This window comes from Oculina patagonica, chromosome 13, assembly GCF_052425735.1.
Source record: "Oculina patagonica isolate OP01 chromosome 13, crgOcupat, whole genome shotgun sequence".
NCBI classification, from domain to species: Eukaryota; Metazoa; Cnidaria; class Anthozoa; order Scleractinia; family Oculinidae; genus Oculina; species Oculina patagonica.
The window spans coordinates 11,555,468-11,699,646 of record NC_135770.1 but is presented as its reverse complement, the minus strand read 5'-3'; the positions used below and the strand labels follow the sequence as shown (position 1 = coordinate 11,699,646).

Here is a 144,179-nt window from a genome sequence, read left to right as displayed (position 1 = left end):
GTTCCCAACAACTGGATAATCTAACAATTCTGAACTTACAGCTACTTGGTAGTTGGTCCGATTTTTATTGTCCCCAAATTAGTATGGGATTTTCCCAGGCTATGTGGCCTTGACACATTAATAAGGTTTATCTATCTATCTAATATGACTACGCGCGAAGGCTTGAAATTTTTAACATATAGCAAAGACTTTTTTTTTCAATATGGGCGACAATGAAATGTTGCTACATGTCAGGAAATATAAGCTGGAACTCAAAACAAATATTCGCTCGCCAATAGAGGGCGACTTGGTGCAAGTCTAAGGATTATAATACGTAGCAGATTTCAAAATGAACTAACAGCACGCGCACATCTAGCTAAATTAAGAAAGAAAACGTGAGTTAATAACAACAACAACAACATTTGAGCTTTATTTGCATGACCATAAAACATTACAGTATTGCAAAAGCATGGGGTAATATATAATAGTAATAATTACAATAAAAAGTCATTAAACAAAACTAATCAAATAATCAGCGATCAAGAATATTGTCCCAGGTATTGTGAAATAGTAATCAAGGTTAAGTACATTGCAATAGCAACATTGCAATAGGGGTCTCGTGGTCGTGGGAAATTACTTGTTTCGGAAGATGAACTATGGAACTGCAATAGAGGTGAAAATTAAGAGCCCGGAGCCTCCACTTCGCCTTTCCCGTCGTCCCCCGCGCTCCCCCTATTTTTCATTTTTCGTGTTTTTCGCCTTTCCCCACTTAAGTAGCCTCTGCGGAGGAGAGAGACGTGTACGTGCAGACGAGACAGCGTCTATTTATATCTATATTTGTTAATTAAGAATTCACGCTGTGAGTGAGATTTGAACATGCACAATAAAAATAGACTGAACTGAAGTACTTTACTTGAATAGTGAACAAGTACACAGGAAATACACGTAATTACACCTCTATATCGTTTTAACCGTCGTGTGGCCCTCCATGCAGTGGCATGTTGCGGTGTCGTCTTCCCCACGCAAAATATCCAAAATGTGAACACATGAGTAGAGTGGGCGGTGATACTCTGCAAGAGCTTTCGCCCAGCATGATAGTCATGGCATACGAGTTTATATCTTTCCTTACTTAAGAATGATTAATATTTCTAATAGCTAACAGCTGAAATGAATGTTTCCTGAAAATAAAAATTACATACAGGAGGCAGGTAGGTGTGTACAGAATATCGAGGTCAGTTTCTGGTGACAGGGCTCTTGTGGAAACCTGTTTCCGAGATTTTCATCGTTTTACTTCCTCTCTTTGTACCAGTTCCTTTTAAGATTTAACCGCTAATTCTCCTTATTGTTTGCCATACATTTGTTTTGATGTTAGTTATGAGAATTCAATACTTCATCGAAACAACATCGGCCATCAGTTTTGCGATTACCCTTATTTAATTTCCTTCGTTCCCAGTCTGCCGATGCATCCATATATAGTAGACGACTTGCTAGATATATACTAGACATAACTTGCAGACCATTCGATTTTGCAAAACTTTTTGTGATGTTCATTCCTGAGGTTAATTCTATTCTAGTATCAGCTTACACTAAACAGCAGACTGACTAAACAGTAAGGTTTTATTCAAATTCAACATGGAACTTGTTGGAATTTTTTACATATGCCCGAATGACCCACTTAGCTCTCTAAGAAGATTAACAGTTTTTACTAAATAGGATTATTTTAAAGTCTCATTTAAATTTTAAAAACATAACACTTCCCTCCTGCATAAACATAATTTAAATTAGGCTTGAATTGTATTTTTTTAAAATTGTGCGAATCTTTGGGAGCGGATAGTATCGTCAAGATAATGAAATTTTTCAGCAATCCATTCATTGACCCTTATAACTTCCATTGGTTTAGCTAAGGCAATTGAACTTTGCTGTCTCCCTGATTTCTAACTCTTTTATAAAAGAATTAATTTTCTCTTTTATAAAAGAATGACTGCAATCAAAATCTCTGAACATTTGCGAGACGTATTCTCATACGATTTCGAATTTTTTTTTAGAAATCTGTGCAGTGTTGGTTATATTGTAACATTGGAATGCCCATAACGGTTGCTTACAATCATGAAAGTCCTTATAAAATAGACTCATTTCAACACATTTCAATTATATGCTTTTAGGCCCCGTCCACACTGACCCGGGTAAATTTGAAAACGCATCTTTTGTTCCCTGGTTAGGCCAACCGTCCACACTGAACCGGCGTTTTCGGTCACCGAAAACGGAGCTTTTCAAAAACGCAATACGCTGAAACGCGTATCGTTTTTAAATTTACTCTGGTGAATGTAGACGGAAAACATTTTAAGCGGCCTTTTAAAATTTCTGCGTTTTCAAATTTACCCGCGGGTCAGTGTGGACGGGGCGTCCACACTGTGTGTTTTCAATTGAGTGTCGCAAATGTGTGTGTTTTCAATAGGCCTTATGCATGATAACGTCATATGCTCAAAATTCACCACCAAGCCTCGTTTACGCGAATTATTCTCAACCCTCTGCCACCCTCATGCAGTTTTGACGTGGGTATTCTGTTCATCTTTGCTGCTTAGGAAATTCGTTCATGATGAAATTTGCAAAATTGCACTTTGGAAGCGAGGCTTTGTGGTGAAATTAGCCAGTCTGACGCAAAGATGCATAAGGGCTATTGAGTGTCGCAAAACCAAAACCAAAGTAATCCCTCTGGCCAATCGCAAAGGCAACAGACAATGCACAGAACCAATCAAAACTCAAACAAAAGCACTAAGCCAGCACGAAGCGCGGGAAACCGTGCGTGAGTGAGTCGCGATTGGTGTTTGTTTTCTTTCTGATTGGTTGAGAAAGTGGCGCGAGATTTTTTAGACCAATCTGAAAGTTAAGTTTTAATGCAAAACCAAATCAAATGCAAATTACTCTTGACACTCAATTGGAAACCGCTCTTAAAAACAAGGTTTTACAGCTAGGAAAAAAAACGAAGGTTTTCAATCTTGTTGTAAAGAGTCACTTTTTTATTTGTTTCTTGTTCTACATTTCTTTCTTTTTTTTTTTTTTTTTTTTTTTTCGCCCTTTTTATTTAAGACCCTATTAAATAAACTTATCTCTCTCTCGACACATTTACAGCTATTGGCTGAACAAGTGAGAAAATGTCCGGGTGCGAGGATCATTTAGATTGCAAAGGAAAAGAAATGTGTATGTCAAAGCTCATGCATTTTTACTTTATTTTAGGGTTTAGGGGTGTGTCCAGTTGAGATTTAATGATAACCGGAAAGACTTGTACGGGTTAGTCTAAATCTGAAGTAAAATATTCATTATTGTAACCCATCGAAAATTTTATAGGACAAAATGCATCACGTGGTACAAAATCAGGCAACGGGTATCAGACAATACACCCCGTCCGATTTGATATTCGTGGCCCGATTTTATAGAGAAGTACAAAGAAACGAACATAGTCATATTTTCAGGTCTAACTTTTTAATGAAATCACAGTGTTGAATAGGAACTTGAAAAAGAATCAACTTGCATTTATTAAAATCTCAGTTCCGCCGTGATCATCACTGTAGATTTTTTCCTATTTACGGGATAAAGTGCGTTGTAGAAGTTAATCGGAGGTTTATAAAGTAAATAAACCCCTTTCTGCTTGCTGGTCTACTGGAGGATAATGCCCTTAGCTGAAAAATTGTCCTAAAAATTTCACAGTTTCCCTCCAAGCTTCGCTTGTCGTCGCCAACTGTTTATTTTTCGGACAATCTTTCAGCCTCGGGTATTATCCTCCAATATACCAGCCGCCTTAAGGAGCTTATTTACTAAATACAACCAGAAAAGTTCTGTAACATAAAGTGCATTTGAAAACATTCTGTAACCGAGCGGCACCAAAGCCGTACTTCACTGAATAACTCGATACAAATACAGACGTAGCAGTCCGGTAAAAGCTTTGAAGAACTAAGAAAAATATATAACTAGATAGACTTCAGCAGCCATTTTGGGTATGAAATGCGAGGGAGGTGATTAGCAGTGATTATGCACGATTATTGAATCCTGTTACTATGACCCACTGCTGAGTCAGTGTCAACATCACATAAAAACGATTTGTACTGTTTTAAAAAAACGAATTAAAAAAATAACCAGATTAATTAAATTGTCATCCAGCACTTATGATAGCTTTCGTCGTTTTCTCTTTCCTAAAGAGGTTAAGGTTTTGTGACACATCCGGCTGCAACGCGGGCTACATTGATCTGACGTCATTGATTATGACGTGTAACTTAACAATGATCTGACGTCATTGATTCATTGACGTCATGTTTTTCCCAAGCCTATTAGAGCCACAGGTCAATTATGACTTTCAATTCAACTCACTGGGTGTTTTTTCAATAGTTACAAAAAATGCTAGAAACTTTGTTGAAAATAGAATTAATCGTTTCGTTCTTACTGGAAATTACTGATAAAGACAACCTTTGAAGGTGGTCTACTTTGATCGGTCGGACCGATGTCCTTAAATTTTCTGTGGTAATTAAAAAATCATTTCGATGCGCCATTTTCTTTAGCATAGTTTTTAGATGATGTAATCCTTTCTTGGTTTGAATTCAGATGCTTGGCCCGACTGGCCGACCTGATCAAATGGTAAGCACCATATAAGGAGCTATGTCAAGGGAATTTCGCAGATTTTTGGTCTAAACTGTTCTGAAATTAGCGTTAGGCAACTTAAGAAATAAAAAACATATTTGAACGTCTAAAGGAAAATATAACCTAAGGCGGATAGAAATCAATGATCTACGGCTATAAAATTTATAGCCGTAGTTTGATATTTAATATCGATTTTTTGATGACGCGCGGAAACAACTTGAAAACGTTAGCCTAACTTTTTCAAGTTGCAATCCGTTTCCATCCGAGCCATCTACAGCCAAAGATGCTCGTTAACAGTTTCAGTGCTCTTATATAGCAATTTATAATAAACATAGACTATTATCTTTAGGTTTCCTACGACACAAATATAAATTTTGGCTGTTCAAAAATCTGGGTAAATCCGTGACATAGTCCCTCTAACGCTGCCAATAACCAGGCTTTTACCAAGTGTCATAGTTACACAGGGCGTTAGCTATAACATTACTTATAGCATTCTCTACGACTCCTCCACAGTCCCCCCTCTCCATCCTCTTGGCGTAATGCGTTTGATCATGCGTGGCGCCTATGCGACTGTTTGAAATCTGAAACGCGTCAATGATCTGGACGCCACTGTCCCTCAAAGCTTGGTCTGTCAGACCATTAAGCTGTGTCACGCGAGCTGGTGACGGATTTTCGAGCCATTCGATCATGGCGCGGTCTTCCCTCCAGGGTAGGCTAACCGTGTTCACCCAGAGAAATCTCTTATTGTCTCCATCAGAGCGATTCATTGCTTGAATTGCCTGCGCAAAGGCGCGGAGTTTGTCAGCCATGAATGTTTCCTTAGTGCTTTCTCGTAAAACCCAGTGACCGAAGTTCATTAGAAAGAGTTTGCCACTAAAAACAGATGACGGTAGTCCCTTAGAGAACATAGACCGCCTCGTTCTAGGGTGAACGTACACTTCGTGAGGCATTGAGATGTTTGAAAAGGTGAGTGGCCAGCGCGTTCCACGCGCGTCGAACACCCACTCGATTCGTGGAATCTTGTCAAACACCATCTTGACATGTGTCTTAATACAGCCATGACATGAGCCGTGTAACCGCGTCACCCAGTGATACGTTCTATAGCGCATGTGCGAATCACCCGTGAACACGACCTCGGACCAACCTTGCTTAGCGAAGCATTTCTTGATCTCGTCACTACTGTAATGATGCAACTGGCAGAAATACGGCAACCAATGAAAACCGTGGATTTGATCAAAGTCATACACAGGATCAAGCTGCCACTGACCGCATCTCTCAATACCTGGAATACTACCGCACTCAACCCACCGCCCTGGGGAAGTCCCGCTCTCTTCTTGAGTGCAGTAGCGGGTATACCCCTGGGGTTCAGGACCCGGGGTAACAAGCAGGTCAAATGGGCTGTTCTGCACATGCTGCAGAACGGCCTTTGTGTGATATCGATACTCAAGGCTGTCGTTGTTTACGTAGGTCAAAATAACCAGAATTATATACTCATCGGCAAATGTCAACCGCAGTGTCGCATTATAAATATCATTACCAATATGAGTCACGCTGCCTGTAACCATTTCATGTGAGCCAAACGCCTGTAATCGAAAGTTTGAGCCCCCGGCTCTAGTGCCGTGAATAGCATTCCGCGCATCAAAAGTACACTTTTCTTTCGGTGTTGGGCTGATGGTGAATGAAATCAGCTGCCATGCTTGCCCTGCCTGTGGAGGGTGTACTGTGTAAAGGCAGCCCAAGTCAAGAGCCGGCTGTACTGGTTTCTTAACAGGTTCATTTCGCTTCCAAAGTTCTTTGAGTACGACAATGAGTGTAATGGCTAGAAAAAGCAGGAAGAGAACACGAGCTGGTCTCAGGCAGCCTTTGATGTACTCCCCTGCGGTACCCTTCCTCATTACAAGCCCCTCTCTCTGTGGTCCTCATTACAAGCCCCTCACTCTATGGGGCCTGATGCAATCTGTAAGATAAAAGTAAAATAGGCAGATTTAGGACTCATTGTTGTGTGCAGAATCAGTTAAATGTATGAAATGATCGGCATGCGCTGAAGAAATACATGAGTCTTCGAAGTGCAGTAAAATGCGAAGAAATTTGTTCAAGAGACTGAACAACGTTTTTCAGACTTTATCAATTTGACAACCCGACCCCTATATACCTATAAAATGACGCTTTGATGCACGTTACTCGTCGGTGTTAAGCGCGAGATTCACCTATCTAAGTACAATTTTTAACGTGGTTGCCGTGTCGTATGCACCGACAGAAGGCGATTGTGAACGAGCCGCTGAGGACTGTTGCTACCGCAGCCTTAACCAGGATAAGAAGGCCCCTCTATTGTGGAAAATATATAAATAAAAGCGCCGCACAGGCTAAAACTTTGGTTTAAAACTTAAACCCGACATTTCAGTTACACAATATTAGTCTTTTCAGAGGTGAAGTGATAAAAATATTTATATGGCCACGAGAGAGAAAGTGCAAGTTTAAGAACTCGTTATTTTTTATACTTCATTGGTTTTTGTCCTAGTGACCTCAGCTTTGTGCCTTCTGGCTCGATTTTTGCCTTTTTTGTCTGGCCTCCGTTCCTATCAGAGGTTTGAACAAGGACCTAGTTTGCCCGGTAGTGATCAATCCTATCAATCGTAGCATACAAAATCTCTGAAGTTTTCCCTCAACTCTATTTGATAAATGGATTTCTGCGATACAGTTGAAATACAATGTATTACATTAGCAAACACCTTTCATAGAGGGTCACTGAGTCGGTCGTTGTCTGTTAACACAAACAAAACGGTTGAAACCTCCCCTTATGGGACACATCCCATAAGGGAAAACATGGACATCGAGCCTGAGGTATCCTTACATAACCTTTATTTGAACATTAATACGGTGTACTTAGTAACAAGAGTTTTGACGCTGTAAGGGTTATATTGTGTTGGTTATTTAATAAGTATGTTCATTGATCCAGATCGTCACCCTCCAGAAGGCACAAATCAACAATTAAAACCAGTCTAGTTGTTTAGCCGACGAATAAGGTTGATCGCGAATCTTATCATCAACTGCTCAGATCAAATCATCATTAAATTAACTATATATTATAATTATGCGATTTCCTGGTGTATCTACTCGATATCCACCTGATTCGACCAGTAAAATGTTTGCGGAAATCTTTAGTTTAAACACATGCATTGTACGTCTTAACAGTTTCTGCGGTTCATACATTTTAGTCATTGCGGGGCCGACTGTGTCGATCTCCGTTGACAGTTTTGTGATATATTTCTGACAGTGAATTATTAAGGTTACTCTTTGCAATGGAGCCTACTTGGATACTTGTTATTAATAAAAGTACATTCACGCTTATTAAGCTTAGCACAATGCTGCCCTGCAAAATAAATAGATTTATCGCTAAGAACTGTTATAGTCTAAACCATCACAAACAAACCCTTTTTAGAAGGCTGCTCGATCGCTTGCTTTTGTTGAGATCACTGCTAACGAGTCTTGAAGATTATATTTAAGTAGTATAACTTAAACCATACAATTTAAATCAAAATTTACTTACCAGTAAGCAGATTGATACCTCTTTTCTTCGGGAAACACCTTTCGCTATTTACACAAAAGAGAAATCCACATTTACGCCGACTATATTAGCTTTTAGCTAATCAGCTTTTTTCTTTGGTAAACTACTCGAAGTTAAAGTTGTGTTTTGATGTGATATCGTTTCGTTACACGAGGTTTCCATTGTGCGCCCGCAGTGCTTTTTCATTATTTATAATAACATGGATCTATTCACTGCACATCAGCGTATGACGTTTAACCGGTACCTGCGATAAGGTTTAGTCCCAGTTCCCCCAGCCTTATGTTCACAGCTGGTGGCGGCGCCACAGGTAATCCAAGGAAACAGTACCTTATTCTTACTAATTTTCGCGCGTACTTAATTTCGCGAAAATTCGAGAGCCGAATTTCGCGAGTATTAATTTTCGCGATTGCAAGAAAAATTAGAGGAAAAGTGTATAAAATTTCGCGATTTTGTCAGTGTTTTATGGATCAGTTGCCAAAGACTAAGGAACCACTGGAAATACACAAAGGTCTGGCTAAATGTTACTACAAGGAGCCTGCAAACGGAAACTTAAGTGACTGTACTAAAGAGGTTTTGAACTAATTTACAAGCTCGAAACAGTAATCAGAGGAAGGGTGCTAGTCAAAAACAAGACAGAAAGATATTTTTATAGGTAGATAGTTGCAGTTCCAAACACTTAAAATTTTTACTGTTTTGATATAAAATATGGTATTAATTTTCGCGTGTTTAAATTTCGCGCAATGTTTTTTCGCGCGTACTAAATTTCGCGATTATTTTGAAATCGCGAAAAACGCGAAAATTAGTACTCGCAAAAATTAGTAAGAATAAGGTAACTTGATTAAGGCGGGGGCACATGTGAATTTGAGTTAAAATTTAGGAAGTTTAAAGAAAAGAAAGGAGAAAGAAATTGTTTTTGAAACACCACCAAACAGTTGACCCCCACGCAAGAGCACTCCAGATTGTCAGGGGACTGTTTTGGTGGCCATCTACTAATTTTAAACTTCAAATCATAATTTTAAAATCACATTAAATCTTCAATATTTCTTATTTCTTCAATTTTAATTAACTACTCAGGGGACTGCTTTAGTGTCCATCTACTAATTTTAAACTTCAAATCATAATTTTAAAATCACATTAAATCTTCAATATTTCTTATTTCTTCAAATTTTACTACAACCCCCCAAAAAAAAAAAAAACCAAAAACCCACAAAACTCAATCAGGGGACTGCTTTGGTGTCCATCTACTAATTTTAAACTTCAAATCATAATTTTAAAATCACATTAAATCTACAATATTTCTTATTTCTTCAAATTTTACTACTCCTTTGAGAAGAACTATCTCCTCCCAAAATCCTTAAAATTCACCAAAAAAATTCTCAAAACACCGCAAAACATAGATTTGTGAAATGAGCATAGAGATTTTGGATTGCTTGAAACGCTAACGAGAGATTCGCATTGAACCTACAGTAAAGGGTGTAAAAACGGCTTTCACGTGAACCCCCGCCTTAAAAATATAAAATCAACAGAGGTGATAAACATTATGAAAAATCGCATTTTACTAAACTTGACGCTTCGTGTGCTAAGCAACATACTGAGTATGACCGTTACAAATTTTATACAACTATTTATATATCAGGTTCGGAGATCAATTTTCCCAGTCTAGGTCCCAGACCCCTTTTACAACAATATATAAATAGTTGTCACAAATTGGTAACGGTCATACTTTTGAAAATGTATGTTTCTTAGCATACGAAACGTCAAGTTTAGTAAAATGCGATTTTCCATAATGTTTTTCACCGCTGTTTGATTTATAATTTTAACTCAAGGAAGCTTCTGAGCTGAAAATTCACTAAACGTTGTTAAGTATTATTTCTTGATGGTTTTTGCTGTTTATTCACTGTCTTTGTACTTTAGAAGGGTTTGGGGCGAGCTCGGCAGTTGTTTGCAATAATGATATAATCGAACATTCGCTCCAAATCGCTCCAAACCCTTCTAAAGTACGAAAGCAATGAACAAGCAGCAAATACAATCAAGAAATAAAACTTTAATTTCTATTTATTTCTCAAAACCCTTCTACGGCACTGCAATTACCCATCAAATCACAAGAGACCACACAAGCGATAAATTAAAAGGCAAGTGAACTTTATTGTCTTGGCTTACAGAAGATCGCAGTTTGGGATCAAAAGATGCAAAATTCAGTATTGATTTTATTTTACATTGTGTCTAGATACCCGGCAGCCGGGAAGTGTTTTCAAAATACTACATACCCGGCAGTCTGAAATTATTCTTTGGAAGCGACGAAGTTCTTCTTCTTCAAATTCCCAGTTTTTTAAGACAATGAATGATTAACTACAACGAAATGACAAAAACATTGATGTTCTTTCGCTCCGTGTAGCTTGAAATCGCTCTTTCTAACTCTGCGAATATGTTACTTGCGAAGGGTTTCTTACCTTATTGATAAAACGTTTAACTTACCTTACAAATAACTAAGAAAACCGAGAGCTTCGTCGCTTCCAACGCTAAGCCGTTTAGCCCACAGAAGAACTTCGTCGCTTCCAACGGCCAACGCTGAGGGTAGTATCAAAAACGAAGACCCCGAAAACGAAGACCTAAGTCCTAAGACCCATACGAAAACTAAGACCCGTACGAAAACTAAGACCCGTACGAAAACTAAGACCCGTACGAAAACTAAGACCCATACGAAAACTAAGACCCATACGAAAACTAAGACCCGTACGAAAACTAAGACCCGTACGAAAACTAAGACCCGTACGAAAACTAAGACCCGTACGAAAACTAAGACCCATACGAAAACTAAGACCGTACGAAAACTAAGACCCGTACGAAAACTAAGACCCATACGAAACGAAGACCCGGCCAAAACCAGCGTTACCAAGAGTTGCGTGACATTAATAATAATAACAGAATAATATTGAAGCAGACTGAGCGTACTGAGAACGTACTACTGAAATCGAAAATCAATGAGCGCTTTCCATTTACATGGAATTTTCGGTGAGAATTTTTCGACAAATGGAACGCTACAGTTATTTCAACACGTAAACGGAATGAAAAGATGCTGTTCCTTTTGAAAATTCCATTCTGATAGCACTGCGGGAGCCTAGGTCACACATGACTTGCCAAGGTTTTTAATCTTTTGGTCGGGGAAATGAGACAAGTACAAATATCAGAGACAAGTACAAATTTTCCCGCGTGAACTTAAAAAAAGTGATTGACATCTCCTGTTTGGTTTAAGCGGACCTCTCAGAAAATAGTACAGTTGTAGCTGCAAAGATGATTGGAGGCTTTCGATCCGTTTTTTTTTTTTTTGGTTTATTAGTTGGTTTTTGCAATCGCTAAGCCCATTTCGCATGGAATCGGTTTTACGGATACGGAATATTTGGGTAAAAAATTATAGGGATACAGGATTTTTTTTTTCATTATGAAAATCGATAGGGGATATTTGTGAAAAAGGGATATTTAAACAAGAGATTTGAGGATATCGCACATACACGTTGGAACAACCACCGGAATTAACTGGATAAGGGATATTTATTCCAAAAATTAATGGGATATAGGATACTCAGTCCCCCCTAATGTCATGGCCTCTAAAGGCATCATTGGAGAGCATCCCAGCACAATCCCCCCCCCCCCCCTCTCCGCACCCTTCTACGCGGATGTAAAGCGAGAAATAATAATCAGGTAGCGAAGTTTATTGAAGCAAGTATTGTGCGCGTTAAGATTTCGATACGGTGCATTACTGTTGGAGACTTTGGCTGTCTCTTCTGTGACGCAGCAACCGTTTTCGATCAGGTTTTAGTTTTCGATCAAGTCTAGATTTTTGATCAGTAGTACGTTCTCAGTACGCTCAGTCTGCTTCAATATTATTCTGTCATTATTACTAGTTGTACCTATCGGTAAGTGCCAACGAGCGAAATACTCATGTTTGTTCATAAGAACAGATATTGAATGGTTTTTGATAGAACTATATTTGAAATGACCAAAATATGGTAAATTGTATTTTAGGTAATATGCGAAAAAAGTGCTATTTCTCTGGTGTTCATAAATGACACAGGCTTGATAGCCTGCGTAGCAGGCGCCGTAGTTTCCAGCGCGCGTATTCTCGCGATCGCGCACTCTTTTAAACACACTAAAAAACATACACAGATGTCTGCTACGCAGGCTACGGGTTTGACAGATTGATAACTCTTGACAAATCTTTAAATTCTTTTCAACGTGTAGGCAATAATTAACTATTAAATGAGGTTTAATCACTACAACACGCGATGGTTAAAATGTTTCCGTCCACAATAGGGATAGTTGCATTTCAAGAACTTCTTATAAATCAAATCCCAAAATCAAAACTGCTAAGATGCTTTTTTAAAAATAATTTTCAGTAATCAGAGACAGTAATGCACGGGTTAGATTTCAGTCTCGCATGCGAAGTGTCATGTTCAGTTACGCAAAACTTGAAAAATTTAAACAGAAAACAAAACTTGAACGGTCAAGGATTATTTGGAGACAAAATTTTTATTCAAGTTAATATTACATTTGCCGTTAGAAGCAAAAAACTTTTGACTATTCTCACTGAATAATTAATTAACGCATCATGAAACAACTATTTAAATACTCCGCGGTCCCTAGGGATGCATTGCTGCATTGCGGGCTCCCCGTATAAGTAGAATAGACCGCGTGGCTTTGATTTCACTGTGTCACAGCGACCGCCGAGCTAGACGACGGATCAAGGTTCGCTTGTCTTTTTAGTTTGTCAACCAACACCAGCTCGTCTTTCGTTCCTTTCAATGGCGGAACCGGCGGGAGAACTACCTCCTTTGGCGGCAGAACCACCCGCAATTCCTGAACCGGCAGCAGAACCTGTGGCAGAGCCTGTACTTGAACCGGTTGCTCAACCGGCGGCGCCTAATCAGGTAACATTCAGTTTTTAGTGCGTTTCTTTCGTCTATGGCTTCGGCTACTCGTTTGTAGGACGCGTTTTCATATCGTTTCTACAGCATTTTTTGGGTTGTTTGTTTTCCTAGTTTCGCTAACACTTTGCTTAGCATGTTTTCATGTTGCACGTGTCCCTGGGGCTTTTGTCGGCGTTTTTTAGTATTTTGCTTACTCGGTTCGTTCCAGCTTGTTTCCCAGGCGTTTTGGTTCGTCTCTTTCTTGTTATCTACTCTATAGTTGCCGGTTCTGCTCCGGGACCTCTTGTTTCGTTTTATAGGGATTTTTTATAGCGTCCTTGGTCTTGTTTTTGTCTTTAACAAATATTTTTGTATAAACGGTCCGGGACCGTTCGGCTCCGGGAGCCGGTGTTGTTTTTTAACGATATATTTTTTGTGTTCGGCTCCGGGAGCCGGCGTTTGTTTTGAACGAAGTAGTCACTTGTAAACGGTCCGGGACCGTTGTTTGGCTCCGGGAGCCGGTGATGTTTTGTACGAAATATTTATTGTGTAATCGGTCCGGGACCGTTCGGCTCCGGGAGCCGGTGTTGTTTTGAACGGGATGTTTATTGTGTAAACGGTCCGGGACCGTTCGGCTCCGGGAGCCGGTGTTGCTTTAACGAGATAGTTATTTGTGTAAACGGTCCGGGACCGTTCGGCTCCGGGAGCCGGTGTTTTGTTTTGAACGAAATAGTCACTTGTAAACGGTCCGGGACCGTTGTTTGGCTCCGGGAGCCGGTGATGTTTTGAACGAAATATTTATTGTGTAAACGGTCCGGGACCGTTCGGCTCCGGGAGCCGCTGTTGTTTTAACGAGATATTTTATTTTGTGTAAACGGTCTGGGACCGTTCGGCTCCGGGAGCCGGTGTTTGTTTTGAACGAAATAGTCACTTGTAAACGGTCCGGGACCGTTGTTTGGCTCCGGGAGCCGGTGATGTTTTGAACGAAATATTTATTGTGTAAACGGTCCGGGACCGTTCGGCTCCGGGAGCCGGTGTTTGTTTTGAACGAAATATTTATTGTGTAAACGGTCTGGGACCGTTCGGCTCCGGGAGCCGGTGTTTGTTTTGAACGAAATAGTCACTTGTAAACGGTCCGGGACCGTTGTTTGGCTCCGGGAGCCGGTGATGTTTTTGAACGAAATATTTATTGTGTAAACGGTCCGGGACCGTTCGGCTCCGGGAGCCGCTGTTTGTTTTGAACGAGATATTTTATTTTGTGTAAACGGTCTGGGACCGTTCGGCTCCGGGAGCCGGGGTTTTGTTTTGAACGAAATAGTCACTCAACGAGTTATTTATTGTGTAAACGGTCCGGGACCGTTAGGCTCCGGAAGCCGGTGTCGATTTTGAACAAGATATTTATTGTGTAAACGGTCCGGGACCGTTTGTTTGGCTCTGGCAGCCGGGGTTGTTTATTGGGAGTCAGTTTTGTTTTTAAGCAAAATAATTATTGTGTATACGGTTCGGGTCCGTTTCGGCTCTGGGAGCCCGGCGGTTTTTGGTTTCAGGGTACGTACGGGATATTGGGCATACAATCCGGAAACTTTCTGGCTCCGGGAGCCGGATTTCCTGCTTTGGAGCGAAGTTTCTTTGGGATACGGTCTGGTACTTATTCGGTAGATAGTCTTGTCTGGTACGAACATATTTTATCGTGTTTTCTTTTGCGATCGATCAGTACTGGGGCTAAAGAGGAGATAAGAGTTTCAATGTAATGCTTCCTTTTTTCCGTCAACCCCTAGGCGGACGATCGTATTAAGTTGCTTGAGGACAAGTTGAAGGCTCTGGAGGACAGGCAAGGCGTTGACGTAGTTACCACCGCTCTTGCGTCAGTCCGTAGCGCTCTTTTGAAACCAGAATCAATTTACGATCCTTGGGAGGCTTCATCTCTCGTTGAGGCCCTAGTACGAGCGGCCAGGTCGTCCGCCCACGAGAAGGCAGACCACTACGCAGCCATATTGGATGAATTGAAGGGGAGATCCAGTGTCCTCTCACCCTCCGCTCATAGAAAGCTACTTTTGGGGCTTTTAGGCGACCCGGTTAGGGCCAAGGTAGCGAAAGAGTCTTCAGCGCTTTTAAAGTCAATCCAACGAGAAGAGCCTGGGTTCCAGAGTCGTAACAGCACCCGCCACTTCAGGCGCCAACGCCCTTACATCTATAGTCCAGGGAACTGCTATAGATGTGGCCAACCCGGGCATTTTGCCAGGGACTGTGGCCGCGGACGAGGACGCGGAAACTCAAGGCGTTAGCGACTATTGTCAGGGCGTGGAGTACGATTTTTGTACCTTTCCTGTGCTTCTGATTTCTATGTCATATTTATCTATGGTTTAGCTCGTTTTTTCCTTGCGTAAGGAGTCAAAAACGTTTGCCTTTATCGATCACTTGTATTTTCTTTTTGGTTAATAAAGAATGTTCTCTAGTTTATTTGCGTTTTAATCCTTTTGGTTTTTTACCTCATTTCTTCGTTGACCCTGGGGGGCCTTCTCAGTGCCTTTATTCTGGTCTATGATCAGAGCTGGGGTCAACGAAGGATAAGGGGTTTCCCCTGTTTTTTGTTTTCGAGTTTCTTATTTTTGGTTTTCGTTCGACGTGTTTTTTCCAGGACTTCGCGGTTGCCCTGCAGGAAGTCCTTTCCCGCCCGAAGCCTGGCATCGTATGGTGTATATAAACGGGGAACCCTTATCCTTCGTTGGCCCCACTGTATCAGCAGAGCTTGTCAGCAAAGACCCATCCCTTGCAAACTTGGCGCACTTACGTTTCAGACATCCAGATTACTTTCAGGCAGGAAGTTTGCATGATCATGTTGATTTCTGGGAACACCTCATCTCTTCAACTGGTTACGTTTGTCCTCAAGTTAATTTGTTGCAGATAATCCGAGAGGGAGTGAGGGTTCATGATTTCTTCCGTCATTTCAAGGGGAATTTTAAAGGTAGACATTATGACTCTGCTGTCCCGCCAATTTCCAGTTTTCCGAACTCTTCTTGTTGCCATCAGCATACCGATTTCATTGATACAACAGTTTTTGGCTTGGGTGTCTCAGGGTGTCATCAAAGTCTACGGCAAGGTTGGCGTATGCTCTCCCCCGCATTTAGTCCTTCCTTTGACAGTCGAACCATCAAAACCACGTCTTAGCCACGACGAACGTTTTCTAAATTTATGGGTTCGGGATCTTCCATTCAAATTAGATCACCTCCCGGATCTGCCTCGTTATGTCTTCCCAGGGCATTTCCAGACAACTTTTGATGATAAGAATGGATACCAGCACCTTAAGATTCACCCGGACTCCCAGGAATTTTTCAGTTTTTCCTGGAGAGGCTATTATTTTTCTTTCTGTACCTTGCCGTTCGGATGGAAAGCAAGTGCCTTTTTATACCATAACACAGGCCTTGTCGTCACTAGTGCCGCTCGATCTTTGGGCGTTCCCCTATCGCAGTACATTGATGACAGACATGTCGGCCAGTTGTTCCTTTCCGGTCTTGTGGATTGCCAGCCTAGTCGCCAACTCGCCCAAGCAGCAGCCTTTATCCTGTTGTTCCTTCTCATTTCAGCAGGATATTTTGTTAACCTTGCTAAGAGTTCCCCAGAACCGTCCACTTTTGTTAGATTCCTGGGTTTTATCTCCGATTCTATAGTGCAAGCCTTTTTTATCCCGCCGGATAAAAAGGAGAAATTTAGAGCGCTGCGCGAAGAACTCTTGGGATCCTCTTGTGCGCCCGTAAAGAGCTTGCAACGCTTCGCAGGGAAAGCACTATCCTTTAGTCTTGCAATTCCGGCTTGCAGGCTGTATGTACGAGAAGTGTTCAAAGCAATTGCCGTCGTTGCCAAGAATTCTAAGATTTCTGTCCCGATTCAGGGACCTTTGCGACAGGAACTCCAAGAATGGACTTTTCTGGATAACTGGTCGGGACACTTGCCTTGGCGATCGGAGCATCATCTCTCTGTCACAATGTTCAGCGACGCCTCTCAGAGGGCCTGGGGGGCAGTGTTAGTAAAAGATGGTCTGAGTCAGCAAATACGAGATTACTGGACCGACCTTGAAGACGATATCAATGTCCTTGAAGCTAGGGCTTTATGCAACGCTTTAAGCTCCCTTTTCCCTTCTATCAAAAACACAAGGATCGACGTATGGACGGATAACATGACGCTCCGAGCGGCTTGGGAAAATGGCGGTTGTAGAAGTTCCCTGCTCAACCAGGAGATAAAAAGATAGAAGAAATGTCTCGAGCTGGAAATTTTGCTCTACACTTGAAGTATATCCCATCGAGTAAAACATTGCTGACGCGCCCTCCCGTTCTCTGTCTGATATTGATTGTTCTCTGTCTGAGAAGGCGTGGGCCCGTGTTCAAGCGATGTTTGGGCCACACACGTTTGATTTGATGTCTTTAGACAGTAATTGTCGCAGAGAGAGGGATGGAAGCTTGTTGCCTCATTACTCGCCTTGGCCAACCCCGTTTTCTTCAGGAGTTAACGTTTTCTCTCAACCGGTACCAGTGGAACATAGTGTATATGTTTTTCCTCCTTTCGTCCTCGTGGGACCGTTGTTGCGATACCTTTTTGATCAACATCAGCGTTTCGCTTTTACCATTATTGTCCCTCGTCTACACCCGCATCGTTATTGGTGGGCTTTACTCCAGGCCATAGCAGTGGATTCCTTTCTTCTTGGAAGGAAAGGTGATCCGGCTATATTGCTTTTCCCTTCTCGCTCCTCCCCAGAATTCATTGCTAGGCCCTTACCATGGGATCTGTGGGTTTTTCGTTGCATCTGCTCCTGGTAAGCTGTGTATTTGTGCTTGTCTATATAGATCGAACGCTCTTGGAAACCTGCTTTCAGATGTTCCGCCTGCTGTTACCCGAACGACAGTGATGCTAATTTTTGCCAAGCCTGTGGTAATCCCACGTCGCGTGAACCAACACAAGGAGCCCGTCCTAATGTAGACATGCCTCTGATTAACAAGCGTTTCGCAGAATTCCGAGAGTCGTTTAGAAACAGACCTTATGAACGACAGAAGGATTCTTTGGAAATTCAGCTATCAAGTTTCTTACGCTCTTTGGTACCTCCAAAGAAGGTCTCTGCTGCGTCCGCTGAAGATATCGTAAAGTTTTTGGTTAGCAAGGATACTGCGGGAAAACAAAAAATCCATGTTCGCTCATGCTCCAGGAAGACCTGTGATTGCCCTAAGCGTCTGGCCGCTGGAACTGTCGATTCATATATAGGGAAGCTTAGAGCGATTTTCAATAAGTTAGGCCGTACAGGGTTTTCTAACCCGCTGGCACATCCTTGTGTAAAAGAATATCTCAAGTTTGTAAGAGAGGAGCAAGCCCAGCAACCTTTGCAACCTCGCCAAGCTGTTCCTTTGTTCTATGACAAATTCACCCGCTTGATTACCTATCTCCGTGGGCTTATTGTTGAAGGTTCTGGGCTTTCTCCTCTCAATAAATACCTTTTGGTCAGAGATGTAACTTTCTTTGTCGTTGACTTTTACACGGGCGATAGAGCATCCGATCTGGGGCGTTTAAAGGCAGATCAGCTTTTCCGCCTTAAGGACAGGGAGGGGTTTCTTCTTAACTTTACATTCAGCAAAACGAGGCGCGCGGGTCAACTACGCCCTTTTGCTTTGTTACGTATTCCAAATGTACCCGCCTGCCCGGTTTTTTGGCTTAACTATTATATCGCAGCTTGTGGGTCGTTGGGTGTCCCTCTTCTCGGTGAGTATTTCTTTAGATCTTCGGAACATAAGAAATTTATATCACATCGCCCGTTTGGAGGGTCAGCGGTATCTGCACGACTTCACAAGTATCTTAAGGCCGCGGGCATCGATGACGGTGAGACCCCTCACAGCTTCCGGGTAGGGATTTCTTACACCCTCAAAGGCTTGGGTTGTACTCCAGAGCAGATTGCCCAGTACGTGGGTTGGCGAAGCACAGAAATGGCCCTGTATTACACGCGCCATTCTAATGTTTCCACTTCGTTGCAGTTGCTAGAACGGGTAACATTTAACCTTACTTCAAAGGGCTCTCAGCCTGCTCCGGACCTCTCTGACCAGGGAAATTTGCAAAGAATTTTGTAAGGTTAAACTGTAGCATTCCTTGACTTAGAGTTTTTTCTCGCCAGTGCGCTTTATTTTGTTATTTTCTGTTTTGTTCATTCATTGTTAGTTAATAAATCTTTAAGTTTTGGAGTGTTGGGTGTTGAGTATTGAGTATTGGGTGTTTTTAGTATTTGGGTATTGAAGGTTATGAAGTCGATGTACGTTTCAGGGAAGCCGGAGGCCTGGGTTATAGCAGACTGCCTCAGGGAATTACAAGGAGCGGATCTCTCTCCCATAACTTAGTTTCTTGATGTGTTAAGTAGTAGACAGTGAGGATATAATACTATTCTCACTGAATAATTAATTAACGCATCATGAAACAACTATTTAAATACTCCGCGGTCCCTAGGGATGCATTGCTGCATTGCGGGCTCCCCGTATAAGTAGAATAGACCGCGTGGCTTTGATTTCACTGTGTCACAGCGACCGCCGAGCTAGACGACGGATCAAGGTTCGCCCCACCCTCCTCCCCTGGTGTTGGTTGACAACTCCTCACGTCCCTATGGCCATCCTCGCTGTCTACCTCTTTACACAACAATCCGCGGATCTCTCTCCCATAACTTAGTTTCTTGATGTGTTAAGTAGTAGACAGTGAGGATATAATACTTTCTTGTGTGTATGACATGCAGTAATTTTAGTGAGCGTCGCTTTGTATTGATGTTATTCCTACGCGGAGCGAAAATGCGTGCCAAATAAAATTTAAACGGTATATGATTTGGAATAAATCATCAGTCAAACAATTACTATAAACACAATCAACACTTAAAGGAAGCATTTACCCGACTTCAGCATTCTCATAAGTCAAGAAAACTCTATTTGAAGTCAACAGTCCGCCTTTGATTTTCATGTCTCTCTTCGATCGTAAATCAAAGGACTCCAAAGTCGAAAGATTATTTCATCGCTTTGAAGACCTTGATGTTCATTTTTTCGGCGGTCGAATATTCTGTAGGGTATTCTCTTTCGATTTACAATTCCCTAAAGGTGTATTTATCGCTAAATGGATGAATGACCACATTGAAAATTTTAACAGCGAGCCGCGTGGACGCCATTTTGGTCATTTGCTCTCTAGCAAGGAGTGAGAGACTGGGAACCAGTTGGGAAGAACAATACAACCCAAATATGGGGTTTACTTACACCCAAATATGGTCAAAAAAAAGTCCCTTACGCAGAACTTAAGATTTTTTCTGCCTATACACTCATACGCACACGGCTCTATGATTCTGCCGCCTCGACAGCCTCGCCTCTTGGCTCGGCTGTCTCGTTGGCAATTAATGTCACGCAACTCTGGGTAACGCTGGTTTTGGCCGGGTCTTCGTTTTCGTATATACGGGTCTTCGTTTCGTATGAGTCTTAGTTTTCGTATGGGTCTTAGTTTTCGTACGGGTCTTAGTTTTCGTATGGGTCTTAGGTCTTAGGTCTTCGTTTTCGGGGTCTTCGTTTTCGATACTACCCAACGCTGAGTTCGTTTTGGGGCGAAAACCAACACCACGTGCCACCTTTGTCACGCCACTAAAGTGTCACACCGGAAGTTACATCGGTGGCGAACTTTCGTCACCGAACGCTCAAGCGTTTTGTAGCTATTTTGTACTACTCTGCCGAGGCAATTGTTGAGGCCTTAAGTTGGAAAATCACTTGGTATTTCTACACCGACATCTCAGCAGGTTCAAATGGAAATTTTGATGGAAAAACGGGAAGCATTTTTGACTGCCGGGTATGTAGTCTTTGAAAAATCGTGCCCGTGAGTCACATAAAGTTCGTACAATTTGTGCAAAACCAAACTGACATTGTAAAAACTCGCTTGGTATTTCCGACCAAAAATTGAATTAGTGAAATACTCTCGGGAGCTAGGTTTCAATGATCATTTTTGTGGATATTGAATGTATTGATTATTCATGAATTTTTGACTGCCGGGTATATCTAGTCTTTTGAACAACCGTGCCCGTGAGTCGAGGATTTTATAGTACGCCGAAGCCAAGAGAATTCGTCCACAACAAAAGCAAAACATTATTTAGAATCGCTTCGCATTTCTCAGCAAATATCGAAAACTCTCGCAGGGTTTCAACTTCAGTTTTTGTAGAAATTATTCTATAAGAGTTGACACCGGAGTCAGAGTACGAATTTTTTCTAAGTGTCGAAGAATCAAGATTTTGTAGTATGCCCAAGCGGTAGTATCGAAAACGAAGACCCCGAAAACGAAGACCTAAGACCTAAGACCCATACGAAAACTAAGACCCGTACGAAAACTAAGACCCGTACGAAAACTAAGACCCGTACGAAAACTAAGACCCGTACGAAAACTAAGACCCATACGAAAACTAAGACCCATACGAAAACTAAGACCCGTACGAAAACTAAGACCCATACGAAAACTAAGACCCATACGAAAACTAAGACCCATACGAAAACTAAGACCCGTACGAAAACTAAGACCCGTACGAAAACTAAGACCCATACGAAAACTAAGACCCATACGAAAACTAAGACCCGTACGAAAACTAAGACCCGTACGAAAACTAAGACCCATACGAAACGAAGACCCGGCCAAAACCAGCGTTACCAAGAGTTGCGTGACATTAATAATAATAACAGAATAAAATATTGAAGCAGACTGAGCGTACTGAGAACGTACTACTGAAATCGAAAATCAATGAGCGCTTTCCATTTACATGGAATTTTCGGTGAGAATTTTTCGACAAATGGAACGCTACAGTTATTTCAACACGTAAACGGAATGAAAAGATGCTGTTCCTTTTGAAAATTCCATTCTGATAGCACTGCGGGAGCCTAGGTCACACATGACTTGCCAAGGTTTTTAATCTTTTGGTCGGGGAAATGAGACAAGTACAAATATCAGAGACAAGTACAAATTTTCCCGCGTGAACTTAAAAAAAGTGATTGACATCTCCTGTTTGGTTTAAGCGGACCTCTCAGAAAATAGTACAGTTGTAGCTGCAAAGATGATTGGAGGCTTTCGATCCGTTTTTTTTTTTTTTTGGTTTATTAGTTGGTTTTTGCAATCGCTAAGCCCATTTCGCATGGAATCGGTTTTACGGATACGGAATATTTGGGTAAAAAATTATAGGGATACAGGATTTTTTTTTCATTATGAAAATCGATAGGGGATATTTGTGAAAAAGGGATATTTAAACAAGAGATTTGAGGATATCGAACATACACGTTGGAACAACCACCGGAATTAACTGGATAAGGGATATTTATTCCAAAAATTAATGGGATATAGGATACTCAGTCCCCCCTAATGTCATGGCCTCTAAAGGCATCATTGGAGAGCATCCCAGCACAATCCCCCCCCCTCTCCGCACCCTTCTACGCGGATGTAAAGCGAGAAATAATAATCGGGTAGCGAAGTTTATTGAAGCAAGTATTGTGCGCGTTAAGATTTCGATATATCGATACGGTGCATTACTGTTGGAGACTTTGGCTGTCTCTTCTGTGACGCAGCAACCGTTTTCGATCAGGTTTTAGTTTTCGATCAAGTCTAGATTTTTGATCAGTAGTACGTGTTCAGTACGCTCAGTCTGCTTCAATATTATTCTGTCATTATTATTAATGTCACGCAACTCTGGGTAACGCTGGTTTTGGCCGGGTCTTCGTTTTCGTATATACGGGTCTTCGTTTCGTATGGGTCTTAGTTTTCGTACGGGTCTTAGTTTTCGTACGGGTCTTAGTTTTCGTACGGGTCTTAGTTTTCGTATGGGTCTTAGTTTTCGTACGGGTCTTAGTTTTCGTATGGGTCTTAGTTTTCGTATGGGTCTTAGTTTTCGTACGGGTCTTAGTTTTCGTACGGGTCTTAGTTTTCGTACGGGTCTTAGTTTTCGTACGGGTCTTAGTTTTCGTATGGGTCTTAGTTTTCGTACGGGTCTTAGTTTTCGTACGGGTCTTAGTTTTCGTATGGGTCTTAGTTTTCGTACGGGTCTTAGTTTTCGTATGGGTCTTAGTTTTCGTATGGGTCTTAGTTTTCGTACGGGTCTTAGTTTTCGTACGGGTCTTAGTTTTCGTACGGGTCTTAGTTTTCGTACGGGTCTTAGTTTTCGTATGGGTCTTAGTTTTCGTATGGGTCTTAGTTTTCGTATGGGTCTTAGTTTTCGTACGGGTCTTAGTTTTCGTATGGGTCTTAGGTCTTAGGTCTTCGTTTTCGGGGTCTTCGTTTTCGATACTACCATGCCCAAGCTCGAAAATTTCCTCAAACACAAAGCCAAAACTATAATTGAAATCGCTTGGCATTTCTAAGCAAAGATCTATAGTTTTGAGGAGGATTGGATTGGTTTTTCCGTGGAAATTCTAGAATAATTTCAGACTGCCGAAAACACTTCCCGGCTGCCGGGTATCTAGACACAATGTTTATTTTATATATGGAGCATTTCTCGTAAACAATTGAATCAAGCCGAGGTTAGCCGTAACAAATTACATCAGTTAAATGTATGAGATCAAATAGCGTATCGTGACATCACGCAGTCCGGATTGCCTGCCTGTGCGTGGGCGGCGTGACAATTGAGTTAAATACGTACACCCACAAAGGGAGTTCTGTGGAAGCAATTTAAACCACTCGGCATTTGATTTCGCTGACTCTTTCGAGTCGCAAAATTTTAATCTTTGCTTCATCATCCAGCATTGGTATATAGATTGTATAGCTGACCTCAAACCCAGCCCTTTGAAAGATGTCAAGCTCCTGCGATCAAGAAATAATTTTCTTTGTCAATGGAAGAAAGGTATGGAAATTTCATCAGTGTTTATTTTGTCTATTAAACTGAAGATTCCGCTATTAAAAAGTCCCGGGGTCGAAGCAACAGGGGTTGAGCAATACCAGGTGTAAATGATCTTCTTATGCATCAAGTTAGGGTACGTCTGTTCCAATTAGTTCAGAAATCGGCGAAGTGTTATTGCTCTTTTCCGTAAAATAAGCGACGCCCAGAACGTTCTGTTACTGAGTCAACTGTATACCGTCCGTCGGTATCCTTTCGCAGCTACTAATAAACGTGGGGGGATAAGAGGAGTATAGAATGGTAGAATCCTAGACTCGTGCCCGAGATCCAATGCTGAAAAAAAATTCTAGACTGAAAAGTGCTTAATCAGGGCGGTCTGGGTTGAATGATAAATACGATTACGCAATTTATTATTCCTCGACGAGTCAAACTTTGAAACAGAACAATGTTTGTTCTGGTTACGGACAAAAGATGCGAATAGCATAGAAGTACTGCAATGCGTTGCAGTTTCTTTCTTTTCCTCGCGTGGTCGAGCGAGAACTTATCAACAACAACCAACAACAAACTGCTTGCCTTGTTCTCCCGGGGGGGGGGGGGGGTGCACTCCCATACATGAGCTATATAGGTATGTTCCGCTGTGAAGGGTATGGTTTTCAAGCAGTTTAGTCTGGGATAGGGTATAGAAATCAGAGAATTTTGGTCTAGAAAAGGGAAACATTTGCCGGGAAACCGATCGACGGTATGACGAATATAGTCCAGAAACTCGGAAGAGAAAGAGGTTTTCCTAAACGTAAATAAAATCATCGCGGCATCCTTGTTCACAGATGGTTGTCCATTAAAACACTGATAATGATACAGTTCTAACAAAATGCAAGTCTGGGATAGGGTAGGGATTTTCAGTGTCTAGTCTAGTATAGGGTTGCAAAAATCGACTGAACATGGTCTGGTATAGGGTAAGGGCTTCAAATTCCCAGCGGCACACCCCCACCCAAAAAAATACCGGGTGCCCCCCCCCGGGCTTGTTCTCTCTTCTCTCTCTCTTCTACCGGTCGCTAAATGATCTCGCAAAAATAACGGCTTAAAGGGCTCGGGGCGGCAAAAAAAACACGACACAAGACTCATTCAACATTTCATCTTAACTTTTATTGAATCATTTAGAGTAAACTTTATATTTTGTAGTAAATCCCTTATCGAAGCCGACGTAATGTTTCTCTATATATCTTCTATATGCGCCATTGATTTCAACATGACCTTATGTCAACAATTATTAACCACGAACACATAGGGTGGTCGGCCTGTGTTTCAACTTTGCAGCCCAATTGACCCCTTACAAAACCAATTTCGTAACTTGCCCAATTGACCCCTTTAAAAACCAATTTCGTAGCTGGCTATATTACTCTGACATACGCTGTACTCTTTTTAAGGTCATAGAGCCCAATGCACAGCCTGAAATGACCCTGCTGGAGTACCTTCGAAATCATCGTATCCTTTGTTTACTAATAATTTGCAAAACAGCCTTAAAAGCAGTCATTTGTTTCATCACGCAATCTTCCGTGTCTTTTGTAAGGCCTCTATTCTTTTACATAGACTGTAGACACAAAGATCAGAAGTACCCAACGAAGGTTATTATCAAAATCCATTCATTAGTGGCCTAGATGATAAATGGGCATGCGCAAAGGCATTTTCAGTTAATTTTTAAGTACCGTGGGAAAAAATATCCGCTCTTCAGAGCCAGCTAGCGATTATTTTAATAGCCGTTTTCGCCAGCCAGCATCCAAAATGTTCTGACTTTTTCCCAGCCAGGAACATTTGTTGACCCTTTTTTGCCAGCAATTTTTGTTTTTGTCCTGGTTTCCCAGCCAGGAACGTTTATTCACCTTTTTCTGCAAGGTATGTTGATTTTCTGTCCTCTTTTGCCAGCAAGTAGTTTTACGCCGAAAAAAAAAATGGTTTGTGTCCTTAAACAGACAATTCCGGAAAATTACTTAATGAAAATAGTGTTTTTCTACTTGTTTCTGTCTAAGACAAAATACTTTTGTTTACTTTTTAACTAAAAATGGATTTGTCACTCACCTCAAGATTAAAACTGATGAACCCATCGATAAATCAGTGAACGTGAATACAACTTGAACCATTTCAGCACAAACGCTTTAATCGATTTTTTTATAGAACAAAATGTCCGCTAAGCAGGTAGAATTCTAAACTAAATTATCATTATCTTTTCAGATGAAAATGCTATTATATGATCAATATAAAAGACATAATTTAACCATTAATTATATTTGATGGATGGGATATAAAGATGATTTCACTGCCAGTAACGCAGAGTCTATTCTGTGAACGGCACACGAAAATGACTCAAAGGCCAACATCGCAGAGTGAGATTATTATTCTTCCAGAATCTTTTGCATGTATAGCACGTTTAGATGTTTCAAGTACGAGTTGGCGAAGCACAGTCTTTTTGATGAACGGCACAGTAAGATGCTAAAAAATGCCAGCAAGGCACAGTCTGTAGGATGAACGGAGGCGATGGCGACAAGGACACAATAATTGAATAGTTTGTTTTACTTCACTTTTGAATGTATGATACTTTTATTATGGCGAAACGAATCCGAGAATGATACTCATTTTTGTTGTTGATATTTAGAAAACTCTTAAAACTAACGGCCATAATTATTTTGTTTCTCATCGGAGTATGAGTCACAAACACCAATGCAAGCACTGCTCACATGAGCGGTAGTCGGCAACCATGGCGACAAGCACAAAATAATTATCGCATCGAACCGAGTCCGAAAGTTCTTTTCATCTTGTTGTTGATGTTGAAGAAAACTCTTGAAACTAACGGCCATAATTTTTTATTTCTCATCGGAGTATGAGTCACAAACACCAATGCAAGCACTGCTCACATGAGCGGTAGTCGGCAACCATGGCGACAAGCACAAAATAATTATCGCATCGAACCGAGTCCGAAAGTTCTTTTCATCTTGTTGTTGATGTTGAAGAAAACTCTTAAAACTAACGGCCATAATTATTTTGTTTCTCATCGGAGTATGAGTCACAAACACCAATGCAAGCACTGCTCACATGAGCGGTAGTCGGCAACCATGGCGACAAGCACAAAATAATTATCGCATCGAACCGAGTCCGAAAGTTCTTTTCATCTTGTTGTTGATGTTGAAGAAAATTCTTGAAACTAACGGCCATAATTATTTTGTTTCTCACCGGAGTATGAGTCACAAACACCAATGCAAGCACTGCTGACATGAGCGGTAGTCGGCAACCATGGCGACAAGCACAAAATAATTATCGCATCGAAACGCGTCCGAAAGTTCTTCTCATCTTTGTTGCTGGTGTTTTAGAAAACTCTTAAAACAAGCGGCCATAATAAAATAATAAGGCAAAATAATTAGGCCAATTGATTTTAACAGTCCCGACATGAGAATCTTCAGAAAACGGAAATGAACTAATCATTTGGCTGAAAATGCTTCAAAATGCAATAAATTGGACAAACTTGTGTCTCTCGTCGGAGTATGCATGAATCACAGAAACCAATGTAAGCACTGCTCACATGAGCGGTATTCTGCAATTATGACGACAAGCATAAAAAAATTAGGCAATTCGACCTCTTCGAAAAAAAGACTGAAACCTATCTCGGAATGTTACCTTTTAATTTAAAGGCCTGACATTTGTTACCTCTCGGTCAAATGAATCAAAGGAATACTTGTTTCGGCTTTGCGCGCGACCGTCATAAGGGTTGTCACACAATCTGAAAAATGCGTCACGGAGTGCAAAAGCAATGTAGTTTTATTATTATTATTATTATTTCTTCCACATATCGCCATTTCAATTCAGTTTCGATATATTTTCATCCCTTTTGAAAAATGGTTGTTGCACAAGCAACGTGAAAATAATGTTGTAAAAAAATGATTAGCGAAGCCGGAAATAAATAATTAATAGCCAGATATCTGATCACGATGAGACAATTTTTCGTGGGATCGTTTTCTCGACTCCTTATCATGCTTATAGTTTAAACGTCCCTCAGGCCCTTCTGATCTGAATACAAGATTAATTACTTTGCCAAAAAGTAACTGATATAAAGACCATTATCAAAAGTTACGTGCACCAAGGAAAAGTGATCCAGGAGTTATCCAGCACGCGCGCGCGGCACGCATAAATTTAAACTGTGCCGCCCGTTTACCGTTAGAGTTGCAAAATAAAATGCGTGCTTTTATTCGTTGATGTATTTTTGTCAGGTCAATGCCTTATGGATTAAAATGATCTGCTAATATCTTTTCGAGGTCGAAGGAATGGTCTCTTTTCATCTTTCGATTTTGTTTCATTCGGATTTATTAGCGAACAATGAAAATACATGTTCATGAATGCTATCCTCCAGCTAACGAAAACCTCGTCGAATGGTATATTTTCATGCAGGTAAGAGCTACACAAAAGACCATTAACACTGTACTTACAATTTGGGGCAGCTGCTTTAAAATATACCCGGTAATACACCACCTGAATGACCTTGAATAACTTGTGTGTTTCTTACATGCCATCGCGCGCGCCGGAAAGCTGAAAAGTTGAACACGATATTATTCATTAAACGCCGCTTAAACTGCTCAAGACTGCTTAATCAACAGAGAAAAGGGACCACTCGATACTCACCAAGAACTATGTCGGTCAAGCTGGTTATCCTATGCGTAGTTATTCCATAAAATGCTGGCTAGATAGCCACACATTCGCTTTGGGCCGAGCGCGCTGTTCAACTGACTCTAAATCGTTCACATGCTCGTATTACATAAAGAAAAGGAAACTGGCCTGTTTTGCCTCTTCAGTGACAGCAGAATAACCGATAGAAACAATAGAAATAAAGTAAGCAATTACTTCATATTGTTTACAAATGCAAGTTAGTCAGTTATTAAATTCTCGTTTATCCGCGCGTCTTTTTTTGTCTGTGTTTTAGCCAGCAGAAAGATTTTGGTTCATTTTCCCCAGGTACTATCGATATTTTATAAAATCCCAGCAAATTTTCTCCAAGGAAAACCGTCCCAGCAAGCGCTCAATCTTATTCCTAAATTTGCCAGCCAGCTCAAGTTTACCTTGCAGAGCGGATATTTTGTGGAGCGGTTTCGTTGGGCACTTCTGAAAGATGATAAACCTCTATAGCGTTTAAAGCGAATAATATTTGTTCACTAGTGCCAGAGACACTAATGGAAGGAAAACTTGAGGATTGATAAAACTTAGTTATTCAAATGAAATATAAAAAATACACACTGGAATGCTTGTGTGCTAATTTAGCGTCATATGCAAAATATAACATGGTGTGTACACAGGCAGACAATCCGGACTGTTCAAAGATAGCGTGACGTCACGACACGCTGTATTCGATATAATACATTTACTGAAATTTGCAATTAATGGCTTACCTCGGCTTGATTCAGCTGATCGCGAGAAATGCTCCATGAAATACTGAATTTCGCATCTTTTGATCCCAAACTGTGAATGGCTTACAATAGATCACAGTTTAGGATCAAATTAGGTGCGAAATTCAGTTGAATCAAGTCGAGGTCAGCCGTGGTACGAAATTCAGACTGCAGCGCGATAACATTTACCACCTTATTATAGGAAATTAACGCTTGAAATTAACGCGACTTAAATTAAAGCGAATCGGAAGTGAGGGTAACACGGAAGAGAGGGTTGCATTTTAAAATGAAGGAAATTAACGCAACTTACACAGAGAAAAACACTTGTTAAGAAATGAATAAGTTTATCAACCAAGACGTTTAATCTGAGACGGACACAATGCTGGTGTTACCTCAGCCAAACGTATAGGAAAAGCGAAGGAATCTGACCGCTTCGAGAACTCTTCACAGTTTCAGTGATATAGGTAGATTTCCACCCTGATGAGCGGATTAGATAGACTGTATGGAGAAATTGGGGTCAAAGGTCGCAGTGGTCCTTAATTAACGGGCGGAAATCAACGCGACTTAAATTAACGCGAATGTTTGAAATTCGCGTTAATTTAGCCTCAGGCTTCATTTTATAGCGCAGTCGCCTTTCCGCGGTCATTTTCCACAAAAATGCGTGATACCTGAGAATATTCTTGGTTCATTTCTGAAAATGTACGTTTTTAACGAAGTTCTTAAACATGAATTCATATTTTTCACTTCGAGCGAGACATCGACAGATCATCTACAGTACAGTGCACGTGGTCGTCATCTTGACCTTCTTAAAAAATCAAGTTTGTTTGAAATGTAAGATTATGTTGTTGTTATGTTGCTAAATTAAGAGCAAAAGCCTTTCTTTGAAATATTTTCTTTTCCTCAAAGTTTGCATTTGCCAATGAAATTATTCAAATTTCTTCACTAATAGATATTGTAAATATTTTAAAAATCCGTTTCTGTGGCTGTCTACACTGTATTTGCTTTAAAATGAAGTAGAAATGTTAACTTTGTTTTGTACGGGGCTATAGCAGTTTTATCAGGGTAAATCATGTTAGTATGTTTGGATGCCCAAGTCACAAAAGCTTTAATTATAATATTAATGTTCATATGAATATAGTAACCTTAACAGTTATTCAGTGGGTTTAACAGGCACCAAGCTTGGTTGTAGTGAAGGAGGCTGTGGAGCATGCACTGTTATGATCTCCAAGTACGATCATGAAAACAAAAAGATCAGGTATCCTTTTAGTCAATTTATCCGGTTTATTGACAGTTTTCAAGATGGAAATAATTCAGTAGAGTTAAAAAATGCTACGTAAGGAATGTGAGTACAATGAATTTGGGAAAACAATCTTTATTAACTGAGCGCCAGGGTGGTACTGTAAAAATATCAGACCGACAACAAGATATTTTGCTAAGGCCCCAGAGCACACAGCAATATTTCGGGCGATATCGGTGACGCGGCGAATGGATTGTGTTTTTGAAGTTACATGACCAAAATGGCGACGGTAGTTTAGACAAGTTGCTATAATAATAGCATAACGATAAACCGAAACTGTTTAGGTTTCTCTCTGATGTTTGGGTCAGTAATAGGTTACCTAAAAGGCAGGAAATGCACGATAGTTGTTGGCAACGCTACAAGGAAGGGAGGAAGAGGGGTGCTTGTTGTCGAAATTTTACGTCATGGAGTAAAACCGTACCAGAGCCTTTGATGACACCACTGAGAGAGCCGATTTTTATATTTGTTTCTACACGAACACAAGTATACAAGTAATCCCGGTTCTACATTGTTAAACAACCACTACAGGGTCCTACAGGTCACCGAGTATACCCTAACGACACAAAATGAAGTGCATCGCCGATTTCTCGAGCCTCCGATTTTTCGGAATACCCAAAAGTATTTTGTCTTGGATTTGCTTCACTTTAGTCTAACACTGCTATACTACCTCTGATTTTTCAAGCCAATTCTCGTTGCCCTTGGAGTTTAAGAAATTGGGATTCATTTACACGAAACAACAATGTATTGGGCTTATGATGGTACGAAATTATGCCAATCTTTGAGATCTTAATCTAAATACGAACCCATGGCTTCTATCTGGGAGGGCTGTTGTACCGGAAGGATTTTGCATGTGAGACTTGGGGTGGGTGGGGCATATTTAACGGTGGGGGGACGCTTGTTGTCAAAATTTTATATAATTTTAAAATGGTATGTTTTTAAAATATCCAATTATACTTGACAGCAATGCCGTAGTAGAACTGAAGAAGAAAGCAAAGCGTTTTGCATGATACGATACAAGTATTACAGTTACTAATTCTTTTGAAGTATATCAGCAAGAAGTCAATCTTTAACACTGATAAGACATTTTTCTGCAAATGGCTGTTTGCTGCCGTTGTGTGCAGTTGATGGAATGGCTGTTACCACAGTGGAAGGTATCGGTAGCACCAAGACTGCCCTGCATCCAGTACAGGTATGAAACAGGTATAACCGGCACGGCCGGTATGACTGGAAAGTAAAGGGAAAGTAATCGGTTTCTTTTAAGATGGTGGTTCGAGGGATATAAGAATACTGCCTCAAACATATTAACCCGGTATCGCAGAGGTTATGGGTACGAATTCTGTTGTACATGTAGGCTTTTTGAACTCAATAATTATTCATCAAGTTAAAACAAAGAAAATCATAACCGTGAAGGATGCTTGGATACCAGGTCTTAATAAGCATCAGGCCTGATTTTTTACGATTTTATTTCTGCGTTTACTCCGTATTTTTTGTTTTGATTAAGAACATATATCAAACGCTCGAGATAGTGCTTCATCGGCTATCCAAACACCTCGAATTTCGTCAAAAATACTCCGCTATGCGTTGTCCAGTTTCAACTCTCTTCTCGGTGTTTAGATAACCCGATGAAACACAGCGTGTTTCTTAAATTACTTGAAAACGTTTTTTAGAATAAGAAAGCAATTGCTTGGAAGACCTTTCCATTCATTTCATTTTTCAACCGGGATTCAAATACAGCTGCTTCGAGAAACAGAAGCGAACGTAAAAGATTTCGCAACATTGTTGAAGATATTATGTGTAATGGTTGTGTAGCGTCGCTTGTGCGTCGCGTCGCTCACGGTGCTTTAGCACGATAGAAGGAAGAAGAATGAATTCGAGCATTCTTGATTTCTCCTCATTTCTTCGCGCAGAAACAGTGAACTTCTATCAAATGACGTTAAACTACCACTCACCATAAGACCTTTAGACATCAACGCGCACGAATAAACGCTTTTGTATGACAAGCCTCTTTTATATTTTTACGTTATATACATTATCTGCAAAAAGAATCAAAAATAGCGGAAAAATTTACTTGCTCTGATTGGTAAAGGGTACCATGTATGCACGTGCTTCTTGGGTGCATGAAACATTGATTGTTCAGTTTTTTCCCGTAACGGTAAATTCAGGTGTGAATGAAATTTGGAATGTTTAAAATGAGGTTGTAATCTATTTTTTTTATTCCATGTCAAAGGAGAGGATTGCTAAATCTCATGGATCCCAGTGTGGATTTTGTACCCCAGGAATTGTGATGTCCATGTTCGCCCTGCTGAGGAACAATCCTTTACCAACATACAAGGAAATGGAAAGTGCCTTTGAAGGTACGTGAAGTGTGCGTTTGAGCCTAGTGGTCCATGAGGCTGACGCTTATCGTTGGTTTCCGTAGCAAGAAGCGACAAGGAGTACTGCTGCTCCCCCTGGATGGGATGATTATGTGTTCATCGTGGGGCTATTTAACATTTATTCCATGAGCGCGTGTTGGATATGAGATGGTAGATAGCCAACGAGTCGCGTGGCGACGAGTTGGCTATAACTATCTCATATCCAACAAGTGCGAGTGGAATAATTGTTTTATTAAAAACTCTCAAAGAATTACAATATTTGCTGTTCTCGTTAACGCGTGCACTTGCCATTTTTGTGGTCCATGGTATATGAGCTCATCTATCATTGCCTGTTGACCAAACAAAACTCAAGAATTGCAATATACCATCGCTAGTAGTGAACTTCGGCTTAACATTGCCTTCAGTTTGTAAGCGATATACCATGGAATCTCTATTCCTCTAACCACCCGATACTTAAACCAAAGTCGTTTCTCTCAGATTTGCTTCACTAACTGATTAAACCCTCTCTCATCCCTCTCGCATCAATTATATTTCCCTTGAAGGCTCGAAAAATGGGGATTCCACTGTATAAGAGAAATTACACAGACCACCGTAGAGCAGAATCGTGTGTGAGAAGAATTAAGCGCACACTTTACTCCGGTTACAAAGAAATTGACTTTGGTCTTGGACATGATAAAGTTCTCATCGTGTTTACTTAATCTGTTTTGTAACTTCAGGTAATTTATGCCGGTGCACCGGATACAGACCAATTATAGAAGGATTTAAAACCTTCACGAAGGTCAGTACTGAATAAGGTTTAAACAGGAATTGTGCAACGATTTTTCTACTTTCTCGTTAAGTTCTACCAGAAAACTCGGTGACTCAGTGAGGCCATTGACATTTGACTATGGAACTGTGCTGATCAAACAGCTAATTGGAAATTTAAATTTCTTTATATTTCCTCTCGGGATTTGAGGATCCCAAATATGAAAAGGCTTATTGCGCTTGTGTAGAATAAAGCGAATATGTGTATTAATACTAACACTGAGTTTGTTATCAAGTTGAGATATCTACCAACAGGATTGGGGTGAATTAACTAATGAATTTCGAATGCTGACATTTGGAGCTGTAGCCTTTTGCCAGAGATGTATTCGTCAACTCCCCCCTCGCCCCGATGGAAAGGTCTTCTGTATCACAAGTTAACCATCCCTCACTTCCCCATCCAACCTCTGAATTTTTCCAGGTCTTACTTGGGTGGTCAGTTCCTTATCGAACTCTTGTTCTCTAAGTGCAGAATATTGACCTCGTGCTAGATTATTATGTCTTTCTTGGCTGGTGAGTTCCTTATCGAACTATTGTTCTCTAAGTGCAGAATATTGACCTCGTGCTAGATTATTATGTCTTACTTGGGTGATGAACTCATGTTGACTGAGTGCAGCATATTGACCTCGTGCTAGACTTTTATGTCTTACTTGGGTGGTGAGTTCCTGATGGAACTCATGTTATCTCAGGGCAGCATATTGACCTCGTGCTAGATTATTATGTCTTACTTGGATGGGGAGTTCCTTATGGAACTCATGGTATCTCAGGGCAGACCTCGTGCAGGATTATTATGTCTTACTTGGGTGGCGAGTTCCTTATGGAATTCATATTATCTGCGGGCAGCACATTAAACTCTATTGCGCCACCCAAGGCGTTACCATTTCTCACTCTCAGCTTATGAGCTCGTCAGAAAAGTGACAAATATGAAATTAACGTTGTAAGATTGAAATTACACTTCAGCCAAAGCGTGATCATGTAACTTCTGCAACCAGTTTCTGCTGATTGAAGCTAAAAAGGTAACATCTTATCATTCTTTATTTGCAGGAATGCTGTGGCAAAGGAATAAATGGCTGTTGCTTAGACGTTAATCAAAATGAAATCAATGATAATCGCACAGCAGAAGAAATTGACCCAAACGTAAGTCACATGCATCTGATGAAATGTTCTAAACTTGGAGGAAGGAGAATGTCTCCTTTTATTATTCCGCCTATTACGTCATTTTGACCATGTAAGGTTAGGAGAATATATAACAAAAAATTGCAGCAGTGAAAGAACAAATCCTTTATAATTGACAGTTCATTATATAATCCTTGCGAGCATGTTTTTATGTTTTTCAGTCTTTCTCCTTTCTTTTATCGCTTCTGTTGTGCTCGGAAAAACGCGGAAAAAAATTTCTGTAAACCCGTGATCTATAGAGGAATACATGGTTTCGCTGCATTCACTTGTGAGAAATCGATTTGAATCGATATTATTTTATTTATTATATAAACCTACTAACAACGAGGTTTTTGACGATTTTTCGAAGATTTCCAAAAAGAGATGTTCACCGTTCTAACCTCGAACAATTTTTGCTAAGGATAAATACAGACTGAAATCTCGTGAGCCATGAGGTATAATGCAAGAGTTACAGATCTCTCTGGTTCTTCTCGTAATTTTTGTCTCTTTACTGGATTATATAGGCTTCCAATGAACTGGTCAAGTCTGTAGAGTTCACTCCATATGACCCAACACAGGATGCAATATTCCCACCTGAACTGATGGTAAGTTTTTGTTAGCTTGTTCAAGGAATGTAGTTGCCTGAAAGCGCAAAGCTAACTACTCCGTTGCTTGTATTCGAAACAGCGTACGAAGCTAAACGTATTAGAAATTTGTTTGTTGTATATTTTATAAGCTTTCAGATGCTGCCAAGCCAAAAAGCTTGTATATTAAAGGAGATCTTGTTACTTGGATCAGACCAACAACATTGGAAGAATTGTTAGACATGAAGATGAAACATCCACAAGCTAAACTTGTGATTGGTAATACAGAAATAGGTAAGCAAAGATTTACAATGGTTTTCGCAACTTTATTGTATACTTTGTCGAATGGAGATGATACACGATTCTTTCAATCCTTGCTTACCGAGTCTTGTACGGAATCTTTTTCCAAGTTAATGAAAAATTCGAGACATTCTAGAACGTCTTCCGAATGCTTCGGAAATTTCACGGTGATTTTATATATTTTTTTTCCATTCACTAGTTTAAAAATTAATAAAAATATGACGTGTTATCTCAACGGTTAAAGATTGATTTGAACGCTTTTAAATTGAAATAAGCTGGTTGGCGAATACACGTGTAAGAAGTTGCAATTTAAAATAAAAAATATTACCCTTTAGATGCCATGTCTGTTTGAGCGACCACCTGGAGCTCCGTGAGGAGAATGTTTCTTAGAGGGACCATGTCACGGATTTAAGCAGATATTTGAACAGCAAAAATTTATTTAGTTGTGTCGTTGGAAACTGAAAAATAATGGTTCATTTTAATTAACAATTGCTATTTTAGAGCAGTAAAACTGTTTAAAAGCGCGTTTGGCTGCGGATGGCTCGGATGGAAATGGATTGCAATTTGAAAACGTTAGCCAACGTTTTCAAATAGTTTCCGCGCGCCTTAAAAAAAAAAAATCAATATTATAGCCGAAGTTTAATTTTTAACCCGAAATAAAGGTTATATCTTCAGTTAAATGTTCAAAGATAATTTTTTTCATCGGTGAAGTTGCTAACCACTTATTTCAGAGCAGTTTAGACCAAAAATCTGCAAAATTCCTGTGACATAATCCCTTTAACGATACGAACACAAGAGTATATCAGTTAGAACTTAATATAACAGACAGAGTCATCCACAGAGGTTTAATTATCAATCATTTTCTCACACTGTTTGTGCTTAATAGGAATTGAAGTGAAATTCAAGAATCAGAAGTATCCAATCATGATAGCTGCTACCCACATCCCAGAGTTGAACGCTGTGGAACACACAGCAGATGGCATCAAGTTTGGTGCCTCTGTGACTCTAACTGCCTTAGAAGATGTTCTTAATGAGGCTTGTCGCTCAATGTCAGGTACTAATGTACAGTTCTCTTAACTCATAACCAAACTGGGGGGAGGATGAAAAGTAAGAATAATTAATAATTTTAATTAACCCATTGGCACCGGTTCGGGTCAAAACCGGCCGGGACTAACGTTGCCCTTTGTTCCACTTCTGACGCCATCATCTTTGACCAAAATAAGGCATCATTTATACTTAATCCAGTGATACCCAGATTAGAGTGACTGGGACAACTGCGCTTGAAATACCCACAAAAATGTTTCGAATATTAAATAAAAAACTCGGAGGAAAGTTTGCCTCAACCACCCTTGGCTCCTCAATTGCAAGAATTCACCAAGAAATTTATGTTTGAATGATGCTTTCTCGAGATTTCTTGAACTACAAGCAAGCCCAGTGGAAGGCCAACAACTGCAGCAAAAACGGAAGAAATGGAGAACCAGAAAAGGCGAAAAAAAAAAACGAGAAACGAAAAACCTAATGTGGTAGGGCATTTTCTTACTGAAACTTTGAATATTGCGCATGCCCGAGCAAAAATGTCATATTTGTGATGCTATAGCTAGTGGAAAGAAAGGCGTGCCTTTATGTTCTAATTGCCAATTCAAGTAGTTTGGGGCAGACTTTACTCATATCTGACCAGAAAATGTCAAAACTGTCCCTTTTTTCAAAGAAAATCCCTGCGCCAATTGGTTTTAAAAAACCTCTTGATAACGTGGGGAACTTAATTATCACAGTTATTACTATGCACTTTTAGCTTTCCCTTCTCGTCTTAGAACTAAGTAACACATTTGGTTGCAGTAACTATCGTTTACTTCTGACACCTCACACCGGGTGAAACTTTGTGTCTTTCTTGAACAACAGAATACAAGACCAGATGGTTCACAGCAATACTTCACATGCTTAAGTGGTTTGCTGGTCATCAGATAAGAAACGTTGGGGTAAGTATACGTTTGTCTGCTTTGCACTCAAATACACAAAAAATAACTTAGAAAATAACAAATGGATAACCACTCATGAACTAAACAAAATTGTTCAAAGATTTGCTAACTCAGTTCCTATAATTTCAAAATAAAGCAAAACCTTTTCAGATCCTATTGGCTGAAGAAGCCGGCACTTAACCCAGTTACGTTTTTGTAGCATGAAGCGACTCGGAGTTTGTTACGCCTAGTCGCCACTCCTACTTATTCTATCGCAAGTTATATCTCATCATATTTTCGGTATGCTCTAACAATCGGTCGACCCAAATGTTTTTATACTCCTGGATTGTGAGAGGTATTGCTAATGTAAAGTGTCCTGTCCAAGAATACAAAATACCTTTGCCTTCAGGCTGGATCCAAGACCAATTGATCCGCAGTCTAATGCATGCATCCGGTCACCACATCAGTCTTAAAAAAGCAAAGCGAACTCTACAAAGCTCCATTCCCAAACACTAAATGACAAATAAACCCCATAGCTTTTCGTAAGTAACCGTTTTCCTTCCATTTTCTTTGCGTGTCAGGCCATTGGTGGAAATATCATGACTGCCAGTCCAATATCAGACTTGAATCCAGTATTCATGGCTGCAAGATGTACACTTCTCTTGGCAACAGCTGGAGGTATTACATGGAAAGAGGATAATCCTAGCACGAGGAATGATGGAATGATCCTTGTGCTAGGATCTTCCTAGTACTAGGATCATCCGAGCACCATATGTTTTCAGCTTTCAGTTTACATGTGAAGGGTTGCATTTGGCCCTAACGCTAGGATCATCCCTCATCTCAGATAGGATGATCCTAGCGCTTGGATGATCCTAGCGTTAGGGCCAAATGCAACCCTTCACATGTAAACTGAAAGCTGAAAACATATGGCGCTCGGATGATCCTAGTACTAGGATGATCCTAGCACAAGGATCATTCCATTTTACATGAAAGGAGGATGATCCTTGTGCTAGGATCATTCTCCTCCACGTAAATGGGCCATAAATCGCGCATGCACACTCGAGCATGTCCCATGTTCGTTGTCTGTAGTTATTTATTGGCTCGTGCAAAACTTCTCACTCCTGATTTTTCTTGAGGGTGGCGTGTATGGTCAATAAACGCAAAAGGGACTGTCAGGGGACGGGAGGAGGTCACGCAAGGTGGGGGAGGGGGGACTTTTTTCGGCACAGTAAATCACTGGCATGAAGTGTCAGCAAGGGGTTTTATGATGGGGCATGCACATTTATCATTTATAAGTTGCTGGCTGTAAACTGGTCAATCATTACCATTTTCATTTCTTATCTACGACAGGAAAAATCAGGAAAGTCAAGTTGGATGAGAATTTTTTCACAGGATACAGAAAAACAATTTTAGGGCCAAGTGAAGTCTTGATTAACATCCTCATTCCATTTACGGAAAAGGTAACAGCACTTGAATAGGATTTCTTTCTTTCTTTTTATTCTTTCGTCGTGTTCGTCGACATTCCCTTTCATTCCCTTTCCTATTTCAGACCAAATTACGCCATATCACTTTCCATAGACCTGAAAAGAAAATTTGTACGCTAGATAAGAATCAGTTTCAACATTACTACTACTCCATTATCGTTTGTTCAAATAATTCTAGAATGACCGAACATTTTAATGTTATAACTGAGAACACACATATAGAGTTCATATTTAACAATTGACCCCAGTTTTCTCTAAGCGAGTAGCAAACGAGGTGCACCCAAATTGACAGTCACTCAAAGAAAACAAAGTTAAGTGGTATAATTGGTTTAGTAGACACTATTAAAGTTTACAGTCAGAAACTTGCAATTTTTGGCATTTTTAAGCCCAAAATGAAGAAGAATTTTCCCTTTCAGCATTATGATAAGCACTCGTGATAGTTTGCGAGAACTCTTAGTCTAAAAATCTGTGGAAAAACTTGCCTACATCTAGTGTTCCCACGCTATCTCTTGTTCTCTCAGACCTCTACTTGAGTTTCTTAGACTCGATATTTGGAAATATGGAAATTTCATTCCTCGAGCATTAAACGAACTATTGTGGTGTTGCTATAGCAACACCACAAGAGCTGATCATGTATCAGTTTAAGTTTTTTGTATCTTTATCGTGACATTCTCGTAATTTTTATATCCTCTGAAAATGAACATGATCATAGTTAATGATCAGTCCACGGTCATGTCAATTTTAAGTTGTTTATATAAAACGTAATGAAAATTCATCAGGAGTAAACTTTCAAGCTTTATAGGGATACACTCAACTCTCTCTTAACGGACACCTCTATAAGACGGACACTTCCATACGACGGACACCAGGTGATGGTCCCTGCCGTTTTTCAGTCATTTTACTGTAACAAAACTCTCTGTAAGACGGACACCTCTCTAAGACGGACAACGGACACTTTGAAACCGCCAACGGACACGCACAAAAAGTTTATTTTTAGTGAATAATACTTTAAAACTTGGTATCGACATATAGCATAGTAAGTCAGCACCTTTAAAATACCAAACTTACCAAAAACAATCCGCTATAACGTATTACTTCTTTGCTTGAGTGTATGGGCAACAAAGAGGTAGTTTTCTACTTACAGTATTACCGTTTGTAATGAACAAACAGGTCGAATTTCTGATATTACTTTTGTTCCACTTTATAGGTTTTGCTTAAGTTGGCGACTTAAAACAGAAAACACAGACGTGTATTCGTTGTGCATAGCCGTTTAGCTTCATCATCTCAAAATTTCTGGTGTCAATCGAACATTGTCACGTTACCTCGACTCTTTATAAAGCGGATACCTCTCTAAGACGGACAGTTGGGGCCGGTCCCGACGGTGTCCGTCTTAGAGAGAGTTGACTGTAAAACGTTAATTTTAATCCGTTGCATTTGCTTTGCACACTTGCCATTTCTTCAGGAAGGCTGTAATTAATCTTTAACTTGTAATTTGGGGTTTTACATATTATTGCAGCATGAATATGTATTCTCCTTCAAACAAGCTCGTCGACGTGAAGATGATATCGCCATAGTGAACACAGCCATGCGAGTGTTGTTGGAGAAGCAAGCTAGTTCCAGTTCATGGCGAATCAAGGATTGCAGTTTCAGTTTTGGAGGCCTGGCTCCTACAACAGTCATGGCCATGAAAACCATAAAGGGACTCACTGGCAGGTAGGGAATGGTTATTACCATGCAATATAGAATTTAGCCAATAAGAAAGCTGAATGCAATATTTTTCATAATGCCGTGTGCCATTGCAATTATTTTATAAATATTGGCACGGAATAAAAAGAAAATCTTTCTTCATTCATGCGGGAAATATTTTAGTAGAAGGCTCTCGAGTTTATTTGTATATTGCCAATATGACCTGCTTCAAATTTGAGAATTAAGGAGGCTTGATGTATTTTTTTTAGCCAAAGGGTGGTTGTTTTGAAAATTAAAATTATCTAGGAAGCCAGTATTCGATTTTTGCCAAAATACATCATAATGATCAAATATGACAAAATTTTATTTTTTACCCGTCACATTGTCACAAAGGTTACCATAACAACGATTGACGTTTTCTTTTGTTCTCAAACAAGCTTGATTTTCTCGAAATCTAGATTGACTCTTGGTGTTTATTTTTTGATATGTTAAAGTTTAGTAGATTGACTAACTGTTGACGAAATTTTAGAAAAATCTGTAAGAGCGTTTTCAAGTAAATCAAGAATGAAATTTTCAGAAAGACACCATTTTAATATAAAATAGGCACTTTAAAATTGTTTCGTATTATTTGAGCACAGTTACTTTCACTGAAATATAAATACTTAAACCACAAAAGACCAATAACTAAAAGCGAAAGACTTTTTGCTTTAATTTGTTAAAATATATCGACTGCCGATTGTAGGAAATTATAAGAAAATACCAAAAACTTTATTCTTGATTTACTCTAAAACGCTCTTACAAATTTTCCTAAAATTTTGTGTACAGGTAGTCAATCTTCTATACTTTAACTATACTTTTACTTTATAAAAAAATGAATACCAAGAGTCAATCTAGATTTCGAGAAAATTAAGCTTGTTTGAGAACAAAAGAAAACGTCAATCGTTGCTATGGTAACCTTTGTGACGAAGTGATGGGTAAAAATTTAAAATTTGGTCATATTTGGTCATTATGGTGTATTTTGGCAAAAATCGAACATTGGCTTCCTCGATAATTTTAATTTTCAAAACAACCACCCTTTGGCTAAAAAAACTACATCGAGCCTCCTTAATTGTTTAGTTGCTGGGTTGTAATTTTCATTTAATGCTAATGCCAACTGGCTGCCTGGCCTGCCCCTATTCTTTAAATCAAACGGTTGTGAGTAACTGTCATACAGAGTCAGTTTCTCAGAATGCTTTGAAAGTTTCAGATAAAAAGTTGGTATTTGTCAAAAAGTGCTTTGTTAACTCAGTGACTAGACTGCCCTTATCTTTTGTTCTGTCTAGAAAATGGGATGAAAGCATAGTTCAAGATGCTTGTCAGTTGTTAGCTGAAGATCTGCCGCTCGCACCTGGGGCACCAGGTGGTCAGGTGGAATACAGGAGATCACTTGCTTCAAGCTTCTTCTTCAAGTTCTATCTAAACGTTTCTCAGTGGCTTAGCAATAATGAGGTAGATAACGTCTGCTTGGATCGTAGCAATTTGAAATATTTGGAAAAAGGCTGTGCTCAAGACTATGGCCTTATCATGTAGCCGTTCAATATCCCCGGCCTCAATGGCATAAAGCGACTAAAAGTATTTCTACACCTCCCTGGAAGATGCTAGTTCATCTCAGGGTTACCCCCTCCCACACAATTTAACTTTGTAGATCTACTTAATACGCCTAGATGCACTACAAATAAAAAGACCGGTTTATGTCTGTGACCTTTATACCGAATTTGTAACCCTGAGAATGCAAGGAAAAATCAATCTGAATTTGTCGTATCTAGCATTTCTAATTACCTTTGGGGTTTTTGTATCCTAATTTTGCATTCTTTGGAATTACTTCAGTAGTCTACCTTAAATTATATTGGTAACTTCAGTTGGAGTATTTTTGTGTAAATTTCAGTTAGTTGCTGATCATTTAGTACCCAGAGGCTATGAGAGTGTAATCAAGCCTTTTCACAGAGATGCTACCCGCAGCATACAGACCTTTCAGGTAATGGTATGCCTTTGTTTTATGCCTTTCTGCTTGAGGGTAAATCTATAAAAGGTCAGTATTTGGTGGGAGGAACAATAACGACCTACACTTTTCCAATTCAGTTGTTAAACTTAACAAATAGATTCCATTTTGCCGTGCGTCTGTTCAGTTATAGATCACCGATGACGTGAAAAAGTGGTATGATTTGGAATATGAACTATGATCACGCGCGCGAGTCACACCACGGGGTGAGGTCAATTCTGTGCGTTTGTACTCTAATAGATGAAAGGCATAAACCAATCACAAAGCGCGCAGTAGCTCGGTTATAGTATTAATTTAAATCCTTTCTGTTATTCCACTAGTCGCATTTTTTTTTCACGAAAAATTAAAGCCCTACGTTCAAAATAGCCATTCTTTTTTTCAGCAATTTTGCGGCCGTTTCTGTGAATGCTGTTTGACAGGCATGATCGTACTTTTTGTCAGTTCTCTATTTCCTTCCATGATGTGTTTACAAATGTTTCCTTTCTTAATTCTCAATTTTAAGATACATTTGGATAGTCTATAACTTACTTTGACGCAGAATCATTCCATCAATTCTTTAAACGTTTCTGTCTATTAAAAGATGCAAAATATGACCAAGGCCAATCTCTTTTGTGATTTAATTAGGAAGTGCCCGATGATCAATCATTAGAGGATGTGGTTGGTAGGCCTGTGCCTCACTTAGCAGCAGCGAAACACGCCACAGGAGAGGCAATCTACTGTGATGACATTCCTAAGTACGCAGGTAAAGAATAAGATAGTTTTGTAGTCTGTTTATTCCCGCATATATAACACCGAATGAGCAGTCATTAGATAGAGGGGGGTTGACTGACCTTAGGCTACACACCATAGGATGGGCAAATGTTTGTGATGACACTTGGAAGTGAGCAGGTAGAAGATAGTGTACTTATTACCACAGGGAGCCCAATGGCTGGTCTGGTAGACTTTTAGCTCACTATTCAGGTGCTCAACAAAATGAAAATGCTGCTTAATCCGAAGTTAACGAGGGTCATTATTTTAGACATAACTTTAACTTAAGTTAACCCGACAACAAATCGCTGCGTAGAACACAAAGCAAATACTTTTGTGAGTAAGAAAGGACTAATTCAAATTATAAACGAAAGAGATAAAAAATATATGAAGATTTCTCTTAGCATTAACAGAAACTTCTACTCTCTTTTATTATAATAGGCTGCTGTATAAAACATTACGAGACTGTTTGATCTTTTAGTTTCTATTGCATATCGTATATTGGATGTCACGATACATGATAAAACAAATTTTTTTGAACTATCATTCAACACAGGAGTGGTAAACGCTTTAAATTTCTGTCAGTTTTTTTGACAAATGTCCTAAAAATTATTTAAGACCCCTTGTGAAACATCATCGCTTCTGCATGCATTGGGTGCCGTTTATTTAAAGAAGAGATACTTGAACCACATTATCATACCAATTTGATATGATTTAGATTGCTGTTCCATTTCAGGAGAACTATATTTGGGAATTGTTTTCAGCACACGAGCCCATGCGAACATCATGTAAGTATGAAATTGCGATCTCCGATATAGTGACCGTATAGGGGAGAGGAGGGGGAGGGGGAAGGGTGTCTGGTTTTATTTGTTGATAAATAAATCGCTGTAATAATGGACCCCTTCTTCGTCAGAAATGTTTACCAACACCACCCCCTCCCCCGCCCCCATCCCGTATAAAAACTCTTAAATATTTTAAAATGAAAAAGCACAATTAAAACTCATCAAGCAAAACTTAATAATATCGGATATAATTTCAGTTTAAGGTGACAATAATAACATCCTTGATATCGAAAATGCACAGGTTGAATTAATTATTATCAGTGACTGACCAACATATCAATTGTTCCGTCAAAACAGATAAGGCCATAAAGAGCTGATATTGTCTTGACTGTTTGTCTGTTTTATCGGAAAGACTATTGCATTTGCAGCTAAACCGCTGGTGGGGTTGAGCTAAACCTGTTATCTGTAGACTACAAAGTGGGCAGTCCAGGGGCATGCTCCCGAGTAAAAAATTTATATTAACGTAACCTCAGGAAGGCTATGTTAGGTATTTTGGTAGAATAATTATATAGCTGTCAGTAAATCCTATATTGTCAGCGCAGCTATTTTTCCTTAATTTCTGAGAACTGTCCAATTTGGGATTAAATTTGGATAGTTTCAATTAGGACTTTCAGGTAAAATGCACAAACTGTCCAATTTAAGAAAAATTGGACAGTTTTGTCTTAGCCAATCAAATCGAAGAAAAAACAACATGTGACGGATGTTAGCCAATTAGCACAAAGCATAGCGTCAGCCCTGTAAACTTGTCTTAGTTGACAATGGCGGAATTCAGAGGCAAGTTTGCTACGTTTTTCCATTCTTTTTGAGCTTTTTAGCAATAGTACCAACAAAGAGAAATTTTCTACGTTGTCAGAAGAGGAGCTAGCTACACTAAGAAGCAAAAATCAAGAGCAAAACACCTCAAATAGTACAAAACTTGGGTGAACGTAAGCGCAGCGAAGCGAAGCAAGAAATCTGTCAGATATTCATAGCCATGAGCTAGATGTAATTCTTTCTCGTTTTTTTGCTGAAATTCGAAAAGAAAAGACGGCGATGAAGTACAAACGAGATAGTGGAAAGGAGTTTGTCAGATTCAAGAAGTTGTTACGCTCTTCGGACACTTTGTTTACGAATTTCATTGATTGATGGAGTGTTTTCACTCGCAAACTCAGGTGAATAAAATTGCACTGTTTTGTTTAAGTTTGATCTGTGAAGACAATGCTTTGAGTGAGTTGCATGTGCTGTGTTAATATGCCTACTATTGTTAATTGCTTTTCCCGTTCTGGACATATGTTTATTGTTTATGCTCGATTGACTGACTACAAGCTATATAATTAATATGTAACCGGACTACATGCTTGTCCAATTTAGAAATAACTAGATTCAAAAAATTCCTCTGACAGCCAAATTGGACTCGGCCTACGGCCTCGTCCAATTTTGGCTGCCCTCGGAATTTTTTTCATCAAATTATTTCCAAATTGGACAGCATGTAGTCCAATTACGTATACTAATTGCAGTACTAAAGATGCCTCGCTGCAACGCACATATTTTTGTAACAGTAGAAATGCAGAGTTGATGGGGTCAAGTTGACGTCATCACCATTTTGAAATCATCACCCACAGTTTAATTAAATCCACTGCATTTTATTCATGAGTCTATGTCGTCACCAACAATAATTTATTCCGCCCCTTGTCAATGATCCCCCCAGGTCTAAAACATCCCAACCATACTTTGACCGCCTTTACTTTTCATATTCCCCCCCCCCCCTACCCAAGCCATTTTTAAAGCCATTTTGTTTTAAGTTTTAAGTTCTAAAAAAGATAGGTAGTACAGCTCCATTGGAAGAGCACAACTTGTGTATTTGATTAATGAATGTTTAATACCATGTATCATTTTTTACAATCCTGCAGAGCTGTAGATCCAACCGAGGCATTATGTCTCCCTGGGGTGAAGACATACATTAGCGCAGATGATGTCCCTGGAAACAACTCAATGGGAGCTTTACAGGATGAGGAAGTTTATGCAACAGACAAGGTGCATCTTTCGTGCCATTCATAATTATGATAATTTGATGATGAGAGTAACGATGAGCACTTGCCTTTCACTAATGTGACCTGGATTCGAATCTCGTATGTGCGGGTTGAGTTTGTTGTTGGTTCTCGTCCTTTCTCTGAGGTTTTTCTTCGGGTTCTCCGGTTTCCCTCCCTCTACAGAATCCAACACTTCTAAATTCTAAATGAACGGCGAAATAGTTTTGTCCCCCTGATAAAGGCAGCATTGCCGAAACGTCGGGAATAGTTTTTTGACTACAGCGTGGTATTTACATTTTTTGTCATTTATACATTCAGCTACGCTGCACTGGGTTTCAAATTTTTATCACTTCTAAATTCCAAATCGATCGGGAATACGAGAACCACAGGTTTGTCAGTCGCAAGACTGTTATGTGCAGACCTCGTTAAACAAATTCGATTTATTTTCTTGTTCACTAACTAACTAACTAACTAACTAACTAACTAACTAACCCCCCCCCCCCCCACACAACTAACTATATATTATATCTTCGTAGGCGCGTGTCTCAAACAAAGAATTTTGATTTCGACGCTTCAATTTTGATCACTGCATCCAACCAAATACCCTTACTCAGCGTGTACGTCATAAGGCGTCATGAAACGCAGTGGTTGCTGTTGTTTAATCAGTCAAAATGACTGACGAGTTTCTTTCATAATGCGTCACTGTGTGTATACTGTAGGTGACATGCGTGGGGCAAGTAATTGGCGCCATTGCCGCTGAAACACAGGCCCAGGCACAAAGAGCAGCAAAGATGGTCAAGATAACATACGAGGACTTGCCAAGAATATTAACGATTGAGGTGAAATGCTATGCTTACTTATGTTGCGTTGTAGATTTCTGTGTTGTAGTTCCACACTAAGAGAAACTTAAGCTATTTAGACGTTACTCTGTAATGTTCTCTCATTTAAGATTTTCCATATCGTAAATTTTCGAAAATATGCTCTTCGCTTATATTTGCTCAATGCTATAGGTGGGATTGTTTTTGGGGAGAGCTGGAATTCGACTTCGGAGGAAAAGTTTTGTACGAAAATTTCAGTAGTGTTTAGGTTATATCAGTTTGTTTATATAAAGGGGGGGGCCCAAGGGAAATAAGGATTATCATAAGTACTTTTTTTCCTTCGTCAATGCTAGTTCGGCACCAGTAACCTCAGTTTCTGATTTCTTCTTTTCCATTCGTCAAGGTTTCTTTTACACACACGGAATATAATTTTGGTTTTCCTTTTATTACGATACTTTATCCTCTCTGGCCTCTAGCAATTTTATCAGCCTAATTACTCGCTTTACTTACAACTACTAACTAATTACAGCATTACTTATAATTTGTATACGTTTCAGTGTATTTCAAGATATGCTCCTAGATTAACATGCTGAGTTTTATTTCAGCTATTTGAGCAAAGTCACTAACTTTCAACATTGCTTTATAGGAAGCCATAGCAGCGGAGTCCTTTTACGACATTGACCAGCTGTGCATTCAGAAAGGAGACCTGGAAACTGGCTTTGTTGAATCAGATCACGTGTTGGAAGGAGAGATGAGAATTGGAGGACAAGTGAGTTATTCTGATTGAAGAATAAATTCTCCTGTAAAGTTCAGAGGAAGGCAAAATTCACAAATCATGAGGTTGCGTATGATTGATCAAGAGTACGGCTTCGTCGATTTCCGTGACAACTATTAAAAAAAACTTTAGATGGCTAAACTTACGAGCGTTTAAACTCTGGTTAAGAAGCGTGAAGCGACTAGCAATTTTCTGTTACTCGTCACTTATAAATGCACGTTTTGTTCAACGAGTACTTCATGTATGACTAGGTTGTTGGCTATGTTCATATTACTTACTTAATATTTATGGGTGTTTTAAAAGGTAAAGTCTGTGTCCGAGCCATGAGGCTCATACAGCCGGAGCTTATCCCGGTTTCCGTAGCATTAAGCGACTAGGAGTATTGCTACTCCCCCCTGGATGGGATGCTAGTCCATCGCAGGGTTACCCCCCAGCAGTAAATTCGCCGGTACCCATTTATACACCTGGGTGGAGAGAGGCACTGTGAGAGTAAAGTGTCTTGCCCAAGAACACAACGCAGCGCCCCGGCCAGGCCTCGAACCCGGGCCGTTCGACTTGGAGTCGAGCGCACTAACCATTAGGCCACCGCGCCTGGGTGTTTTGGTAAACATTTATTAGTGAAGACACTTTGTGATGCCTATCATAAGGAGCGCGCATCTTCACAGTGGATACGGACGATACTGGATAGTTGATATCTTAGCTAGTCAATCGAGTCTAAAATTTATGTTCAAGTAGTAGTTTTCAATAGTCCTCACAAAACTTAGCCCACTTTTCTAGAGTTCTAGATAAGTTACCAAAAGTTGCTAGCCTAATTTTAAGGGAAAAAATGGCCCTGTAAATAACATTTGAACCTTTAATTGTTGTTTTAAAAAGGATGTACTCAAATTTTGCATCGCCTTCAGTGCTGTCAAGTCTTTTTATTGTTTTACTTGTTATAGGAACATTTTTATTTAGAGACACAAGTCACAATAGCTGTCCCTAAAGGAGAAGACGGTGAAATGGAACTCTTTGTTTCCACTCAAAATCCACAATTGACACAGGTAAAAACGTTTTTGTTCAGCTTGAAGTGATTGTAAGTTTCAATTTACCGGCGCTTGAGCTTTACTTGTACCCCAGGGGTAATAATGACTTTGGTAGGAGGGTTACCCTCCATACCGTTCTCCCCGGGCGCAAAAAAGCTGTTAAGAGGGCGTCTCGTTTATTTCCGACCATCGATTTTGGTTCAAGAATTCGAATTGTCTCATTTGCTGGGATTTTAAAGCCTTTACCTAGTTAATTAATAAAATGGGTTTCATTTGATTAAAAATTCTACTTTATGTTTTTTAGGATCTATCGAAGTTTGGTCCGATCCAGAGCAATTGCTCGCCTTTTTTGTTCAGCTTTTTTGTTCAGCGGTTAAAATAGCACATATTGCAATTGCTCTCAAAAAATAAATATTCGCTTAAAAGATCCAGTTCTTTTTGCAAACTATATAATCATCATTGTAGTTTATTTAGCAATGTTTCAATTATGATTCATTCTTGTTTCTTCATAGGACAAAACAAGATTTCCGACCCGCCTAATCCAGCTTTGAACGAAACAAGGAAATAGCCCAACTTTGAAGGCAAATTTTGAAAATGTGGCACTTGCTTGAGACTACTTAATTGCATGAACAGAATCTATAAATGACCCTTTCTTGAAAACAAGAATAAAATTTGTCAGCACTTCAAGTCTACAAAGCTGACAACCGCTTAAAATGCAGGAAATTTTCAAAATTCATAGGTAACGAACATCTTCGTTGTGACAAATTCTTCTGATAAATTCGCATACTATAACCCATTAAGCTCTCTTACTTGGCTTTAGAATGTCTGTTTAAGCTTTTACAGTCATCTCTGAATTCTAGGATCCTCAGAATTAATAGCCTTTTCCTCCAGCTGTAGGTTTGTACACGTTCCCGGCGAACCAGATACATCTTAGTAGCGTGACTGTCACATCGATCGTAACAAGGGAATTGTGTACAAAGTCAAATGCAAAACATGTGATTTTGCCTATGCGGGAGAGAGCAAAAGATCATGGAATTCGCGCGGCGCAGAGCACAAGCCTGGCACAAGATCTAATAACGAAAGCGCAATAAGATTTCACGCGGAAACAACAGGCCATGACATTCATCCACATTATGTTGAAATTTTAGAAAGAAATGTCAACAATAGGCAACAACGCCTTTTCCTAGAAGCGCTACATTCTATCCAGGACATTAACTGTGTGAATGAGCATGTGCATTTGCCACAAGTTAAATTAACATTTGGAACATCCCTAGAGACCGGCGGCGTATAAAAACTTATTATGCAAAAACTGAACCAATTTTAACTCTGATGAAGGTAACAGAGAGTACCGAAAATTCAGCCTTCTTTTTACCAACCTTTTAAACCGATTTTAAGATCAGATACAAACCAAATTTTTATTATAGAAATATAAGTCTTGTTTTTGTTAAAAAAAAAAAATCAGTTTTCTTTTCAGACTCTTTCCATCTCTTCCATTAGTTTTCTTGCCTTCCTTTTATTATGATCTGGCTGGCCGGCTGGCTGCTATAAACTGTTTTATTATGAATCCTGCTAACGGATCTTAGATATTTCACTTACTGTCCCCTTCAAAAGTGTCAGGCTCACTGAAATGTAAAGCTCGTAGGGGACTGGGAACGAATACACCAGTTGTAAACACAAGATGGCCGCAGCATTTATCGATCTTGGCTCACCGTTTACTACTTATATGCGTGGTAACACTAATCTTTAACATGTCCCTGCAAACGTTTTAAGAGGAATATGCCCGATCAAAAGCGGCTATGAGCAAAACTACGGTCAGCGATGCAAAGAACTTCCACGCTTCTTTTATACATATGTTGCGATCGGTCCGATCGATGTGACAGTCACGCTACTAAGATGTATCTGGTTCGCCGGGAACGTGTACAAACCCACAGCTGGAGGAAAAAGCTTTTAATTCTGAGGATACTTAGAATTCAAAGATGACTGTAAAGGCTGGAACAGACATTCTAAAGCCAGGTAAGAGAGCTTAAGGGGTTATGGTATGCGAATTTATCAGAAGAATTTGTCACGACGAAGATGTTCGTTACCTATAAATTTTGAAAATTTCCTTAATTTTAAGCGGTTGTCAGCTTTGTAGACTTGAAGTGCTGACAAATTTTATTCTTGTTTTCAAGAAAGGGTCATTTATAGATTCTGTTCATGCAATTAAGTAGTCTCAAGCAGGTGCCACATTTTCAAAATTTGCCTTCAAAGTTGGGCTATTTTTTTTTTCAAAAAAAAAAAAAAAAAAAAATAAAAATTCCTTGTTTCGTTCAAAGCTGGATTAGGCGGGTCGGAAATCTTGTTTTGTCCTATGAAGAAACAAGAATGAATCATAATTGAAACATTGCTAAATAAACTACAATGATGATTATATAGTTTACAAAAAGAACTGGATATTTTAAGCGAATATTTATTTTTTGAGAGCAATTGCAATATGTGCTATTTTAACCGTTTCGGAAGGCGGGTAATTGCTCTGGATCGAACCAAACTTCGATAGATCCTAAAAAACATAAAGTAGAATTTTTAATCAAATGAAACCCATTTTATTAATTAACTAGGTAAAGGCTTTAAAATCCCAGCAAATGAGACAATTCGAATTCTTGAACCAAAATTGATGGTCGGAAATAAACGAGACGCCCTCTTAATACTTTACTTCACACATAAATGGCTGTGCGCCGTTTATATAAGAAATTGCATAGTTGGCTCGACGGGGATGTAGTGGAATTATGGCACTAATAAACATCACGTGACATAGCACATGGAGCGAGTAGTCGTGCCGAGCGAACCGAAGTCTTCTTTCATCTTGTCAGCATTACCTTGTTTACAGTTAAAGCTTATATAAAGTTGTGTTTACTGTTCATTCTCGTCGTGGTTGCACTCAGTTCCCCCCGCGAATACGTCTACAGGGACGGGGGAAGGGTGGAGGTTAGGGGTGAGGGGGTGATCCTGGAGGGCACAAATCTTTACCATGTACCGCTATAAACACTTTGGCTCCTTTGACTAGCCCACCTGGAACTACAGACGTGAAACCGGGAAAGCCGAGTTTCGACTCGCTCTCAGCAGGGACAACTTTTCCATTATGTAAAAACTCGGTAAAATCCAGTTAGAAGATTCGACACTGAGATACAGATGTCGTTTATATCGTAAGCCTTTCCTTTTTGGCTCTGAAGGCGACAATAAAGCGTAACAAACTTGTTTCCTTTAACAGGCATCTGCAGCAAGAACCCTTGGAGTGCCGAACAACAGAATTGTAGTACGAACAAAGCGACTGGGTGAGTTTTTTTTTAAATTAATTATATTGTTTTACCCCGCTTCTGCAATTTATTTAGGCTTGCGCTGTGTCATGACTCTCGCAGAGTTTCACGTGGATGATTCGCTACCCCAGTGATAGAACAAAAGAACAAACAACATGAACAATGCCCCTAGTCCCCAATTGCTTCACCAGAGGACCAGTAGAATTACAAGCTCACGAGAGGTGCCAGTTACAAGTGAAGAACAAAGGTTCCCCGGGGGTCTTTATCACAATTTACACTCGTCACGCCTGCACGTACGTACGTATTCATCTACAGTTGATACGTTTGATAAACAAAGAGCAGGCATAAGCTTTTTTTTATTAGAGCCTGATGCCTTGCTTTTGGTTATTAAACCCCGTGCTCCTGTCAACCTTTTGGAGATACTGTATTGTAAACGTTCCTTTTTACTGGCGTTAATCGATCGAGGAATAAGTCAGTTGTTCTCTACTACCTTTCTCATCACATGCTAATCAGTTTTGAACAAATAGAAATTTGTACGTTGTTAGTCCGTGCAGTTGAAACTAGCATCGATCGGCGACAAAACTCTTTTAATGCAGGCGACCCCATATGCTGTTTGTAGGTGGTGGCTTTGGTGGCAAAGAGACACGGAACTGTTTCCTGACAAATGCAGTGGCAGTGGCTGCTGCTAAGTAAGTTGAGTAATGTAGAATATCGGGTGAATGTAAAGTACGAGTAAAGGAAAAAGAGAAAACAGTTTACCCTAACTTGTCACTATACATGTATTAGTTTAGCACACGAACCGACAAGCATTATGTTTAAAACCTGATCGTGTTTAAATAAAGGATATGATGATGATGATGATGATGACGACGACAACAACTAAGATGTGGTGGCCGAATTGTAAGTGTAAATGCAGAAATCGGTACCGGCGAAATGTAATTAAATAGGGCAATCTGAACCTTTTTTCAGGACTGGTAGACCAGTGAGATGCACGCTTGATCGAGATGAAGACATGATTAGCACTGGAATGCGTAGTCCTTACTTAGCCAAGTACAAGGTAATTAAAAAAGACGACAAAACGATGTAGCCTTACACGATGATAAGTTACACTCCGTAAGTCATCATATTACATACTAATTGCACTCTATGGAATAGAAGAATTAGAACATGTACCTTATTCTTACTAATTTTCACTCGTACTTGATTTCGCGATAATTCGGGAGCCGAATTTCGCGGGTATTAATTATCGCGATTGCAAGAAAAATGAGAGCAAAAGGTATTAAATTTCGTGATTTTGGCTCATTGTGACTACAATGAGCCTACAAACGGAAGGAAGGTTGCTATTCGAAAACAAGACGGGAGATATTTTCAATGGTAGATAGTTGAAGTTCCAAACTTTAAAATTTGTATTGTTTTGATGTATAATTTGGTATTCATTTTCGCGTGTTTAAATTTCGCGCATTTTTTTTTACGCGCGTATTAAATTTCACGATTATTTTGAAATCGCGAAAATTAGTAAGAAAAAGGTAAACAAAGAAGCTTTTGAATTTTGACTTGCCCCTTGGACTCGCAAAAATTAAAAATGCTACAAGACTCGTGAAAATGTACAGTGATACTAAATACCAAAATGTCTTACAAGATATATTCATGATATCATATCGTAAATGTGCTAAAATGTTAAACGATTTTCTTCTTGTTTTTTAGCTTGGTTTTTCGTTGAATGGAAAGATTAAAGCTCTCGATATTAAACTGTACAGTAATGCTGGAAACTCCGTGGACGCATCCAAATTTGTAAGTATCTTCCTGACACATGCATGTACCGTACATAGAGATAGCATGTGTATGGTCAATTTATGTTTGGATTGGGAATTATTTGTAATGTCTACGACTACTTCGGGAATTTCTTCGAAAGGTTTTTATGCTAATATAATATTTTTACAACAACTGTGATTACTCTCACGCTCACTGGTTAATTTTTACCGTAGACGAGAGAACCGAAACCATACCTACTCACTCTATTCTCGATTAACTGGAGGAAAATGAGATAAACGGATGAATTGATGAAAACGAATGAACGGATTTTGGGTTGCTGTGCTCACCGATGCGAAGGGGCTGAAATTGGTAGTAAATTAGCGGGTTTTCAAGAATTTACGAATGGGGTAAAGGTTGATTTTGTCCAAATTATTTTCTATAAGAGGCCAGACCCATAAAAAAACTCCCTTAGTTTGTTTAGTTGAGGTTGAGTATGGTCTACCAAAAGACGTACTTTAAACATGTTAGCTCTACTCAGATCGTCAACAAGCCCAATCTAGGTAGGATGAGATGACAGACAGACTCGGCATGCGACATGTACTGGCATAAATAATGCACTTTGTTATGTGTTTCAATTTCATAGGTTATGCAAAGATCGTTGTTAAACATGGTAAACTGTTACCTCATTCCAAACATTCGTGGAGTTGGCTACTTGTGCAAAACAAACATTCCTTCATGCACAGGTTTCAGAGGCTTTGGTGTTCCGCAGGTGAGGAAAACGGAGAAATAATAAAATCAGAACGATTAAAACGAATGTACTTTTTCCTGATGGTCCGTAACTTTAGTCATCACTTATGCGCTTCCTTTTTAAACACGATGAGCCATTTTAGACGTACCACTTTTTCAATTCTGTGGAGTTCTTGTTCTGACCCGTTGGCATCAATGGCTTAGAGGGACTGTGGCATGGCTGAGTAAAGTCTATTTTAATACATTTGCCAAATACTCACCATAAAAACTAAATGTTAGCGAATAAATTACTTCTATGGATCTACATGACAAAACAAAAGCCTTTAAAAGAGAAGTTCGTTTCAAAATAGCACTTTTTTTCTTCACGGCAAAGAAAAGGTCACTTCAAGGTAAGATACTCACTAAAATTTCAGTTTCCAAAGAGTATTCAAATCCTATGAAAACTTTGTCTGAAGAAGTCCGAAATCAAGAACCGGCCGCCGCCATCTTGCGGGGAACTCAGCAGACTGGTGATGCGGCATGTGTTGCATCAAAGAGCTTAGCCTGAAGTTTGGCAGGAAGTTTAAACATTTTTTTTAAATACTTGGTACTCCTTGTTAATTTTGTATTGCCTAGTTTTTTCGAAATGCCCGTTTGTGCAGCATCATTTTGCACAAACTGAGCTCCAAGAGATAGTAAAAGTACATCACCACGCTGCTAATTTACTCCAAGATGGCGGCGACCGGTTCTCAATTTTTGGACTGCTTCAGACAAGGATTTCATAGGGGTTTGAATACTCTTTGGAAGCTGAAATTTTGGTGAGTAACATATCTCTGTACTGTTTACCTCTTCGTTAGCGTGAAGAAATAGAAGTGCCATTTTGGAATGAACTTCCCCATCAAGCTTACACCGCTTCTTATTAAAGCGTGAACACTTAAAATATGTCTGGAATGTTCTTTGTCTTTTAACCAATCACATGCGAGAACTTCAGACCGCAGAAACCACATGGGTTTCCATCGGTCACGGAACAATATTTGGTTCTCGTTTCGCTCCAATTTACAAGTAAACACACTAATTGTAATTCCTTCCTTTTTGAGAACATTCACTGCTCCACTGAAGAATAGGTTTGAGTGATTTTTTTATAGAAAAAATTGAAAAACCGATGCGCCCGACGCTACGAATTGCCCCAGTTGCCGCCAATTTTCAAAAATTGTAACGAATTCGTATCTGCAGTTACCGTTCGCCTGATGGCATGTTACAATTTGTACTGAGGTAAGCTTGCATTTTCCGGTTTTTATCTCACCCCAACTATTGTAGCAGACCTAAACACTGATAGAAGGAAGGTTTGTTTCTTCGATAACAGCGAAACGATAGCGGGAAGGAAAAGCGAAAATCAAACGATTGAGCGATTGAGGTGTTTACTTTGCACCAATCACGCCAACATTTTGAATAATTTTCGTCTGGAGCCTTTGCAGTTTGCAGTCTTACGATCACGGAACCTCTAATTGCCTAAGGGTTGAAATCGTTTGCCGAAATAAATCGAATCCCTTGTTCTACCGAAAAGATTTACAATCAGTGACGAAAACTCCACAATTTTGTATTTTATATTCGGTTTATCGTGTTTACATCTTATGTCTAGACATGTCTACAACATACTGCATGCACTGAACCATGTCGTATATCGTCGCTAGAGAAACCGTCCTTTTTTTCGGATTAGTGGAAAACACGGGGCCGGGGTCCCGGGGTCCCGGGGTGTGGAAAACGCGGGGTCCCGGGGTCTGTGGAAAACGCGGGGTGTGGAAAACGCGGGGTGTGGAAAACACGGGGTGTGGAAAACGCGGGGTGTGGAAAACACGGGGTGTGGAAAAAACGGGGTCCCGGGGTCTAAAAATAAGACGAAGGTAAAAAAATAATGCTGGCTAAAAAGACAAGTTTAATAATTTATCACCACCAAACTTAGGATCTTCGTGAAACGTCTTTCCTTGCGTTGAAAAGCTTAATATACATGTCGTAAAAAAGCAATCCAAGTTTGTGATCTTGTGATCTTTTGGGAATATCCGTTTTTTCCATTTTATAAAATTAACAAATTATCAGGAATCCGAAAATTAAGACAAACTACACGCCCATATCTGGCAAAGGTGCTGACTTCATTCACCTAGTTTCATTCATGAATCGTCGTGCGGTGCCGTGGTTTCAGCACTAAGCCGACCGTGAAAACACGGCCAAAAAAGTTAAGTGTGGACGGAATTGCGTAGTTTTAGTAGAAAGAAATAAGCGAGAAAGAAGAAATCAGGAGGGTCTCATTTGGATCCACCCTTGAAGTTAACTCATCCACCGTACCCTACTGATTATGGTTGTTATATCTAATCTCCGTTTTCTGTGTATTGATTTATGACCGGTAGCATGTCAAAGTTATTCCACGCAAATGCCAATGTTTACTTTTAGCTGCAGCTTGGAGCTACATGAATATGGCAAATCAATGTTGAGTCTTTGCTGGAGTCCGAAATGAGAGCGACAGACTTTATACACGATCGGGTGGTAGTTGATAAAAGAATTATATTTTGACTTTATTCGGCGGGCAATGTTTGCAACCTGTACGCAGATGCCGCAAAGGTGATTGGTATAGAAGAAAAAGAGTGGAATAGACTAGTATTAAAAAAATATTTTTCGTAATGAAATTAATTAGAGGCAGGCAGCTATACTACGGTCCTCCAATGATTCGGCAGAACACCAGGTTTGCTTTTTGTACTGGTCTTTTGATAACAAAAACTATATGGGCGAAGTTGGCACGTAGTTTGTCTGAATATTTATTTTCGGATTCCTGATAAATTGTTAATTTTATAAAATGGAAAAAACGGATATATCCCAAAAGATCACAAGGACAAGTATTTGATTCACAAACTTGAATGGCTTTTTTATGACATGTATATTAGGCTTTTCAACGCAAGGAAAGACGTTTCACGAAGATCCTAAGTTTGGTGATAAATTATTAAACTTGTCTTTTTAGCCAGAAAATTATTTTCAGACCCTGGGACCCCGCGTTTTCTACAGACCCCGGGACCCCGTGTTTTCCACACCCCGTGTTTTCCACACCCCGTGTTTTCCACACCCCGCGTTTTCCACACCCCGCGTTTTCCACACCCCGCGTTTTCCACACCCCGTGTTTTCCACACCCCGTGTTTTCCACACCCCGGGACCCCGGCCCCGTGTTTTCCACTAATCCCTTTTTTTCTTTCAAATATCCCTGAAACCATGTTCTGGATGTGGCCCTCGATACGAAAGAATAACAGTTCTTTAAATTCTTAAAAAAGACAGAGCGTGTATCCTAAAAACAAAATAAGAACTAAAGTTGCTCCGTGACCAAAGGAAACCCATTTACTGTTTGTGGTTTCTGCGGTCTGAAGTTCTCGCATGTGATTGGCTAAACACAAACATTCCAGACATATTTTTTAGTGTTCACGCTTTTATAAGAAGGAGTGTAACAGTTCTTCAATATCCCATATCAATCGGTGTGTACACATGTGTGAGAGAGAAAGGGAAGGAGTGCGCTGACGTTATATTCAACATTTCTCGCATCGATAGGGTACCAAAATTTCTTATCCATGGTGCTCCGCTGGCGCGCCTCACGTCCCGATGCTCCACTGTCAACATGGAACAGTTGCATAATTGTGATTACAACTTTTTTGCAGGCTATGTTGTTTGCTGAATCGTGCATCTCCGACATTGCTGTCACTTGTGGCATTTCCCAAAGACAGGTCAGCCATGTACAAACTCTCACAGCATGAAAACATAACTTTACCGTGGTGTAAAGCTCAAATAAAGCAGGGGTAAATTTGGAATTTATTCAGCTTTACGCCGACTTTACATTTTTTAAAGCTGACCTTTATCCCAGCTTTACATTCAAGTATAAAGGAAGATAAAGAGACTTCTTTACACCAACTTTAAATCTGATTTACACATGGCAGCGTAAAGGTCGGGTTAACCACCTTTAACAACATTTACTTGATGGTGTAAAGTTGGATAACCGATCACTAAACACCAGATTTAACCACCTTTAATTTAATGTAAATCCCAAATTCATGCCGTGGATCTGGTTTTCTTACTATAGTTTGCAAACCCGCGCGACGAAATTGAGCATAGTTTTCATTCTCTCCGTAATCGCAGGTTAAATCCAAAACATCTAGAATCCAAGATGGCGGAACATGCCTGACGAGGCTGAGATTTCAGCGAAATTCATAGCAGTAAACAAAGATATTTTTAATATTTTAACTCCAAAATCGTGCGTTCAAAGAATAGCAAAGACAGAGAATGTCAAGAAATTACCGAAGCAGATTAAATCGTCATGTAACACAATACAATCAACTTTGCCTTTTCACCAACAGGTCCGAGAGGTAAATTTTTACAAAGAAGGAGATCTAACTCATTTCAACCAGAAACTGACCAGTTGTAATATTCAACGAGTATGGAAGGAGCTGGTGGAGAAATGTGATTATGAGAACCGAAGAGAACTCGTTAACTCCTTCAATAGGTGGGTAGTTTGCGAAAGCAAAAAAAAAAAAAATGTTTTCCAGTTGTTTTTTCACACAATCGAAAAATAGCGTCTTGGCCCTTTGCGTGAATAAAGTCAAATGCAAAGAGTTTGTGTGGTGTTTTATAAACACCTGAATGTTGTACCCTGAGCTGTGTACTGAAGAAACAATCACTGAATGAGGTTAATGTTGTGTTGTGACATAACTGAGCTCATTGTGTGTACTTGGATGACCATGCTGTGTTTGGCAATTCCGGTAGAATCGCTTTAATTTTCCTATTCTTATTCTAATAAATCACAGAAAAAGAGCTCACGTTTTGTTTCCACCAAAAAATCCCGCTTTGATCAACAGATTTTACACTCCAGACGTCAAAAATATTCTATTAAATTGAGCCCGTTATGTTAGGCTATGACAATTTCAGCAACAAATACGTTTTATGCATTGTATTTTTTAGCCGTTTTCTTCAAAATATCATTGAGAAAAAAAAAACATTTTCCGCATTTTACAGAAAACGGCTACTACGACGGCGAGACCTGGGCGCTGTTTTTTGACTGATTCCTGTCTTGTATTTAAGTTCGTTGCGTCTTTTAACTGAATTTGATGTTTGTTATTTTAAGGAAAAATCGTTGGCGGAAGCGTGGGATTGCCCTGACACCCACTATGCTTGGCATAGGCTTCCATTTCGCCACCAAGAATCAGGTATATAGTACATATAGGTCTTTCAATACTGCTTCTACTATTATTATTAGTACGTCAATAACGAACTGAGCGAACACCGGCTTTCTCTACGCGGTCTGATCAAGACCGATAAGTAACATTCGGTTTTTTCTGCTTCCTTTGGAAAAAGAAAAGACAACAACCTGTGCGTGTGCGACTTGTCCTACATAAAATCATACGAAAATAATATGCATTTTGTCGTGCAGCTAAGAGGAGAAAATCGCATGCTAATGATAAGTCCAAAAATGTTCTCAGTGAATAAGAAAACATTTTGTCACATCTTCATCTGCTTGTTGTTTAGTTAATTGTCTGGTCGCTTGGTCAGACTGCAACAGAAAAGTTACTCTTACTCTTACTTATTGTTATTTTGAGGAACATCACACGTTCAATTTTTCTCATTCAGGCTGGGGCTCTTGTTCATGTGTACACAGACGGATCAGTTCTTCTGACTCACGGTGGAACAGAAATGGGGCAAGGACTGCACACAAAAATGGTGCAGGTGAGTTCTATAGAAGGGAAGTGCTCGTCTGTGTTCTCAGTGTCCTTGCCAATAAAGGCTGAATTTCCCTCTTGTAGGTTGCAGCTCGAAGCTTCGGTATTCCTGTGTCCAAGATTCTAATCAGTGAAACAAGCACCAACACGGTTCCTAACACGTCTCCTACTGCAGCTTCCGCGTCGTCTGATATGAATGGCATGGCGGTCAAAGTAAGAACCAGTATCATCCTTCTACATTCTACATGGCTGTTGACTTAAGTAGCACACATAGGCGTACGGGCACCTTCTGACGGAGGGCGGAGACCTTTTTGCCCGAAAAAAAAAACATTAATTGAAAGCTAAATAAAGAGGACTATAAAATGGACAAAAAACGTGCATTGAAATAGTCGTGTATAGACCTTGCCTACTTGAGTAAAGGAAACGATAGTTCTTAAATTAGTTTCGTGGCGTTTCCCGAAGGTGTCAATGCACTGAATCCTTTTTCTTCGAAAATATTTTATTCATTCGCTCTAGTTCAACAAAACTTAAAGTATTTTGGGGGAGCCAATTTATATTGCTTTTCCCCCACTTGTCGTTGAAAGTTATACAAAAGCGTGTGAAACATTCAGGGATTAATGGGTTAAAACATTTCGTTGAAAGTTTTAAGCTAGCCCTGAGAACTTAATATTTGAGTCAAAAAGATCAAAGCTGGATCCACCGCGTGCAAACGCTCAAGCTATGGAAAAGCTGATTGCGACTGAATCACTAACTGAGTGGCCACGCTGAATTTGCAAGAAATCTCGAACATGATTATGGCAAATTGCGAGAGGAGACGAAAGCAAATGAATGAGAAATTTTGACTTTTGAATCACAAAGTTTGCTATATTTCCAATACTTTTTCTGTTGATGTAATTCATTTTGAACGTAATGTTGAGAATTGTCGGCTTATTTTCTATTTTTTTCTCCAGGCATTTTGCCCGAAAAATTTCGGCACTGGGGGAGTTGCATGCAGCCCCCCTCGCCCCCCCGCCTCGTACGCCTAGCACAGGGAGGAAAACGTAGACCATTACACATGTACCAGAGAGATTTTTAAGGGCATAGGATAGTCATAACAGAGAAGAGCTTAAGGGAACGATATTCCATACTCATCAACACCCCAAAAAGTGCAAATCCAAGGGAAATGGGTTTTAGTTCGAAAAAACAGGGAATTCGAAATAACCAAGTTCGAATAATTATAAGTGGGGTTCAACTGTTTCTGTACACCATGAGGACAACTTTAGATGTACACGATAACGGGGCTAATAGAAGCACACACAAAAAATACCTGAGAAAAAGACTTGTGCAAAAATGAGTAAAAATCAAAGTTGTGCAAAGATGATAAGGTAAGGTTATTTCCTTAATTTACGTTTTTACAGAATGCTTGCGAGCAAATACTGGATCGGATAAAGCCATATCAAATGGAGAATCCAAAAGGAAAATGGGAAGACTGGGTACGCTCTGCCTACTTTGACCGCGTTAACCTTTCTGCGAATGGATTTTACAAGTAAGGGATAATGTGTAAAATTTGATACGAAGTCATTGACATTGCTTGTTTTTATCTCGCTGAATGGGAAACGGACAGGTGCCCGCAGACGCACTTCTTGGTACATGTGACTTGAGAGCATGTGATAGTATACACAGAAAAATTCCCTACTTAAATTCTGAACAAAATTATCCATTCTATTGTTTTTCTGCTTCTTTGTAATTCCCCTGCTGACAACATTGTCAAGCATAAATCATCAGGTGATCGGTAGCTCTCAACGATTATGTGAAAACGAGTAAAAAGGTAACGTGTGCGTCCACCGCGGTCAAACGACAGAAATATGCAAAAATAAGGAAAAAACTGCAAAGATAAGGTTTCAATTTTCACAGTTCAAAGTTCGATACATAACCGGTATCCTAAGGGTTTACTAAGTTTTTTGGAGCTTTACTAAAAAAGTTCTACGTGCTTGAAAATAGCGATATGTGGACTTGTCGGCGCCATTTGTCAAAGCACCTTTGGTTCGGATGCGAAACATTTAAAAAGTAAAAACACTCGTTTACCTGATGAGGGAATGGGATTATGCTTTCACTCGGCAACTATTTTAATCTATCCTTGCTCGTACTAACACTTCATAATGAACAAAAAACGCCGAAATGGAAAGAAAAGCTACCTGAGACGTTTGACGGCGGTGAAACGTGTGCCTCCCCTAAGTTATAGAAATGAAAAAAAGTTCAGGTGCCATAAATGTTGACAAAAGAAGTAAGCATTTTGCCCCCCTATATCATAAGCGTGGAAAAAGCTATATAATACAGAGGACCATACAAGCAAACCTCTTGTGTCGTTTTGCTTCTCAGAGTCCCGGATGTTGGCTACGACTGGGAAACCAATACAGGACAACCGTACAGTTATTTCAGTTATGGTGCTGCCTGCTCTGAAGTGGAAATCGATTGCCTCACAGGCGATCATCAAGTGAGAGCTTTTGTCGTTTTTAAGGCTTCATTAAAGCAAAAACCTTTACTATCTCAGCCACTCTTGCACTCGTTATCTTTATAATGTAGCTTGTTACACTTAAAAAAACTAAGGCGAGGCGAGGTTTGTTTTACCTTCTAAAATACTAAATCTGCAGCCGGAATTCATAAAAAGGGGTTGCTATTTTCAAACCTTGCAATATATATTTTATGCATCATTTTTACATGATTAATCCCCCCACTCAAAACTATAATAAACAGTGTACGCGTCATACTTGTAATTGGACAGTGTAAAAGGACAGTTTGCGCGTCATGCCTGTGTAATTGGACAGTACGCGTCATTTTGCGCGCGCTGTTGTTGTGCATTTTGTTGAGTAAACTGTCGTGTTTTTCATTATTCACAAAGACGTTTAACCATTTAACCGAAGGTTACATTGTTTCTCAAATTTTGTCATAATTTTGATTTATTGATAACAGGACTTCGTGTCGTCCAATACTGTCTGCAATTAAACTCGTGATTAACAAAATCAGACTCCCGCTACGCGGTCTTCCAATTTTGTTAATCACTCGTATGATTACATACCGACCGAACTGGACTCCACTTAGTCCTATTACCATTATTAATCGCACAGCACATAGGCTCTTGTATGAATCAGAGAGTCACATTTTCATGTTGTCCTGTTACATCATCATAGTGTTTGCAGTAGCTGCGACAGCTTTTGTAATTTTTTTGCCTCTCACGTGTTATAGGTTCTTCGCACTGATATTGTGATGGATGTTGGTACCAGCCTCAACCCAGCTATAGACATTGGACAGGTTAGTACAGCATGTACCAGCCCCCCCCCCCCTCCCCCCTACTGGGGAGGCTCCCATATGAAACAGTCGGCCTTTTTAGCATGCTTAACGGCATAAGTTAATACCTTAAATTCAGTTAACAATTCCTGGCCTTTTGGTGGTCTCTATTTGGAGGTGGTATCATAGAAGTGTGGTTTGCGTTTCAAAAGTGGTCGGGGTTATATTTGGAAGAGATCTAGCATATACTGCAAGCTAAAATTCACATAACGATATGTATAAAAAAAATCAGTCTGCGATAATCGAGTAAACATCAAAAGTCTGAAATACGAAATATGAAATATTTTGGAGGCTTTTTTTCGGGTGGGCTAAATTTCGGATTTTGTGTTAATTTCAGTGAGGGGAATTATAACTGTGTGAGGCTAAGTTCCCCGGCAGTTTTTTCCACGCCAATTGTTTTACCGGCCTTGAAATGTTGTTTTTTATAGCAATACTCTGAGTAGAGCTTTGCATTGCTGTGAAACGTTTACCAGCCTTTTCTGTAATTATGACCGTGTCAACACAGAAATAGTGCGGAGAGAAAGGGAAACTTAAAGAAATTTGATACTGAAGTAAAAAAAAATCATCGCTTAAATGTTTATCATTCGTCTACAACGTTCCACGCATTTTCACTGTTAGCCAGCGTACACTAGAATAATCTTGTCGAATATTTACACCCGTTTTCAGTGCTACCGCGTGCATAGCGGCTTTCTATCGACATCCATCCTTGACGCACTATATATAAACAAACAAGACGAATCGAAATCCGCCAAACACAGCCCACTAGCACGACCTTCTGAACGTGTGGGCTTATTTTTGCATTGAACCAACACCAGAATGCATCGGTTTTGAATGTCTCATTTTTTTAAAAGCACGTCGAAAGATGGATGTTGGAAGATAGCTATGCACGCAACACTGAAAGTGGGTGTTAATAGAAAGAGAACGTTGAGTCTCTTCCATTTGTGTTCACATGTTTGCGTATTCTTTGTTCTGCTTTAATATCAGATCGAAGGTGCTTTCGTACAAGGAATGGGTCTGTACACTATTGAAGAGGTCCGATGCTCGCAGAACGGCTCACTATGGACGACGGGACCTGGGGCTTACAAGATTCCCGGATTTGCAGACATACCAGTGGAATTCAATGTTCATCTTCTACGGAATGCACCAAATGACAAAGCCATTTACTCTTCTAAGGTTCAAACGAATAGTTTGTTATCAAGTTGTACAATTAATTTTATCTCGAAGCCAGTGAAGAACTACAAACCATGACTAATTGATTGACTGGCTATTAGAATATTAGCAATCTTCGTACCCTGAAGTACAGACGTTTTTTCCAACACCATAACCAAGTTCATTGGTAAGCCTGGATTACGGACGATTAACAAATCGACCACATTATTTCATGGTCTACACTCTTATAGACCATAGAAATGACGCCTTAAAATGTTTGAAACTCAAGTGGAAATAAGAGCCGTTAGGCGAGTGGTTTTACTGCAAAGTTTTGGTCATTTTATGGGGTCATTTCTATGGTCTGCAAGTGTGTAGGCCATGGAAAAATTGTGGTCGATTTGTTTTGTACAATAACACGCATGTGCAGCTCGTAAGATCGCAGTTCTCGCTCTTGAAGCCGATGCATATGTGGGAAATTTCGTCTTAAATGTTCATGTTGACATTTCGCAACTCGCTAGATTCTGTTTTTGGAAAAGTCGCGACAATTTCTCAAGTTTTCCAAAATCTGTCTTACGTTGCCGGTTACATGTTACGTCATTTTTATGGTCTATATACTGTCATCGTCCATAGCTTTCGACCAATTAGCGGGCAAAAATTTTCTCAGTTAATGTATAAAACTTGTTCACGTCTCTGTTTCTTTAAATTTACATTTCCATGGTCTCTTGTTCACTTCAGGGTGTTGGAGAACCTCCTCTGTTACTTTCGTCTTCAGTCTTTTTCGCCATTAAAGATGCTGTCACAAGTGCCAGGTGAGTGCACGCACCCACCCCATGACTCCCTCTCAACGAACACTCGGGCGTTTATCAAAAATCAGCAAAGGAACAGTGCCGTCTTTTCTACGCTTCATTAAGTTCTTTAATACATCTGGTTACGAACTGTCAGGGAATGATTTTGTTCCATTCAGCTCATTTCTCCCATTTACTCTGCCCATAAAGGGGAAAAATGTGTTATTTGACTAGCCAGTTTAATTGCTTTGCATTTAGCTAAACAAAATTAATAAAATTAATGATAAGGAAACATTTGTTTTCGATCTGTCAGCTGAAGAGGTTGCTGTAGTCGGGCTCCGGTAGAATCTGGCTGAGAGCAAAATGTAGTACAACTGATATTTACTCCAGTTGTGGTCTTTAAGAAAGTATACATTACGTAAGTGTGATTCTCGCGTTCTAAGAAGGAGTTAAAGGATCAACAAATAGCGTAATACTATATAGACTCCTTTAGCCTGCATTGATACGAGAGGCTTTCCCCGTAAAGAGATTATCCATAGTCATATAATTACGCACGTGTTATGACTCATATTGTCAAATAATATGTGATTAATCTGTAGAAGGAAATGTTTCTACAGATAGTCTTCCTACTTCCTTTAAATCTGTTTGGATTCCCCTCGATACTATTTCTATTTCTTCAAAAAAAATTAATGAAAGTAACGCAGGCTCTTTCTCAGACAAAATCATTTTTTAAGCGATGGCGTTACATCCTTTCGGGCCCTTCGTCGTTCTCTCCCGTCGCGCCGGGACGGCTCCCAGGGCATCGTTTTTATGCACAACAATTTGCCGCGAGCGCATTCCTGGGAAGGGGATGATTCGATAGTGACAAATTTTGATCTTGTAAAATCTCGGTGTGAACATGCGCCAGATAGAAGAAATATGTCTGCATTCTTTTCGGGCCTCCCTTCATGGAAATATTTGATGCAGCTCTTTTTTTTAACCTTGCAGGCGTGAATCTGGTATTAAAGGGATCTTCAGACTGGACAGTCCAGCTACCAGTGAGCGAATTAGAATGGCTTGTGTTGACCAGTTTACTGAACAGGTAAGTAATGGTAGTTGAAATTCAGGAATTGCAGTCCAAGACTTGTCTCATCCATGATGTGATGGCAAAAGTCCAAAGCAATTATGTTACAAAAGAAGCAAATATTTTTATCACCACAACGTATTTCTCTAACCCATCCCAAAGAGTCAAAACCAGCTTCCATTTCTCTTTCTCCATTTGTAATAGAATTGACGTTTACGTCGGCGTCCTTTGATCTCCTAGTTACATACATTACTTGAAAGTTAAAACTTGTCACGATAAGTTAATTTTGCATTCTCTTTCTAGTTATGTTTTTTTTAAATATCAGTTTAATCAGTTCTACATACGGCTTTTCTTTATTTCACAGTTTACCTCCGCTGCGGATGCAAGCATGAAAGACTTCAACGTATACCCTTAAAGAAAACAAACGTCAAATGTCTAGAGAAGTCACGGAATTAACATTTTGAAATGATTATTCTCACGTATATTAACTGATTAACAACAATATGATTGTTATACTGAGATACAAAACTGAGCTGTCTTGCTTTACTTCTGCGGTATGACAGGCGAGGAAAGTATCATACTTACAAGCCGTAAGGGCAAAGGATTGTAAAAAAATAATATTAAAATATGATTTTATCTCCGTCGGCCAACGGAAATCAAATTAAACTAGCTTGTATGAGACTGAGGTCACAACACCCCAGTTTTCTTTGTTTTAAGATTATATTTTCACGAGATACAAAAAAAATGGCGAGGCCTAGAAGGTCCGTCACAGCTGTTGAATTAAAGAGTTCCTCTTCACTCCACCACAGGCTTGCTTGAAACCAATAGCATATGGAAAATGTAAACATTGGTTAATATAGTAGGATATAAAGTGTAGGGATATTTCAAAAACATGTGTAACAAATACCATATATTTTTATCATTTATGTAGGGAGAGGCGGAGTGGCCCACTGTTAAGTCCGCAGGTCAGAGTTCGAGTTCTAGCGGAGGTCGTTGCGTTGTGTTCTTGCGCAAGTTAGTCTAAGAGCAGGCTCACCTTGGGGCACGCGCGAGAGAGACACGGGAGTTGCAAAGCCGCGACTCCTCCCCGCCGTATAGCTTCGCTCGCCAGTCGCGGCTGCCCCACGGTATATTCGCGCGTGCCCCAAGGGGAACCTGCTCGCAGGCTAGGGCAAGACGTTTTGACTCTCTCACAGTGCTTTTCTCCACCCAGGTACCGGCGAATTGTTAGCGCAACCTGATACTATATGCTTAACCAGTGATGGACTAGCATTTCATCCAGGGAGACTAGCACTACTCCAAGCAGCTTTAGGCAGCGGAAACTAAGAAATGGCGCGAGCCAGTTGCGACACTAGCCTCCGCAAAGGGTTTATTATTTTAGTACGAAATTTTATGATTTTAAGCAGAAAAGTATGAATTACTAAGAGTAATATAAATAAACAACAAAAAACAAAAATTGATCTAAATTAATTGATTATTTGCCTCTGAGTTGTAAAAAAAATATTTACAGCCTATCCAAGAAAGAAAAAGATAACGTTTTGTTATTTCAATTCTTTTATAAAGTAGTTATAGCGTGACATAAGTATGTGATTTTGACTAAATAAAATTACCATGCGTTATACATAGTTGTGATCGTCCAAGCGTGAGGTGCAGATGTGCAATATTTATATTTCATTTTTGGACTGAGATAAAGAAGAAGCCAACTAATGATTTCTAAGTCAGAATAAAACACTTTGCAACGCCACTGTACATGTCCCGCAGCGGATAGCTATAAGTTACACCAAAAGGCCTTTCTTAGAATCATGGCACTCGACGGATGCAGAAAAGTCTTTTCGCGCGCAAATACTTATTACTTTGCTTCAAATTTAAACTGTTTAATTGGCTTAGGTTTCAAAAACGTTGAAGTATTGAAACGAACTTTATTTTACTCTAACGAAGGTGAAAAGCGGCCTTCTGTACCCGGCATAGATCAGATTAGTTGTCTTCGGGGCCATAACAAATTTCAAAATGCTTATTTCCTCTCCCCCCCCCTCCCAAGTGATAGGCCCTCAATATTTTTATGGGAAACAAACGAGTAGATGAGTTGTGCCCAGTTGTCTTAACATCAAGAGATGGTTTTACAGTATAATTTCAAAAATAAATTTAAATTTTACATTGCTCAACACTAACAAAATAATAAGGAATAAATCACTTCATTAAGTGTCAGTGTTTTTAGCACTGCTGTGCTAATTGAGGACAATGCAAAAAATTAAAAAAATATTATTAATCGAACAGAAACTTGTTAAAAATCCCAACTGGCAGAAGGCTTGGCTATTTACAAAGGTCGGAGGAGTTAATAGTTTTATGCCAAAAAAATTTTCCTTTGCCTTTTTCCAATTTTTTTGCCACAGTCACTGTCAGCTTCCGCCGAGTGCTGCTCACACCTCCTGTAGCCGTCTCCCGCCTCCCGTCCTCCGCTGGAGCTTAACACCCCCATCGCCTCCCCATCGATTTCACCTCCTCAACCCGGCCACCAAATACGGGATGACTAAGCACAAAATCCATCTAGTGGCAGGGAGGAGGATTTGAATCTGGGACCTTCGGATTACAAGTCCAGCGCCCTAACCACTGCGCCACGCCGCCTTCATGACATGCGAGTAACCCATAATCACGCCTAAAAAGGGAATGAGTAAGTTATATTTGTAATTTTTATTCATTCTTTCCAACAACTTCACAATTACACTACCACAATAAATATGTACAGTATCAACTCTCAGTAAATAAATTACATACTTGGAAATAATTGTATAGTATACGCCATCTCCCACGATGAGTTATATTGTTTTTGTGTTTAACCAATTGTGAATCAGTTGAAAAAAAAAAACTGCTGCCCAATTTGCGCGTTACGTTTTTTATCCGAAATAACTATCGACGGTATAATGGGAAATCCAGTTATCACTGGCCAATGGCATGTGTTAGACTATTATTACAAATTTTTAAAGCGCATTTTATCGACTCATGATCCACTGAGATGTTAAGATTATTTCTCGCTAAGAGAGTTCTCAGTTTAATTACAAAAAAACGTCACCCGTGAAGCTTGTTAAAAAGGCTAGCTTGTAATTGTAATTGACATTTTTAATTGAAATTTGAAACCTTTCAGACCATTTTAATCAGTGTTACAAATACATTCAGTAGACCTCCCGTGGTGTTGCATTTGGATATTCTGCGAATTACAGCTTAAACTGTTACAGAGTGCACATTTCTAAGGTTCTATTTTTTTTATCTCTGCTATAAAAGCCCAACAAGTTTACGGAAAAGGTAAATATAATAACTGATTTATCATTAGCCAATGAATACAATTTTTGTATTGCTTTTGAATAATAGGCTTAAGCATCCACTAAGCAACATGGTTTCACTCAGTAATGTAATCATTATAGTGCTAAGCTACATACACTTCGTTTGAGGCTGATTTTAGAATATATGGCATAGAGATACATCAATGAAGATGATCACAGCTTAATATTTTCTTTATTTTCGGCCTGTGGCAGGTTAAAGAATGTTATGATATACTGTAGTTAGGAGAAAATATTGATCACTTTTACAAATTTTAAAATTTAAACTTAGACTCATCGACATGTGTTCGTTCGCCTGTGCGCCTCTCGTCCCGCCGACTGCAGTCCACATCGTGCCTCCGTCGCGGGTCGTGTCGTTCTTTTTGTGTCGTTCATTTCACTCATTCTTTATTTGTAGTTTTCAGTTCAATGTTATTCAACACACAAACGAAGGATATTAGCTTTACCCCTAGGTACACCCCTCATTTAACCTCAAAAGATAATAAATGTTTCTATTGAATTCACTGTATGTGCCATCCCCCACGATGGGTTGCATTCATGTTATTATAAAAATATAAACAATGTTACACATTGTGCTTTGCATATTTCATCCTGAACGGCTTGTAACTGAAACTTTTGTAAAAAGGATAGTTACAACCATTATAAACACTCAATGTGCAGATCGTGTCATTGCGCTCATTTCTCTAATCGGTATCAAATTATTTCCTTACCTAAATTAGATTTTATCGGCTGTTTTCTGCGGGTGATATATTTACACTTGGTTTTCCTAAAATAATAAATCAATTAACAAAAAAAGAACCATAGTGCTTTAATTCTGGTTTGTTTACTAGTTTTGACAATTTGAAATTTGTCAAAGTCATAACAGTTTCCACCTTACTTTTTTTTTAAAAGTTAATAGATTAGCCATTGATACACCTTAACGCCATGTCAAATTTTCGCTTCAAATTCTGTAACTGAACCTATTAATACTTTTTTACTGACGAGATAGTGCTGAACATTACAGCCTTATTTCTTTATCTCTGTCATTGTTTGGGATCTGTTGTCACGATAACCTTGTTCATCGCAAAAATATGACCTATTCAATAATTATTTTAACTCCCTGTGGTCGAAAGAGCATATACCGCGCTGCACAAACCAAATTGTCACAGTACGGGGAGTTCTCAGTAGCGTTGAGCTGAACAAGTTTACCAAAAAGGTAAGTGCTGAAATTTTAGCTCGATTTTCAGACATTTATGAAATTTTGAGGTTTTCCATTACTGTAACAGTTTAGCATTTTTGTAATGTGGGTAGACTTACTCCATGCGAAAAAAAACTTTCGTTTCGATATTTTACGTGAAAAACATGGAGGTTTCAATTGCTAACTTAATTTTTCAATGTGTCTTTAATCAGTAAAGTCAAGCGGCTATTAATGCAAGCGCTTTGGCCTCAAGAGTCCTCAGCTCGTGGGATAAGGAGTGAGTGAGTGCTTTGGTACAAATAATTTATTTCATAATATTCGTTGTTCGTTAGACAGTACGCAAAAAAGTTAAAGTTCATTTAGTCCTCAGTGCCGATGCGAAATGCCTAGTTTCATGAGCATTTTTTGTGCCCGGGGGGGGGGGGGGCACTCAAAAAAGTTTTATACGGGGAGGCTCCGCCCCAAACTTTTACCCCTTACCCTTTTATATACCATTTTGACAGAAATTGTACCCCTTTCGTATACCTTTTACTGAAAGAAGGTACCCCTTTCATACACCTAAAAGACATGGCATAGACTTAGAACAGGACGTTTTCTTCTTATTTTCATGCAGCGCTTAATAAATTAAAATAATACAGCCATAAAGTGCGTCTGTTCGAAATATTTTAATTAAAGGCCCTTTTAAAAACCTAAATGACGGATTTTCATACCCTTTCATATACCAAAACTTGTGAAATCCCTACCCTTTTATATACCTGAAGCCTGAAAAAGGTACCCCTTTCGGGCGGAGTCTCCCCGTATAGCCCATTATATGGAGTACCCGGCCGGGTTTTTGTGTTTTGTATCGCAGTTCAGTACAACATGAAACAATAAAAAAATACCCTGAAACCGCAAAAAGTTTGGTTTCATTTAAACGACACTTTTTTGTGGCTTCAGTTGTTTATCAAAGCCCCCAAAAACGCAAAATTTAGTCGACTTTCTGTTGGTGAAAATTAAGCAAAAATCAAGCACGGGCATCACAAAATTCACTGCTCAATTATCTACAATGTAAGAAGGCATCTACGAGTTTTCATGGCAATGCAATTATATAGTTTTTCAGCCAATTTATAAATTGCGCTAATTCGCTCACTTTATTAGAGAAAATCGAGGAGCCATTTTTGGACGCGGATTAAGTAATTTCAACTGGCTATCTCTTAATTATTTTGCGCAAGGCACCCAAAATAACGCGTGTATAATTTAGGTATTTTAGTGCAAAGTTCAAAGCACTGCTGACTACCAACCAATCATTTTAGCCTGATGACAAATTAAATTAGCTGATGATTTCCTTTTTACTTGTAACATGCCCGCTTAAAGGGACTGCGCCACGGCTGAGTTTATTCAATTTCGCCGAATACTCGCAATCAAACTTAATATTAGCCAAGAAATTATCGCAGGATCTAAATGACATGTGGAGTCGGATCTAGTAATACTGAGAGGCTATCTCATGTTTTCGTTGACAAATAAAAGGATTTAAGCCAATCGAGGATTTGTAGTTCGCTTAAAATGGTAAGATACCAGTAAACAAGGAACCAATTTTTTTTCGCTGCAATATTTTATTTATTACACTTACACTTATTAAAATCTTTATTTGTTCTCTGTAATTTATTTTTCAATACAAAACTGGTTAAATACCCAAATGCACTTTCGCGGGAATTGAGATTCGCTAATTCGCTAAAAATTCGGACGGCAAAATTTTCGTGATATTTGATTTTCGCGTGTGGTGTTAAGGAAAAAGAAACAATACCAAAACGGAAAGCGAAAGTAACAAAGTACAGATAATGTTACACCCATGCGAAAATAAAAGGCATTAGAGGAGCTCAGTGGTAAAAATATAAACAACGAAATACAATGTATTCTTTTGAATCCGTAGTTTTTTTTGCTCATTTTCCTGAATTTAGCTTCCTTTCAGCGAATTGAAAAGATGCGAAGATTTGTCGTATGATCCCGAAATTTCGCCTATAGGTTTTTAGTTCAGCACCCCGATCCTCTCTACAAGTGTGTCAGGCTTTTGCCGATTTCGGTCTTTTGTTTTTTAAAGCTGTACAAGTAATACCAATTCCATACAATAATTTGAAGTCGTCGAGGTTAAACTGGAGTTCCTTAACAAACAGTTTTCAATTTTTGGTTTGAAGCTTGTTTTATCTCTGCATGTTATACAAATGTGGCGGCAGCAAGTTTAAAAGTTAATATGGAAAAAAGCAAATTTATTTCAGTTCAACTTCTTGTTTGACCCCTATTTGCGCCAAAAATGTTAAACTTACTTATGTGGAGTTTTTCCCTGAAGGTTTGTAACTGCGGTGAATTTTCTTTTTATTTCTTAAATTGAATTGAGATTGATACAAATTGAACTAAATATGATCTACTGTGATGTGTAAGTGAGAGTCGGTTACAGGAAAAGCCGAAGAGCAATTTGTTTTAATTAAAAGAAGCTCAAGTAAAATTTCCAACTGAATAAAACAAATACACCCCTAGGCAGTCCCTTAATTGAACCTTAAAAGCTAATAAATGTTTCTTTAGAATTTGCTGAATGCGCCCTCATCCACGATGGGTTGTATTATTTCTTTCTGTCAATAAACTGTTTCTCATTGCGTTCGGTTTCTTTTCAACTGACAAGTTTATAACACGAGTTATTATCATAGGCCATCAAAAAATAATTGATGTTATCGTGCGATCTTCTTTATTTCCTAACTTGGGCTATCGGTTATTACTATTTACATGAAAATTTATTAGTATCAACTATGGTTTGTGCCTGTGCGATATTTATGTTGTTTCACGCAGCGCTGAAATAGTAGAAATTAATCAAAAAAAGGAGAACTACAGGATTGTAATTTACTTGTTTACCATTCATAAAATTTTAAAATTTGTGTTTAGTCTAGGCAGGCAATTTCGACGTTGAAATTTAGAAAAAAAAAAAACGAATAGGTATAAATTAATACCAATTAATTTCAATTTTGTAGTGAACTTTAAAGAAAAGAAACTTCTTTTGCTTCTGAGATAGAACCGAACTTTACAATATCGTACTCTTATTATAGGTCTGTTACCACAATAACGTTGTTCTATCGCAGAAATATGACCAATTTATTAAAAACGTATAACCCTCTGTGGAGAAACATATACATAAACCGCGCTGCAAGGATTCGAATATTCAGTGCAAGGTCGAGTAGTACTTAACGTTAAACTTATCAAGTAAGGCCCCGTTAACACGGGTCCGGACAAATTTTTGCACGGACAAAAACTTGCACGGTTCCACCTTGCGTTTACACGGGACCGGCGGAACTGGACGAATTTTTGAACGGCTAAGTGTGCAAATTTGGGACCTGAAAAAAGCAGGTCAACTTTTTGACCGGCACGGTTCCATATTTCGTACGGACTCGTGTAAACACCCGAACCGTGCAACTTTTTGCTCAGTTAGCGCTGTTAAGGCCTGAAATCTAGTTATGTTTTGCCTGGTTGCTTATCGAAAATGAAAGATTTTGTTCCATTTTGTTAAATTTAAGATAAAAGAAGCAAAAAGGTAGATTGCAGATATGAGGAGACGAGCGGCAGCAGCATGCATCGCTATTTTGGCCGGATTAGCTAGGCTTTTGCAGTACACGTTGCTGAAAATGGCTATTGTTTCCGATCTTCTTCATCAATCGAGGCATCTTACACATTTGAATTTCTTGGTAAGCATGTACAGCTTACGAAACAACCAACCGAGGAAAAAGTCACGGGCCAGAAAGCCAAAGCCAAAGTTTTTGTCTGCCGCCTTGTTTTATTTATCGCGTACTGCATCAGCTGCAACATGATTGGCTTAAAACATTAGCGATAACCAATCACAACAGAGACGTAAAAAAGCCATTCAAATGCCGCGCCTGGTCTAAAATTTGCACCGATCCGTGTAAACACCACTGCAATCTGTAACAGAATTTGCACGGATCCATGTAAACAGGCGGTCCAGGAACAAAATTCATCCGTGCAAAAATTTGTCCGGACCCGTGTAAACGGGGCCTAAAGCTGACCAAAAAAGGTGAGTGATAAAATACTTGTTCCATTGCCGTCAGCAAACGAATGGGGATGCGGGGTGGCGCGGGTGGGCCTCGCCTCCCCCAAGTGGCCCGGGTTCGTTCCCGGACCCGGCGTCTATGTGGGTTGAGTTTGTTGTTGGTTCTCGTCCTCGCTCCGGGGTTTTCTCCGGGTTCTCCGGTTTTCCTCCCTCCCCCCCTTCCTTCTGTTGTCCTGTCTTGCCTCTGCTCGCCTGGGGTCCTCGTCCCGCGTTGACTTATTGTATCATTACAATGTAGTTACTGATGTAGTTTTCCATCATTCATATTCGTCGCTTCACCATAAAAACAATTTCTAGAAAACATGTTTTTGAAAACACAAGTTTTATGAGTAGCCTATTTCAATGCAAAATGCTAATTAATGAGAAAATTTAAGTGCTTTCGTTCGGGTGTAACAGCTTTGTTCCATTAAATCCGTTGTTTGTTGTGCATTACGCGACAATTAATAAATCAGCGTTAAAGGTAATTCAATCTTTACGGCTGTGACAGCCGGGGAAGCTTTGTTCGTTTTATCGCCATTTAACAGCTAGAACCTGAAATAATGGTAAAGAACTTGGACATTTCTTCGTCTTTACAGAACATCTCTTCAACTCAAAACCAACCAAACTAAGGTGGCACAGTTATTTATTAAACTGGCAGGTCCGTCCCGGCTTTTTAAAACACTTTAAACAGCGATTAAATTTCAAATTCTGAAAGAGAAAGAAGAGAATCGCACTTCCTAAAATAAATTTAAATTTTCGTAGTGTGACTAGTATTATTCCCAAGCTGCAAGAAAATCGTCAGGAATTTGAAACGCCTACCAACAACAAGCTAAAACTTGGATAGCAAAAGCACCCGACTTCCTCCAAAATTTTATACCGTAAGAAGGAAACAGGCGGAAACTTGCTGTTCTAGCTCCTTATATACTGCTTTATTTAGTTATTCTTTTTCTTTTTTCATGCTTTAGTGCCTAACAACCTCATATATATGTGAAAATTACCTTTTTTCTCAGCGCGAATTTTTTTTAGTTATACTGATTAAATTGACAAATTTTGGCATTAAGGAGGCTCGATGTAGTTTTTTTAGCCCTAGGGTGGTCGTTTTGAAAATAAAAATTATCTAGGAAGCCAATGTTCGATTTTTGCCAAAATACACAATAATGATCAAATATGACTAAAGTTTAATTTTTTACTGGTCACTTAGTCACAAAGGTTACCATAGCAACGATTTTTGTTTCCTTTTGTTTTCAAACAAGCCTATTTTTCTCGAAATCTAGATTGACTTTTAGTATTCATTTTTTGATATGCTAAAGATTAGTAGATTAACTAACTGTTGACAGAATTTTAGAAAAATATGTAAGAGCGTTTTCAAGTAAATCAAGAATGAAATTTTCAGCAAAAATCCGTTTTAATGTAAAATAGGTCCTTTTAAATTGTTTCGTAGTATTTGAACGCAGTTATTCAAAACGAAATATAATACTTACACCATCAAAGACCATTAACTAAAAGCGAGAGAGTTTTTGCTTTAATTTGTTAAAATATATCGGCTGCCAATTATAGGTAACTACAAGAAGTTACAAAAAACTTCGTTCTTGATTAACTCTAAAACGCTCTTACAGATTTTTCTGAAATTTTGTCTACAGGTAGTCAATCAACTATACTTTAACGTATCAGAAAATGAATACCAATTGTCAATCTAGATTTCGAGAAAATCAAGCTTGTTTGAAAACAAAAGAAAACGACAACCGTTGCTATGGTAACCTTTGTGACTAAGTGACTCGAAAAAAATAAACTTTAATCATATTTAATCATTATGGTGTATTTTGGCAAAAATCGAACATTGTCTTCCTAGACAGTTTTCATTTTCAAAACGACCACCCTAGGGCTCAAAAAACTACATCGAGCCTCCTTAATATATGTTTGAAATGTAATGCAAATCAAATTTGTTTAGTAATAAAGCGTGTCGTGTTGCCGTTGTTGTTGTTAATGCCAAACAAATGCTAAAATTTATGGTTAGCTAAAATAAAATATTTAGTTCGATTTTCTAAATCATTCGGCATAAAACCATCCATCTAGAATGATCCTTTAGACGTTTACGCAGAGGTTTTTAGATATCAGCCCTTAAAAGAGTTTTTGGTGAGTACACATCTATGCGACAGCTGAGACGCTTGTAAGTGTTACCCTCGCTCCATTATACTTACCTCGACCTTGATTACACCAGGATTATAGGACAATTTTAAGAGCAATTCGCTTGTTTGGGAAAAATATGGCCTGTTTTACAGCAAGTGGCATTTTTCTTTTCAATACAATACAAATAAAGAAAGAAAAGTGTACAAGGGCAAATAAATAAATGGAATGAAAAAGAATCAATGCGCGCTTTACAAAGTTCTACACTGCTTAGCAACAAAAAATAAGCACAAAAACAGTATAGTACAAAAAGGGAAGGAATCTATATGATGGCATAAAAATACAAGACTGTTGGAAACATATCCAAGGCAAGTGGGGGTGCAAAATGGAATGTCAGGGGATACAAGAGTTGTCTTTAGGAATTTGGACCTTGTTAAATGAAAGTGTTCAAAAGTCCCCATTTCTTCAGAAGGGGTGTAATTTTTTAATATCTTTATTTTATTGTAGGTAAGTTTAAGAAATCGCCGTAAACCATCTGTTTGGGGGATACCTTGTTTTTGTATGGTAAAGCGAAAAAATGTCTGGCAAGAAGGCAACAGAAATCATTGGATTTATCAATGGATAAATCATTGGACAGTTAAAAAAATTAACTCTTTGATAATTTTCTTTTAATTTTTAAAGCACCAGCATTTACAACTTGGAAAGAAGCTAGAAGTTACAGAGCTCAGTACTCACATAGCGATTGAAGCGTCATAGCTTAATACCCACGTGGTATCTAGAAATTTACAAAACATTACTGTTACGTTTACTGTTGTGATTTAAAATCTGCAGGTTGTTTTATTACCGCGATGAAGTTTCCTGTGTTTTGTTTGACCATTGTGCTGATTGCAGATGTGTGCAGAGCTGGTCCACTTGCAGGTAAAATCAATTCAATTTTGTTTTTAATTTTCTGTCGACCTCATTCATGATCAGTTGGTTATACGGACAAAGTGTGATAATACCTTATAAAAAAATAGGGCCCCAATGGGTCCATGTGTTTTGCTGCTAGAGCAAAGTCTTAGGGAACATGTTGATGAAAGACAAGTGAGTCGAGATTGAAATCCAACGTCTTTTATTGTCTGTCACTTGTGTGCAGGTTAATAATTGCACTATATTGTAGTCACTTTGTGTTAATTCAATCCTGATAATTTTACTGATCAATGTTATGTTGAAATCAACAACGGAAAGACGGCGTTGAACGTAACGCAAAGTTCATTTTGAAAGCGAAAGTTTAAAAATAATTATTATCATTCGTCAGTCATCCCTTCACGCATGAACACTCGTCGAATTTCAGTGTCTTCACAACAAGATCGGAAGATCGATAAGGACCAATTTTTGATTCTGCGAAAGTTCGTTTTCTTAAAGTTTTAGAAATTTGTGAAGTTGGAGGATTCACTGAGGACTGCGTAGCCGAAGATGCAGTGGCTCGCTGGACATCAAATTCTATTTTTCACGGCGTTTAATTAATCTTCCGCACAAAATAAACATGTGGCGCCAGCGCGTCTGGCAGTCAAAAATTCATTTTTCAAAAAACTTTCCCTTTCCAGCTATTTTAGCGGGGCTTATACTATAGTACCTACCTGTCAGTCGTAGAAAAGCTGAAATTTAAGGATGAACTGTTTATTAAATGAAGACCGTATTATTTTTTAATAACTAGTAAACAAACTGGTCGCCACGCATTTAAACACGAACTGACGAATGTTGCATCTGATGCAGTGAATCTGGTGAATGAGAACTTCCTTTAATATTTCTTTGTTTTCGACGGTGTGCACCACTGAATAAGTTTCTTTCCCATTGTGATGTTACTAGTATTAATTCGTTTAACGCGTTCCAAACTAAAATGTGGCATTCCAATTTTGATAAATTTAGAGAGAATGACGTAAATACTCTGAAAATTACTCATTTTTACTAGTAAAATTTAAACCTAAGTCGGAAAATGGTTTTTGTGCGTTGCAGAAACTCGTGTTTCTTTTGAAAAAAGTCAAAAACCGGCCAAAAATGATTTGTGCAATTTTCGCGGAAAAGCAAAATTACCACTTTATTTAAAGTAATATTTTCATCATTTGCCCTGAATCCAAATATTACGCTAAAATTAAGAAGAAAGACAACTGTGTTTGCTCGGAAGTACAAAATTCTTCCGAGTGGATTTCTTTATTACAAATAAGTCCTCACTAAAACTTTCAGAAATTCTAAAAACGATCAAGTCCTCACTAAATCTTTCAGAAATTCTGAAAACGAACAAGTCCTCACTAAAATTTTCAGAAATTCTGAATACGATAAATCTCTCACTAAAACTTTCATAAATTCTGAAAACGATACAGCTCTCACTAAAACTTTCAGAAATTCTGAAAACGATACAGCTCTCACTAAAACTTTCAGAAATTCTGAAAACGATACAGCTCTCACTAAAACTTTCAGAAATTCTGAAAACGATACAGCTCTCACTAAAACTTTCAGAAATTCTGAAAACGATACAGCTCCCACTAAAACTTTCAGAAATTCTGAATACGATAAAGCTCACACTAAAACTCTCAGAAATTCTGAACACAATAAAGCCGTCCCTAAAACAGAACTTTTAGAAATTCTGAACACCCTTAAGCCCTCATTAAAAAATATATTAATTCTAAGATAAATTTTGATGACCCTTAAGATCTCAATGTCCCTAATGACCCCAAAAAGAGTTCAAAAATTCTAATCTTTCTAATAATCTAAATCGAAAGTTCAAACATTCTGAGAACATTTTTTTAAATCCAACCTTCTTTTACTGTAAGGAGAATAAGATATCCGATCTTTCAACAAAACCTACAAGCCTTGTCCCTTTTGACATAGTCCAACTTATTTATATTCTGTGCATAAGAACAGTATTTTAAAACAATGAGCTTGTGGCAGCTACATGTACATGTACTTTACACAGTCATGCATGTCAAAGCATATTCAAAATAAACCTACTACATGTGCACATTTAAATTATTATCATTTATTGTAATGTCACAAACCACTATTGTCATCAACCCAGTGTCCAGCTCCTTGGGTCATTCTGTAGACTTGACTTTCCCTTTCCAATAACTCAGCTTCACTTCCTTAATCTTTCACAACAGAAAAGGTTTACAGCCACTGACTTTTCATCTTAATATTCTCCAGATGGACAATGACAGTTTCAATAGGATTTCATGTTGCTGTGGTGGCCTACATATCTAAACCTGAATTAAAGAGGCATGCTGTAGTTATTTGCATGTCACAAATAAAAAATAGTAGTAGTTACAAATGACTGGGTTTATTTAGATGTGAACTTAAACTTATTTTTGTTCTAATTCATTTTCATAAATCAGAGCTAAAAAAAAGCTTGAGTCAGAAATACCATACGTCATTTATTACACATGAATTTTATTTTGAGCATAAATATCCATTTATGCTCAGTAATAACAGAAAAGAAATAAAAATGAAAACTAAAACCATAAGCAAATCATCACTAAGAGAAAAAAAAACATTGAAAACCCTAGTGAAAATGCAAATACAAATGAAAATCGCTGAGCCATCTGAGTTTCCATACACAACAGTGTTGACTGAAGCCGCGTTTACACGATAGAGAAAATTGGGTATGGACCCGTCAAAAACTTGGTCCGGACCTGACCATTTTTGTAGAGAAACAGTCAAATCAAAACGGGGCCTATGGCCTATGGCCTATGGCCCCGTTTTGATTTGACTGTTTCTCTACAAAAATTGTCATGCAGGTCCGGACCAATTTTTTGACGGGTCCGTACCCAATTTTCTCTATCGTGTAAACGCACCTTGAAATACATTTTTTTTTAATTTATTTAAAATTTAGCCTGTGTACAGCCATCTCGCTCTGCAAACAAAAAATCGCGGAACGGACATCTGTGTTATGGTGTTCTTAATTGTGTTCGGCTGTGGGCGATTTTCCCGGAATGTGTGGAAAATGATCTGATTGGCACTTATACAAAAACCATTCATAATTTATGTGGGTGATAGCTTGTCGCATTCTAAATTATTTCAGCCTATGGCGAGCATTCAATCTGTACAGCCTTTTGCCTCTCACTTGTTTGTGAAGGGCAAAATTAGACTTGCCACAAGTCGACCTCACGAGTTTTCACAGTAAATAAGCAAGCAAAGCGAGCCTTTTAGGGCGCAAAGCGGCTGTGCGAGTGACGAAGTCGCCATTGGTCGACTTGTCTCGCTTGAAGGGTTTCCAGCTCCGGTTGGAGCAGACACAAAAACATCTCTCCCAGAAGGATAAACTTCTATTGTTTTTCTCTGGTAGTCAAGCAAACTTGAATAACTGGTGGCCTTGAGAGCATCATCTATCCTTTCGAAATTGACCCTATGTTGAAGGTTTGACCGCAAGTCACATCTCACTGCGCTTAATCCCTTGTGATTGACTCTTCTGTCCAAAGGGCTTCTCTGATTGGCCTACGCTCAGCGACCCATTTTTGGGTCGCTAAAAGTGACGCGATTCAAGTATGAAAAGTCATTCGTCCCAGCGCGCCATAATAAACAAGACAAAGGACTTTATTGAAAGTCTAGGGCAAAATATGCAGTACAATGTATCATTTAAAGCCAGGACAAGTTGGAAAGAGCAATAGTTTTGTGAAGACTGTGGTCTACATGTAGAACATTTCTGCACTGTAGTTTGAAACCCTTTGTAAGGGCCTATTTACATGGAGGTGGGGCACCCCAGGTAGTTGAGGTAACCCGCCTAGGTGGGGTAACCTGCCTGACCATATAAACTCTCATTTTTACTTGATCGCGTTTACATGATAGGTGGGGTCGGTCCTCCTAGCCGGGGTCGTGTTTTGCAAGGTAAACGTTTCAACGTGACGTAAACTGTCTACCCAGGGACGACTCATCAGGTTAATCTGAAAGTGCGGTAAATGCAAACTACACAAACATGGCTGCCTACGGCTTTATCTACGGCTGCAAACCCGGCGAGATTTTCCTATAGCTTTATCTGCCCCAATGTGGAACGGCAGTGCGAAAAGATGCTTGAAGAATTTAAAGTGAAAGTGAAGCATCAAGCGTAGGCCCGAGCGAGTCTCATGCTTCGACTATAAACAACAATAACTTCGACAACTGCTTCTACTTCTAATACTTTGCCTAGTCAAATAATCGGTCGAAAGCACAAGATGAGAGAAATAAACCGTAAATATAAAAGATTACAAAACAAAATGCGATTTCAATGGAATTTTTTCGTGGCCAATCTGGCTTGCTCTTTACAAAAAAAAGTCATTGTATAGCCTTCGATTTTCCCAAAAACGAATTCGGCTCTGAAGTTCAGTTATCGAGCCTATGAAACCACAAAAAGGAACGAGAGAAAATAATATACAAAGTCATTTTGTCTGTTTACATGCTAACCTCGTGTAAATGTCATCCCGGGATCCCGAGGTGATAAGACTGCATGTAAATGCGAGCTAATTTTCGACCACGGCTGGGCCGGTTTCCTTTACCTACCCGGGGTCCCCCACCTCCATGTAAACAGGCCCTAAATGTGCCACATAGTCTTTCGTTAGTGCTGTTTGTTTTGGATTTAATAATTGTGATACCTTGATGTATTGTATGAATGACACTATCTTTGTCTGGTTTGCCTGGCTTCGCCAAAATTTTTTGTAGCTTTACTTCGAGAACGAAAAAGGTTGGTTTTAGAGATTTTTTTCTGTAAACATTTTGCTCCTTGGATTTTATCAATCTAGTGCTTTGTGTTCGAGCTCGATGATGTTTTTATGTGTTATATTTGGAACCGCATGATTCAAATCCAGTCAACCAGACACACAGATTTATGAAAAATTTAAATTAATGACGATTTAAATTTATGGACGCCATAACACAGACTTTCCCTTCGCGATTTTTTGGAGCGGAGTGGGGCAACTGTACACAGACTAAGAGTCTTTATAAAGAAACATTTACATGCACATGTAGCCATGGCATGTTCAGTACTGTCATCCAGCAGAAAAGGGCTTATGTTCAGGGGGAGGGGAGGAGCTTATAACCAGATATGTACATGTATAACCAGGGGGGCTTACTGTACATTAAAAACCCATGAGTAAGAACCTACTCCACGTTAGCCTAAGCAGATTCTTATCTAAATGGCAATTAACACAAATTTGGGATATTCAGGTTCTAAATAGGTTATTGTTTTCTGAAAAAAAATTACATTGATGCATATAGAACTTTTAGTGGTATTCAGAAATTTGCATACCACATACCGGTAATTGCTTACGGTATGTAAATACTGTATAAAGCTCTTATCATTCAGAATATGACATTGCAGTGTATATACAATTGTACATGCAAAGTAATGCTTTATCCAAAATTAGTTCCAAAATGCATGTTTCCAAATTTGACGCTTAATAGGTTATTATAAAAATGGTGTCTTATTTGCAATTGTTAGCCTAACAGGCTGTTATACAGTGTATGTTAGGTTCTTATTCACAGGTTTTTACTGTATAGCCAGAATTTTACAGTATGAGCTCATACCAAAGGCAGACAATCCTCTATGTTTGAGGTCGCGTGACATGGACATCACTCATAGGCATCATTATTTGTGAACTTTTGTGTGATTTTATGAGGTTTTTATTCCTTGCTAGCCATCACCGCCCCCAACAAAAGCACATAAGAGAAAGAGACAGTCTCTTTCGCTTACTTATGTTGGGGGCGGTGACAGCTAGCGAGGAATTAACGGCCTTAAAACCTCATAAAATCACAAAAGTTCACAAAACGATAAAAGGTAAGTGAACTATATTTATCTCGCTTACAGCAGATCAACGTTTGTGATTGAAAGATGCAAAATTCAGTATTTTATGGAGCATTTCTTACAATGACTCAAGCCGAGATCGATCAAGTACAGTGAACGTGTGAGATCAAATAAATGTAGTGGGTACTGTGATGCCTTAATAATTCATGTTACGCGGCCTCAAATACAGAGGATTGTCTGCGTGCCTGTGCCCCGGGGGGGGGGGGGGGGAGGGGGGTACTCCCTATAATGGCCTATACGGGGAGGCTCCACCCGAAAGGGGTACCTTTTTCAGGCTTCAGATATACAAAAGGGTAGGGATTTCACGAGTTTAGGTATATGAAAGGGTGTGGAAATCTGTCATTAAGGTTTTTAAAACGGTCTGTTATTAAAATATTTCGATCAGACGCAATTTATGCCTGTATTATTTTAAATTATTTTAAAGCGCTACACGAAAATGACAAGAAAAAGTCCTGTTTTAAGTCCACGCCACGTCTTTCAGGTATATGAAAGGGGTACCTTTTTTCAGTTAAAGGTATACGAAAAGGGTACAATTTCTGTCAAAATGGTATATAAAAGGGTAAGGGGTTAGAACTCGGGGCGGAGCCTCCCCGTATAAAATTTTTTTGAGTACCCCCCCCCCCCCCCCGGGGCCTGTGCTCATACATGTACATTGCCTCTTACTCAATACAGCAATCTATATCTCTGAATCGGTGAATTCCAACATAGCTAATCGATATTTAAAAATCAATTAACTAGTTCAAGAGTTCAATGAATTTAAAAGCTTGAATACCGTATTTACTCGAATAAGCGCCGCCCCCGATTAAGCGCCGCCCTCGAATAAGCGCCGCAATTGGGACAAAAAAGTTAATAAGCGCCGCCCCCGAATAAGCGCCGCAGCCCCGATGCGGCGCTTATTCAAGGGATTCCGTTTAACTAAAAACAGCACTACAAATCAATTCTTAAACAAACTGGGACATTTCTTTCCATCAAAAGCGATGTTTTGCAGTTTAATGTGTTTGTTTTTCCGCTTGCCCATAAGTTTTCTATCCAACATTTTTACAATATGTAGTTCTCTGGTAGTTCTGTATATGTTGTGAAAGTCGCGAACTTTGCCAGGACAGCTAGCACCACTTCTCTCTTCAGCAAGAGACGAATACTGACAATCAAAAGACGCTATTTTCAATTACTGTAAAATATAAGATTCCTTGTGGCGTCCAAATTTTAAATAAGCGCCGCCCTCAAATAAGCGCCGCCCTCGAATAAGCGCCGCACTTGAAGCGCGAAAAATTAAATAAGCGCCGCGGCGCTTATTCGAGTAAATACGGTACACATATACATCAACTGATAACTGATAACATTGCATGCATTATATCGATCTCTCTGTCCTTTCGGTTGATACCTGTCGTTTCGTCAACAAGTACCGTGTAGTTTCGCAAAAGGGCAGTTTCAAGGAGCGTTAGGTAACACTAGGGCGATTTCAAAATATCTGGCAATTTCATATGTGCTGAAAGGCTTGCCGAAAGCTAAAGGAACGAGGAATTAGAGATTACAGGCACTTACAGGTTGGCGAAAAGACGAGTAACAAAAAATACATTTTCTACTCACCTGTATGCATTGTGATTAAGAAGAGACTTCTATCCCTCACATTTTCGAAAACTTAAGCATGTACACTGAGCAATAGATACGTAATTCCTTCGCCATATAATTGCAGAAACCTTTGCCATCCGTATAAACTTTGATCAGTTTGATCCCAATGATCCGCCCCCTAAAAAACGGTCATTCTTGAGTCTGCAGTTGAATTCTCCAGCGGATTTCTCTGGCTTAACCAATCATGGTACTCTAATCCTCCCTCGTGACTATTGAATTCGTTGAATCGTTTCGTTTTCGCCCGCTCGATTTGAATTATTCTGCTGCTCGTTCAACACGGTTTGTTTACAAAACTGTAAAGCGTTTCTTATAGTATTAATCACGTTTAGGATAACAGATAATGCTTTATAAATCTTGTGTGAAATGGAAATAGTGAACAGAAGCTTGGGATTCTTGGAGCCGATCAAAGTCCTTGTGCTTTGAAGTGTCAGTAGAACACCATGTCAGTCTTGGTCGTTTACAAACGTGTTTTGGTGAGTAGAGCTTTTATATGTACATCTCCTTAAAACCAACCAGAGCTTTAAGCTTAGGTTTAGTCTTTCACGTAACTGGCGGCAGAGGCAATCACTTCATTCACACAAACTACATTGCTCAAATATTCGACCATTGTATTATCCGCCATTTTGTCGCACAAATAGTCGGAATGATTGCAGAAATTTGAGAATACCCCACCACTTCATTTACATGCGTCGGAACGCTTTGAGAACGAGGTATAACTCAATAGGCACTTTTCCCGAGGAGCGATTGCAGAATAGGGAAGATATCTGTTTACAGACATTGTCTTTGTTTTTTAAATGTCCAACAAGTTGAACAAAAGAACTCTTTGTTTCGCTAGTCAATAGTTTTCTTGTTGGCACATAAATAACATTTTAACTCTGATTAGAATTACTTTGAAACATGTGATTGGTCGAGAGCAATCAGACAATATACAGTAGCATGTGAACTTGACATGATAACCCAATATCTGCAGCAGATATTGGGTTATTATGTTGAGTTCCAAGTCCGCCTACATGTAGTTTCCAAGCCCCTCATCCCTGCAATGTTTGCGCTGTCAAACTTTTGAAAGTATGACTGAGCGAATCGCCTTTGTTTCCAATGAGGAATTGAAAGTTTTGATCGAGAACAAAGATTCTAAAAACACTAAGAAAACAGCAAAAACAAGTGTAAAAAATCTGAATGGTTATTTGAGGGAGAAGAACCTGGAGGAACCACATTATGTTAACTAGTGTGCTTATTTTGAATTAAAGCCATTTTGCATCAGATAAAAGTCTTCGTTTGCAAATTGTTTTAAAACGTACAATAAAACAATTATTGAATTCGGTTTTCGCATGATATCATGAATTAACACAGATCTCGGTTTTGATAATTCACGATATCATGTCAACCTCATCCAATAATTGCTTACAGGGCTGGAAATAATTTTCGAACATTGAACGGTCAAGATGTCCGGCCAAATCCATTTTAGCTCGGTCATACCTCGTTTCTGCTCGGACAAAAATGCAACATGTAATTTTCCAATAATTATTAAATATATGTAAAAATATAACACCTTCCGCCTTAAGAAATAACATTCCGTTTAAGTAAATTCCTTTTCACTACAGGTTACGAAACTGCACTGTTGACTGTGGAATTTAGATTGCCGTCTGGACTCTATTTTTTGCTTTGCTGATAAGATTGAATGAATTGCTCGTTACATATACGATGTTGCTTACCTCAGGTCGGAACCGTACGTTACAAAAACAGTTTAAATTTTTAAAATTTCTTTTATCAATAGTCTTTTTTTCAAATCTATTTTCTCTTGCTTTTATGGCAAGAAAACCTTTCGTGCAGAAGGTGATTTGATTAAGCGAATATATTTTCACGTCTATAAATACTGCAAGCAGTTGAATGAAAAACCGTTTTGTTTCCATGAATGAGAACCGTTTTCAAATAGTTAATACATGAAAAATAGCAATGAGATCAGAATTCAGTAATTATTAAAGCGGGTTTGCATTCTAATAACTTATCTGTTTCTTTTTTGCAAGTTCAAATTTATGCAAATTTCGTGTGAAATGTAATTTGACTCCACACTGTCTTGTTTTCATGTTCATGAATGGTGAAAACAAAATTGTTTCTCCGGCTCCTTATTTAAGAAATGTGTATTTTCGTGGATGAAACCCTGTTTCACTTGAATTGAAAAATCAATTGCTGACTGCAATCTTATTTAATTTTCCAAGTTTTAAAGTAATTTTTTGTTGAATGAATGAATGAGTGATGCAAGTGTCTGGCTCATGTCTAGCTCATTGTATTTGTCTATTGGCTTCAAACTTTGCAAATAGCACAGTAATTTTCAGTGCTTGGGGTCGCTAATCATCATTTTCAATGATTTTACAAAAGTCTTGTGGTATCCTTTTTGGAATTTTAAGTTTTTGAAAAAAATCTAATAATGTCACTTCCGGATTGTTCTCATCAATAGATGTAGATTTCAGATTTCACGTTGCGTTTCCCAGCGATTATTAAAACAACAAGCAGCTAGAAGAACATTTTCAATGGCTTCAGACTTGAAAACGACAAAGTATATTCCCCTACACTATTAGTAGAAAATAATAATTCCAAACTTGCGACCGCAAAGAAAGTTTTAGTCGCCAAAGGAAAAAAAAAATAGTTACAAATTCGACCGCATCAGTCCCAACTTTGAGCCCTGTAACTATTATAAATATTGCAAAGAAGTCAAAGATTGTTTTAATCATAGTTTATAATATAAATTGTACCTTTATATTTTGAGCTTTGGAACTATATTAATCGTTTAATTCTGTGCAGGAGGAAACGGACAACTTGGGAAAATATTTTAATTTGAGACCGCAACACGCGAATTGTAAACAACAGTTAATTCGATCAGTTCCTTTTTTCGGTTGGAAGTTTCGCAATACAGCAAGGTTTATACACTAACAGAAGGTAGACAACAGCATTGAAAACTAAGTTTGTTTCAATATTACCATTATTTTCGACTTGTGACCGGACAACATGACCGGCAAGGCGAACATTTGACCGGTCAAGTCCCCAATCAGGCCGGACATTGTCCGTTGACCGGCCGTTATTTCCAGCCCTGGCTTACCGGTAATACATGTAGGTGATGACAACGATATCTTTGCTATACCCCGCCTCTTCATTTACATGTGTAGGAACGATTAGGGCCTGTTTTCATGGAGGGAGGGTGCCCTGGCTAACAGAGTTACCCGGCTAGAAGGGATGAAACATAGCCCGCCTTTATATACAAAATTCACAGCCCTTCAGTTCTACCCGCGCGTCACAGTGTTAGAAAACCTTGTATAGCTCCAAACGATTGAAGAAAATTATGGTTTTTGAATTACAGTACATGTAGGATATTATTCCTACAAAAATTTCGAATTTTGATTTAATAATAAGCTGTTGCCGAAAGAAATATTTACCAACCTACAGTAAAAAGAATTTGATGTAATTTCGGTTAAAGAGCACTGTTTTGGTCAAGAATTTATACATTTTATGCCGTAAACTTCAAAATTAACTTAATTTTAGAACACATGCAAAGACTTATCCCCAGCAAGCCGTGATAGCCCAGGCATAACGGTTTACATGGCAAAAGGCTATCCCGCATAAAAGGGTGCCCTGGGCAAGCAGGCCGAGTGTCCCGGTAAGGCGTTAGGTGGGTTTCCTGTCTAGCATGTAAATGCTTCAATGGATTTTTTACAGAAACTTATGAAAAGTTGGCTCACCTACATGTATGGTAGCTCTTTTAGCTTGGCACGCGACTTCGATGCAAACAGGCCCTAATAATTCTTTAATACTACGTGTTAATTACCTAAAGCTACATGTAAATGTGGAATTCATTTGCTTTTTATATTTTTTCAGGTTAAAGTAACACAAGAAAACACAGAAAAAGTACAAACAACAGTTTTATATGACTGCAGCAGTTTTGCATCTATTCAGAAAACAGCAAGGAGCTAAGTCTGATTTTAAACAACTATAAATTCATACATGTATGCCAATCAAAGGTATCAGTTTAGGCATGTTAGAATTGAACCTGGGGCATTTGTGACAGTGTTATTCTTGTAATATATGACTTGTAAAAAAAACTTTCTAAAAAGTCTGCATTTCAATATCTGTGAGTATGCCTAGAGTGTACAAAGCCTTCCTATAAAAATTCTGAGTTTGTCTCTAGTCAGTGATTCCATACTATTTTTACAAAGCACTTGGGGATTCTGGATCATTCCAAGATATGTAAAAACCTGCAAGTAAGAACCTAAAATTTAAAAACAGGTTCTTACTTTCTAAAGTTGATTAAAATGTTTGCTTTTGGGAAAAATAAGTTAAGGTAGGACAAGGCTTTACTGTACATGTATACAATGTCATGTTGTGAATGATTAGTGCTTCATTTTTACAGAAACACTTGTCAGATATGCAAATTCAATACACAAATAATAGGAGGAATATCACCCTTAAATTAATATTCTATAAGCAACAATGAAATTTAACCTACTAGAACCTAAATAGCTTAAATTTGTGTTCACTACCATTTATGTAAGAACCTGTTTAGGCTAACGGTAACCTGGAAAAAACTAGGTTCTTACTCACAGTTTTTTACTGTACAACTGTATTCCTAGGATTTTCTTTTTTGGTTGAGGAGCAGGGAATGGACTTTTAGAAATTCTAAGCCAGAGAGAACAATAGTAGATTGTGGAAGCTCAGCATGAAATTTTGAATTTGGAATCTGCCATTCACATTTCTTTCATGAAATTTGGCAATAAAATTCATGGTAACAAAAAGTGATCCCCCATTTGAATGAATATTTTCATACATGTTATACAGGTCATGTACAAACTGTAGATAAACAAACTCCATTTGATGTTAAAATATGCAGTGACATTTGTTTCGTGAAGCAAACAATCTTTTCTAAGTGAAGTTTGAAGAAAAATGTGCCCTCTTATGAAAGGCTGATGTCCAAGATTACAGTAATATCAGTGCATGTTGCAACTCGAAAAATGGTTTTATACCTATATTTGGTCAAGGAAACATTATTTATTAGGGATAGTCAGGGAGTTTTGTGAGCTAATGTCTGTTCATCTTTTGGGTTTATTTACCAGTACATTGTACATGCATTTCACAGTTTACATAGTAATATTATTACCTGTAGCTAGGACACTAGGTTACAATACATGCAATTCTCCAGCACTAAAACAGCCTGTTTGCAGGCTTCCTTGTAGAAATAAAATTATGTACATGTATAGGCCAAAAGGGTGAAGGAATAGAGCTGAGCATGGTCTCGGGGGAAAGATTATTTGTCCTATACTGAAGAATTCTGGTTATAAGCCCCTTTGCCTAAAAGCTTCCTTGTTATAGACCCAACCTGGAACTTCCAGAAAGGAAAAAATAAATCCGGCTATAAGACTAAGGATACAAGCCCCCAGTGACAGTGCTGAACAGAGCTAAATGTTGCTTTATTTTCACTTTATGACTTCAAAACATAACTCGTGAACTTTGTCGTGGATCATTTGAAATGTTACAAAAAAAACTATATTTTTTATTTCACCTAATCACCCAGAAACCATAAGCCTCGCAATTTGTAAGCCCACCCAAGACTCCTTACGAATTGAGTATGCCCAGGGCTTACAACCAGAATTTTACAGAACCTTATTAGGAAGCCTGTCCATAGACTACATGTAAAATATAGGTGGCATTTTGTTTAAATGTGTGCAGCAAAAATAAAAACTTTTGAAATGTTATTTATGTGCCTATAGAAATCATTGCTTACAATGGGTTATTCGACTTCTACAAGCCTGTTCTTTTATTTGAAGGGTTGGGTTGAGGTGAATATTATTTATCTTTAGATCTCCTCCTGGCTTCACAAAATTTAAATTTAATTTTGGGGGCATCAGAATTTTTGAAACTTTTTTTAGGTCCTCAAGGGTGTCAGAAATTCTGTAACAGAATGTATGAATTTTTTAGTGAGTTATTGAGGAGTGTTACAAATTCTGAAAGCTAAAGTTTTTTTTCAGAATTTCTGAATTTTTTAGTGAGCTCTTCAGGAGTGTTAACAATTCTGAAAGCTTAACATTTTTTCAGAAATTCTGAATTTTTCAGTGAGCTTTTGAGGAGTGTCAAACCTTCTGAAAGTTTAAGTCTTTTTCAGAATTTCTGATTTTTTTGGTGAGGTCTTGAGGAGTCAAAAATTCAGAATTTCTGAATTTTTAGTGAGCTCTTGAAGAGAGTCAAAAATGTTGAAGGCCTAAGTATTTTTCAGAATTTCTGAAAATTTTTAGTGAGTTCTTGAGGGGTGTCAAAAATTCTCAAGAAGTTATTGAGGTCTTGAGAGGTACAAAAGGTAACGTGGCGATTTGTCGGAATAGGGAAAAAGTTATGTCTTAAAACCCTGTACTTGACGGAATGACAATTTTCCTCAGTGCAATAAGGCCATATCGTTCGGAATAACAAATTATTTCAGCAGGTTATGGTAACTTTGAGCGGAATTTTTCTAAATTGGAACGCCACATTTTAGTTTGGAACGCGTTGTTTCTAGCTGTCTTTTATATAGCTCGAATACAGCTACAATTAGCGGTGCAGCCTACCAGCATGGTATATTCCTTTCCAGCTGTCTTTGCGTGACAAGTTACACGTTCATACATTTTATTTTAAAATATGAAGTTCAGAGTTAATACAGTACTAGTATGCTGTAGACAGTGTAGACAAGGTGAGGGTAAGTTTATTTTCAAAGCGAAAGTTTACAAACTGTGCACTAACCGGTCCTTTGGAGAAAATATTTATGACCTTCGGCGAGGTTCCAAGTCTTCGCTCTTTTCGTAAATGATGAAAACTGCAGAATAATTTTCTCATAAAACTGGAGTGGTCGCGCCACAGTTTGTTTTCTTTCCCAATGCGATATACTTTTAAATCGGTTTTCTGTTTTCCAACGTGTCCAACGTGGTTTGCGTTCGAATACTTTGGCCCGTAACTTCGAATGCGATCAGCGCTACGGTTCATTGGTTTCGATTTTGTTTGTTCATGGATTTGATTGACATCGGTAGTTCAGATTTCTCCTCTGTTACGGCACTTACACCTTACGGCACTTACCACCTTACGGCACAAACTTCAGCTCTCAATGTGTTTTGCTTGCAGCCATTGCGGCTGCAGCAAAACACAAAAACGTAGATGTTGAAATCATTGTGTCATTAGCGACCTTCAGATTGGACTACGAGTACGAGATTGATTACGAGTACGACTTTTCAAACCAAATTCGTGTGCTTCATATAATCACTTATCACACCAATTTTATCCCTAACGTTTTTTTATGTGTTAGTCAGAAACAGGGAAGAGTTAAAGTTTGGGGGATACAATCGTGTCGAAATTCCAAAGTTGTACTCGTACTCGATCTCGTACTTGTAGTCAAATCTGAAGGTCGCTATTGTTAGTGCGCCAATAGGCCCCCTTATCTGGGTGGTCGGGGCGTGCGTAATGTGAATAACTGGGACTTTTGTTCTATTCACTTCAGAGCTTCTTGCACGAAGGCGCCGAGGCGAGCAAGGTAAAGTCCTTTACAAAATTCTACCCTGTGAGAATTCTCAAAAACTATAAAGAAATATTGTGATAAGGTTGAATGAGAAATTAAAAGACAACATCGTGTCACTCGCGGGTTTTTACTGTAGCTGTTATTGCATTCCGAGTGGTTTGACATACAGCTGAGGTGAAAGGGTCATTCTACATTGTTTTAACCGATGTCTTGACCCTCAAAAAAGAATATCTTATCGCAGGCTCAACTGCAATAACAGCTATTGAAACGCAAAAGAAAAGTAATAAAGAATAATCGAACCGATTAATTTTGATAATGTTTATATCCTTGTAGCTGTGGATATTAGTATCCGAAGTGAAGGTTGCAATGATCCTGATAAAACGGCAGACACCTGTGGTATAGCGTACATCAAAGTAGATGGGGTTGAACAGTCACCGAAAGGCAGGGGACACAACGTTGTTGTTGTGGACCTTACAACAGGTAGTATATTGTTTGAGAGTTCAACAGGAGTCCAGATACACAATAGTTTTCAGACACACGAAGTATTTAACTAGGCCTCTTTCTAAGAGTGAGCAAAATGCTGCCACTTTTTTATATTTTCCTTTATCTCTACTTCATATGGCATTTGTCTGTCTCTGTTTTTGTTTGTTTTGTACGTTCGTTTGGTTCAGTTGTACGTTTGTTTAATTTCCAATATATATCCATGTAATTTTTTATGTGCATTTTTTTACTTCATAGAACCTAGCACTAACTGTATACTATCAAACAAATGTCTTTTTCCTATTTGTAGGAAAAGTGCTTGATAAAAGATCTTTTGACACTCACGGAGATGCGGCGGCTGGTAACAACTTGAGAGACCATCTTAATTCCATAATAGGACAGTAAGTAACACAAAAAAAAATGTGGGGAAGGGGAGCAATGTCCATTGTGATCCCATTGTTTCCTTCTTAGTGTAAAAACGCCAGTGGGGAGCAGGGATAGGGCAGTGGTGAGAGCGCTCGCCTCCCACCAATGTGGCCCGGGTTCGATTCCGGCCCGGTGTCATATGTGGGTTGAGTTTGTTGTTGGTTCTCGTTCTTGCTCCGAGGGATTTTCTCCGGGTTCTCCGGTTTTCCTCCCTCCACAAAAAAACCAACACTTCTAAATTCCAATTCGATCGGGAATACACGGCCCCACAAGCTAATAGCTTTAATCCTTACCGTGTCTAAATAAAGGTAAATTTTTATTTTTTTTATTTTTACGAAGAAAAAGGTATCAAACGTAACGTTATGTCCCACAAGAGGTTATGGTGTTGTTAGGCGTAGTTTTGAGCACGTGATTGTTGAACGTACCTTAAAACCAGAAATACCTCACATCTATAATTATCTGAACTCCATTCAACTCCACTCATCATTCCTAAATCCTGAGGTAAAAATTCAAAGTTACACTTGCTATTTCAGGCGGGAAGGTTCTAATAACACACGAGTAAATTTGAAGACTTATCAACCGCCGTAACTGTATACACAAAGAAACAACATGTTAAAATGAATTACTTTATAGATCACGTACAATGCTAATTAATCATCAGTACTGAACTTTTTCTTTTGAATCAAGTTTTAAATATTGTCTTATTGTTATTCATTTATTTATTTATACTTATTTATATTTTACTTATTTAATTGATGTAAAGCTGTGGTAATATTTTCTCAAGTACTATAAAATGCAATTTTCTTCCTTATCTCAGAGTTTCACAAATGATTATCTATTTGTCACTACAGTAAGGCCGTTTTGGTCGCCATTCAAGACGAAGGTTCGAGATATGTAGCACCAGCAATTGACGCTCTCAAGAGACTGGGCGCCACTGCTCCCATCTTGACAGACTCCCGAGGATCATTTGCTTTTATTGGGTATGCAGGAGTGGCGAAACCATCATGGATTACACAAGACCAGCAAAATAGCGCAGAGGGACCGAGCGAGGTTTCTGCAAAAATTCCACTCTCACCAAGTACGTAAGATTACATTTATTCTAAATACCCTGCACCACAATGGAAATGATTTTGTGGAAAATGCTAGCTAAAAAAATTAAGTTGGCTTCTGATCATTTTTTTTTACCTTGTAGGCCCCCCTTTGGATATTAGTATCAGGAGTGAAGGTTGTAATGATCCTGATAAAACTGTAGGCACCTGTGGTATAGCTTACATCTATGTAGATGGGGCTGATCAATCGCTTCACGGCAGGGGACACAATGTTGTTGTTGTGGACATTGCAACAGGTAGTCTATTATTTGAGAGTTCAATTAGAGTCAAGATACACAATAGTATTCAAACACACGACTTTTTTAACTGAGCTTTTTAAGGGTGAGCAAAATACTGCCACTTTTTCATCTTTCTCTTTATCTCAACTTTCTAGGGCATTTGTCTGTTTCTCTGTTTTTGTTCTGTTTTGTTAGTACGTTTTCTTAAGATGTACATTTGTTTTATTTCCAATATATATCTGTTTAGTTTTATATGTGCATTTTTGTTGCAATATATAACCTAACAAAAAACTGTAATACATCAGAAAAATGTTTTTTTTTACCTCTATGTAGGGACAGTGCTTGATAAAAGATCTTTTGACACTCATGGAGATGCAGCGGCTGGTAACAACTTGAGGGACTATCTGAGTTCCATAACAGGACAGTAAGTAACATTTAAACTATTTCCAACATTGCTATTCATCAGATTTTTTTTATTAAATGTTTCCTTGTGAACCCCTAAAGATGATTGCACAAGTGTAGCAATCATTTGAATCTTACGGTGTTGTAAGGTGTAGTTTTGAACTAGTTAGTGCCTGTTGTTGGGGTCGTTATGATAAAATAATTAGATGTACCTTCAAACTTAGAATTCCTTTATCTTGGGACTCCAGTAAACTCCTCTTCCTCATTCTTAAGTGCCGAGAATAATGCACCCAGCAGGAAATTTCAAAATTTTACCAACCAACGACTTTATGCATAAAAAACAATTTATTATATATAAAGCGATAATTTTAAGCAATAAACCTTGCAAATAGAATTCTATATTTGCTATATTTCACATGTGCTTTGATTTAATAATTGTGATTCCGGGCTCGGCCGCTAAGTAATACTGTTGCACCGGATGTATTGTACGAATGATAGTGTCTGGCTTTGCCGAAAACTGTTGTAGCTTTACTTGAAGAACGAAGAAGGTTGGTTATTAGATTTTGTGCTGTAAACGTTATGCTTTTTGCATTTTATCGATCAAGCGCTTTGTTTCTTGAGCTCGATGATGTTTTATCTCCCGTGTTTGTTGTGTTATATTTGGAATCGCATGATTCAAATTCGGTCAACCGGATATCCGATATAATAATTTATGTGAAATTTAAATCGATAACAGCAGGACACTGGAACACGATTAACGTCGCCAAAACACAGACGTTCCCTCCCCGATTTTTTTGAGGGGAGCGGGACGGCTGTACACAGGCTACCTTTGTGTCGATGCTTGCTAACATCAAACGGCACGAGACCAAGTTCATTCAACAAGGTAGAAAAGCTGCGTATCGTGACGTCAATGAGCGATATGACACTCGCAAGAGTGTCATAGGGAATATACGCCACTCCGGTCCCGGATGGAGTGGCGTATGGAATCAACGAGTGGTTTAGTTCCCAGTAAAACACTCTCCTCCATATAATAAAAGAGGTTACGCTATACGATTGCCTGCTATATATAACAGGCTTTCAAGTGCACTGTTTAAAATGCCATAACAGTTCACTACTTACAATACATTTGCAACACACTTATTGAAAGGCGTTAAAATGCGCTACTTTATACAACAATTACAATGCTAATAAATTATTACTACTAAAAGACTACTAACTTTTTCTTTTGAATCTAATTTTGAATATTGCCGCATTGCTACAATAATAATCTTTCATTAGCTCAATTATCCATCAATCCATCCTCCTTATTTATTTACTTATTTTTTTTTTATTTACTTATTTCTTTGATGGAAAGCTGTGTTGAGATTATATCTACTGTGAAGTCCACTTTTCGTCTAAAAGTGGCAAAATATTGAAAAATGAGCGTGGCAGTTATAACAGTTTCACTAGTGATTGCCTGTTTGTCACTACAGTAAAGCCGTTTTGGTAGCCATACAAGACGAAGGTTCGAAATATGTGTCACCAGCATTTGAGGCTCTCAAGAGACTGGGCGCCACTGCCCCAATCTTGACAGACGTCCGAGGATCATTTGCCTTGGTTGGGTATGCAGGAGTGACGAAACCATCATGGATTACACAAGACCAGCAAAATAGCGAAAAGGGGCCGAGCGAAGTTTCTGCAAAAATTCCCGTCCTACCAAGTAAGTAAGATAGCAAGAGCTTAAAAAAATGTAAGGGGGCCAATTTCCTGAAGAAAAGGCTTACTTTTCCGATAAAATTGTTATCATTGATATTGTTATTTTAATCACGGGCTGTCCTAAAATCGCCGTGACTGGTGAAACCTTTGATCTATATGCAAATAATAGCTTTTTTTAGATTTCTTTTCTTGGTAGTAGCTTAGGATTTTTTCTTGGATCCTGGTTTGCTTTTAGATCTGAAATATTGTATTTAAGAAACACCTTTTGGATGTAGGGAGCCACGCAACGAAGAAAAATACTTTGACTTTTCTCTTGATTTAGAAATGAACGTTTTCATTCAGTCTTCATTTAATTAAATGAAACCAAACTGATTGCTTGTGTGGCATTATGGCAAAATATAAATATGGTTTTATTGTGGTTAGGTTGGATCGATTAAACTTAGCAACATTGTTTTAAGGATGAAGGGGGATCGGTGAGCCAATGATCATATTTCGGGGGAAAGCCAGTGTCCCAAGTGTTTGGCCAGGATTGGTAACCTGCAAGAAGTAAAATACGGAGCAAAGGTCGATTCATTTTCCAACAATGATCGAACACAGAATAGTGTTTTTATATCTCTTTGTTGTAATGGCTTAGTTTATTTTAATTTCGAGAAAATCGTGATATTTTTACAAGAAATTCGTCAACATTTACCAGTTGTAAAGCGAAGGGATAACGACAATATATAAAGTTACTTGAAAAGAATAACTCATTCTTTTCTGATAATATTTGTATCCTTGTAGGTCCGTCTAAGACTGTGGCTATTCACATCCGAAGCGAAGGTTGCAATGATCCCGCTAAAACGCCCAATACATGTGGCTTAGCTTACATCTATGTGAATGATGTGGATCGGTCGCTTCACGCTAGAGGACACAATGTTGTTGTCCTAGATGCTGCAACAGGTAATTTAGCTTTAAAGTTCTTTTCATTTCTAATGGAATAAGTTAAATATATTTTTCTCCCTTTTTTCATTTTTGGGGAGGGGGGGATCCAATCCCTTACCTTTTTATCTACCATTTTGACAGAAAAGGCACCCCTTTCGTATACCTTTTATTTGAAAAAGATACCCCTTTCATATATCTACACGGCATGACATATACTTAAAACAGGACGTTTTCTTAATTGTCATTTGATGTAGCGCTGACGATACAGCCATAAGTTGCGTCTGTTCGAAATATTTAATTTAAAGGACTTTTTAAATATCTTAATGACAGATTTCCCTACCCTTTCAAATACCTTAACTTGTGAAATCCCTACCCTTTTATATACCTAAAGCCTGAAAAAGGTACCCCTTTATGACGGAGCCTCCTCGTAAAGGCCATTATAAGGAGTACCCACGGGTTTCCTTTATTGTACAAGTGTATGTCCGTTTATTTATTTATTTTTTGTTTCAATTATATACAATTTGAAATCTTTGTAATAACATGTTTGTGAATTTGTTACAATTGTATAAAGTAAAATAACAGAGATTAAATCACGCAAACACCGTTCTATGCAGGTGCATTCCTTGAAGCAAAAGGATTTGATACTCACGGAGACGCGGCGGCCGGTAACAGCCTCCGAGGCTATCTTAATTCCATAACAGGAAAGTGAGTAACATTTTCAAATATTTTATTTTTTAATGTTAAATATTTATCAATATTCCTTCACTAAGTGATTATCCATTTGTCACTGCAGTAAAATCATTTTGGTAGCCATTCAGGATGAAGGCTCGAAATATGTGGCACCAGCAATTGACGCTCTCAAGAGACTGGGCGCCACTGCTCCCATCTTGACAGACGTCCGAGGATCATTCGCCTTTGTTGGATATGCAGGAGACACGAAACCATCATGGATTACGCAAGACCAGCAAAACAGCGCAAAGGGACCTAGCTTGGTTACGGTGCAAATTCTTCTCCCAAGTACGTTAGATTTTATATTTTCTAAAGCCTGGTTTTCAATAGCGACGCAAGCACAAGCCCAAGCATAAGCGCAATCACGCCAAAAGGACAAATTTTGATCCTTGTTCTTATGCTTGCCGCAAGCACGAGCACAAGCATAAAACTGCAATGCGCTTGTGCTTTTGCTTGAGTCGAAGCCGTTTTGACGGTGAAATAAGAGCTGTTATTCTTGCGCTTGTGCTTGCGTCGTTAGTGAAAACCAGGCTTAAATATAGGGGGATCTTTACGGATGTCATTGTTTACATTTTGCCTTATTAGCATATGACTTTGCGTAGAGAAGTCATCATGCTAGATACAAAGCGACTTAAGCTTGTGAAACATAATTATCGGAGTAATTTGGAGAAAAAGACCCGACCCAAAACCAATTTACTCTTTGCGTGCAATATTCTTAGAGATATAAGCATTCAAAAACTGCAAAATTTCGGGGTGTCAAAAATGCCTATGAGCCTAAACATTCTTTGTAAAATATCAAGTTTTCAATCCTGCGTCACAGAAAAAAGTAATTAGTTCATCAGGCTCAAATAATTATTTCATAGCGAAAGTTAATCGTACCTTGAACTTTCAATATTCAGGACTGATATTTTTGTAGCTCGATCATAAAGCGAAGCGCTTATGCTAATGAGGCAAATACTGCAAACAAAAATTCCCCTTTGAAAACATCACTGGGCGAAAGTCAAAAGAACGTAAATTTGAAGATGACTCTCCTCACACTGACGTCCACATATCGTTTTATTATAAAATTCACACAATTATAATCTTTATGACGTAATAAGCACAGGTATTTAGACTTTATTCTGTAGCGTAACTTTTTCTTGTAAATGGTAATTACATACTTTAGATTCTAAAGAAGACTATGTTATCTCTGATTCGAAAAAGAGTCGGAACTTTACCTTCTTTGCTACGGGGTTTAGAGATTTTAAATTCTAACGCGCGGTTTAAGACTGGCACTAGTAACGCGTAATCTTATTCTTTTTCAAAGCGAGTGCTCAAATAAAATTCACCACTTTGCGCAACAAAAGGCTCCAAAATCGCTTGCCACAAAAATCCATCTTTAGCAATCGCTTAGCACTGCTCTGGATATGTAGCTAAGAAGGACTTAATTAATTTAGTGATTTACATAAGTTATCCTGAGTTGATGTGATAAAAACGATACAGAAGATGTTCGATTAATGTCGTGCACAAGTACAGTGTTATTGAAATTAAACCGCGGTTCATGTATAGGAACTATCCTTATAGATTTCTTGACAAACTAGACTTCGGTTAAGCGTTTGTTTTGATTTTTTGTAGTAAACGGAGGCTGGAGCGACTTTGGAGACTGGGGCGAGTGCAGTGTGAAGTGTGGAGGCGGCATTCAGGAGCGAACCAGAACTTGCACCAATCCCCCTCCGTCACATGGTGGCAAGGATTGCGATGGAGACAGCAAGGAGGAGCAAGAGTGCAACACCGAACCTTGTCAAGGTGAAAGGGGTGTATAAAGCCGTTATGTGGTAGATTATCATCGTATCACAAATATGACATTTCCCGTTTAAACCCCACAAGCTAAGAGAAGTCTAGTGTGGCCCTAGCTCTCTGACTCAAATGATATTGCCAAGATCTAGAAGCTTAGACTGTTAAAAAGAGGGAAATTGAACCCCCCTAGTTAAGAGATTACTTAACCTTTATATATCCTTTTAAGAAACCATGACATTATTTGCTAATGCCAGCGTCATGCTACGATGGTTTTAGGCCATCGTAACTTGATTAAAAATATAACACAAACCGCGGTGATAAACATGATGAAAAATCGCATTTTACTAAACTTGACGTTTTGTATGCTAAGCTACATACAGAGGTGTAGAGGTGACCTTCACTGCAAAATTAAGGAGACATTATTCATTCAAGAACTTCAACCCTCATTAAATGCAAATGTCAGCAGTGAGAGGTTGTTGCTTTATTAACTGAAATGTCACTACATTTATCAAGTTACTGCTGAAGATCAATCCCAGTCTTGGTTCCAGACTCCTTTCATTACAATATATAAATAGTTGCCAAAAATTCTTAACGGTCATTCTTTTGAAAATGTATGTAGCTTAGCCAAGTTTAGTAAAATGCAATTTTTCATCATGTTTATCACCGCTGTTTGTATTATAGAACCTATGCAAAAATGGTTGTCATTCAGGTCTGTTGTCTGGTAAAGTTTCTTAACATGCTTATGGTGACACCTTAAAATATATGGAATGATATGCTACAATACAAAGTTTGAGTGTTTTTGGTTAAAAGACTGCAGATTTGTGACTCATGCAAATTTAAGCGATTTGTATGGAAAAAGCCTCTCTGGCCTGCCTAGCCTCGTTTTCATGTTTTTAGCAATATAAATGTCCCTGTAACTTCCCATTAGCCTTAAAACTTCGTACACTGATTTACTTCGACTTGATCTTAAAGTTAAAGTAATTTTATTTTGTTGACAAATAATTCTTCCTTGAGCTGAAAATTAATGGCAGCCATATTTGCATTGGGTCTATATTGAATTAAATTACAAGATGGCCTTACCAACAAACATTAATTGATTGCGTTCGGATTATTCCATTTCAGTTGATGGTGGGTGGAGTAACTGGTCGGAGTACGGCAAGTGCCAAAGCAAGAGGATTAAAAAAAATGGCTGCGGCAAAGGAAAACAACGTCTTAGCCGCACCTGCACCAATCCACCCCCCTCAGGAGGCGGAAAAACGTGTGAGGGAAAATCGAAAACGAACAAGGGATGTAAAGTACCATGTTCTTAGGTAAGGAGGATTATCAATTTGGACTGTACTGGCTTTAGGCCGTGGATTGCGGAAGAGATTAGAACCATCAATTTTTTTTTAGCATTCTGAGGTGGCTGTGAACTTTTAAGCCATGATAGCCTAATATGTTAAGAAAAGCAAACTTAAGGCCGGGTTGTGGTTAGGGGGAAAAGCGTCTTGGCCGTACCTGCACCAATACCTACAACCCACCACCTTCAAGAGGCGGCGATACCTGTTTGCGAAAAGTAAAAAAACATAACAAATGTACTGTGCTATGCTAAGGTATGAAGGATTAAAGATTGCGACCATATTGACACTAGAAATGTAGAACATAATAATAAGAGCTTCTTCGGCTTAGTTGACTAACAACTGCATTAGTGTCGAATAAAATGTAAATTGCACCACTTGATCATACAATAAAGTCGAAGAGGATGAAGCTAAAAAAAACACCCCACCTATATAAATCAATATCGTAAAATAGTAAAAATATACCCGCTAGATAGAAACGATGGTCCATTAGATTTTCAAGCGATAAAATAAAAACTTTTACGTGGACATAACAAGATTTAATTAGATGGTTGTTTTGAAAATAAAAATTATCTTGGAAGCCAATCTTCGATTTTTGCCAAACCACACCACAATGATCCACATATGACCAATGATTGATTTTATTTTTTCACTCGAGCTATTCAATAGAGACTTTTAAACGTTCAGCGTTCTGGCAAGTAATATAATACAAATGAATATTTGCTAATTATCAGTTTTAATGGCTTATGGCTGAGCTAATCACTCAGTCAGTCCTTCGGCTTCATGCAACTACCACCTTATAGAAATCTCGAGCTCATAATAATGGAACTACGTATTGTTATTATCATTGCAGATCTACAGATAAGAGATCAGCTTGGGGAACAAATGGGGATCACTTCTTATAACTGTGAATAAGGGCTGGGTAATCGCAGTTTGGGAAAAACATACTAAGGGATTATTCGATGGGAAAATGTTCGAACTTATAGCATCGCCATATCACCTCTTGTGGATGTTGCATTTTCGGATATAAGTTTATCATTGTTAATCAGTTATATCGCTTGTTGGTGTGGGAAAAATAAAGCAAGCTTAAAATGGCGAGCTTTGTTGTGATGATTTATTGTCATTTACGGTCGAATTTGGATTTCTCAGGCCCTCGATTTCTAGATAACTCAAACCAAAACTGGTTTCCTTCACTCGGTCGGACACCACATTTTTTTTTATTGGGCCAACTTCCCGATAACGCGAGCCCTTTGGAGGTTAAGTAGAGCTATCGGTAAGACAACTCAGCTGTTTGTTTAATTCCACAGACATTTTTACCTCCCTGTTTACTTCGTTTCATAATCAAATTATCTGTTCGAAGGCTCCATTGTTTCTTAATCTTCTGAGAGAATGTCAGTGAATATCCAGCCGGGATACGCCAGCAGAGGTCGAAACGTCGGCTTCAAATGACTTTATCTCAACAAACTCTCCTGGCGTTTGAAAACACGCAACAGCTAGCAGTCTATTTTTTTACTTTTCGCAATAAAATTCGGTTATTTGAAAGTTTGAAGAAATTGGCGCATGGCCAAGTATATATATCTGAATTGCATCATTAAATTAGGTATTTTTTGTTAGTAAACAAAGGCACTCTTTAATTTTTTCAATCTGGAATTGTGCTCAAGTCAAGGTGTAACCTGTTTTTGTAAACTAAATACTAGGAAAATAGGAAAAAAACATCGAAGCTTTTTAATTTATTCTTTACACGCGAACGCAAACGAAATTTTGATCAATTTAGATTCCCATTTGTCAGCTTTTCCTTCGGCTATATTTAGCAATCGCCTAGGGAAAAATCATTTGTCCCGATTTTCGAATTTAAAGCAATTCGAGGGTAAAAACTATGGCACATTTCATATCTTCCTTAAAGCTGTTTATAGATTTTTCTACTTCTGCCGCAAAATCAAAATTTTGCTAGATTATTACTGACATTCTCTCCCATATCTCCTCCTCCCGAATAAATAAAAAATAATAATTTGGAATTTAAAGCGCCGTACAGGCATGCCTCTCCATTTTTAGTTTTCATATTGAAATGAAATTCAAAGACCTTCAAAAGTTTTTTTGTGGAGGGAGGATAGTCGGAAAACCCGGCGAAAACTAGCGACAAACTAAACCCTCATCGCCGATTTGAACCACGGTCAGTCGAAAGGCGAGCGTTCTTATCACTGCGTCATATCTGCTCTCCCAAGAAAAAAGGAATAATCGCCGTTAGAATGGATTCTGTCAACTATTTCACAGCATTTATTGTCAGTAACTTCAAAGCAAATTTAGCATCACAAATTAATAATTAACAATTATTCGCCGAAGGCGAAGTGATTATTGTTGAATAATCCCCGAGACGAAGTCGAGGGGATTATTCAACAATAATCACTGAGCCTGAGGCGAATAATTGTTTTAGTATAATTTTCAGAGGTGAATATCAACAACTGCAAAATAACAATAGAAAACACGAAAACAACAAACACAAGTGCTCGCTTGCATACGTGTAAAAAAGTTTCATTCATCGATTGAAACCGTTATTTACACTAAAGTTTTAGCAATAAAACGGAACAAAACGAACACTACGAAAAAGATAGATATCTGGTACCTTTGTTTAATCTTGGTGACTTCTGAGCATTGTGGATCCTCTCGGAATTACTAGCTCCGGTGAGAAGAGAACTAAATAATGTTTTGACAGTTGATCTGACTGAGTACATGGCCGCCGTGGGATCTCCAAAACCATCATGTTTACGATCAATTCTAATGCCTTGAAAACCATCTCTTGAAAGTATTTCCGGTCCAACTTGGTAGTTACTTTGAAAAATTCCCAATGTTTCAAATATCCAGGATTTGGAGTGATTTCTTTTAAATGAGAGAAATTTTCATTCAGAAATGCCGCCATGTTCACTGGCCTGGATGGCAAACGTGGCATGGCTTAGTAACCAAACCTTCAGATGCAATATTCACCGCCTAGCGCGGTGAATATTGCGACATAGTCCGAGCTTCTCGACCAATCAGAATTAATTCACCTCTGCAAATTATACTAATAAGCAATTATTAGATGAGGTTGAGCATGATATTGGGAATTATCAAAACCGAGGTCTGTGTTATCTACCGAAGCCGAAGGCTGAGGCAGATAACACATACATGAGGTTTTGATAATTCACGATATCATGCGAAAACCGAATTCAATAATTGTTTTATTATACGTTTTCAAACAATTTGCCACCACTTTTTAACTCGGAAAATTCCGAGTTTTGGTGAGTGGGCCGATTTCACTCCTTCCCTCCTTCCCTCCCTCCTTCCCCCTTCACTCCTTCCCTCGATTCCTGTAAACATTTTAATTGAATTAATTAATTAATTAATCAAATTCAATTAATTAATTAATCTTGTGAAGCGGGTAGGGGGTTGGCTAAAATGCGAGCTTTATCTGTGTTACTTTATATGAAGTACACAAAGGCTATATATTTGTTTCTGAAAACCCGATGTTCTCCTTGTGGTATGCATTCTTCCAGGCGTAGACCCAAGCACACGGAATTTTGTGCTGAACGCATGCGCATATATGAAGTACACAAAGACTATATATTTTCACCAAATCTTACTGAGAACTGGTTAAAACTCAACAAAATTGGGGGTTCGATTTACCGCCGAATATCTCCGAAAAAAATTAGATGGTACTAGAAAAGAGTTCAAATTGAATGAAATATTCATCTATAAGCCGAGCGGTCATCAACAAACGAAAATTTTCAAGCGTTTGTATTTATTCTTGGTCATTACCTTTTATTTTAGTAGCGGCTCCTAAAAAGCCATTTGGTTTAATGACGCAACGTTAGGAATGAAGGTTTTATTCGCCTTTTCTTCGCTATTTAGGCTGGAACTCGTCCTCCTTCGGCTCGCTCTGGAATATTATTTGTTTTGTCGGCGTACGTGTTCGTCTTTTGAACTGACGAGGGCATTCGAAATCCCGCATGTCTTAAACAATTTCCTCGCAATCTCTTCTACAATAATTATTTCTGCCTGAGTCTGTTTCTGTTCCTTTCCTTCTGTTCCTTTCTTTAAGTTTAGTTAATTTGCAGAATCACTGCTTACGTGACTTTTCAAGAGAAGAAGGGTCAAGAAGGAAGCGATCTATTTGACTTGTTGTCGCGACACCAGAAACTTGCCAATATGAAGCAGTTGTTCCCACGTGCTTGGTAAACATTGTAACACGATCTGACAGAAATCGGCTGCATGTAATATTTTTGTTCAAAAGCGAAAACTTAAAATACCACGATTTCTCTGCTAAAAGAAACCACTTCAGAAGAGTTTGATTGGATTGAGGATACTCGACAAATACTGGTAACAGCACATGTTTCGTTTTGATGACATTTAAAGTTCACTCGCTTGATCTGCTTGATTTTTTCGCTAGCAACTTGGCGAATTGCGACGAACTGAATATTCACTGAATCATCAGGAATCATCCCGTATTCTCTGGCGATTTTGCAGTACTTCTGAACTGTTTCTACCTCGGCAACAACTTTTACTTTGAAGGTTTCGTTGTTTGAAAACCAGAAGCTTTTGGCATGATGATCGATAACTGCAGAAGAATGCGTGATTTGAGATGGGATTCTGAACTCAGGTGAATGTTTTGTCACGCTTGTGTACGGTTCTATTAATAAATTCATTCTTTAGCAGTGATTTGTTGTTTTTCAATTACATAGTTGTGATTTAACGAAAATGTTGATTCGCTGCACGTGGATTGTTTTATAGTTTGAAGGAAAAATTGGGTCTCGGCTTATAGCCGAGTGATTTGGGTTTATTTTTTGTCAGAGTCTAACTGGTTCCAAAAACTAAAAGACTAGGGTCTCGGCTTATAGCCGAATAAATACGGTACATACATGCTTAACTACCAGCCGAAATATTGTATTAATGTCAGTTTTCTTGAAATAGACCAAAACTTACTTTTTCTAATGATATTTTTATTTTGCCTAACCTTCAAAAAACAAAAAGGAAAAATAAAAAGAAAGAAAACAATTTGCAAACGTTGGGAACTCTATCACTTGCCCTTTCGGCCTGCTCTCGATGAGCAGCTAGATGACAATGAAACTAAGTGAAGTGAACTGTCTGAATTGTGGAAAGTTTAACATCGTTTGTTTTAGCAAATCTCTATTTGACAGTTTGTTGTTTTCGATTCTTGTTTCATAATAAATTTTCCGAGTTTAGTGGCTCATAGCCACTTTGAATAGTTATTTCTAGCGCTGGCGTAAAACTTCGTCAGAACATTGGCCAAAGCGGTTTTATCTTGTGGTTCTTCCAGGTTCTTCTCCCTTAAATAATCATTCAGAATTTTTACACATATTTTTGTTGTTCTCTTGATGTTTTTAAAATCTTTAATCTAGATCAAAACTTTCAATTCCTCTTCGGAAACGGAGGCGAATCGCTCAGCCATGTTTTCAAAAGTTTGACAGCACTACACGGACGAGCGGCTTGGAAACTAGGCGGACTTTGAACTCGACATGATAACCCAATATCTGCTGCAGATATTGGGTTATCATGTCAAGTTCACATGCTACTGTGTATTGATTGAATGCTCTCGACCAATCACATGTTTCAAAGTAATTCTAATGTTTAATAACACCGATTACGGTACCCAAATTCACGAGTAGCCAATCAGAAACGTGATCTACTGTTCTTATATCCTACGATATCAAGTCACTGACCAGATATGCCACGATATCATGGCCACTTTCACGTTAATTAGTGTTACCGTCCGACGAAAAGAAAAGAGATTTTACCAATAAAACAGAACCTCGTATTTTACGTTTAGCTGTTGTTTACCGGTCGTAAAAGGAGTAAAAACTTTCCCGCCAAACCCGGCTAAACTTGTGCGCGCTCAAGCCAGTTGTGCGATGTTTGCCGAAGAGTACTGAAACATTTAGACTGACGTCGTAGTTCCTAATGTTTTCTTTAAATTTTGATTATGAAAATGTAGAGAACAAAACTTCAAACAAACGAGTCAAAACACGGGGAGACGCGTGAGAGATTTTATTACCGTAACTACTAAAGATCTCACCGATTTTGGGTACGGTAAATACCTAATCGTAGCTTCGGTGGCATTTCAGGCTCGTTTGGTCTCGCCATGGGCATTTTGGCTCGACTGCGACTCGCCAAAATACGAGCCATGGCCCGACCAAACTTTCCTGATATGCCGCCGAAGCGTACCAAAAAGGTACGATTTGGTATAAATAGTAAAAGGAACTCTTGAGACCATATTTATTATGCTTGTATGTAATATGAAGCCAACTTATGACAACATCGATCCGTTGCCTGCACTCGTCAATACCACGTACGAATGCGATAACCTCTCAATATGCAGAGATACTGTAACAGCTGACACAACAAAGGCACTAGTTAAACTCCTAGCTTGCACCTGAATTCATATAAAAATAAATACAGTTTAAAAACAAATTTAAAGATTAATCTTTAACCTTTTTGTCATCGTCATTTATCAAATAAATAAAACTATTATTCATTCAAAATATTTCTGTGTTTCTGATTGGCTTTCGGTCCCCGGCTAATTCCAGCTATTCGGCTAGCGTCGACCAAATTTGGAAGAAATTCCAATTATTGGATCGCAACCGTCCAATATTTAACAATTATCCTGCGAAATCGCGCGGAATATCGCCTGATACTTAGCCGACGAGGCCGTAGGCCGGTGGCTATCAGACGATATTCCGCAGATGGCAGGATAATTGTTTTATTATCAACAAATTGTAGAACACATTTTGCACATAGAAAAACTGTAATATGCGCGCTTTACAAGATTTCGGACGAATCTTCGCAACCTACGAATATCGCAGGATATATGTTACGTACGGATGACAGATATCGTTAACAGCCATATATGGGCAGCGCGCGCATGTGTTGAATAATAACAAAAATTATTGGATCGCAACCTCGTTCCCAAGAACCGCTAACGTCACGCGACTGAACGGCTTTGCTGCCGAGCAGGTTGAAAGCGCGAAAATGGCTAGATTTGAGCATTACGAAGAGGTAAAATTTAAAGTTATTAGAAGACAAGGAAAGTCAAAACACGGAAAAAGCAACGAAGGGGACTCGATCAATTTTGAAAGCGTATCTTCAAGAGGAAAAGATCCCTGATCCAGCCACAGCGGAGGACTTGGGGCGGTTTTACGAAAGTTCTACGTCGAAGTAAGCAAGAAAGATGGAACCCTGTACTCGAAAACTTCGCTTTTTGTCATCAGATTTAGCTTTAATAGACACTTCAAGCAAATGCTAAATATCGACATTATAAAGGACACGAAGTTTAATGAAGGTAACCGAGTTTTTGAAGTTTAAATCAAATTTAAAAGCGAACGTTGTTGTGTATTTGTGTACTTTGCCTACTGTCAAAACCAGCTATTAAATTCATTTTGTGCATTTGGAGCTCTGGAAATATTTTGAATGAATAATAAAACAATTATTGAATTTGGCTTTCGTATGATATGAAGAATTATGCAGATCTCGGAGGGTATTATCCGCCTCAGCCTTCGGCTTCGGCGGATAACACCCTCCTCGATCTGCATAATTCTTCATATCATACTCAGCCTCATCCAATAATTGCTAATTATGGCAAAATATCGATCTAAAACAATACCCCGTTACTTACCCCGTTATGTTTCACATCACCATTATTAGAATTCGGCTAAAAATACGTGAAGCATTGAATTTTGAAACGATCGAAGTAGACTGTCGTAAAACGCTTCTAAGAATCGAAATAATATTGAGGTTATGAATTCGTTCATTTCAAGAATTGGCGTGAAATGAGTGTAAACGATATTCATTTAATATATGACACCGTGATCAGAGGGACTAGGTCTCAAATTTTGAAAACAACAAACAAACGACAAGAAATAATTCCTTGTTTACCTTACATATAACGACTTACAATCCAATCTCGAGTCCAGAGTCCACGGTATAGGACGGACTCTGGGAAACTGGAATTGATCAGATCAATTTCAGGTAGAACCTTGGTCTTCCCCGTTTTTAATGCGCATGCTCTTAGGTCTAAGCGGAAGTAAATTACCCAGAACGGAAGTAAATCGAGAAAGTTGAACTATTTCTAACACAGTATCGACTGAACTGGTGTTTATCGCAGCAACAAAAGTAACAATAACGTTCTGCAGTTAACAAAAGAGAGAGTTTACAAAAAAGGGTCTGGTGTTTTGATTTATTTTAGTCTCTTTCTTGAGCATTCTGCTATATTTGTTTTAAATCAAAGGTCTTGTTAGCCTTCCAGGATTCCGTCTGTAAAGACTGCGTGCCGAGTGTCCGTTGTTGTTTTGCAGAGGACGGCTAAGAATTCGAAATTTACATGATGCACAACGCACGGGCAAGCTATTGTTCTGTTCATAAAAAATGTTTGGCGACTTTCGCATATTTTTGTTTGGCGACTTTCGTTTTTTTTTAAGGCTTCTCGCTGACAGCGCATCTTTTTTTCTTTTTTTCAGCATTTTGGCGACTCAGCACGTGCACACGTCTGTTATAATTTTTGTAAAATTCTTTTTCTTCAGCAAAAAAACAACGCGTAATGTTCAAATTCTGCGTCATTTGTTATTATTTTGAATCAAGCACTGTCTGCGATATTCAGTTTTTCAACTGGAACGGAGATTTGAATTAAAATTAAACAGTAGTTCTAGCGAGATTTGTAAGTCAACTATAAATTGAGTTTTCAATCGACCTTGTCCTTGGTGACGCTGTCGTTGTTATTTTATAACTCCGTTCAGAATGGACGCTTAAAGGAAGTCCTTTTTTTTTATGGTATCTTTTACGTTCATAGAGAAGAGTAGAATTAGAAAATACTTCATTTATGTAGCGCCATATCACGAGTTCTTAGGTGTTTTACAAAATTAAGCTGATACTCCTGAACATTTGATCATGGAAAACAAAAAAATATTTTCCAGGGTTTCCGGTTTGGTTTACTTCCGGGGAAGATTTTCAGACTTCCGTGTTGATTTCTGTTGTTCTGTGAGGACCAGTAAAAAAAAGAAATTAATTCAGTTTCCCAGAGTGAGTCCCGGCGACCCTACCGCTGACCCACCGCTGACGGATCGTGGAGCCGGGGGTCACTCTGGGCTCGAGATTGCTTACAATCTGTAAATGCTACCGGATTGAGTTGAACAGCGGTATTGCGCACTAGGCGCCAGTTTTCCCTCGATGTAGAGTCACGTGACAAAAAAAGAAGCACATGAGTTTTGCTGTTTCGAACAAGGTCGAACCTCGGCAGCTTGTAAATGTACTATTTTCCCCTCGGTTCTTTTGTTAAAGATTGTGATACTGTAATTCTGAACTACACACCGGAAGTCTTAAGGCAAGGTTATAAGCCATTCAAATATAAGTACGGTTAAAAAATAATTTTAAAAGTTAACCTTCCTCCGACAGCACGGAAGAACAAATTCACCGTATTTTCCATTTTGAATGTTCTGCCACGCATAAAAAGTTAAACCGCCGTCGAGGGATTTTCATCAACGCCTTTTGTCAAATAAATAAAATTCCGACAAGATATCAATCTAAAACAAGACCTCGTTATGTTTCACATCACTTTAACAGAGTTTGGCTACTAAAATACGCGAGGTGGCAAACAAGTTGACAACCAAAGTTCTATTTAAACATTTTATCGGTTTCCGATAAAATTGGAAAAAAAACATCCCCGTCGGCATCAATTGGCGTTGAACCATATACCATTTATTTATAACAGGGCAAGTTTTATTTATATTATTAGACTGTAAGCTTTGGCAACATTTTGTTAAGGTCGTTTACAAGTATTTTACGGGGTATCATCCGCCCAAAACCCGCAAATTTACATCAGGCAATGTTGTCTTTTTATATAAATAAAAAACATTCTTCTCAACTGAACACACAACTTTTAGTTGGACAATGATCCCGAACATTTATTCACGATTCATCAAACTTTATTTGTGCTATTGTTAGTAAACATAGGCACTTTTAAATTTTTTTCTGGAATGGTGCTCTAGTAAAATTGAAACCTGTTTTTGTAAACTAAATACTCTGCCTTTTAGGAAAAAACATCAAAGCATTTCAATTTATTCTTTACACTCGAACGCAAACCAAATTAAGATCAATTTAGATTCCCATTTGTCAGCTTTGTATTCGGCCATATTTAGCGATTGTCTGGGCACAAATTCGTTTTTCTCGATTTTCTCAAATTTAAAGCGTTTCGAGTGTAAAAACTTTGGCAAATTTCATGTCTTTCTAAAAGCTATTTATCGATTTTTCTACTGCCGCGAAATCCAAATTTTGTTCGATTGTTGCCGACATTCGCTCCCATATCTTCGATTCATCAAACTTTATTTGTGCTATTGTTATCAAATATCAGCGACTGTTCCTCAGTAATTTCACACTTTAATTTATCACAAACACAGCATAGTAATTGAACAATATCGAGAAAAGCAAAACTCATTCAAGCCTGATTTATACGGAGTCAAGGTTGTGAAACTTAATGCACCTGTTACTAAACTTATGTAAGATACAAGCTAAGAGAGAATGATGACTCCAAAAATATGCGCATAACAAGCAAACCCCATCAAAATCGTGAGCTAACGTCACGAGATTACAACGAGGGAATCGAGGAAACTTTAACGAGAAACACAATAAATGCAACCGAGTTTTCCCCCCCTTTTTTTCCTACTTCTTTAAGTTTCAAAGAAGAGTTTCTTATTTCTACGGAAGAAGGCACAAAAGGGATATGTTTTTACTGAGAATTTTACAATGGAAACATTAAAGTCTTCCTCTGATTCAAAGCCCCGCATGGCGGGCCACCTTATTTGTCTTCGATTATAAGCGTTAGCATTTCAGTGTAGTCGCAGAATATAGTTAAAAAATAATTGAAAAGTTTTAGCCTAATGATTATCATTGCGAGTATATGTGCTCTCTTTTTCTAAGCAACTGCTTAAGGGCATGTAGCTTTAACTTGAAACATGTCATCAAGTGCTTTCAAACGAGACTCGACAAATAAAAAATGAGTTGAATAACCACGCAATTGGTTTTAAAAATAGATTACTAAAAACTTAAAATTTGTGTTTTGTCACAAAACAACAAATCATTAGTGACAATTCCGATGCAATTAATCATCTACTCGAAGCGTCAACATGGCCAATAGAAAGCCCGTATTTCTATGTATTACGTCACTCCCTTTTACCATGGAAACATAACGTCTTTCTTCGATTCGCAGCCCCCGCATGGCCGGCAATTTATTTATTTTAGCTCGTAAGTGTCAGCATTTCAGTGTAGTTTCAGAATAAAACAAATTGTATAAACAGAAAAATTGGAAATGACATTTCAATTTAATGGCGAGGAAAATAATGTGTTTTCTCTATACAAACAATAACTGCTTAGGGGGCATGTGTCCCTCGTCGCTTGCCAAGGTTGTGAAACGTAATGCAATTATTTTTAAACTATACCTAACACAAAGGTGAAGAAGACTGATGACTCCAGAAATATGCGCATAAGAAGTGAACCTCGTCACAACCTGACCATAAACTAACATGACGAGCACTGGCGAAACATTTGGCGATAAAAAGTTATAAATGCATTGTTTTGTCCTCTTTTCTCTTCCACTGCTTCAAATTTTAAAGGAGGCTTTCTTTTCTTCTACGGGGGAGGGTGCGAAAGGAAGATGTTTTCCACTGAGAAAGTTTAGTATGAATATTAACATTATAAGCCTTTCCCTAATTCACAGCCCCCGCAAAGCGAGCAATTTTTTTTATTTTCGTTTATGAGCGTCAGCAATTCAGTATGGTCTTAAAATATAATTAATTGTATAATTTTAGTTATATGTTATGTCATCAAAATACTGGTCTAACTCATAAACTAAAGAATTGAAAATGATATTTAAATTATTACGAGGAAAAGTGTTTTCTTACACAGTAGCTGCTTAGGGGCATGAGGCTTTAACTTGTAATATGTCATGAAGTTCTTCCAATTTTCTATGGCATGGTATAAAAGTTTATCATTGTTAAACGGTTATACCGCTTGTTGGTGTGGGAGAAATAAAGCAAGCTTAAAACGACGAACTTTGTTGTGATGATTTATTGACATTTACAGTAGAATTTCGATTTCTCAGGCCCTCGATTTCTCGATAACTCAAACCAAAACTGGTTTCCTTCACTCGGTCGGACACCACTTTTTTTATTTCTCCAACTCCCCGATTTCTCGAGCCCCTTGGAGGTTCAGTAGAGCTATCGATAACGTAGCTCAGCTGTTTGTTTAACCTCCCTGTTTACTTCGCTTTATAACCAAATTATCTGTTTGAAGGCTCCATTTTTTCTTAATCTAATCTGAGCAAATGTCAGTGAATATCTAGCATATCGCGGCGGAAGTCGAAAAGTCGGCTTCAAATGACTTTATCTCAACAAACTCTCCTGGCGTTTGAAAACACGCAACAGCTAGCGGTCTGTTTTTTTTTAACTTTTCGCAATGAAATTCGGTTATTTCAGCGGCTCTTCAAAACTCGCTCGAATTAGAACCCAAGCTGATTAAAAGAATTCCAAAGCCAAAGTTTGAAGAAATTTAGAGTTATGTCGCATGGCCAAGTATATATCTGAATTGCGTTACTATATTAGGTAAACAAAGCCCGTTTTTAATTTTTTTCTAGAGTGGTGCTCAAGTCAAGTTGTAACCCGTTTTTGTAAACTAAATACTTTGCCTTTCAGGAAAAAAATCGAAGCATTTCAATTTATTCATTACACGCAAACGCAAACGAAATTTAGATCAATTTAGATTCCCGTTTGTCAGCTTTGCATTCGACCATATTTAGCGATCGTCTTTGGAAAAATTCGTTTTTCTCGACTTTCTCGAATTTGAAGCGTTACAAGCGTAAAACTTTGGCACATTCAATATCTCCCTAAAAGCTATTTATCGATTTTCTACTTTTGCCGCAAAATCCAAATTTAGTTCAATTGTTACTGACACTCGCTCCCATATCTTCTCCTCCCGAATAATAAAAATAATAAATAGGAAATTGAAGCGCCGTACATGAATGGCTCTCCATTTTTAGTTTTCAGACCAAGGAGGAAAAATCGGCAAGCACGGCGAAAAACAGCAACAAACAAAACCCTCATCGGCGATTTAAACCGCGTTCAGTCGGAATGCGAGCGCTCTTATCACTGCGTCATATCTGCTCTCCCAAGAAAAAGGAATATTCGCGTTAGAATGGATTCTGTCAACGATTTCAGAGCATTTATTTTCAGTAACTTCAAAGCAAATTTACCATCACAAATTAATAATACTGTATGTGCGAAATAGAAAAGCTCAAGAAGTAATACAACCGCAAACGAATCATGAGCTACCTTAAAAATATCTAATTCTACATGGAGACCTTTCTTACTTCGATACTTAGTTCTAATTGCAGGCGATTAAACCCATTGTACATGTCAGTACGTTTCTTCAAAACCAATAACACTGCATAATAAAAGGAATTCTTTAGACCATATTAATTATGCTTTAACGAAATGTGAAGCCAACTTATGAAAAGATCGATCCGTCGTACGAATGCGATAAGCTCTCAATACGCAGATATATTAGCTAACGCAACAAAGGTAGTAGTTAAACTCCTAACTCGCACCTGAGTTCATATAAATATAAATACAGTATAGAAACAATTTTAAAGATCAACCTTGCTCGGACAGCAAAGAAACTGTACAAATTTACGGTAATTTCCGTTTTACATGTTTTGCCACGCATAACAACTTAGAGCATGAGAGATTTTTGTCAAGTGAACGTCTTTTCTCAAATTAAAATATTATGACAAAATATTGATCTAAAACAAGACCGCGTTATGTTTCACATCACCATATTAGAATTTTAAGCTACTAAAATACGCGAGGAATATAGATTTCAGTTATGTTATTTAAATTAAAATATAAGAGATAACAAACAAAGTTATATTTAGACATTTTATCGGTTTCCGCATTGAATTTTGAAAGGAACAAAGAAGACCTGAATTTTGAAAAACGCTTTTAATAAACGAAATGATATTGAGGTTATGAATTCTCACATATCATGAATTGGCGTGAAATTAGTGTAAACGAAATTCATTCAATATATATCGTGATCAGGCGGAATGGGTTTCTTAGTTTTAAAAACAGCATACAAACAACAAGAAATAATAGATTGTTTACCTTCCTTGTAACGACTTATCATCGAAGACATACCAGAGGGTTTCGAAGCCAAACGTTCCCAAAAAACCAAATAGATACAAGACTTGCACATTTGTACTGGCATTGAACCGCATAACATTTGCAACAGGGAAAGTTTTACTTATATTATTAGATTGAAGGCTTTGGTAACACATAAGGTCGTTCACAAGTATTTTCGGGGCATTCTGTGCAAATTCACCTGCAATGCTATCTTTTCTTCTGTCATTTAGTTAAAGCAAAAAAATTTTTTTGGGTGGATAATGATCTTGAACATTTTCCCACGACTCATCAAATTTTATTTGTGTTATTATTCTCAATAGCCAGCGACATATAGTGTTCCTGAATATTTTTTACTTTATTTTCGTATGCTTAGTTCCTTTCCCCCGTGTGTGGGATAGGGCTGGACTTTATTTTAAAACCGAGAGAAAAAGGAGACTTTGTAAGAACGAAAAACTCATTCAAGCCTGATTTTGTATAGATTTATATATATTCCTAAAAGAAGTCTGATGACTTCAAAAAATATACGCATAACAAGTGAACCTCATCAAAATCATAAAGAACATCACGACATAACAACGAGAGCAATTATGAAACTTTCGGAGATAAATAAATGCAACTGAGAGTTTTGGTACTCGTACTCCGATGTTCGAACTTACAGCATCGCCATATCACCTCGTATGGATGTTGCATTTTCGGATATAAGTTTATCATTGGTAATCAGTTATACCGCTTGTTGGTGTGGAGAAATAAAGCAAGCTTATAATGATGAACTTTGTTGTGATGATTTATTGTCATTTACAGTAGAATTTCGATTTCTAAGGCCCTCAATTTCTCGATACCTCAAACAAAAACTGGTTTCCTTCACTCGGTCGGGCACCACATTTTTTTTTATTTCTCCAACTCCCCGATTTCTTGAGCCCCTTGGTGGTTCAGTAGAGCTATCGGTAACACAACTCAGCTGTTTGTTTACAGACATTTTTACCTCCCTGTTCACCTTTCTTCATAACCAAATTATCTGTTCGAAGGCTCCATTGTTTCTTAATCTTCTGAGCGAATGTCAGTGAATTAAATTATTATTAAAAGTCTGCTTCAAACGACTTTATCTCAACAAACTCTCGAAACTGAAAACACGCAACAGCTAGCGGTCTATTTTTTTTTTTACTTTTCGCAATAAAATTCGGTTATTTCAGCGGCGCTTCAAAACCCACTCGCATAAGAACCCAAGCTGATTAAAAGGATTCCAAGGCCAAAGTTTGAAGAAATTTATAGTTATGGCGCATGGCCAAGTATAATATCTGAATCACGTTACTAAATTAGGATTTTTTTTCTTAGTAAACATAGGCACTTTTAAATTTTTTTCTGGAATGGTGCTCTAGTAAAATTGAAACCTGTTTTTGTAAACTAAATACTCTGCCTTTTAGGAAAAAACATCAAAGCATTTCAATTTATTCTTTAAACTCGAACGCAAACCAAATTAAGATCAATTTAGATTCCCATTTGTCAGCTTTGTATTCGGCCATATTTAGCGATTGTCTGGGCACAAATTTGTTTTTCTCGATTTTCTCAAATTTAAAGCGTTTCGAGTGTAAAAACTTTGGCAAATTTCATGTCTTTCTGAAAGCTATTTATCGATTTTTCTACTGCCGCGAAATCCAATTTTTGTTCGATTGTTGCCGACATTCGCTCCCATATCTTCTTCTCCCGAATTAATAAAAATAATAAAAAGGGTTTTGAAGCGCCGTACATGCTGGCTCTCCATTTTCAGTTTCCAGATTGAATTATTATTCAAAAGTTTTGGTTTATTGTGGAGAGAGGAAAACCGGAAAGCCCGGCGAAAACCAGCAAAAAGCTAACCCTCGTCGGCGATTTGAACCGCGGTCAGTCAAAAGGCGAGCGCTCTTATCACTGCGTCATATCTGCTCTCCTAAAGAAAAAGGAATACCGTATTTATTCGATAATGATTAAGCGCCGCCCTCGAATAAACGCCGCATCATGATGCGGTGTTTATTCCAATAATAGAATCAAAAAGCATGCAGTAATAACCAAGTTTGAACAAATGAAACATATTTTCCTTGATTCTAACCGCCGCCCTCGTATAAACGCCCGAATCACGAAAAATTCAATAAACACCGCGGCGTTTAATCGAACAAATACGGTAATCGCCGTTAGAATGGATTCTGTCCACTTTTTCACTGCATTTATTTAAGTAACTTCAAAGCACATTTGCTATCACAAATTTTTAAAACTGTATATGCGTAATAGAAAAGCTCAAGAAGTAAAACAACAAACGAATAGCTACTTCAGAAATTCTACATGGAGACCGTTCTCACTTCGATACGTATTTATATTTGCATAACGCACGGTTAACCAACTGTACATGTCAGTACGTTTCTTAAAAACCAATAACAAATAGTAACACTGAATAGTTAAAGAAACTCTTTAGATCATATTAATTATGTTTGAACGTAATATAAAGCCAACTTATAAAAACATCGATCCGCTCATGTCGCCTGCAATTGTCAATACCACGTACGAATGCGATAACCTCTCAATACGCAAATATAATAGCTAACACAACAAAAGTACTACTTAAACTCCTAACTCGCACCATAAGTTCATATAAATATAAATACGATTTAGAAATAATTTTAAAGATCAACCTTGCTCGGACAGGAAAGAAACTGTACAAATTCACGGTAATTTCCGTTTTACATGTTCTGCCACGAATAACAACTTAGAGCATGAGAGATTTTTGTCAACGTCTTTTTGTCAAATTAATAATTATGACAAAATATTGATCTAAAACAAGACCGCGTTATGTTTAACATCACTATATAAGAATTAAGCTACTAAAATACGCGAGGAATAAAGATTTCAGTTATGTTATTTAAATTAAAATATAAAAGATAACAAACAAAGTTATATTTAGACATTTTATTGGTTTCCACATTGAATTTTGAAAGGAACAAAGATCTGAAACGCTTTTAATAAACGAAATAATATTGAGGTTGTAACATGTCATGAATTGGTGTGAAATTATTGTAAACGAAATTCATTCAACATATATCGTGATCAGGGGGAATAAGTTTCTTAGTTTTAAAAACAGCATACAATGCATTACCTTGCTTGTAACGGCTTATCATCGAAGGCATGCCAAGGTGTTTCGAAACCAAACGTTCCCTAAAAACCAAATAGATACAAAATAAAGCTATTGAAATTGTCAAGAGTTGCACATTTTTCCTGCAAGGTTAAGTTTTACTTATATTATTAGATTGTAGGCTTTGGTAACACATAAGGTCGTTCACAAGTATCCGCGGGGCATTCTGTGCAAATTCACCTGTAATGCTATCTTTTCTTCTGTCATTTTGTTAAAGCAAAAACATTCTGTTTAATACACATAATTTTTAGTTGGACAATGATGTTGAACATTTTTCCACGACTCATCAAATTTTAGTTGTGTTAGTATTTTCAATAACCAGCGACATATAGTGTTCCTGAATATTGTTTTACTTTATATTCGTATGTTTAGTTCCTTACCCCCGTGTGGGGGATAGGGCTTGACTTTATTTTAAAACCGAGAGAAAAAGGAGAGACTTTGTAAGAACGAAAAACTCATTCAAGCTTGTTGACTTCGAAAAATATGCGCATAACAAGTAAACCACATCAAAATCATAAAGAACATCACGACATAACAACGAGAGCATTGACGAAACTTTCGGAGATAAATAAATGCAACTGAGAGTTTTGGTCCTCGTACTCCGATCTGAAGGTTTTTTTTTTTTTTTTGTATTTTATTTCCGATCTGAAGGTCCCTATTTTCACTCGACATACACGCACGATTAATACTAGCGGTAGCCTACTAGCGATAACCAATTAGGCGGATACCAAAGCTAACACAACAAAGGAACTAGTTAAAGTCCTGCCTCTCACCCACAGTCTTTAAAATATAAGTACGAATTAGAAATAATTTTATACATTTACCTTGCTCCGACGGAACAAATTCACAGAAACGTCTTTTGTCAAATAAATATAATTATGGCAAAATATCGGTCTAAAACAACACCTCGATCGTTATGTTTCACATCACCATATTAGTATTCGGCAAAAAATACGTGAGGTATGTAGATTCTAGTTAGGTTATTAAAATCAAAAGATAAGGAGATGACAACCAAACTTATATTTAAATTTATCGGTTTTGTATCGAATTTTAAAGATCAAACTAGACTCTATGTTTTTAATTTCGCTTCTGTGAATCTAAATAATATTGAGCTTAAATGAATTTTTTCATTTTAAGAATTGTTGAGACACAACCGTATTAAATTCGCTAAACCGCATAAAATTTATTTTTAACAGGGCAAGTTGTATTTTTATCATTCCCGGATATGATTAGATTGTAGGCTTTGGCAGTATTTGGGTAAGGAAGTTTACAAGTATTTTGCAGGGTATCATCCGTCTGTGCAAAAACCGCAAATTGACCGGCAAAGAGAAAATATTCTGCTTTAAACACATAATTTTTAGTTGGATAATGATCCTAAACATTTTTTCACGATATATCAAATTTCGTTAGATAATCAGCGACAGGTATAGTGTTTCTCGGTAATTTCACACTTTATTCTGTTTCAGACACAGCATAGTATAAATTAAACAGTAACGAGAGAAAGAGGAAAGATTTCGTAAGGAGAAAGCAAAGCTCAATGAAGCCCGACGGATTTGTTGCGAATATTGCTGCACTTGTTACTAAACGTAGGCGAGATATAGGCAAAATGAAGACTGATGACTCCCAAAAATATGCGCATAACAAGTGAACCTCATCAAAATTATACTCCTAACATCATGACTAATAACGAGACATCGAGGAAACTTTTAGCGCGGAACAAAATAAATGCACCCGACTTTCTTCGCAATTTTTCTTTTCAACGTCTTCAAGTTTGAAAGGAGAATTTCATTTTTCTACGAGATCGAGAAGACGCGAGAAAAAAAAAGATTTTTTTCACTGAGAAATTTTTACCATGGAAACATTAGTCTTTCTCTGATTCAAAGCCCCGCATGGCGTGCCATTTTATTTGTTTTCGCTTATTAGCGTCAGCATTTCTGTGTAGTTGCAGAATATGGTTGAAAATAGTTGCAGTTTTAGCTCAATCGATTGCTATCAAAATACTGATTTGCCCCAGAAACAGAAAAATTGAAAATGATATATAAATTTAATTTCGAGGATATATGTGCTTTCGTATACTAATTAATCCCAAGGGGCATGTAGTTTCAATTTGTAATATGTGATCAAGTGCTTTCAAACGAGACTCGAAAGATGAAAAATGAGTTGAATAATGACAAATTGGTATCAAAATAGACTAATAGAAAGTTTAAATTTTTGCTTTGTCATTAAACTACAATGCGATCAAAATCAATCAATCACCTACTTGAAGTATATGATCATGACCAATCGTATATCTGCATATTACACCTCTGCTTGTACCACACAAACACTTAGTCTTTCCTTTTCCTGATTCAGGTCTGTTTCATAAACAGAAAAATTTAAAAATGATATTAAAATTAACTGCTTATGGGCATGTGCAATTAATCTACAATATGTCATCAAGTGCTTTCAAACGAGAATAGAACTTGAAAATTAAATTATGAGTTGAATAATCACGAATTGGTATCAAAATAGCTTTTTCATTAAACTACAAATCATTAGTGACAAGGTTCTGGAACTTAATGCCACTGTTTTTAAACAATACTTAAGATACAAGGTGAAGAAGACGGACGACTACAGAAATTATGCACATAAGAAGTGAACCTCTTCAAAACCACAAGCTAACATCAGGAGATAACAAGGTATAAAATATAAAAATATAAAAGATATAAAATTTTTAGTCCTCTTTTCTTTTCCACTGCGGCAAGTTTCAAAGGAATATTTCTGTTTTTCTACGGGAAAGAAGATGTTTCCCACTGAGAAATTTTTCCATGGGAACATTAAGTTTTTCCCTGATCACAGCCCCCGCATGGCGGGCAATTATTTTGTTTTCACTCGTAAGAAGCAGCAGCACTTAAGTGTAGTCGCAAAATTAACTAGTTGTATAATTTTGATAGTAAGGTGTAATTTTATCAAAATTCTGGTCGGCATCAAAAACTGAAGAATGGAAAATGATATTTTAATTAATTGCAAGGAAATGTGTTTTCTTATAAAGTAACTGCTTAGGGGCATATGTAAATTATTTTGTAATATTTTGATTTAAAACGAGACTAAAAAATGAAATATGAGTTGAATAATGACGAATTGGTATCAAAATAGACTAATAAAAACTAAAACTACAAATAATTATTGATAACTTCGATGCAACCAATCAGCCACTCGAAGTGTCGTATCGTGACCAATAGAAAGGCCGTATTTCTGCATATTACACCTCACCCGTGGCTTTAATCGCGCAGTCTTCATTTTCAGTTGAGCTGTATGTTTCCCAGAGAAGACCAGGTAGGATCGGTTTGACACGAAATAAATTGTTAAATTAAATACAACGCTTACTGCTTCATTTTTTTGTTTGCAGGTTTTGATCGTTTGAGTAAAGAACGCTAAGAAGAAGAATCAAGGTAGGAAACAAGACTTCGCTAACTTTACCGGCTAATATCTAATGGTCATGATTGGAGCCTTTTTGCTTGTACTTTTGTCCTTTCATCAGTGTTTGGCGTATTAAGCGTGTTACGGATACTTTGTTGAAGTGAGCACAGTGTAATACTAGAACTCCGTATCTGAGGATGGGCGCACTATCAGTGTTAGTGAATGGCGGTCAAAGCGTCTCATTTACGTCTCATTTACGTTTCGTTTTAGCGTGCATGCAGTTCGCATATGTTATCTATTTTTTGTATAATCGCTTAAGATTTTAATTCTCGCTTATACAAAGACATTGTACCTTTTTATAAGCTTTTTTTAATTCTTAATCCTTTTTATCGGTGCTTGTATTTTTAATGATTGCGTGAAATAAAGTTATTGATTTATTATATAAAATTTTTTTATTATTAACATATTTCCTTGTTAGCACTAGCAAAATAACTAATCTAAAAACACAAAACAACTTTTTAAAGGCATGTTTCAGCATGAATCATGCCATCTTCAGTTTACTGAGAATTTGAAATCTAGGGCTATATATATATAACCAATCTACAAATACGACGCGACGGTGTTGATAATTTAAGCGCCGAGCAATTGAATGGAATTTCAAATTTTAATCACCGAAAGGATGTTTGGCGGTATTGCCGACTGGGTTCGGAAAATCATTGCTTTTTCAACTGAACAGCGCTTTGAAGGCGTATTCTAATCTTTAGCTTCTGCTTTCCAGCGGGCAAGATTCTCTTTGCAACACTTCGTTAAGGTTGCTATTTCTTTCACTGTCGCTTCGAATTTTTCGATCCGTCGGTAGCATTTCTTGCAGAGAACACGCAGCCCTACAGACAAACTGTTGTCCTCAACGGTGAAAAGTACCAAATTCGTTCACAATTTTTCAGTTTTTGTGAAGCATTATATGTAGTCAACGATTCGCCTGATGGTTTCTATTTTTCCAGGTTCTGCTAGATTTCTCTGTGTGGCCGAACATAACAAAAGACTGGATACAGGATGCGTTTTGTGTTCGTCATTCAACTTATCAGCTTGCTGCTGGTGTTCAAGCCGGACTTGAGCCTAAGCTGCGACCAAGCCGACTGGTCGGTCAGCCTCGACAGGACTGGCTGGTCTAAGTGCCCAAAAACTAACACGTACCTCAAGGGATTGTGGAGAAATGATCGAAAACCAGGAGATGAAAGAGTTGGGCGCATCGAATACGGAAGGTGCTGCCCAGCCAGTGAATCAGGTTATGTCAATCAGGCTGCAACCTGTTCAAATGCAAACTGGTTATATACATTGGATGGGTGAGTAGTAAATTAGTGAAGATCAGTAAAGGCGAAACAGAATTAATATCAATGAAGAACTTTGAAAAACACGAGAGTGCCTTTTTATGAAACGGCTTGTTTTTGGAATGACCATGAAGACAACACTAGTTATTCCTGATACTTAAGAAGTAACAGCAGGCAAGAAATAACCTTGAAATATAAACACACAGTTTTTAGTTAAAAAAGCATGTTTCGGTTGACCTGCATCCATATTCAGTTCCCATTAGAAGGCGACTTACATAGACTTTTATGCTTTTATAGAATAAGCAAATCTTTGCTGAAGTCCATTTTTACAGCTTGTCTCATTAGCATTCGACGATTATGTACGAATTGACTCCAAACGCTGAAAGAACTTGTGAACGTTGGTAATCGGTGAAAGTTTAAGCTCTTTGCGTGTAATATTGAAGGAGATATTTGCTTTGAAAAGCTTAAAAATTGCTTGGAGGCAAAAGCGCAACTAAGCCCATACTTTCGTTGTAGAATTTAAGTTTTTAAGCCTCCCAAAAACATTAATACATCGGGCTTAAATTTCTAAGTACTGTTATCTGTGTCATGTTCTTTCAATACGAAAAGCCCATATATTGTAAATGCATTTACGTTAACTCTGAATGGTGAAAAAAATGCCTTACAAAAGTATGTAGCTATGTTGTTGCTTCCGAATTTTTTCTACTGCCTCATTTCTGCAATCCGCTGTTCAAGGTCTAAAAAATGTTTTGCTGCAAAATGGTTATCCTCAAGGTATTATTACGTACAACGTGAACGATCTTTTGAACAGACACAAAAACAAGCCAGACAACCCTGTTCCGACAGTCCCCAAAAAGAATGTTATAACCCTATTACCTTACTTAGGTCTCCACAGCAACCAAATCACGAAAATTCTGAAATCTAGTGTTTACAACTTCTACTCTTTCGTCAGCCAGCCTCATGATCAATTATTTAGAACTCATTTTGGGGGGGGGGGGGGGGGGGGGGGTGGGGGGGAAAAAAAAAAAAAAAAAAAAAAAAAAACCAAAAAAAAAAAAAAAAAAAAAAAAAAAAAAAAAAAAAATTTTTTTTTTTTTTTTGGGGGGGGGGAAAAAAAAAAAAAAAGAGGGGGGGGGGGGAAAAAAAATTATAAAAAAAGGGGGCCAAAAAATAAAAAAAAAAAAAATATAAAAACCCACCACCCCCCCTACCCCATAAAAAATGAACGGTCCCTTATGACATCCCCCCCATCAAATCCTTCTTTCCATGAAAGGAGCGTCTGAACCGTTCTCAATTGGCTAAAGTTATCTACAAAGATGGTTGCTGGGGCAGCAATTAGTTTTGCATAGGCAAAACAAAACGCAGACTTCCTGACAGAAAAACTGAACATTTCAAGGCCCTCACTAAAAGTAGTTTATAAAAATTTGTAACAGTTACTTTTGAAAATGTCTTTTGCTTAGCATACGAAACGTCAAGTAAAGTGCATTATTTTACCATGATTGTCACCATTTTTTGTCCATAAATACCACCAGAGCATAACATTAGAACTGTCTCGGTGTAGATGTTTGTTTGACTATATTTTCTACCTTTTTTCCAGATTCAATGTCTGGGCGCTATGCCCTACCGGTTATTACTTAAACGGCCTCAGAATGGGCGCTGGACCACCCGGATACCTGTTGCACATTGACGAGGGACAATGTTGCCATCCACAGGGTCACCCCAATAGTTATGAAGACTGTTACGACGAAGATGTTACCATTTCTTTCGACAACAGGGGTTGGAGTGAATGCAAACGGGCAGGCTATTACATGACAGGCATCTACAAAAGCAGCTGCAATAATATTTACTGTATTGAAAAATTCAAGTGCTGTAAGATGGAGGAAGGTACTTTTATTTTCTTTGATTTCACCTTGAATCAGAGATTAAATGTTGACTAAGATTTCACAGAAAACACTTTACTTCACAACAAATCTTCTCCAGTATTGCTGTGTTTCTTAACTCGATGTTTAAGCTAACGAGCGCAGCAAACTTTGATTTCGAAACAGAATGTGATATTTCCAGTTAAGCGTGATTCCCAGTTCACAGATCGAAACGTTTTCTTTTTCAGCTGCTGTTGATGGCGGATGGAGCGACTTTGGAGACTGGGGAGAATGCAGTACTACTTGTGGAGATGGACAGCAAGAGCGCTCGCGCACCTGCACCAATCCCCCTCCGTCTGGTGGTGGGGCGCAATGTTCAGGACCCAACACAGAAACACAGGCATGTAACAATGGCCCATGTGCTGGTAAGTGACTAATGGTAATTCAGTAAAAACCGTGAGTAGAACCTAACTTTTTCAGGCCCGGTTCTTGACAGGCTCAGGTTCTTGTCTTTTTTCTTTACATGATGCTTATGAACTCGGCCAATTCGATTACTACAATAAGTTCCTTGTAATGAAGCACTAATCATTTCTTGACATAATCACATTGCTGTCAAACTTATCGCAAAATAAACATTTTTAAAAAAAAAAGAACCTGTTTCTAAATGGGCTAAATGGTAAATGGGGTCTATTTGCAAATTTTGCCTAACAGTTCTTAAATGTTGGGTTCTTACTCGCGTGTTTTTACTGCATAAGAAACGCCAATGATCTTGGTGAAAATGTCGTTAGCACATTAAAGATGACATTTTTCTGCCTTTTTTAACCTTTTACTTGTAGTGGATGGTGGCTTTAGCGACTTTGGAGACTGGAGCGAGTGTAGTGTGACGTGTGGAGGCGGTATTAGGGAGCGTAGAAGGACCTGTACCAATCCTTCTCCTTCAAATGGTGGCGCGTGTTGTGTTGGGGACAACGTGGAGGCGGAACGCTGCAACATCGAACCCTGTGAAGAGGAAAAAGGTATGTAACTACATATTTAAGCGCTTTATTATCACTTTTTCATAGATAGTAGGCCTTTCCCGATTGCGCTGAGCAGTTTTTGACCACTTCTTTTTTACTTTGGAACAACATATTTTGTATTTTGAGCACACCTGAGCTCTCTTTCACATGTGGGGCACCATTTGAGCAACATTTTACGTTATTTTAGAGCCAATTTCGAGCAAAAAATTTTTTCGGAGAAACTTGTTTTAGCCAAGACTATCGATGTTTAACGGCGTTTTCGTGATTATGCAATGCAAATTGTTGGTCGCAAATTGTACAAAGTCTGTTTTTCCTTAAAAGCGAGCAAACAAAATTTTCTGATTGGCTGATGTTCTCACAGAAGTCTTAATTGAAAAATAGATTGTAAGATACATTTTGTTAATACTTCAAGAAAAAAGTGCATATTAGCGAAAAACTTGGCGGAAATGTTTCAATTTTTGAGCAAAATTTTGAGCACTTTTTTATATTTTGAGCACTATTTGGGATTTTTTCGCTTATTTATAGCATAAAGATAAATTTTTACTCAACGTAAAAAATTGACAGGAGTCACGTGTGGCGCAAATTCTCTAGTCATGACTCAGGCGATATTCTTAATTCAATATATCAGTCATCTGAAAGCCGCGCTATTATAAAGGGGATGAAAATGAAAAGCACTTTTTAAATAAAAGTTAAACAATAGGCAGATAATTGCATTTTTTTTTTCAAAGCTTTTTTTCCTTATGTTGAATTGACGACCTTATAACAACATACAGTGATGTTCTTTACTCCAAAACACCACTTTACATCGTGTTATAAATTCATTATTGGGCTGGTTAATTGCTTATTTGATAATTGAATAGTTGTCTTGTTGAATGATTGAAAAATTATCATTTCAGTTAATGGTGGATGGAGTAACTGGTCGGAGTTCAGCGAGTGTAAAAGCAAGAAGAGTTGTGGTAAAGGGAGCAAAACTCGTACGCGTACTTGTACCAACCCACCCCCCTCAGGAGGCGGAAAGGACTGTAAGGGAAAATCCAAACAGCGCAAGAAATGCAAAGTACCATGTTACTAGGTAAGGAGGATTATCAATTTGGAACTTACTGGCTTTATTAATATATACCCTAAATTTCGAAAGAGAACGGACGTCGTTTCCTTCAGACTGAACCAATCTTTGTTGTCGCTGCAACGAACGTGAGGGTCGATAGGGAAGGGGATACGGAAGGGAGTCAGAGCCATTTAAAATTTTCAAACTGTAAAGGTGGCTCTGAGCTTTTGAGCCATGGCAACCTATTATGTCAAGAAAATTACCACACCGTGTTGATCACTGATCTGAGCATTCGTTTGGTACCATTAGTAAACAGTAGTAATGACCTATCAAAGTATAAGGGATGAACAGTGATGGAAACTGTTTCCAGCCACATAAGTAGCTTACAACCCGCGCTTGAAAAGTTGTTCCTGAAAAGTATTAATACAACCAGAACTTTGTTCATAAGACAACGGCCGATATAAAACTCGTGATTTTTTCCTAGTTATCAAAACTCGAACTTATAATACCCAACTAGGGAGCTGCTTGTAATTTATGTAGTAATACAATTAACAACCGGATTCTTATTTTATTTCTTTCCTTTCTTCTTTTTTCTTCCTTCCTTCCTTCCTTCCTTCCTTCCTTCCTTCCTTCCTTCCTTCCTTCCTTCCTTCATTGCTTCATTGCTTGCTTGCTTCCTTCCTTCCTTTCTTTCCTTCCTTCCTTCCTTCCTTCCTTCCTTTCTTCCTTTCTTTCTTTCTTTCTTTCTTTCTTTCTTTCTTCCTTCCTTCATTGCTTCCTTCCTTCCTTCCTTTCTTTCTTTCTTTCTTTCTTTCTTTCTTACGGTTTTGTGTCCAACTGATTTGGTATACTGAACAATTTTCGTGAAAAACACAATCATTAAGTATAACATAAATCCAATGCAACTATACATAACTATTCTTGCAGATTAACAAGGCGTCGGCCGACTGGAAACAAACAAATGGGGATAACTATCTATAACATAAAATGGGCGCTGGGTGTCTGCAGCCTGGGAGAAACATAGAGAAGAATCATTTGGCGGGAAAATGTATAACTAAGGGCATATCCTTTTATGGATATTAAAGCTCGTATACCCGTAATGAATTGAGATTATTGGTGCATTTGCTTGTTGGAGTGGGAAATAATAAAGTAATATGAAATAACGAAGTTCGTTATACTGATTTTTTGCATTCGTACATTGATGAATAATCTTACCAACGAAAAGTAAACTGTAAGACGGCAGTTCTTTCTTTTCAAAGGATCGTGACCTATAAGAGTCTTATGACACAAGGCACAAGGTCAGCCAAGTCTTCTGGGACACTGAGTTCAGAAGCTCAGAACAGACTATTCTGCCCTCAGTTCATGTAGTGAGACAATAGCGAGACGCCTGATGAGATGACATATTATACCACGTTTAATGAAATTTTCTACCTCGGATATTGCATTTCTAGCTTTCTGATTGGTTCACTGAATCCCGGTTATCAGCTAGTATACCTATGTTTGACCTTATTTTGAGAAATGACCGCGGAAAATGGCGTTCAGCTTAAAATTGTTCTGCGGGAAGCGAACGTTCCATCAAAATGATGGCTGAAAACAGCACCTTTGGCGAGCTTTATATACAATAAATAATCGGCTGTGCCTTCCCTAAAACCACATAAAAACCACAAAAATGCCATAGTTTACTCAACTGCTCAAAACAAAAGGATTGATGCGAAAAGATTAAGTACAAATACTAGTAAATGTACAACAATAGTGGCTGATTGAACAAGAAATGCCCCAAATAATTTAGGGGAAGATCGGAAGACTGGTACAATTTCGTTAAGCATTTGACGTGAAATTAGGCTCGGCACTTCGGTAAAGCTTCTTATCTTTCAATCTTGGTCTTTTGCTTTTATACTTTAATTAACTTGATCGACCCTGAGCACCACTGCCTTAGATTAAAGCTTATTTTCACTCCGGATGCAGCAAAACTAGCCAGCTTGAAGACTGAAACGTACAGTTTGGGTCTTTTTGGAAATTCGCCATCCTGTGAATTTATCCTAAATTTCAATCAGGAACAAACGAATCAAATAAATAAAGTGCTACATGAGCCACCGAAAATGACGATTTTGGGCCCCTGTGCTGAAATACCACCACGTAGATTAAAGCTTATTTTGGCTCCGGATCCAGCAAAACTAGCCAGTTTAAAGCTTGAAATGTACAGTTTGGGTCCGTTTGGAAATTCGCCATCACGTTGACTCATCCTAATGTTCACTCAAGGTCCAAAAGAAACGGAAAAGAAAGAGCTGCATGAGCCACTTGAAATAACGATTTTGGGCCCTTGTGTTTAAATACCACCACGTAGATTAAAGCTTATTTTTACTGCGGATCCAGCAAAGCTGGCCAGTTTGAAGCTTGAAATGAACAGTTTGGGTCTGTTTGGAAATCCGTCATCACGTGTATTCATCCTTATTCACCCTCCATGTCCAAAAGAAAAGAAAAGAAAGGGATATATGAGCCACTAAAAAAGACGATTTGCGTGTTTGTGTTGAAATACCACCGCGTAGATTAAAGCTTATTTTTACTCTAGATCCAGCAAAACTGCCCAGTTTGAAGCTTGAAATGTACTGTTTGGGTCGTTTTGGAAATCCGCCATCACGTGGATTCATCCTTATTTTCCCTCCAGGCCCAAAAGAATCGAAAAGAAAGTTCTACATGAGCCACTGAAAATGACGATTTTGCGTGTTTGTGTTGAAATACCACCACGTAGATTAAAGCTTATGTTTACTCCAGGTACAGCAAAACTGGCCAGTTTGAAGGCTGAAAAGTACAGTTTGTGTCTTTTTGGAAATCCTTCATCACGTGAATTCATCCTAAATTTCAATTCAGGAAAAAACGAATCAAATAAATAAAGTGCTACATGAGCCACTGAAAATGACGATTTTGGGCCCTTGTGTTGAAATACCACAAGGTAGATTGAAGTTTATTTTGGTTCCGGATCCAGAAAAACTGGCCAGTTTGAAGCTTGAAATGTACAGTTTGGGTCATATTGGAAATCCCCCATCACGTGGATTCATCCTAATTTTTACTACAGGTCCAAAAGAATCGGAAAAGAAAATGCCACATGAGCCACGGAAGAAGACGATTTTGGGTGTTTGTGTTGAAATACTACCGCGTAGATTTGGAAATCTTTCATCACGTGGATCCATCCTAATTATCACTCCAGCTCCAAAAGAAAGTGCTACATGAGCAACTCAAATTGACGATTTTAGGGCCCTTGTGTTAAAATACCACATAGATTAAAAAAACTTATTTGTATTCAGGGTAGGGCAAAACCGGCCAGTTTGAAGCCTGAAATGTACAGTTTGGGACTTGTTGTAAATATGGATCACGTGGATTCATCCTATGTTTCACTCTAGGTCCAACAGAATTGAAAAAGAAAGTGCTACATGAGCCACTAAAAATGATGATTTTGAGACCTTTTGTTAAAAACCAACAAAAAGAGTAAAGCTGATTTTCACTCCAGATCCTGCACAAAAGGGCCAGTTTGAAGCCTGAACTGTTAAAATGTACAGTTTGGGTCGTTTTTGAAATCCGCCATCACGTCGATTCATTCTAATTTTCACTCCAGGTCCAAAAGAATCGATAGAGAAAGTGCTACACGAGCCACTGAAAATGACTATTTTGGGCCCTTGCCTTGAAATACCACGTAGATTGAGGCTAATTTTTACTCCAGAAAAGATGGGCAGTTTGAAGCTTGAAATGTACAGTTTAGGACTTTTTGAAAATCCGCCATCACGTGGATTCATCCTAAGTTTCAATTCAGGAACAAAAGAATGAAATAAATAAAGTGTTACATGAGCCACTGAAAATGACGATTTTGGGGCCTTGTGTTGAAATAGCACTTTGTAGTTTACGCTTATATCACTCCACATCCAGCAAATCCGGCAAGTTTGAGAATTGAAATGATGTGATTCACCCTTATTTTAAGCCCAGGCCAAAAAGCATTGAGGAAGTGCTACATGAGCCACTGAAAATGACGATTTTGAGCCCTTTTGTTGAAATACCACCTCGTATATTAAAGCATATTTTTACTCCTGATCAAGCAAAACTGGCCAGTTTGAAGGCTGAAATGTACAGTTTGGGTCGTTTTGGAAACCCGCCATCACGTGGATTCGTCCTAATTTTAACTTCAGGTCTAAAAGATTCGAAAAAAGTGCCACATGAACCACTAAAAATGACGATTTTGGGCCCTTTAGTTGAAATACCACCACATAGATTAAAGTTTATATTTACTCCGGATCCAGCATAAAAGGGCCAGTTAAAAGGGCCAGGACCGGCTACTTTGTAGACGTAATTGGACTACATGCTGTCCAATTTGGAAATAATTTGATGAAAAAAAAAGTGTCCGAAGAGCTTTACAACTTCTTGAATCTGACATACTCCTTTCCACTATTTCGTTCATACCTCATGGCCGTCTTTTCTTTTCGAATTTCAGCATAAACGACGAAGAATTGCATCTAGCTCGTGGCGATAAATATCTGACAGATTTCTTGCTTCGCTTCGCTGCACTTACGTTCACCCAAGTTTTGTACTATTAGAGGTGTTTTGCTCTTAGTTTTTGCTTCTTAGTGTAGCTAGCTCCTCTTCTGACAACGTAGAAATTTCTCTTTGTTGTTACTATTGCTGAAAAGCTCAAAAGGAATGGAAAAACGTAGCAAACTTGCCTTAAAAATCCCGCCATTGTCGACTAACAATGCGACAAGTTTCCCGGGCTGACGCTATGCTTAATGCTAATTCGTTTTTACTTCGATTTGATTGGCTGAGACAAAACTGTCCAATTTTTCTTAAATTGGACAGTTTGTGCATTTTACCTGAAAGTCCTAATTGAAACTATCCAAATTTAATCCCAAATTGGACAGTTCTCAGAAATGAAGGAAAAATAGCTGCGCTGACAATGTAGGATTTACTGACAGCTATATAATTAGAGACTTAAAATATGCAGTTTGTGTCTCTTTGGAAATCCGCCATAAAGTGGATTCATCCTAATTTTTACTCCAGGTCCAAAAGAATCGAATAAGAATGTTCTATATGAACCAGTGAAAATAACGATTTTTGGCCCTTGCGTTGAAATACATATAATTCTTCGTGACTGATCTACACTAATACAAAGGACAACGGAAACTATAAACAGATAAATGACTTTATTGTTTGCCGGAAAAAGCCAAGCCGCAGCAAGGGGGGAGTGAAACCGAAGGCCTACCCCTTGATGCGGCTCGCGGGTGGGTGGGTGGGGATAACAAAAATACAAAGACGGCTCTGCTAGCTAAGAAAGACTGATTCGAATAAAAATATATCGTGGGCTTTAAAGGCAAGCCCATGTCACGCACTGACAATGATTGACACTCGCTACTACGTATTATACAACCATTGGCCAGAGTCCAATACTTAACATAATTCTTCGTGACTGATCTACACTAATACAAAGGACAACGGAAACTATAAACAGATAAATGACTTTATTGTTTGCCGGAAAAAGCCAAGCCGCAGCAAGCGGGGAGTGAAACCGAAGGCCTACCCCTTGATGCGGCTCGCCCAAACCGCCAGACAGATAAAATCCGAAAACGCAAGTTGGGGAAAAAGGGAAGGGAAAAAATATAAAAATAATGATATTAAAAATTAAGAAGAGTCAATGTTTCGGGCAATCAGTTTCGCCACCGAGAGCCTCCGCTCAAGTGGTTGTGCGATATAAAGCAAAACTGCATCCGAAGACCAGTCCATTTGGAGACTGATAAGTTCCACAGGAGCACCGCAATGGAAGGCGTAGGTAGCTCCACCACGGCGAAAACTGTGGCCTGAGAATTTGTTCGCTGGAAAACCTGCGTGACTGAGAACCTTGCGCAATTTATTGGTGAAGGCTGAGTGCGTAATGGGAGTGACGTGACCATTTCTGGAATGCAAGAATGCAGGCGAAGTGTGGGTGACCGGGAATTCTAAAATATGACGTTCGTATGCTTGCACGGGGCAAAGAGGGTGACCCTTTGAGAGCCGCAAAACGGGAATGAGTAACTGACGCTCTCGAATTTGAATAGTTTTTGACCAACGAACGCAGATAACAAAAATACAAAGACGGCTCTGCTAGCTAAGAAAGACTGATTCGAATAAAAATATATCGTGGGCTTTAAAGGCAAGCCCATGTCACGCACTGACAATGATTGACACTCGCTACTACGTATTATACAACCATTGGCCAGAGTCCAATACTTAACATCACAACGGAGATTCAATGCAATTTTTTACTCCAGATCCAGCCAAACTGGCCAGTTGGCGATTTAAAATGTACAGTTTGGGTCTTTATGGAAATCCGCCATCACGTCGATTTATCCTAATTTACAATCCTGGTCCAAAAGAATCAAATATGAAACTCTTACTTGAGCCACTGAAAATGACAATTTGGCCGTTCTGTTTAATTGAAACAAAGATGGTGTAACCCCTTTTATACGACGAAATGAAAACCGGAACTTGGCAACTTGCTGGAGCAAAATTGAATTGAAAGTTGCAAGTTATGACGAGCAAATTGTTAGTCAATATTGGAACATCGCGCCGCAACATTGCAGAGTTCCCATCAAAAGAACATTAAGTTTAACTGTAAGTAAAACATTTAGGCAGCGTCTATTGTTTTGAATTCTATTCTTTTATACTTTTATACGTAGTAAGCGCGATAGGTAGGTAGTTAGCTGATATTAATTTTATCTAGACTCGATACATGTATACCTCCAAAATACTTGATTTGTTATTTCTGAAAGCGAGGAAGGGTAATTGTACTCGTTTATAGAGGTCCAAATCAAAAGGCGTTCCATGTAGAAATGTAGGACTATTGGTAAATTTTGAACAATCAAAATTGCAGTGAAACAAAACAGTAACCTCCTTTTTGTTGAGGTATTCCAGAAAAAAAAAAAAAAACTCCCAACCAGTTGGTTTGGTGTCTAAATATTTCTTACTACAAAGTGCTCTTTGAGTATTATTGCCGTATGCTTGACTCTGTCCTTTCATTTCTACAATAAAAGATTATTTTTTAATGAATGAACTTTTAGGGTGTAGAGATAAAGGAAGCCCGGTATAAAAAATTTAGTATAGCGAATGACTTCATTACTTGTATTTTTCAAGGAATGTCAATCCTCTCCAACTCCAGCATTTTAAAGATTCTCTTAGAGATTTCTCAATGGTTTCGAAATTCGTTTTCCAGACCAGCGAATAATTTCGCACTTATGTCCAGGATTGAACGCAGGTATTGTTTAATGAGTACTTCATGTTTGACTGTGTTATTTGACATTTCCATATTACTTCATATTTGACATAATTTGGTGTGTTTTGGTGAATTTTTTTTAATAAGGACACTTTGTGATGCCTGTCATGAGGAACGTGGATCTCATTAGCGTTCAATCCTGGACATATCTGTAATTTCGAGTTAAGTGGACGCCTAGAATTTTGGTAACCTTGCTAATCTCCTTTTCACCTAGATTCGAGCTTTTTATTTCCATGTTACCAAGCAAAAGAATTTCTGTTTTATCTTGATTTATGCACAAGCCAGATCAGAGTAAATGGTTTAAAATAAGAAGAGGCGTGATTGGTTATCACGAACTGAAATGACGCCATGCCATCTGCAAATATAACTTGTTTCATTTCGTTTCCAAAATAGACTTGATAAAAACATATTGTTCAACTTTTTCTGTAAAATTTCTGATTTTGCTCGCTATTTTGTGACACTTGTCCTTAAGTTTGTTGTCGCCATCCGCAAGCAGCCCGCTGGTTTGTTCTGAACCAATAAACCAGAGAAATGCATGCCGTACACAAAATATTTTCTAAAATGATGTTAAGGGTTGTCTTGACTAAAATATGTACGAAAAATGTCAGAAAATAATCATTTTTAAAACAAACTTTATTGGAGTACAACAGCATTTTTGCTTTTAAGCTAATGAGTTACTTATTTACTTACTTACTTACTTACTTAATTGATGCGAAATTATAGCCATGTAGCGATGTAGCTGTGTTTCGTTAATAGTCAGTTCCAGTTAATGTTTACTATTTTATTCTCTTTAATAATTTTTGTTTATTCTGTTGATACGATATCAAGTCCCTCATCTCATAATGTAAGTTTCTGAAAGAACAACCTTAACCTTCTTAGTTCGTTTATGAATGGCGTATATCGATAATTCACATCATGTCAATATGGCAAACAATTGTGTGGATATCAGCGGAAAGTCAGTGACTCTCGGCACGATTAATGGTCGTAGGCCAATAAAAGTTTCTCCAATAGTAAATTTAAAGAATTCACGTGAATATCCAGCTTAACATTGCCCATACGCCTCTATGAAGTCGACCCTACATTATACAAGACGTTCAGAATAAATCCTCTTCTCTAATAATTAATATAGCATTGTCATAATTTGTAGGATACATTTTTTAAAAATTTGTACAATTTTTACTTAGCTTAAAATGTAAAAATGTTTAAAACAGATCTAAAAATATAAAACGATACTCTAAATTTTCGATCGCCTTCTGCGGTCTTCTTCAGAGAATGATTAGCGTTCTTGACAGAATATTCGGTTTCATTCACGAGGTGCTTTAGAAGGGAGGCCAGATACTTTGATAGTTCGTAGGTCGGCGCGCCAATACAGCTGTTTATGGGCCTCAATGGTATTCGCCACCAGGTATCGGGATGTGCCATGGGATCGACAGTCAGTGCGGTGATCGCAGAGCTTGTAATGCAAGAAGTTGAAGAGAAAGCGTTAGAAACTTCGCCCGTTAAACCAAAGTGGTGGCGCCGCTATGTCGATGATTCGAATGCGTGCATTAAGAGAGACGGTGTTGAAGCTTTTCACAGCAACTTAAACTCGATAAACGCCAACATTCAGTTTACAGTGGAGATGCCTACAACAACTATGGGCAAGAACAGCATAGCCTTCCTGGACAGCAACAACACCGTTAATGAGGATGGTAGGATCGAGGTGGGTGTATACCGCAAGACCACACATACGAGCAAGTATTTAGACTTCCATTCACACAGCCCAGCACAAAGCAAGAGAGCCGTCGTTAAGACTCTAATGGACCGAGCTAAGTGCATTCCATCAACAACTGCGCAAAGACAAAACGAGAAACAACGCGTTATTAATGACTTAAAAGCTAACGGTTATCCCGAGAGCTTCATCAAGTCAGCTGGCGAATCAATTAAGACAAACACGCAACCAAGAACCCAGGAGAATCCGAAGGCATACACGTCCATTCCGTATGTGAAAGGAGTGTCGGAGCGCTTTCGACGGGTTTTGAGCCGCGAAAACATCAAGACAGCGTTTAAACCAGTACGAACATTAGGAAATATCTTCAAAAAGCCCAAGGACCGACCGATTAAAGAGCAGTTGAAAGGAATCGTACACAAAGTGTCTTGCAGGACATGCTCATTTGCATACGTTGAGGAAAGCAAAAGAAACTGTAAATCGCGAGGGGCCGAACACAAACCCGGAACAAACGGAAACATCAACTCCGCGATTAAACATCATGCAGAAATCGGCCACGACATACATCCAAGTTACGCCGAAATTCTTGAAACAGGTGTAAGCAGCAAGAACAAAAGACTGTTTCTGGAATCTTTACATTCTTTCCTCGACAAGAACACTATAAACGAAAGAGCGCCCTTCCCCCGCCCTTCCCAAGGGTTTACGCATCGCTAGTTGCTCCCCAGGGGGGAAACGAACAATAACGTCGATGCAACTTATTAGAATTCTGCGAGCCTTGCAAAATATCAATCATTCTCTAAAGAAGACCGCAGAAGGCGATCGAAAATTTAGGGTATCGTTTTATATTTTTAGATCTGTTTTAAACATTTTTACATTTTAAGCTATGACCACAGATCGCTCCAGCAGTTTTAATTTTTACTTATTTATCTATAATTCCTTTATTTTTATATTTCCTTAATGTTGTGTCCCCAATTAGCAGTAATGCTAAATAACCCCAGTCACTTTCATAAAGGTTTTGGTGTTGTTGTTGTTGTCAGGCTGACCAGAAAGAAATATCTTCTGACAAAGAATAGAGAAAGAGAGAGAGAGAGAGAACATACCGAACCGAGTTATTCAAGTCTTCTTGAGTTATCTAAGCCCTTGAGGTTTCCCCCGCAAGATAGAATGTTCCATGAAATCTTTTAGCAGGGTTAATCTTCTAGTAAAATGTTTAACAACCCTGTATTACAGCTATGAATGTTGTTCGAGTCTGAATTTAAATTCCTTTACACAGTTTTAAGAGAAATGGAAACGCCCTGGTGGCTGTCTATAATTAAATTACCTCAAAGGTAATAATGCCTATTTTTGGGAATCCACGAGCATTCTCTCTGTCGCTTTCTCTTTACTCCAAATGATTAATCACATTCGAGTTTCTGCATTACTCACCCCATTCTGAGCAAGAAACCTTGGGGTGATTGTTTTCTTTACAAAGGCGCGAAAATCCTTCATCTGTACCAAGTATATCATTACGTTTACAACACTGTTTGAATATGCTATTATCGCACTTGCACAACGAATGACATAATCAGTCTCAAAATCGAGAGTTATTTGAGTTACCATGTTGTAGATTAGCTGAGCAAAGTAAAAAATGTATGGAAGAATAAAAGCAAATGTAAGGCTAACAGCGATGTACGTACTGCGAATGGCAGCTGCTCTACGCATCATCTTAATAGCGTTGTCTCGCTGAACGTCGACAGCCCTGCTTCTCAGCCTGGTCCATAAAGTTATGATAAGCGAGATATTAACTTTTATTATAATACAACAAGGTATAATGTAATGAATAATTGTATAACTTAAGAAAATAATTCTAAAAGGAAGATACTGGTTATCGTACTTGCAATGCACGGTGTAATGTGTATCGTTTAAATCGTATCTTATTCCTTTGAACGTTGCGGCTGGAAATAACACAACAAAAAACCCTGCTAACCATGCAAATATCACTATCTTTTTCACAGTGGAATGTCTAAATGTACGTGGAACGTCGCGAGTTGACAGATACCTCTCAATGCTAATAAATAACAAGTTGTTTAAAGTAACAGAAGGAAACACAATATTTAAATAACGAACTATTTTACAACCCCAACCAGTATTAAATATATCAAAATACATCTGACAACACAATGGTGGAAGTGAAACTACATCACTGAGAACATCAGAAACAGCTAGACTTTTGATGTAAACATAAAAGTTCTTTTGGAAGGCAGTGGTGTTCAATAAATGATTAGTTTTTCTTTTCTCTGATTTTAAAAAGTAGAGTACAAAAATGTTTCCCACGAATCCTACTATGCCCACTGATGCCAGCAATGAAAACAAGGCAAGTCTGGTGGAAGACTGAAGTGGTAAGTAGACGTAGACTTTGCTTGTCAGTTCTGTTCCATTTACAGCTATTGATAAGATTTTGGCGGGGATTACGGAAGACTGATTCATTCCATGGGTATGGCTCATCTAACAAGCTACAAGACAAACAGTAATATTTGTGTAAGCACATGTGGTATCGAATTTGGTTGCAAATTTTTTTCAATTTCTCCCGGTTTATGTCACCTTAGGAATCCGGCTTCCTGTTCCCTCTTCTCCTGCCTCCCGCCCCTTTTCCCCCGGGCTCCCGCCCTTCTGTCCCCCGTCACAAGAAAAAGCGATTTCCTTCGTTATCTAATTCATGTCTTATGAGAATGGAGACAAATTCTGATGTGTTTGCCACGAGGGGACGTATAAACGCTGTCCTTTATGTAATAATGATGAAGCCAGTAAATGTTTTGCATTGAACCCTTTGTAAGTACAAAAGAAGAAATTTGATGTATGTAAACTGCCGAGAAACAACGAATATGAAAGCACTTTTTGCACAATAGTAATACAAGTGAGCTGAAAAAAATAACATACCTTAATAATAGATTATTCTAATGCATTCCTTTCTGCATCTTTGATGCGGCTATCCAAGTACCTTCTGTACAACACAGCTAGCGGGCCTTTAGTAATATTTCGCCTTTCTAAAAAACACGTGAATATTTGTGTTTTTAGTCAAATAAGGAAACACACACCAAACTCCACAAGCAATAGAGTATTACAAACCCGGTGTATATATAACTGGATTTATGAAAACGTGGTCAACGAAAAGTGACCTGAGTGTTTTTGACCACGTGCATTACACTACGATATGGCGTCATTCAAAATATTCACAGACTACACAGGTGCATTCCAAAAGAAGGGTCCAGAACCTAGCTAGGCCCAGCGGTCAAAAGTGACACCCTCCCCTCCCCCCAGCTTTTGACGGCTATCCGCCAGATGGACACCAGCAGATAGCCCAGTGCCTGGGCAAGGTCTCCATACCATGGTTGACATTAAGCCCCCTCAAGTTAAGGTTGCTTTTCGCTTTTCAAGCGAAAACCTGGCAGCCAGGTTTCTGCGAATTCTCTGAGATATATATATATATATATATATATATATATATATATATATTGTGTTACTGCTTAGTGGCGGATAAAAGTGCTACTGCGATCAAAATTACGCTGTTCTTTTCTCTTTAGATTTTAAAAAGTACATTACCCAAATAGTTATTCTGCCAAACATTAAGTCCAAATTCTGATGAGAAGTCCGATTGTTTTAACTGTAACTTCGCGCTCAAACTGTCCGCCATTACTCGAACTAGAAACGTCCGCGCCCACAAAAGGACTGTGTCGGTAGCGGAAGTGACATCGTTTACTCAATAATACGCTGATTCAGGCAAAGAAAACGGAAATTGCTTGAAATCGAGGCATAAGGGCCCTTCGCATGCCGGGAAAAAATGCGTTTTCGAAGCAATTTCAAGGTGAGAAAGAAAACATTGAAAATGCCAAATTGAGTTCCGGGACGTACCTGGAGCTTCGTTTAAAGACGCAGAAATTTGCAAGTTAAGAAATAAGAAATCCTTTTACGAAATAAGTGCAACTTTGAGCTAAAGGCACGAACAAACCGATCGAAAGATGCAATGACTTATTTATTTGTTACCTGGTCAAAGCAAAGTCTCTTTCAAAACAAATTATAAAAAAAGCTGACCAAGCCCTCCAGTCAGACCGCAATTCACTGATCCAGTGCTGCCTAAGAACATTAGGCCATGATCTGGGCTAACTTCCCCAGGCAAAGTCGATGCAATAATCCTGAAAATTCAAATTTGGTGTTGACCACACACAAACGCTGTTACGACATAAAAGCACAAACAGATAATACTGAACACATCAATCGTTTCAGTATTTTGTTTTTATGGCTCGAGAATGCAAACAATAAGGATAACGATGCTTGGGAAGCAAAACGTAGGCGAACCAAAAGAGTACGCTCTTTCAAATTGTGGCATGTTATTCAACAAATCCAATTTGAAGCAACAAAATTCAAAACTACAAGTTGCGTTTGCTCTTTGGGTTTTTTTACGTGACACATGCTTGACTAAAACCTAATTCTTCAGCAATATGTAGGTAAATTATAACTCCAGAAAACGAATTTATTTCTTAGGATATTATTATTTCTTACAATATTTAGTTTTTTACTTGCAAGCATTTATCCAATATGCTACCAGTGCTAAGCTTCGGTCGCTCGCGGGAAGGAAATTCTGTGATTTCGCAGAATAATGCATGATAGCTACTTGTTTCTTTTACTATTTCCAAGTCGTGTTTACCGTTGTTTGAACCCTCACAACAAATCGTACAATTTGAGTGTGAAGGTTCAAACAACGGTAAACGATATAATGGAAAAAGATATAATCGTATTTTCATAACCTAGTGTATTTTTCTTCGCGGTAAACTAACTTGGCATTGTTATTGTTCTTTTATGATCCGTCTCTGTGCTTTATATATATAACAGTTGTGGATGACGGGAGGAACATGTACATTTGTTGAATAAAACGTTTTAACTTGGTTCAGCCTCGGTGTAAAAAACCGTAAAACTCACAGGGACGAAAAACAAAGAACGGCCAAAACAACAAAGAATCTCTAAACAATAATAAAAAGGAAAATTATTGATTTTTAAAAAAGGGAAATTTCGCAGGTTTTTGTGAAAAAATATCTATAAACTAACAAAGAAAAACAAAAAACAACCCAAACTATATTTCCTTCAGGGAACGGAGTAAATTTGAACTTCCTCTCAATTTTTTAAGGGGTCCTGAATGGTCCATCAAAATTTTGCAGTGCTCGCAAAATTAGGCTTTTGCTCGGAATGCTCGCAAAATTTTAGGTAATGCTCGTTTGCTCGTGGTGGCATATTTTTACAAGTACTCGCGCGCTCTGTTTTTAGTGGAGGTAACTTTTTAAAAAGCGACCGTTGCTCGCAAGGCTAACTTTTGTCAATGCTCGTGCTCGCATGCTCAAAAAGCCCGTTTATTACCCCTTTTTGAGTATGACTAAACACAAGCCGTAATATACTAAGAAGTTTTTGGGATGTAAAAGATATAATTGGGTTATAACGTCTTTATTGCTATGTCGAAAGAATTTCGAGTGTTAAACGTGTTGGTTATTTCTGATGCGTACCTGTTTTTCTTCTTCGGAGTATTTTCCTTTTGTAGTGTACGTCTTTCAGAGGCCGAGAATTCCGTTTAAATGGCAAACGAATACTGGTAGAAGCCGAGCCAAACTTAGATTTTAGCCTGTCGAAGAAGTCTCCGCCCCTTTTTGTAAAAAGAAAAAAAAGGATACGTTGGTTCTGGTGGCCAGCCAATACAATTCCTCATAACTATTTGATTGGCAGCTGAGCTATTGCGCACCTGTCACAAAACACCTGACACAAAACGCTATTCAAAGATGCAGATGTTCCCAACGAAGCTTAATAACTTTGAAGCTGTTCGCTTCATTCTTTACGGAAAGTATCGTGTTTCGAAATGTTAGACCGCTTACACAACAGTGTTGTGAGAGGGACCTATAACAAGCTGGATAGCGTAATTTTTCGTGTTCTCAGTTTTGCTGTCGCTGTATTTTTGCAACTATTAATAAAAAAAATAGATTTAGTTTCTGCGTGGAACTTACGTAACCAGACATACGTTTATACCGTGGGTGTTTTTTAGGAAACCAACACATTTCCCAATTAAGGGTGTTACAATGTCTTTTGCGAGCTGAAACGTGGTATACTAATCAAAGTCCAAAGCTAATCATCAGAGGCAAACAAAAAGAATCCTTTCCCAACTCTATGAAAAACGCGTTAAAAAGTTAAAGCAATCGTTCTCTTTGCTCGGCATTTAATATGAAACGCACCGAAGAATCAAAAGATCAACTTTAGTTGAAATATATTTTGCAGGTTTTACGAAATCTGTCATTTGCAAAAAAATAAAAATATTAATGAAGTACGAAATAAAACTTTTCACATTGGTAACTTTTC

At 38.4% G+C, this 144,179-nt stretch overlaps 6 protein-coding genes and 1 long non-coding RNA gene across 9 annotated transcripts; 4 read left to right on the top strand and 3 right to left on the bottom strand.

Annotated features, from left to right (window-relative positions):
• Window positions 1-3,101: 3,101 nt before the first annotated feature.
• On the bottom strand, window positions 3,102-8,321 carry LOC144636151 (uncharacterized). Its single transcript, XM_078495291.1, has 2 exons — window positions 8,156-8,321; window positions 3,102-6,565 (listed from the first exon to the last, which is right to left on the bottom strand). Exon 2 carries the CDS (start codon window positions 6,501-6,503, stop codon window positions 5,049-5,051), a length of 1,455 nt encoding a protein of 484 aa, XP_078351417.1. The 5' UTR covers window positions 6,504-6,565; window positions 8,156-8,321; the 3' UTR covers window positions 3,102-5,048.
• Window positions 8,322-16,051: 7,730 nt separating this feature from the next.
• LOC144636939 (uncharacterized) lies at window positions 16,052-17,323 on the top strand. The gene has a single exon (XM_078496136.1). The coding sequence runs from the start codon at window positions 16,052-16,054 to the stop codon at window positions 17,321-17,323; it is 1,272 nt and encodes a 423-aa protein (XP_078352262.1).
• Window positions 17,324-23,740: 6,417 nt separating this feature from the next.
• On the top strand, window positions 23,741-69,024 carry LOC144636133 (xanthine dehydrogenase/oxidase-like). Its single transcript, XM_078495266.1, has 39 exons — window positions 23,741-23,932; window positions 25,351-25,408; window positions 30,505-30,601; window positions 31,724-31,832; window positions 32,871-32,997; window positions 33,735-33,796; window positions 34,864-34,956; window positions 35,499-35,579; window positions 35,711-35,852; window positions 36,745-36,912; window positions 37,758-37,834; window positions 38,395-38,491; window positions 39,164-39,273; window positions 40,814-41,010; window positions 42,306-42,471; window positions 42,908-42,997; window positions 43,646-43,763; window positions 44,505-44,556; window positions 46,500-46,623; window positions 47,339-47,458; window positions 48,084-48,206; window positions 49,151-49,252; window positions 52,482-52,545; window positions 53,147-53,216; window positions 53,497-53,584; window positions 54,232-54,318; window positions 54,923-55,048; window positions 58,695-58,760; window positions 59,388-59,533; window positions 60,152-60,233; window positions 60,655-60,750; window positions 60,828-60,956; window positions 62,141-62,268; window positions 63,102-63,216; window positions 63,966-64,031; window positions 65,052-65,240; window positions 65,952-66,025; window positions 66,989-67,082; window positions 67,429-69,024. Exons 1-39 carry the CDS (start codon window positions 23,882-23,884, stop codon window positions 67,477-67,479), a joined length of 4,035 nt encoding a protein of 1,344 aa, XP_078351392.1. The 5' UTR covers window positions 23,741-23,881; the 3' UTR covers window positions 67,480-69,024.
• A 1,270-nt stretch (window positions 69,025-70,294) lies between these two features.
• LOC144636144 (uncharacterized) lies at window positions 70,295-103,898 on the top strand. 2 transcript variants are annotated; one of them, XM_078495280.1, is made up of 15 exons: window positions 70,295-70,361; window positions 78,592-78,678; window positions 93,696-93,728; window positions 94,047-94,193; window positions 94,504-94,594; window positions 95,471-95,697; window positions 95,812-95,964; window positions 96,280-96,370; window positions 97,821-98,047; window positions 98,824-98,982; window positions 99,579-99,669; window positions 99,758-99,981; window positions 101,308-101,478; window positions 102,592-102,779; window positions 103,660-103,898. In XM_078495280.1, the coding sequence occupies exons 2-14, from the start codon at window positions 78,609-78,611 to the stop codon at window positions 102,777-102,779; spliced, it is 1,872 nt and encodes a 623-aa protein (XP_078351406.1). In that variant the 5' UTR covers window positions 70,295-70,361; window positions 78,592-78,608; the 3' UTR covers window positions 103,660-103,898. The 2 variants fall into 2 exon arrangements, with proteins under 2 accessions (XP_078351406.1, XP_078351405.1); XM_078495279.1 differs by lacking the exon at window positions 70,295-70,361 and adding an exon at window positions 71,525-71,591.
• LOC144636194 (uncharacterized) lies at window positions 98,457-122,582 on the bottom strand. The gene is made up of 4 exons (XR_013567482.1): window positions 122,431-122,582; window positions 120,182-120,193; window positions 116,996-117,042; window positions 98,457-98,580 (listed from the first exon to the last, which is right to left on the bottom strand). It is a non-coding gene; the product is annotated as an uncharacterized LOC144636194 (long non-coding RNA).
• Window positions 122,583-122,764: 182 nt separating this feature from the next.
• On the top strand, window positions 122,765-129,984 carry LOC144636160 (coadhesin-like). Of its 2 annotated transcripts, none has more exons than XM_078495315.1 (8): window positions 122,765-122,848; window positions 123,559-123,601; window positions 124,571-124,912; window positions 126,495-126,781; window positions 127,005-127,181; window positions 127,593-127,772; window positions 128,669-128,844; window positions 129,745-129,984. In XM_078495315.1, exons 3-7 carry the CDS (start codon window positions 124,623-124,625, stop codon window positions 128,842-128,844), a joined length of 1,110 nt encoding a protein of 369 aa, XP_078351441.1. In that variant the 5' UTR covers window positions 122,765-122,848; window positions 123,559-123,601; window positions 124,571-124,622; the 3' UTR covers window positions 129,745-129,984. The 2 variants fall into 2 exon arrangements, with proteins under 2 accessions (XP_078351441.1, XP_078351440.1); XM_078495314.1 differs by lacking the exon at window positions 122,765-122,848 and adding an exon at window positions 123,381-123,485.
• Window positions 129,985-139,208: 9,224 nt separating this feature from the next.
• On the bottom strand, window positions 139,209-140,276 carry LOC144636938 (trace amine-associated receptor 7e-like). Its single transcript, XM_078496134.1, has one exon. The coding sequence runs from the start codon at window positions 140,274-140,276 to the stop codon at window positions 139,209-139,211; it is 1,068 nt and encodes a 355-aa protein (XP_078352260.1).
• Between the last annotated feature and the right edge of the window lie 3,903 nt (window positions 140,277-144,179).

What these genes read in the sequence shown, in the direction of transcription:
- LOC144636144 (XM_078495280.1), top strand. Translation starts at nt 78,609, where the DNA reads ATGAAGTTTCCTGTGTTTTGTTTGACCATTGTGCTGATTGCAGATGTG. An exon ending in CTTAATTCCATAACAGGAAA is followed by an intron (nt 99,670 to 99,757) that starts GTGAGTAACATT and finishes TTGTCACTGCAG; the next exon opens with TAAAATCATTTTGGTAGCCA. An exon ending in GGTGCAAATTCTTCTCCCAA is followed by an intron (nt 99,982 to 101,307) that starts GTACGTTAGATT and finishes GATTTTTTGTAG; the next exon opens with TAAACGGAGGCTGGAGCGAC.
- LOC144636133 (XM_078495266.1), top strand. Translation starts at nt 23,882, where the DNA reads ATGTCAAGCTCCTGCGATCAAGAAATAATTTTCTTTGTCAATGGAAGA. An exon ending in GTGGCATTTCCCAAAGACAG is followed by an intron (nt 58,761 to 59,387) that starts GTCAGCCATGTA and finishes TTTCACCAACAG; the next exon opens with GTCCGAGAGGTAAATTTTTA. An exon ending in AAGCCATTTACTCTTCTAAG is followed by an intron (nt 65,241 to 65,951) that starts GTTCAAACGAAT and finishes TGTTCACTTCAG; the next exon opens with GGTGTTGGAGAACCTCCTCT.
- LOC144636939 (XM_078496136.1), top strand. Translation starts at nt 16,052, where the DNA reads ATGACTCTGCTGTCCCGCCAATTTCCAGTTTTCCGAACTCTTCTTGTT.
- LOC144636151 (XM_078495291.1), bottom strand. Translation starts at nt 6,503, where the DNA reads ATGAGGAAGGGTACCGCAGGGGAGTACATCAAAGGCTGCCTGAGACCA.
- LOC144636160 (XM_078495315.1), top strand. Translation starts at nt 124,623, where the DNA reads ATGCGTTTTGTGTTCGTCATTCAACTTATCAGCTTGCTGCTGGTGTTC. An exon ending in GTGCTGTAAGATGGAGGAAG is followed by an intron (nt 126,782 to 127,004) that starts GTACTTTTATTT and finishes TTTCTTTTTCAG; the next exon opens with CTGCTGTTGATGGCGGATGG. An exon ending in TAACAATGGCCCATGTGCTG is followed by an intron (nt 127,182 to 127,592) that starts GTAAGTGACTAA and finishes TTTTACTTGTAG; the next exon opens with TGGATGGTGGCTTTAGCGAC.
- LOC144636938 (XM_078496134.1), bottom strand. Translation starts at nt 140,276, where the DNA reads ATGAATCAGTCTTCCGTAATCCCCGCCAAAATCTTATCAATAGCTGTA.